This window comes from Salvelinus namaycush, chromosome 11, assembly GCF_016432855.1.
Source record: "Salvelinus namaycush isolate Seneca chromosome 11, SaNama_1.0, whole genome shotgun sequence".
NCBI lineage: Eukaryota > Metazoa > Chordata > Actinopteri > Salmoniformes > Salmonidae > Salvelinus > Salvelinus namaycush.
This window is the reverse complement of record NC_052317.1, coordinates 28,063,614-28,207,792: the sequence shown is the minus strand read 5'-3', so window position 1 is coordinate 28,207,792 and position 144,179 is coordinate 28,063,614. Positions and strand designations below refer to the sequence as shown.

Sequence of the window (144,179 nt, the reverse complement as noted above, 5' to 3'; positions counted from 1 at the left end):
GTTCTAAAATGCAATCATATCACGCAATGTTACTGTTTGTAACCCACCATGTCCATGGCGCTTTCATTGCAACAGTCCTGATCTTCTCAAATATATGTTTGCTGGGTTGTGTCCAGTCCGGGCGATGCTTTCACATCTCTGGGAGGAAGGACGTCAACATTGCACAGCAGCTGAAATCTGGTTCCATCTGAGTGAAAGCTCCTTTGTCACAACAACACCAGTTTCCAGACAATTGAAGCTGTAAAGGAGGAAAGCAGACAAAAATAGACAAGACATTAAAACATTGCATACCAGAAATAACATTCATTGACCCCCAAGTTCAAGTAATAAGCTCAAAGTACAAAGACAAAATACCTAAAGTGTTGCTTGTTCACCCTCGATCATCTCCTTGTATTGGTGACGGAGAGCAGGTTTATACTGAAAGACAAATTCCAGAAAAATAGGTTAAAACATTAATGAATTAATCTCCTATAGCTTGTTATTGCCTGTTGACTGCTACAGCTGTACTAAAATGCCCACTACACGCTCAACCTGCTTCCAGCCAAACAATGACAATGCAGACACTACAAGATAACTAGCTAGATTTAGCAAACATTTGTAAATATAAAATGTTCATCTATTTTTTTTTTTAATGCAGACTAGCTATACAATTTGTAAATCTTAACAAATGATCTAAAGGATTCTGATTATTTGCTGGTTAAAAAAAAGGGGAGCTGCAAGAACAGTAGTTTGCACCCTCTATTTTAATGGAAAGGTGGCCGTGTGTAGGGTCGTCACTAGTTAACACAGACACAAAGTCACAAACCCCATCTATTTCTACTTTTTCTCTTAAAATTGCATTTGAATTCTCTCACATTTACCCTAACTTTAACCACACTGCTAACCTTAGCCTAACATTAAATTAAGAACTAAAAGCTCATTTTAGTTTTCATAAATTTGTACGATATAGCCAATTTTGACTTTGACTGTTTTGTCTAATGGAAACCCAAGTATAGGCTACAGAGAAAAGCTATTTGGCTCTCAGACGACTCATAATTAGGAAGAACTTTGCAGCAGGTGTTTCTGATTTAATTAACATTGCCATGCTGGTGGTTGGTAACATTTTAAATAAATCCAGCACTGAAATTAAACATAGGCTGAAAAGAAAGTGCACATCTCATAGGAAAATACACGTAACATGCTGACAACACCGCTCGCGCATGTTGATTTGTCAACCCACACCAGATGCGATCAGGACATGCAGGTTTCTAGTAATCTCTCCTCCTTCAGGCCTCTTCTTCTTTGGACTTTATATGGCGGTTTGCAACCAACTTTTTAAGGTGCTTTACCACCACCAACTGGACTGGAGTGTAGACCTCAGTTCATCTTTCAATCACCCACGTGGGTATATGCTCCTAAAAACCAATGAGGAGATGGGAGAGGCGGGACTTGCAGCACGTCAAGCGTCAAAAATAAACTCAGCAAAAAAAGTTACGTCCTCTCACTGTCAACTGCGTTTCTTTTCAGCAAACTTAACATGTAAATATTTGTATGAACATAACAAGATTCAACAAGTGAGACATACACTTTACAAGTTCCACAGACATGTGACTAACAGAAATTGAATAATGTGTCCCTGAACAAGGGGGGGGGGGGTCAAAATCCAAAGTAACAGTTGGTATCTGGCCACCAGATGCATTAAGTACTGCAGTGCATCTCCTCCTCATGGACTGCACCAGATTTGCCCGTTCTTGCTGTGAGATGTTACACCGCTCTTCCACCAAGGTGCCTGCAAGTTCCCGGACATTTCTGTGAGGAATGGTCCTAGCCCTCACCCTCTGATCCAACAGGTCCTAGATGTGCTCAATGGGATTGAGATCCGGGCTCTTGGCTGGCCATGGCAGAACACTGACATTCCTGTCTTGCAGGAAATCACGCACAGAACGAGCAGTATGGCTGGTGGCATTGTCATGCTGGAGGGTCATGACAGGATGAGCCTGCAGGAAGGGTACCACTTGAGGGAGGAGGATGTCTTCCCTGTCACACACAACGTTGAGATTGCCTGCAATGACAACAAGCTCAGTCCAATGATGCTGTGACACACCGCCCCAGACCATGACGGACCCTCCACCTCCAAATCGATCCCGCTCCAGATTACAGGCCTCGGTGTAACTCTCATTCCTTCGACGAGAAACGTGAATCCGACCATCACCCCTGGTGAGACAAAACCGCGACTTGTCAGTGAGGAGCACTTTTTGCCAGTCCTGTCTGGTCCAGCGACGGGGGGTTTGTGCCCATAAGCGATGTTGTTGCCGGTGATGTCTGGTGAGGATCTGCCTTACAACAGGCCTACAAGCCCTCAGTCCAGCCTCTCTCAGCCTATTGCGGACAGTCTGAGCACTGATGGAGGGATTGTGCATTCCTGGTGTAACTCGGGCAGTTGTTGCTGCCATCCTGTACCTGTCCCGCAGGTGTGATGTTCGGATGTACCAATCCTGTGCAGGTGTTGTTACACGTGCTCTGCCACTGCGAGGACGATCAGCTGTCCGTCCTGTCTCCCTGTAGCGCTGTCCTCATGCCTCCTTGCAGCATGCCTAAGGCACGTTCACGCAGATGAGCAGGGACCCTGGGCATCTTTCTTTTGGTGTTTTTCAGAGTCAGTAGAAAGGCCTCTTTAGTGTCCTAAGTTTTCATAACTGTGACCTTAATTTCCTACCGTCTGTAAGCTGTTAGTGTCATAACGTCCGTTCCACAGGTGCATGTTCATTAATTGTTTATGGGTTCATTGAACAAGCATGGGAAACAGTGTTTAAACCCTTTGCATTGACAATCTGTGAAGTTATTTGGACTTTTACGAATAATCTTTGAAAGACAGGGTCCTGAAAAAGGAACGTTTCTTTTTTTGCTGAGTTTAGAACCAAGTTCTATTTTATTGCCTAGCTACGCAGACGTGTGGGTGCAATGATTGAATAACATGTATGTGTACATTTATTCTGCAAAGCTTGCGCGGGCGTTGTGGTCAGCATGTAAGAGTCACGAAAACATTCAAAGTCACACATTCGAATTTGGCACTTCAAGCCCAAATACAGTGAGCTCCACAAGTATTGGGACAGTGACACATTTTTTGCTGTTTTGGCTCCAGCACTTTGGATATCAAATGGTACTATGGGTAAGCTCTGGCCATTGTCTTTCAGCTCAAAAAAGTGCATTTCTATTCGTGTGGGCGTTTTTAAATTAAAAACTTTTGGAGAAATTTAACAATACTGAGCAGCAGCTTCAAAATTTGAGTAGGGTGTCCAAAACACTTCCAAATGTTATGTTTGGAGCAACTTTGAAATTTGATGTTTGGAGAAACGTGGATGAACATCTAATTCTGCCGTGAGACTGTGAGAGCTTGTTGGCTTAGGTTATGTGACTGAGCCATGGTTGCTGTGTGAAATTGTATCCCGATACTGGCACTGCGTCCTTGTGAGGGAGTCTTGTAAAATGGGTTTACTTAGCGCCTTTGCTGGCATTTTCCGAAGATAGCAAATGCACAAACACTGCCCCCTGATCGTATTAACTGTAAAACAAAGTGATGTAACTCTTTGTCTTGCTTGTGTGGCATAGGTTTCCTCTGTATGAGTTTAGTGGTCAGCTCAAAATGTATGTTGCCAGGGATGTTACAGAACCAACATGCAGTTCAGCCATAAGACAAGTATCACTATATAATATATATGACTGATTGTCTCTTCTGTGGTTTATCATTGGACATGAATTGATTGTAAACGTCTGTCTCCAATGCACCATGTTAAACTAGAGACCTGCTGAGTGAGATACCCTTGCCCTTGGGCAACCATCCATGGAAGCAATCTCCTATAGTAACACATACAGTACTTTACATTAAAGGAACTAGTATGAGACAAGTTATTAATACTGTTGCCCTCTTTTGCAAGCACATGTCTTGCTAATATGGTGTTCTCCTTTAGCCCTTCCTATGGACACATTGTATTTTTTAATCATGCATAAAAATAATAAACTGTATACTGTACAATGCATACAGTACATGGCCCACATGTGTACTGTACACCTAGTATTTTACAGAGACTAGAATACCAAGGTGTGTCGAGACCTTTCTTTAATCACTCAATTTACAGTACAAATCAGTTGAAATATCTCCACGCATCCCACTTATTTACATTTTAATTACTACTATTACTTATTTTTGGGATGTGACTATAGCAAGGCCTTGCACTAGAACGAAGCAAAAATACTTTTTCACTGGTTTAGGTGCTTGTTTCTTTTAAATACCATCATCTTTGCTGAAATCCCCTCTCAAAAGAACCTTTCACTTGCTGGAATAAATTAAAATTAAAATTTAAATCCCTCTTTGCATTTCTTCAGCCTCTTTTAAAATAGCTGCCTCCTCTTAGAAAGCTGTTTATGTAGTGATCTGTTCATAATCCAGTTTGTTTCTCAACAGCGAAAAACACAGAAATCGTATTATCACTATCTTGGAGAGATGATGCGAGAAATCAGGAACTATAAATGTCTGGATCTGTAGAAGTTTTCTAAGTGCAAAAGACCATTGATGTAGAACAGTAACATGTGACTTGCAAATATCGATAGTACATTGTATTGAGAGATCTCAGAATGTATCAAATACCTTTTGTGATGTTATTCAGAAAACTAGACAATGGCTGTACAGAAGTCTCAAATATCTGCTAGGTAGATAACTTATCAAAAATGTTCTACCATGTGATATACAGCTTTTGTACTGAGCATATGAAGATTTAACTATTGGCACATTGGGTGAACCTTACATGTCATTGACAATCTTCCAGACTTCTACACACAAAAACCCTTCCCAATCTTACAAGGCCTTCTAATATTTTGTAGAAAACAAGATTTAAACAAGAATGAAATTAATAAAAACATAAAACAGCAACACATTTATATGGAAGTACCTTGTGATATCTATCCAGTTGAAAATATGTCAAATAACTGGGAAGAGCCTGTTGGGAGATTTAATTTGCTCCAGCTAGATTGGGTTCATTGTTTGGAAACAAATTATAATTCTGTCTCCAGAAAGTTAACAAATATCTAAACAAAAGGAAATCAATGGCCAAGTCCATTAATCACTCAAACCAAGCTACTTGTGCTGAAGAAACTTACTTCATAATCAATTTCTTTGTTTTGCTCAAAAGGGCATTTGCATTCTGATTCATGTCAGCAAGCTTATTGTATTGGGCGCAATCAAAATATTGTGAACCACATTAATGAAAGTATTTTTGTATTTTCAAGTGTCTCTGAATAGTCATCATGAAAAACTGTGGTTGTCTTACAAACTGCTGTAAAAAGCTGTTTTTAACATAGACCACTGCGCTACTGATAAGGGTCATGTGTTGATTTGTCAACAACAAAAGGTATGGAGGTGGAACATTGTGCCAGACTCTTGTGTCTAGTGATTTAAGACTTATGAGTCTGGCATTGATAATACTGACCTTTAAGCACAAGTACAAGCAATCCAACTCTGCAGAGTTTCTGCTAAAGATCGTTTGTTATATAACCGAGACAAATCTGTGAGCTACAGAATGTGTTGCTGAATGCTACTTATTATTCATTATTATTATTATCAAGACAATCTACTGCTCATCAGCATGATCATTACAGAAGCCACAGACTCACCTGTTGCCATTGTTTGTGGTCATTATTTTGCCTGGCCATCCCAGGGGAGCCACTTTGTGGATGGGTCGGGGGTTATGTCGGTCTGTTGCCTCGAGTCAATATCTGAGACTGCTAGAGTAGACCCAGTTGAAAACCAGTCCCCAAGACCCAATACTTAGACCCAGAACTAGACCTAGTGTTTCAAAACTGTGACAAGATCAAGACCAGTTTAAATGTTGAAAACGAGATCCAGGCCAAGACAATTGTAAGAAGTCAGGCATCTTATTCCTAAACATAAGCCATTGCATTGCCTAACAGCTCACACATAAGGGAAGCAAGGCACCCTGGCACTTGTGCGTTAAATCATTCCTTCTTGGCCACATAACTCTGGCAAGAGGAGGTATTGAGCGATATGTCTTGACCACAAGTTGAGTGACTACGAAGACCATGTTGTCCAAACATTAGCCCAGACCCAGACCAGAAGTATTGGATCCAAAGACACCGATCCATACACCTTTGGCACTGAAACCCTGGTCCATGCGGTCTTAAGTGGTGTTGACCTAGACCATGAGATCAAGTCTCCATCTTTGCTACATTTCACTAAAAGATGAACAACTAGTCCATTTTAATCACCTAGCATACTACGATATTCAGAACTGTTGAGCATACAACTTTTCCCAGAGATTGTGTTTGCCATGGTAAAGCACGAAAGAACAGTCAAACTTTTGTCTGCAATCTGACTTCTTCACTACTACAGCAGCAGATCACCCAACGGTGTTATGTAGCTTTTGAATCACTGCAGTACCTCAAGTCCTCGAGTCGCGAAGTTGTCATTAAGCATTGGGGGTGTGTCTTTAAAGGTCACCCACCGTTATACCCTAGTTATCCCCAAGGGGACTGTTGGGTAGTACTAATTGTTTCTTTAACTGTGATTTAGTTATATGCGGTGAAGATAATGATCCCCATGGAAAATGTGCTATCTTTTCAAAGAAACTTTCCCAGCCTGTTGACATCAACATAAGGATAGTTACATATCCTGGAGCTATATCATCAACATAAGGATAGTTACATATCCTGGAGCTATATCATCAACATAAGGATAGTTACATATCCTGGAGCTATATCATCAACATAAGGATAGTTACATATCCTGGAGCTATATCATCAACATAAGGATAGTTACATATCCTGGAGCTATATCATCAACATAAGGATAGTTACATATCCTGGAGCTATATCATCAACATAAGGATAGTTACATATCCTGGAGCTATATCATCAACATAAGGATAGTTACATATCCTGGAGCTATATCATCAACATGCACTTACAGTGCCTTCAGAAGTATTCATACCCCTTGATTTATTCCACGTTTTGTGTGGAAGCCTGAATTCAAAATTGATTAAATTGATTTCCTTTCTCCCCCATCGACACACAATAACCCATAATGACAAAGTGAAAACATGTTTTAGAAAATGTAGCAAATTTATTGAAAATGAAATGCAGAAATATATAATTTACATAAGTATTCACACCTTTGAGCCGATACATGTTAGCATCACCTTTGGCAGCGATTACTGCTGTGAGTCTTTCTGGGTAAGTCTTCTAGGAGCTTTGCACACCTGGATTGTACAACATGTGCACATTATTCTTTAAGCTCTGTCAAGTTGGTTGTTGATCATTGCTAGATAGCCATTTTCAAGTCTTGCCATAGATTTTCAAGACGATTTAAGTCCAAATTGTAACTAAGCCATCTATGAAAGCGGACAGAACCAAGTTTTCCTCTAGGATTTTGCCTGTGCTTAGCTCTATTACGTTTCTTTTTAGCCTAAAAAACTCCCTGGTCTTTGCCGATGACAAACATTTCCATAACATGATGCAGCCACCACCATGCTTGAAATATGAAGAGTGGTACTCAGTGATGTGTTGTTGGATTTGCCACAAACATAATGCTTTGTGTTCAGGACATAAACTTCCTTTCTTTGCCACATTTTTTTGGCAGTTTTACTTTAGTGCCTTATTGTAAACAGGATGTATGTTTTGGAATATGTTTTATTCTGTACAGGCTTCCTTCTTTTAACTCTGTCATTTAGGTTAGTATAGTGGAATAACTGCAATGTTGTTGATCCATTCTCAGTTGTCTCCTATCACAGCAATTACACTCTGTAACTGTTTTAAAGTCACCATTGGCCCCATGGTGAAATCCCTGAGGGGTTTCCTTTTTCTCTGGCAACTGATTTAGGAAGGACGCCTGTATCTTTGTAGTGACTGGGTGTATTGATACACCATCCAAAGTGTAATTAATAACTTCACCATGCTCAAAAGAATATTCAATGTCTGCTTTATTTTTTAAATGTTTTCATCTACCAATAGGTGCCTTTGTGAGGCTTTGGAAAACCTCCCTGGTCTTTGTGGTTGAATCTGTGTTTTTTTAATATATATTTTTTATTGAACCTTTATTTAACTAGGCAAGTTTGAAATTCACTGCTTAACTGAGATGAGGTAGTCATTCATTAGTCCATGCAACTTATTATATGACTTGTTCAGATTATTTTCACTCCTGAACTTGTTTAGGCTTGCCATAACAAAGTGGTTGAATACTTATTGGCTGAATACATTTCAGCTTTCATTTTTATTAAGTTGTACAAATTTCAAAAAATACAATTCCACTTTGACATTATGGGGTATTGTATGTAGGCCAGTGACACAAAATCTAAATTGAACCCATTTTAAATTCAGGCTGTAACACAAAATATGGAAAAAGTCAAGGGGTGTAAATATTTTCTGTATGCTTTGTTGCTCTTTATTTGCATATGCAAATTGCTAAAACATTTTTTAATTCCAATAATTTTATGTGACTATTTCTGTGATGAACAAGGCATCAAGTGGTTGCACAATGGCAGACAGATGAGTAAATGGGGTTTCGCACTATAAACCAGGAGGTGGTGATTGGCTATTCGTATTATTTGAGCACAATTCTGAAGCATTTTATCTTAAATTAACCTCACTTTATTTTAGTACATAATGATTTCAACATTTTAGATTAATGACTGAATGAATATTCATACCTACTCTGTTGTATTGCATGGAAACCTAGAACTAGAACCAGCTTTGGGTTGCCGGTTGCCTAGATTTGAATTTAGATTTTTTTAAAGCATCGTTGGTTGACTTCATAAAGATAATTTATTGTTCTTACAGTACATTAGAAGAATTCCGGAAAACATTATATTTGTGTAGGCTTTACACACAGCCCGTATTGTGCTCAAAAACAATGGGGTGCTTTGACATTTCACTCCTTTGCTTACATAATTTGCAGCAGAATGCAAAAAGCTTTTAGACACAGATGTGACCCGTTGTAATACTTTTCTAAATGCAATCAAACACTTTCTACAAACATGAGCAGGACTTTTTAAATGTGAACCCTTGTCTGACATGTAATTTCATCCAACCCACTCCTCTTTTCATTCCTCCACTATCTCCCCCCAGTTTTCCTGTTGATGAAATAGTTTTGAAAAACACTATATGCTGGTTCATGGGTCATGTTGTAGGCTTTGGAATAAACCTTTTTGTAGATTAATCAGGGACAACGAATATTTTTTTGCGATTTAATTTCACTGAATTTGTGAATAACTGAGCTGCTGGGCTTACTACACTGTCCTCTAATGTTTTTCATTTAGGATTGCTGTCTTACAATAGTTCAGGACATGACGTAATCAGTACTTTCTTGGACAAGCGCTTAAGATGTTCTTTCACTATGATTGTCTGCATCAGATAAGAAAGAAAACATGATTTTATTATTATATGATGTTGAAAGTGATGGCTCTATGCTTTCATATTTTCTAAACCACCAACACGCACGAATGGTGCATAAGAAAGACCAAACGGAACAAGAATGTACTCTTGACGACCCTCTTTTCAGTATGTACCATGAAATGGCTCTTGAAAGACAGTTACAAAATTAGACGTTAAATTGGGCATTAAACAAGGTGATGATCAACTGCCAAACCTTAAGTAATGATATGCCCTAGCCATCCTCAAGTCCCCAGCCTTGCTTAACCAAATTGCGCAGATAACAAAAAGCACAGAAAATACATTATTATTATTATTACACACTGTGTTCACACGTCTCTCCCCGGAGACTGGGATGACACAACCGTGTTGATAAGCGTGTTTTGGGTGGCCTCTGTCATCAGCTGGGGAAGGAGATGCTTGCATCTCTAAGAGGCCCCCTTATGGGTATCACTTATTTTAAATGCTAAACCGCGGCACCCTACCCCCATACACCCCCTCTCCACTCCCCCGCCCCTCACCTCTCCTCCCGCCCCAGGCTCCACCCATAAGTGTGGCTTGCCTTTGTCATTGTAATCTGGCCCTGTTTGCTAAACGCTTCCAATGTTTACTCTCTGCTACGGGGGCTTGTATTAACAGGAGTCAGCAGGATGCGCATGACATCACTAGCACTGGGGCTGGGGGGATTTTGTAGGAGCTGCGTTTGTGATGTCTCTAGGCCCCTGTCTTCTCTCTCTTTATTCCCCCTTCTCTCTATCCAGGCTTGTCTAATGCATGAGCTAACTCAGGAGGCTAACATGGCCTACAGGGAGGAATTACACCTAATTACTCAAATAACTGTTGTGCAGCAGCTAGCCTTCCTTCCTTAGTCACCAAAAATAATTTCCAGGTCCCTGGCTTTTAATGATAGCTTGTCCTCTCTGGTAACAGAAAAGATCTAGGACAAAATGGGTTTTCATTCATTCAAATAGGAGAGAGGGAAATAAAATAAGACAGACAGGTACTAAGATACAGAAGGGGGAAAAAATTCCAATTAACCGACAAGGCTTTCATGACATATACTTTGGTTGTTGTTGCCGTAGCGATAAAGTCGCAGACATTGAAACTCGTCTGTTGAGCCATTGTTATCATCCCTGGCCATCTGCTGCCGAGGACTGACATTCCCGCTCATTTGCATGATGAGTGATATGGGAAGCTTGGGAGGGCGTATGCCCCAGTCAGTCCTATGACAAAGCAAGTGAAAGTTTTTGAAGCAGAATGTAAGGGGTAAGAAAAACGAGATATATATATTTATATCAAGCATGTGTGTGTGTAGAGGGCTAACGCATGCATCTGCCTCCTGTTTGTGTGTTTTGCGGATGTGGGAGTAGAATGAGGAGGGGGTTGTCTGCTGTTGATGTGCAAATGTGCATCATATTGAAGGACTGTGAATGGGGAGGTGTGACGTAAAAAGGGACCCGAACGCAGGTGCTTATCTCCAGGCTGTCAAAGGCATAGTATGTCATATTCCTGGGGACTACCTTTCAAAGACACTGCACCAGCTCGGCCATCAAGCGACTGGGGGGAAATCAAACTTTCTGGATCATAGAAGTAGGTTTGTGTCAAAAGTAATTTTATAATAATAATAATAATGTATAGTGGTTATGGTGGTTCGTTTTTTTTGTCATTGACATCAAGCGCTGAGTGTGAGTGCATGTGAAAGACAAGCATTTTATCCTCTTGATGTTTGATGCTGTCATATGACTTCATAAAAAGGTGATTATATATGTTTAAAAGTTAATGCACATGTTTATTGCTATAGGACAGTAACTACTAATGTGTTAATAAGTTTGGTATAATTTTACAATATGAATACAGAAATAATATAAATTGTTATATTTATAAATGTCATGTCTGCACTTCAAGAAAGTATCTGTCTGCTAAATACAGGATTGTTGCCATGATGTGGATCAGTGCTCTTAGTAAAAGTGCAGCTTCTACAAGGGTCTCAGACAGCTAGAGAGGACATTATATTGCTCAAATGGGGTTTTAAGAAGCACAACCTATATTTGGATCATCCAGATCGCATTAAACGCTGTCGACACAAATGCTGTATGTTTAATTCAGGTAGAGTATAAGCTAAGGTCTTAGAAGAACACGTTAGTATTGTGTCTGAAGACGACAATGCTTTGTCAGGTTGTGCTGGGCAAAAGTTGCATTAATGCTTGTTGAAATCCTGTTGTATTCTAAATGTTGTATTATGGTCGATAATAAGTGATCATTGAGACTTCTGTGGCAGACATGGTCCAGACCTTACACTTGAACAAACTCTGAAGAGACACAGTACAAGGTCTCCAGGGAAACTGTTGATTTAGTGGGAAGGATGGATGTTTCAAAGGTTTATCATCAGGACCGTCAATAGACTTAGGCCTATGCCTCGGAAGGGCAAGGATAGAAGAATATGTTAAGGGCTAATTTGGAAGAAAATTAATAAATTTTTTCATAACATACTGCAGCTAGGGATTTTGTCAAGACAACTGGTGGGTTGATAAGTGAGTTGTGTATTGAGAAAAACAACTTGTTTTTTGAGGCCTTTGCATAGGCCACATGATTAAATGAATATATTTTCAGGCGTAACATGTTGTGTGGGTAAGAATACTTTAACTCTAGTCAGTCCCCCCTAGCGGAAACTTATTTTCAAGATGTAATTTAAAAAAATATTTGTTTGTGTAGTTCTCTTTTTGCAACCTACTATGTTATTTTAAGCTTGAGTAAGTGTGCAGAGCAAAATGAACATCCCAACTTGTAATTTAAATAGTCTGTTCCTGTTGGAACTGTTTAGAACATACATTTGAATAGATTTTAGAGATTTTCAGAAATTTCTCAAATATTACATTTTGTGTCATGTTTTTGAAAAACCATACTGAAACAAACAAAAAAATTACTTGTTAATCAACTCCCAAATCGCTGACTCCCATTTTAGCTGTGATATTTCAAAAAGGCAATGTGATATACAGACCAATATGCCATGTGTAATATATAATATGCCAAATATAATATATTTAATTTTCCATGTATAATAATTATTGCTGCAAGGTGAAATCTTTTCAAAGTTAGGTATGCACAATACAAAGAGTTGGAGATGTGATAATACTGGGACAAACCACTGAAATCATGAGCATATGGTCAATCTTTGGAGGGTATTTTAATACCACAGTTACAACAACACAAAGATGACAAATTATATGGTATTGAAGTGAAGTCATCTACTCTCTTGCTGTACTGTATGTAGCCCCCTTCCTGCTCCAAGCAGGATACTAATACAGTTGCTACACAACAGGGTAATGTTAGCTCTCTTTGCCTGCACTCCAGTACGACAACAGGAGCTGTCCATGGTACCTAGAGAATAAAGACTGTCGACCAGAGGGGGAGGTCAAATTACAAACTCTAGTTTATTTATTTGTGTAAAACTTGATTATTTAGTTCTATGATGATAAAATGATTGTTCTATAGGATATCAAGTGCCCTGCTGTGACTTGTTAACTTTGTCACTTTTCACTTGACAAATCTTTCCATAACTCAACAAATAGATTCAAACAGAGTTATTCAAGAAAAGAGCACTCTTTACTTTTCAATTTCCAGATTGAAGAGCAAGTCAAATATAGACAAAGTAGCTGTCATGCATTGTGAAACACTGCAAGCAGGAAAGAGTTACAGTAGCAAACATGGTGGTAAATATCCATCCAACATGTACTGTGTTACCTGTTTTTCCCCACTCAAACTTCACTTAGTTCATCTAGGGAAATGAATTATGTGGATTTAATTCAGCAAGGTTTCAGAAATGTTCCATCTGCTCTTGAGCAGCTGGGGAAAGGATAAATGTAATTAATTACTTAACTTTTGAACAGTATTCCAGAGAAACTTTTGTATGATTGGGAATACATTTACAATCCTAAATGTACAACATAAATATGTATTTGTTATGACAATGCTGAATGATCCTTTTTGCTGCAAGGGATTTGTTTGGGCCAAATTAATATCACTTGAATTGACAGAACAAGTATTTTTAATGCCTAAAACATAGGCCTTCTAATAGATCTATATGTAGAGGATTTCAGAAAGGAGGCACTAAAATACTGTCTGTTTAGTAACCCATGTTTGTCCTTTGGCTATATCAACTTAATTTGAAGCCCACATAAATATATGCAATGGATTTTATATAATGATAAAGCAGTACTCCTCTGAAGATCAGTTTACTTAAGGTTATATCTGTTTTAAAATGAGTCTGACTGGGATAGACTATACATTCCTGGTTGCCATGTTGCAGTTAGAGGTTTCCTGATGCACAGACTATGAAGTATTTAGTGATAAATAGGAAATATTGAAATATTATATAAAACATGTATAGTAACCTAACCAAGATCATCTGAATATAATTGATCTATAAATAAATTACAGGTAGTATTCTTTTTAAAGAGAATACATGTAAAATGTTAGGTTTTTTAGTGAGTGGTTTTATATGCTTGACATGGTGGCGCTATAAGCGATGTCCCTAATTAAAATTACATGGGATTTTTTTTCGCTCTTTTTTTATTCAAAATATATTTTTGAATTTACCTTGATTGTAATGTTACCTCATTGGCTGTGGTTTTGTTTGTTGGCCTAACTATAAAGGATCTGCTTGTACCCTTGTGGGTTGAGAAGAATTAGGATTTATGAATTTATTTCCTCTGTTGTATTGTTTAAACAGCTTTGGTTTAGTTTTGATCCCTTCCTCTTGCCTTTGAGGCTGTTCCACGGTGTCAGCTGTTGACTGATAGTAAGAGAACTGCCTCACAGTGTGAATGAAAGAAAACTAGCGGTTGGTAAACACTGATAAGGGATAAATAGAAAGCGGTCAGGCAGAGATAGTTCTGTGGGAGCCCAGATTGTGTGCGGTCTGTTAAAATGAGATTCTGAGCCTGTCCTTTTTATTCCCCCCCCCCCCACCCCCCCCCCCCCCCCCCCTACCCTCTGCTGCGTTTGTCTGGAAAATCTCCAGTGACCCCGCACAACAGTCCCAGGCTGCACTATTCTCTTTTTGTGTTTTGTTTTCTAACAAGGGTCAAGTTGGCCGATAGACATGTCCCTGATGCTTATAGACAGCTGTCATGACTGCAAGTACTTACAATAATTAATGTTACATGGAATTATAGTTCTGCTGCACCAGAAACACAGCATCAGGGAAATAGTGAAAAGATAAGTATAATGTCTAGAACATTCTCTGAAAATGTCCAGCCTTTGTCTGTTTGACATTTTATTGTCGAATGGTTTCACTTCATGTTTCTTCACAATTCCTTTCAATGTTTTTTTTTAATCTACTTGTGTATGAAAGTTTTGGACTGAATTTAAATTAAATGTTGTAAGAGTTAATACTTTAATGATAAAAAGTGCAACGTTTGAACAATTTTGAACAAACTAATGCACAAGCTTACTTACAGTACCAGTCAAAAGTTTGGACACACCTACTCATTCCAGGGTTTTTCTTTATTTTTATTATTTTCTACATTATCGAATAATAGTGAAGACATCAAAACTATTAAATAAGACATATGGAATCATATAGTAACCAAAAAAGGGTTAAACAAATCCAAATATATTTTTTATTTGAGATTATTCAAAGTAGCCACACTTTGGCTTTTGGTATTCTCTCGACAAGCTTCATGAGGTAGTCACCTGGAATGCATTTCAATTAACAGCTGGGCCTTGTTAAAAGTTAGTTTTTGGAATGTGTTTGAGCCAATCAGTTGTGTTGTGACAAGGCAGGGGTGGTATACAGAAGATAAGCTTGGTAAAAGACCAAGTCCATATTATGGCAAGAACAGCTCAAATTAGCAAAGAGAAACGACAGTCCATCATTACTTTAAGACATGAAGATCAGTCAATCCAGAATATTTCAAGAACTTTGAAAGTTTTTCATTAACAGTCGCAAAACCATCAAGCGCTATGATGAAGCGGTCTCATGTGGACTGCCACGGGAAAGGAAGATCCAGAATTACCTCTGCTGCAGAGGATAAATTAGAGTTACCAGCCTCAGATTGCAGCCCAAATAAATGATCCACAGAGTTCAAGTAACAGACACATTTCAACATCAACTGTTCAGAGGAGACTGCGTGAGTCAGGCCTTCATGGTCGAATTTCTGCAAAGACACCAATAATAAGAAGAGACTTGCTTGGGCCAAGAAACACAAGCAATGGACATTAGACCGGTGGAAATCTGTCCTTTGGTCTGATGAGTCCAAATTTGACTCATCAGTGTCTTTGTGAGACGCAGAGTAGGTGTACGGATGATCTCTGCATGTGTGGTTCAAATGTTTGGACACCTACACATTCAAGTGTTTTTCTATGTTATCACTATTTTGTACATTGTATAATAATAGTGAATACATCCAAACTATGAAATAACACAATCATGTCGTAACCAAAAAAGTGTTGAATAAATCAAAATAAATGTTCTTTTAAATTCTTGAAAGTAGCCACCCTTTGCCTTTATGACAGCTTTGCACACTCTTGGCATTCTCTCAAACAGCTTCATCTGGAATGGTTTTCCAACAGTCTTGAAGGAGTTCCCACATATGCTGAGCAGTTGTTGGATGCTTTTCCTTCACTCTGCAGTTCAACTCATCCCAAACCATCTCAATTGGTTTGAGGTCGGGTGATTGTGGAGGCCAGGTCATCTGATGTAGCACTCCATCACTCTCCTTCTTGGTCAAATAGCCCTTACACAGCCTGGAGGTCTGTTGTGTCATTGTTCTATTGAAAAACAAATGATAGTCCCACTAAGTGCAAACCAGATGGGATGGCGTATCACTGCAGAATGCTGTGGTAGCCATGCTGGTTAAGTGTGCCTTGACTTCTAAATAAATCACAGACAGTGTCACCAGCAAAGCACCCCCACACCATCACACCACCTTCTCCATGCTTCACGGTGGGAACCACACGTACGGAGATTATCCATTCGTCTTCTCTACGTCTCACAAAGACACTGCGGTTGTAACCAAAAATTTCAAATTTGGACTCATCAGTCCAAAGGATAGATTTCCACCGGTCTAATGTCCATTGCTCGTGTTTCTTGGCCCAAGCAAGTCTCTTCTTATTATTGGTGTCCTTTAGTATTGGTTTCTTTGCAGCAATTCGACCATAAAGGCCTGACTCACACAGTCTCCTCTGAACAGTTGATGTTGAGATGTGTCTGTTACTTGAACTCTGTGAAGCATTTATTTGGGCTGCAATCTGAGGCGCAGTTAACTCTAATGAACTTATCCTCTGCAGCAGAGCTAACTGTGGGTCTTCTTTTCCTGTGGCGGTCCTCATGAGAGCCAGTTTCATCATAGCGCTTCATGGTTTTAGCGACATCACTTTGGATATTGACATTTTTGGGTATTGACTGACCTTCATGTCTTAAAGTAATGATGGACTGTCGTTTCTCTTTGCTTATTTGAGCTGTTCTTGCCATAATATGGACTTGGTATTTTACCAAATAGGGCTATCTTCTGTATACCACCCCTACCTTGTCACAACACAACTGATTGGCTCAAATGCTTTAAGAAGGAAAGAAATTCCACAAACTAACTTTTAACAAGGCACACCTGTTAATTGAAATGCATTCCAGTTGAATACCTCATGAATCTGGTTGAGAGAATGCCAAGAGTGTGCAAAGCTGTCATCAAGACAAAGGTGGCTACTTTGAAGAATCTCAAATCTATTTTGATTTAACACTTTTGATTCCACATGTGTGGCATTTGACTGGTACCTGAGATACATACATAGATACTGTATGTACATACATACATGCATACATACATATACACTGTACATACATACATACTGTAAATACATAGCTACATATGTGGCAGGTAGCCTAGCGGTTTGAGCGTTGGGCCAGTACCAAAAGGTCTCTAGTCCGAATCCCAGAGCTGACGGGGGAAAAATAAGCCGATGTGCCCTTGAGCAAGGCACTTAACCGTATTTGCTCCAGGGTCGGTATTGTTAATGGCTGACCCTGGCCATGACCCCAATCTCCGAGGGTGCCTCAGAGGGAGTTGCAAAAAATGAATTTAAATTTCACACGTGTATAATGCGCACTTGTAATATAAGCATCCCCCAAATTATTATTACGTAGATACATACACAGATCTATAGTTACATACATACGTACATGCATACACTAACTTATAAATGTATAAATATAATCACGTGTTCTAAATACATAAAGCCATGAACTGTCAACATCAAACCTCACACTGAATATCTACCATTTTTCAAGCCTATTTTAGGGGCAATCTATTCATTCTTTTGGTATAGATTTTTAAGGGGGATTCCATCTTTTATGTGATTTAAAATGACCTTCAGAGTTCTTACCTTGAGGGTCACCATGTGGTATATTTACACAGAAAATAATTCAGCCCATTGTAGCCCGCTAGCTAATGAGATTGGTCGTTTAGTGAATGACACAAAGGCTACAAAAAAAGCTTAGTGGCTCCGTTGAATATTACAGTGTCCTCGCACACACACACACACACACACGCACACACACACACACACACACACACACACACACACACAAACCTCGCGGCAGTGACACACTGGACTAGCCTGGCTACCCACCCACCCCACCTCGATTTCCTTCTACACCATCACCTCCTTGATGTTACTATGAAAGGCAAAACAAAGGCTAACAGGGGCATGGTAAGTCAGGCTAACAATTCTGCCCTGTCGGAAATGTTAATGTCTCTGTGTCTACGTATGAGAGTGCGAGTGAGTGAGTGAGTGAGTGAGTGTATCTGTGCCTGTTTAGTGAATGCAGAGCTTTCAGTCTCAGAGTAAATAGTGCTCTCGACAGATAAATAGATTCATGAAAGGTTAGCGCAGTGCCTAAGGAGACTGTCACTTCCAGACATGTTGGCTAATGTGACAGAGGACAAGACCCAGCTGTTTCCTCTTGCTTGATTCCTAACTGTAACTTTACTTGCTAGCAACCCTCTCTTTTCTTTTCCCCCTGAACTTACGTTTGATGTCTTCTTTATGGAAGTACTGTAGTTTTGTCTTTTACCAGCTCTACTTACAGCTCTACTCAGAAAATATTATCAATGTATGTTTTTTAAGTTACTTGTGCGTTAGCTTCTATTTTCCATTACAGGACGGTAGTTTCATATTGACATATCTGGTTCGTGCATTCAATTCGTGTCCATAATAGTTTTTTTTTCTGACTTAAATTAATTTCTGGCTTAGACATTTTGTTATTGCGCGTGAGAATTCAATATGTAGATTTTTTTTTGTATGTATAACCATACTCCTGAATTTGACATTTAGACCTGTCACTGCCTTGTACTTGTCCTATGCTTGCAGGTACTCTCAACAGGTTTAAGCTGGTTGTTTTACATATAAGTATATTATGTATCCTATATCATTTATATTGTATCAAAATAACATGCACGACCGGCAGACTGCATAGTGGGTTAAAGTCCATATTTTTTTATTAAACCCTAGAGTTAAGTCAAATTTACATTTTATTGATGCGTATAATCATAATCACAGACCATCTGCTGATCTGGCAAGCTCGGTTCAAACTCACAAAACAGTCCTGCTAACCTTTAAGTACAAAATACTATAGTCAGGGTTTAACTCGGCTATCCCGGAAGAATGTGTGTGTTAGAGGAGATTGTATAGATTTTGCATAATGCTTCATTCAGATCCTCTAGGGCTGCTCCTGCCATGCGTGTTATATATATCACGATCACTTCGATAACCACCATGATATTAAGCATGATCAATGTTAGCAACAGCCTGGCTAAGAGTACACATTACTAGCTTTTTGACACATGTAGGACTACAACCTGCATTGCCATGGTTTCAGGCATTTAACTGCACAGAGGTTTTGTATTATTTCACTCTTTTTCCTGGTTTGGAATAATGTTGATAAAATGGTCAATGAAAACTTATTTTCTTTTCACATTTAGAATAAGTAAATTACAACACTTTTATAACAATTTTCTTGCCTGATGGTGAATTTCTTATTTAAAAAAAAAAAGGCATCTCTATAAGGCATAAAATACTTATGTACAACTCATTCCAAACAAAGCTTACGCAGACTGAGAATTCATATGCCAGAGGTAAATCCCAGTTAACACGGATTTATACTGGCATGAGTTAAAGCACTAGAGTTTGTAATCCAGGTGGCCAGGGGATTTTGCCACACAGTGAAATCACTTAAAACTCCCCCAACGTCCTGAGCCATGGAGCTCAGAGAGCTGGGAGATTTTTCTGAATTTATGACAGCACAGCTGAACTCTTTCTGTGTGCGTGTGCATGCTCGTGTGCAAGCGCCTGTCCACCTGTGTGTGTGTGTGTGTGTGTGTGTGTGTGTTTATTTGGATAATTTACTTCCTTTTATATACTCAATTAGTAAGATTGGGAGCCAGTTAACAACATGAGACCTTGACAGATTGGTATTATCCCCCTTTGACAGGGCGAGTGGATAGTATTGGGAATTCAGCGTCCCATCTGCATAAACAGAAATAAATGTTTGTAGCTGAAAGTAAAGGATAATGGCCTCTATTTTAACAGCCGTTGACTCCACCTCTTCATTAGTAAAGTGACCAAGTGGTTATTGGAATAATTTCCCTTTTTCCAAGTTTGCTCTCTATGAGCTCCATGTACTGTGAATGTTTGGATGTGTGTGGCTGTGGAGGATGAGAAGACGGGAATAGTTTGTGTGTTTGTATGTGCGTGCGCATGTTTGCGTGCATTTGCATGTACGTGCACACTTAACGTGTGTGTGTTTGGAGGACAGGACAGAGGAGCAGAGATGGAGTGGAGTTGTTTAATGACAGGAACAGCTGACTTGTTTAGAGAGCAGTGAAAGGTAATTAACCCTGGGAAAACTACAGCTGCCATGCGAGCTGTTCACTTCAGTGCAATCTGATTAGGAATCAATGCTTCAGCGCTGCCTGGCTCCTTTCAGACACACTGTGTGTGTCTGTGTGTGTTTTTTCTAGGTAAACTTTTCCCACCCGGAGGCCTCTGGGCACGGGAGACCTGCCTTTTGTGGCACAGGATTAGCTCGAACGGTTACTACGTTTCTCCAAATTACCGACCACCTGGTAGCATTCAGGCAACCCTCCTCCTGCATGAAAAGGGTCTCCTTGGAAAAAAACAATGGCCAGGATTACTCTGTAGTGATGACAAGACACCCGGGCTGGAACTTCTTTTCCCCCAAACACCTGTCAATGAATTAGTCCTTGTTAGTGTTTTGAAAAACTTATGTTCAATAATGATTTGAAAGGTGCAAACTAATGTAGCATACAGTATTCACACCCTTTGACTTTCCCCCCATAATTTCAAAGTGGAACTCTGTTTTTGGACATTTTTACAAATGAATAAAAAATTAAAGCTGAAATGTCTTGAGTCAATAAGTATTCAACCACTTTGTTATGGCTAGCCTAAATAAGTTTAGGAGTAAACATGTGCTTAACAAGTCACATAAGTTATAATGACTAGCTCATCTCTGTACCCCACACATACAATTATCTGTAAGGTCCCTCAGTTGAGCAGTCAATTTCAAACACAGATTCATCCACAAAGACCAGGGAGGTTTTCCAAAGCCTCGCGAAGAAGGGCACCGATTGGTAGATGGGTACAAATAAAAAAGCAGACATTTAATATCCCTTTGAGCATGGCGAGGTTATTAATTACACTTTGGATGGTGTATCCACCCAGTTATTACAAAGCTACAGGCGTCCTTCCTACCTCAGTTGCTGGAGAGGAAGGAAACCTCTCAGGGATTTCACCATGAGGCCAATGGTGACTTTAAAACAGTTACAGAGTTTAATGGCTGTGATAGGACAAAACTGAGGATGGATCAACATTGTAGTTACTCCACAATACTAACCTAAATTACAGAGTGAAAAGAAGGAAGCCTGTTCAGAATAAAAAATATTCTGGGACGGCAGGTAGCCGAGTGGTTAGAGCATTGGGCCAGTAACCGAAAGGTTGCTGGATTGTATCCCCGAGCTGACAAGGTAAAAATCTGTCGTTCTGCCCCTGGACAAGGCAGTTAACCCATTGTTCCCCGGTAGGCCGTCATTGTAAATAATAATTTGTTCTTAACTGACTTGCCTAGTTAAATAAAGGTTCAATTTAAAAAATATATTTTTTAAATTCGAAAACATGCATCCTGTTTGCAGTAAGGCACTAAAGTAAAACTGCAAAAAATGTGGCAAATAAATTAACTTTATGTCCTGAAAACAAAGCGTTATGTTTGGGGCAACACATTTTCAAGCATTGTGGTGGCTGCATCATGTTATGGGTATGCCTGCCATCGGCAAGGACTAGAGTTTTTTATTTTATTTAAAAAAAAAAAACGGAATAGAGCTAAGCACAGGCAAAATCTTAGAGGAAAACCTGGTTCAGTCTTGGGAGACAAATTTAGCTTTCAGCAAAACAATAACCTGAAACATAAGGCCAAATTTCTTACCAAGACAACATTGAATGCTCATGAGTTGCCTAGTTAAGGTTTTGACTTAAATCAGCTTGAAAATCTATGACAGAGCTTGAAGAATTTAAAAAATAATAATTTGCAAATATTGTACAATCCAGGTGTGCAAAGGGCTTACTGACTTACCCAGAAAGACTCATATCTGTAATCACGGTCAAAGGTGATTCTAACATGTTTTGACTCAGGGGTGTGAATACTTATGTAAATGCTATATTTCTGTGTTTCATTTTCAATAAATTAGCTAACATTTCAATTAACATGTTTTCACTTTTTCATTATGGGGTATTGTTTGAATCTGGATGAGAGAAACAAATGTAATCAATTTTGAATTCAGGCTGTAACACAACAAAATGTGTAATAAGTTAAGGGGTATGAATACTTTCTGAAGGCACTGTATGTGTTAATTGATTGTGTAGAAGCTGCAATCCTGTGATATAGGTTTAATTTCCTTTGGGTTATTATTAGTCTTGGTAGTTTGCATGGTAGCAAACCATTCCATAAAACAAAGCAATATGCTGTTTTTGAATATTCAACATTTCTGTTCTGATTGAGATTGATATTTGATAATTAATTGCAATTAATCTAAAAATCCATCTTTCATAGAATAATAGAACTATAAAAGTGCCCCAAATTTAGTGAAAAAAATGTCTCTCTGATGGAGGAACAAGAAGAAGAACCAATCTGGACTTTGTGCCACTGTGACTGTGGACCTGGTCCAGATTAACTCAATTTAGAAGGGAAGGCTTTGGGATGACTTTGGAAAGCGATTACAAGATTTTTAAATCACCTCAGCGCAGGTGTCACCGTCTGACTCTTTTATGGGGTGCTTTGCTAACTGGCTCCAATAACAAGTTTCCCCTGTAGTTATGCCATCATAACAAATCATTGAAGCGATAGTGGCTGGCCAGCCAGGCTCCTAATTGTCTGTTAAGAATTCTGTGGAGCCTCGTTCTCTTTATTGAAGCTTCTCAGTCTTGGGGAAGTGATAAGACAGAAGCCAGTTTGTAGAGCCCCGTATAAAAGTACTCATTTGGCATGAGACAAACACTTTGCTTGGCGGCCAGGATGGCTGCATTGGAGACGGTTATGTCTGAAATCACAGTTGTTTCTGGAAGTCCGGAAGCGCCCCTCTATGAGGATTTTGGTGTATAAAAAGTGCCCACTGATCAGATGATATTCTGTTTCCCTTTTACTGTATTTATGTGAATGGATTGGTGTTCTACACTTTGGCGATTGTTCATACGTTTTCTCTCCTTTCTTTGAACTTATATTATCAGTATAGAAATAGCGTGGAATTGGGCAAGTCTGGTATGGTTACCTCCATACCTTACCTGGCTTAGCTTGTGTTAGTCTCTTGAGCCTATTTGCTGTCACTGTCCACAGTTGGTTCCACTGTATTTAGCACCATTCTATCATCTTCTCATGGTACTGAATATACAATCTTTCATTGGAAGAGGTATACTGTGAGATTTTTGATGTGATGAGTTTGGAGCGTTACAAAGAGAAAAGTACATTGTATGATACTTTAAACTTGTATAGCCCTTAAGACTATTTTCAGTACAATTGGAGCTCACAGAGGTGTTGCTTGAGAGGTCAAACTATTAGTTCAATAATATCTTTATTAATTCTGCATCATAAGAAAGTCAACAATAACTGAAAATCTTGGGACCCATTTGTTTATATTTAAGGAATATTAAATATATTACTTTTATAGGAACATTACCCTATTATTATTTTCAAGAGTTTATAAAATGCATTTGTATAAAAAAAAGAATCACCATCATTTTAAGCGCCGGCTTTGATATGAATAGGAAAATCAGAGCCCCCCCCCTTTCTCGCTTTCACCCTCCCCCTCCTAAAACGTTTCTTAGCTATTATTCTAATGTCCAGCTGCTAGCTTTTTAAACAGAGGGCATCTGATGGCTGCTTGGTCGCAGCACCGCAAATGAAAATAATTTTTTCAAAAACTTGTTTATCAAAATCGTCTCTTACGCTATGAATGAATTAGCATTTCAATGAAAGGTGGTGAAATCAGTTGTGTTCCTTATCATCATATACCATTTCAGTTTGGCTCTCCACTGACAAGGAATCACTGTCTGCACACAAGCAACCAGCGTTATTGTAAAGCGCACCTTTTTGTTTAAAAACACTATGTATTGCTGATTCTAAGCATGGTGGAGGATAACAAAAACCCAACCGGTCCTATTTTACATGTACAAATATGATCAGTTTACCGTATACACTTAGACATTTATTACAAGGAAATATGAAAGTAAATTGTACTATCTATCGTTTGCTGTTTGCACTTTATTATGCAGAAACAGAAAACACTTAGCATGTCAAATTAATCTGGAAATTATTCCCGGGGTAAACTATAAACACAGAAGTTACCCCGCACATTTACCCTCCTTTTTTCTCCTTCCTCTAGATCAGAGTGTAATTGCCAGTAATCAGGTCTGTTTGCTGCTGATAAAACCTCTCTGAATGCGAGGAACCCTCTTTGTGTGATGACTCAATTATGCCAGAAGTGGCTCATCAAACCTGGCCCATCAGCTGCTTTAATAAATAAGGAGGAAAACTTGCTGCGGGCGCATTATAATTCCATTCATTCCATAATTAAATTCATTCCAGTTTTAACCCTTCATTCGTATAGTCTGCCTCTGGAAGAGGAAACAAAAACAAGGGAGGAGGGGAGGGAGCGGGTACTGAACAGACAGTGACCTTGCATAGAGCATCTACCCATCCCCATAATTCAAAATGATACTGCTGAAGAAAGGTTAAGAGAAAAGGCTCAGTGAGAAGAGAATGGATGGTATCAGTTCAGATAGAGCCCTTCTGTCTGCATGCATTGTTTCCACACAGCTTTAGACAGTAATTATGTTAAAAGTGTAATCTAATCATAGCAGTTGGTTGGGGGAGTATGCGGGAGCTGACATTTTAAAACCTTATTTGGTGTTATTCTCATTTGCCTAGCTATCATCTTGCATCTGCCCCAATCTAAAGGAAATGTAAGCAAAGTAATTCATGTTTATGGTCTTCGCACTTTTACTTACCCAACTGTAAGGTTTTATTGTTTTCTAAATTAAGTACCACTAGTACCATTGACTCAGTTTTACTTTATCACTATAGTGTCTGTTAATTACATGAGGGTGTCCCAAGTGCAGGGATAAGCTGGGAACAAGGGGACATTTGAATGACTCAAGGTTAATGATGATTATTATTATACTAATGAATATCACTATTAGTTGGAGCAGTAGCTTTACAGTAGTTGTTGGGATGGGTAAAAATTGTAACAGCACCACTTGTATTGATGGTGACATACAAGTACCGTTTGGCTTAGGAATCAGCCACAGTATTAGTTGTCATAGTTGCACAGATGTAGGATCTTCATTTGACCAGTTTCTCACAGCAGGAAAATAATCCTGCAGCAACAGGAAATGTGAATTATTGTGTGGATTATAATTAATGGAAATTTCTGTAGGGGTTGGTCCATTTTTTTGTGAGGGCAAATCAAGTCTTTAGAAGCCTTTTTAAACTGTGAATACACTACACGTTTGCATTTCCTGCTGTGCAGGGTGATCAAAAAAGGGGCTCCCGAGTGGTGCAGCGGTCTAAGGCACTGCATCTCAGTGCTTGAGGCACTACACTACTGGTTTGATTCCAGGCTGTATCACAACCTGATGTGATTGGGAGTCCCATAGGGCGCCGCACAATTGGCCCAGCGTCGTTCGGGTTAGAGTTTGGCCGGGGTAGGCTGTCATTGTAAATAAGAATTTGTTCTTAATTGATTTGCCTAGTTAAATAAAGGTTAAATAGAAACTTAAAAAAGAAAGCTCCTACACCTGTAGTAGTAGTTGTTTTAAACAGTAGCAGATAGCTTCAGTTTCAGCAATATACAAAACTGCATGACCTTGTCAATAGTTGATTTCCAACAACACAAATAACCTCATACTTGTATATTTAACCACTTGTAGTTTTTATGGCTATGATGAACAATAATTATGAACAATAATATGCTTGATTGCATTTATATTTTGAATTAGAGCAGGGAAAACCACAGTTGGATCCAAAGTAACAGATCCAACGTATAAGCAGTCCCCATTCAACCCCTCTCCAAACGGTGTGTGAGGCCATGGTTATTCATGACTGTTGGACTGGGAAGCCTTCTCCTCTCCCAGTCTCAGTCAGTCACAGCCCATTCTCTCCTATCCTCTGTGGTGGGAAAGGTAGCAGATGGAATAGGGTGGGGAATGGGCTGGTCCCAAGGACAGCATGCAAAGCAGCCAGATTAGCACATAGAGAATCACATAGAAACCCTGCGCATCAGGCATTAGGCAACTCTGCTCAGTATCCCCAGAGAAATCTGTTCTATACATGGGCAAATAGTCCTCAGAGAGCAAGACGTTATTTGTCTATTTGTGTTGGGGGGCAGGAAAATGATTCAGCAGATGACAAACCCACCAGCCTTCCTTAAATAGTAGTGAGTCTCTTTTTTCTTTTTCTTATGCTAATGATTCTGAGTCCCCCCCTTTTGGTTTGCAGAGGGGAAATGCTCTGAGTGCTGTAATTAAGATGTTTTTTCTTTTTCTTTTTTCCCCCCAAAGCTAACAGAAATAAATAATTCCTGTAATAAGATCTGTGAAGTGAAGAGGCTTAATGTACTCATTGTGTTTGTCCTTGTTTTCCCTCTTGGATGTTTTGTGTTAATTAGACTGTGAGCAATTTGATCTCTGTCAAGCAATCAATTTGCATCTTGGTCCTTATTCAACCATGTGAGGTATTATCTTGTTTCCTGCCCGTCAATATCTCTGACTGACTGCACGTTCACCAACAATGTCTGTCACCACCAGCACCTTTAGCATTGAGGACAATATTATCAATATGATTAATTAGTTAACCAACCTACAGTATACTACAATTTAGATGGAAAACTTGGAAATTGAGAATTAGTAAAAAGTTAGTTTCTTTCCACTCCACATTTGATTTGTAGGCCTATATCTATTTTTATTAAAGGTATATTTTTATTTTTTTGTTACAGAGAATGAATTTCATGCTCACATCCTGAAAAAAGTCAAGAATTGTGCACAAATCGACCAAGGTGGACTGCGTGGACCTTGCAGCACGTCGTATATATTTCCAAGAAAACTGCAAGTAAAGGTAGGCTTAATATAATTTGATGATATATTTTCCAGTGATGGGTTTGGGTACTATACATTTGGATGAAAGAGCATGGAGCTAGTTGATGCCCTCTACAATAAGGTTGAAATAAAGCCAAGTTCATTGTCCTGAAAAAAAAAGAGTATATTTTACCAATTCACTTTATCTGTGAACGGATATAGTCATGTATTTGTATGGCTAATGGAAGTGGTAGCCATGATGTTCTGGATAAGCAGCATGTTTAGCAGTGTCGTGTCAATGCTCTTTTGAGCCCCGCAAAATATGAGACACAGATATTGTTTTACATATGCAGGGATGTGGGTGTTTGCAGATTTTGTATATTCGATATGTAGCTAACTTTGTTGAGTCTGCGGCTTTATTTTTATACCACAGCACTTGTATTGTAGCCTACTGTACGTTGAATGTGACCATGCCTCCCAGGCTGCATTTAGACAAGCAGCCCAATTCTGATCTTTTTTTCACTAATTGGTCTTTTGACCAATCAGATCAGCTATGAAAAAGATCTGATGTGATTGGTCAAATGACCAATTAGTGGAAAAAATATCAGAATTGGGCTGCCTGTGTAATCGTAGCCCCAGTGTTCTACTTTTGAAAGCCGTTCCTAAGTCCAAAATGGCTGGCTGAAACCATGACAATGTCCAGACAGCCTTGGATAAAAATAGTATGACCATAATGTCCACCGTAAAGAAATGGGAAAACATTTTGTACTGACCAATGACCACCAAAGATCTATCATGTGTATGTGTTATAGTTTTGTGCAGTGTCAGGAATATATAACACAAACAAATCCCCGCCTGAGAGTGTAGTAAATATTTAATACAAACAAAGCCTTATTTGAATAGCATGTACTGTATCTACAGTATTTGTTCTGCCTGTGTAAATATATTCATTGAACGTCATGTGTTCTCTGCATGTCTACTTCTCTTACTCGTAAACGTCTATAGGAGATTTCCACGTTGCTCCATTACTTCTGATTCATCCTCTGCAGAATTAGATACAGCTTTGAGTTTGTGAAGGACCAACAATAGCTTTTGTCGAATGGGTGTCAAAAGCACATGCTCTATACCCTCTCAGAACCTCTGTGCTGCTCACAAAGCAGAACATATCATACTTGAACACAAAAAGTTTGAGCTGTTTCTCCATCTCCCCTCAGATGACAATCAATCACATTTATTTACATCAGCTGATGTCACAAAGGGCTGTACAGAAACTCAGCCTAAAACCCCAAACAGCAAGCAATGCAGGTGTAAAAGCACGGTGGCCAGGAAAAACTCCCTAGAAAGACTAGAAGGAATACAGTATGTAATTGAACGTTCTAACAAACATATTGAGCGCAATTGAAAAAGCAGGAACTGACAAAATATCAGTCAAATGTATACTCCTCAGGGTCAAAACCAAGTTCATCAGGTATCTTACGAAGATAGAAGCATTATTATATTCAATATAGTATTTTCAATATATTCAAATAAGTATTTTCAAAATACATGATATTCTGGCTTTACTTGTAAGATAGAGGAATTTAAATGGTTCATGTCCAGAGCATTAATAAGGCATTAAATCAGAGGTTATGTTATGAAATATTTAAAAAGTGTTTAAAACAAGTAGATTTGCATAATGTGAGTGTTGCCTCTCAATAACACAGAAGTGCCTAATGTGAAAATATTAGTAAATCTGTGAAATTACACTATCTGAATTTGAATTTGAAATTAATTTGTATTATTGTAGACATTGTAACACATACACTATCTATACAAATCTTGTTTAATAAAATCAAGTTACTCACTCATTTTGTATGAATTTATATATCTCTTGTCTGTTTGTTTGTCTGTTCATACGATGATGGAAAAATCGTAATGAACTAATGAGGTAAATGAGTTTTTACAGAATGTAATCTATAGTGTTTGGGTAGTTGTTTGTCTCAATAGGGCCCCTAGTAATCAAAAGTAATGAACCTATTATGAGCAGGTCCTCCGAGGGCCCGGCGTGGCATTGAAGAGTGTGGCACATAAAAGGTTTATTAAAGTAAATTAAGGTCCATCACTGCCACACCTGCTCCCCTATTATAAATGTATGACAGGTCAGTGCCTTCAATCACAACAGCAAACCAGAGAGAGGAGTCATGTTTCCCATTACCAGGAAAAGTAACAGCGTATCTATCCTGTGACTCACAAATTTCACTGGCCTGTGACCACTATACACTGCCATCAGCCCAGAATAATTACCTTTAATAGGTTTTATTTGGGATCCACATGAGAAATGGTGGCGAGGGAGAGTGGATGGATTTGAACAACTATTTTGGTCTAAACACACTGCTGTCTGTCTGTGTACCACCACCTGCACTTTAATGTCATTATTTTGCATTATGATGTTTTTTCCACCTCCAAAGTTTATTTTGTTTTATTAACTTCACCTTCGGTTGGTGTTTTGCTTTTACATGCGTTTTCATGACTACACCCATTAAATGCTGCAGATAATCAACACGTAAATACATAAATGTTCTGAGAAATATAGGATAATGTTGATAGGAAGGTTCAAAGTTACTTCAAATAAACTTCAACCACTAATGTCAAGAACCCTCAAATTGGATGGATACAGCATCTGCTGAGCAAATGTTAACATCATTATTCCAGTCCCAGTTGTCAATATTAACAGAATCTGTATTTTGTTAGAAATGAGTGTTACATGCTAAAGAATACATTGTGTGTTCTTTATCAACAGATGGATTCAGAAGGAGAGGAAAACACACTCCAAACATGCAACGGTGGTAAAGGTGAGCAGCGTTGACAACTCTTACCATGTTCAAGCAAGCCCATCAATAGCAGTAACTGAGCACTTCAGCAATTCACGCACATTCCACTTATACATCTATGGGGTCTAGGGAGGAATCAGTTCAACAATCCAACTTTACAACTGTCAGTTTTACAAATTATCTTACCAATTTGAAGAGCACTGCATTGCCATTATTTTATTCAGATGTGGAATTACTTCATCAAATTGGAACTGTGGCTCAAATTCGTTAAGGAGTGAATATATATAGTGTGATTGAAAACCCCTAGACAGGGGGATGCCATTATGCTAGTGTTCCAAGCCTCTAAGGTCTGGCTGGTGGCACCAGAGCCATTACTATGTCTGGGAAATTCATGGAAGCTTTATTATGGGGTTGTGCTTCATGGGAATACGGTGGACTTGAATGAGAATGAGATTTGCATCTGTGGTGCATGGCCCTCAGGGAAAATCGATTTGCCTTTTCAGATCATGTTGTCAAAGCTGTCAGGAGGATGAGCTACAGCAGATCTCAGAAAGAGGAGAGCAGATTGGGGTTGTGGATATTAAAAAAAAAAAAATCTATATAAAGGGTATCTTGACGATGATTTTAATCATATCAGAAGGCTTTTGTTGAAGTAAAATAGTTCATTATAAAAGGTTGCAAAAAATCTATTTTGATAAATAGCTGTAAAAGTAATCTTTTCATAGAACATTTGATAGAGTACAATCCAAAATCATACTAGGGGAACACCCCACTACCATGAGTGTAGTCGGCCCACAGTGTATTCATTCACAACTGCTTATCAAAAACATGGAGCTAGTACAGTAGATCGGTAGCTTTGATCGGGATTGTGTTTCCCCAGTAGCCAGATGCGTAGTCACTCCACAGTGGAAATGTAAACATTACTATTTACCTGACGTACTTCTGTTTCTGTTTACAGTTCCAGCTGACTGCATCACCCAGGCTCCAAGGTAAGAGTTCACGACCTCTTTGTGAAAATAAACACTTACAGGTATCCTCTAATACACCCCAGGTTTCTATGCCCTTGCATACAGAATGAAATAGGCATCCTTTGTTCGTAGATGTGGTATGCTGGCCATTCTCTTATCTTGATAATACCGGTTATAATTGAATTTGGCCCTGTAGCTCTTCACTGCGCTTCTAGGTACTTCATTTGTATTAATCATCTCAACCATATACAGTTTCTTCAACCTTATGTTGACCTTTTTTCACTCTAGTTACAAAAAAACACTTGTTTTTACTTTCTGAATCCTGAAATACAGTTGGGGAATAAACTGACAATGTTACATTTTACGTTCACTTTCAGTTCAAAGTTTTCAGATGAACCCCAGTAACGGCTATGGCCTTTTGTTGACCCTGTTGCTCTTTTTATTCATTCATCTCCCCACAACAGCACATATGGGTCTATGGCTGCTAGGAAGAGGCTCGCCCAGGAAGGGGTGCAGGGCGCCCCCGTCAACAAGAGAAAGTCTCTCCTGATGAGGCCCCGCCACTACAGCCCCAGTGAGGCGTGCTGTGAGGAGGAGAACGAGGACCTGGCACCGCCACAGGACAAAGAAGAGCTGAGGAACATTGACACTCCAGCAGGTAGACAGATGTCCTGTTGTTTGTCTGTTTTGATGAACAATTGACGCTGAATTTTAAAATCCCATCTGTTGCATTCATATTTCCCTCCTTCTCTATTGCCTGTCTGCTCGCCATCAGCCAGACCCCATAGTCATTGTGTATTGGAAGTGAAAGACGAGACTGCTTGGTTCACATTAGTTGTGTCTGTCTCACGTCCTCAGTCCTACTTTTGACAGCTTATCTGCCATGATATTTTTGGCATGGCTTTTCCCCCTATTTTTGATGAGGCCAGATTTCAGACTCATCCTTTTCTTTTTGTCTGTGTTTGGTTTTTCTGAAAAGCCATTCAAAAATGGGTTGAAAACACAGAGAATTGAATAATGATCATGTCTGCTTTAGGCCATTCTAATTAGAATGTCATCTGTTGATGTTTGTTTAGTAAAGTGAGTTGAGTTTAGAATATACACACGATTTATTGATTATTAACACAAGCTAATGTTGCATCTTAAACAGAACCAGGTTCCCTTCTGAAGTATGCTATTGCTTAACCATCTTCTTATAAAGCCAATGTACTCAACAATGACATAAGGAAATGTTTGTTTATTTCATTGAACCCCCCCCCCCAAGCAAAATATTTCTATTTCCAAATGAATTGAATTTTGAGCATTTTGGCAACAATACCCATGCTTTACATGTGCATTCTCACCCACTATAATCTGCACTTATTTGGTATAGTTTTAACGATGTAACTAAGCAACAAACGTAATTGTCCCCTTCGAAAGCTTTTGTTAGGCCCTCTAACACAGTCCAAATATACATAATTAGGCATAATGTCTACAGCTCATTATAGTACACATGTGGGTAGTTAAATGGACCAAGAGAGTAGCTCAATGAATTGTGCGGATTAATTGGAAATGGAATGTATTTGTTTCTGGGGTTCATATAACATTACAATTATCATAACCCTTTCTGCACTAGCTTCGCTATCTGTTTTTTCCCTTTGATATCTTTCTTTGTTCATATACCTCCCTCTCATGGTCTGTTTGTGTTTCAAGCAGAGCTTTTATGTGTCTGTATTCAGTCACCACTACCTACTTGTACTGTATTATAACCTTTTAATCAAGAAAAGTTGATATTTTTTATCAAAAGAAGGCACCTGCAAACAGCAAGCCCTATACAATACAGTGAACATGTATCAAAAGGCAGGCAACACAAAGCAATGACTGAACATTGTGTGATTAACATAAGCCTACATACATTTGTAAATATATTTTTGTCACAATCAGTTCTGGGGATATTTTATGTGAAATGTCGATGACAGTTAAAGTGGATAGAAAAAGCAATAAGAATGTAACAGCGGGATACTGTTCATATCTGCATTTTAAAACAAGAGGGAAAAATAAGCCGCTAATTTGGTCGAGCCGCACTGCGTTCAACTCCAGCCAAGCTCCAACCACACTGCAGAGCGCCTGTAATGGCTATTCTGGAGTACAAACTGTTCACCTGTTCCAATACACAAACCACAGGAGGGATCCATGTTTTTCTCTCCCATGCGGTCTCTTTTCCACTGCACTTCTCACTGTGTGTGTACAGTTGAAGTCGGAAGTTTACATACACTTAGGTTGGAGTCATTAAAACTCGTTTTTCAACCACTCCCCAAATGTATTTTTAACAAACTATAGTTTTGGCAGGTCGGTTAGGACATCTACTTTGTGCATGACACAAGTAATTTTTCCAACAATTGTTTACATACAGATTATTTCACTTATAACTCACTGTATCACAATTCCAGTGGGTCAGACGTTTACATATACACTAAGTTGACTGTGCCTTTAAACAGTTTGGAAAATTCCAGAAAAGGATATCATGGCTTTAGAAGCTTCTGATAGGCTAATTGACATAATTTGAGTCAATTGGAGGTGTACCTGTGGATGTATTTCAAGGCTACCTTCAAACTCAGTGCCTCTTTACTTGACATCATGGGAAAATCAAAAGAAATCAGCCAATACCTCAGAAAAAAAATTGTAGACCTCCATAAGTCTGGTTCATCCTTGGGAGCAATTTCCAAACGCCTGAAGGTACCACGTTCATCTGTACAAACAATAGTACGCAAGTATAAACACCATGGGACCACGCAGCCGTCATACCGCTCAGGAAAGAGATGCGTTCTGTCTCCTAGAGATGAACGTACTTTGGTGCAAAAGGTGCAAATCAATCCCAGAACAACAACAAAGTACAAAAGTATCTAAATCCACAGTAAAACTAGTCCTATATTGACATAACCTGAAAGGCCGCTCAGCAAGGAAGAAGCCACTGCTCCAAAACCGCCATAAAAAAGCCAGACTACGGTTTGCAACTGCACATGGAGACAAAGATTGTACTTTCTGGAGAAATGTCCTCTGGTCTGATGAAACAAAAATAGAACTGTTTGGCCATAATGACCATCGTTATGTTTGGAGGAAAAAGGAGGAGGCTTGCAAGCCGAAGAACACCATCCCAACCGTGAAGCATGGGGGTGGCAGCATCATGTTGTGGGGGTGCTTTTCTGCAGGAGGGACTGGTGCACTTCACAAAATAGATGGCATCCTGAGGGAGGAAAATTATGTGGATATATTGAAGCAACATCTCAAGACATCAGTCAGGAAGTTAAAGCTTGGAAGCAAATGGGTCTTCCAAATGGGCAATGACCCCAAGCATACTTCCAAAGTTGTGGCAAAATGGCTTAAGGAAAACAAAGTCAAGGTATTGGAGTGGCCATCACAAAGCCCTGACCTCAATCCTATAGAACATTTGTGGGCAGAACTGAAAAAGCGTGTGCGAGCAAGGAGGCCTACAAACCGGACTCAGTTACACCAGCTCTGTCAGTAGGAATGGGCCAAAATTCACCCAACTTATGGAGGGAAACTTGTGGAAGGCTACCCGAAACGTTTGACCCAAGTTAAACAATTTAAAGGCAATGCTACTAAATACTAATTGAGTGTATGTAAACTTCTGACCCACTTGGAATATGATAAAATAAATAAAAGCTGAAATAGAAAGATTTATCTACTATTATTCTGACATTTCACATTCTTAAAATTAAGTGGTGATCCTAACTGACCTAAGACAGGGAATCTTTACTAGGATTAAATGTCAAGAATTATGAAATTGTGTTTAAATGTATTTGGCTAAGGTGTATGTAAACTTCTGACTTCAACTGTATGTGTGTGTCATCCATCTGTACAAAAATAAGTTATTTTCTGTCTGCTCTGTTAATTGTAACTAAACATAACTGACTTTTAATCTTTGTTGAACAGGCTGATATTCGTATGCCTTTGTTTAGAATTAAATGTCTCTAGCAACAAAAAGATTATCAGCCACGTCATTGCATGTCTCAAAAAATCCAGCTTCATATTTTGCATCAAAAAAGGAGTTTAACCATGTCTTTCATTCACCTACTTCCTCTGTTGCTGGTCTGTCTTCACCTGCCTTGTATTGTGGTAGTGAATATACATCACATCCCTACATTTACACAATCCAAAATCATATGCTTCAAAACAAAAGTCGTTTTTTTTTGGCAGAGGTTCGCCAGTCAGAGCGCTACACTTCCTGCATTTAGCAGCTTTTATTTTGAGGGATTAAGTTGTATACTATGACCTGATAATGACTAGTAGTATCGGTTTGATAATGCCTTTATCATCCTCAGTGGAATCCACTTACTAGATTATATAGCCTACAGAATTGCATCCTAAATTATCTCCAGATCTATCAACCTATTGGATCCCCCCCTCTTACATTTAATTTGCTCTGTGACGTCTTAAGAGGATAGATCTACTCCGTACTGTACAGCCTACTTATGATTTATAGAGTAAACACTCTTATGGCCTCAATAAAGAGCTTTAGCACTGAAAATAAGTTTCAGTGATTTGGGGGATCAAAAGATATTTTAGTGAATCAATCCAGATGATAGCATTCCATTGTTAATCATCGACCATGACTTAATATTAATATAATCAGGGGTGTCACTATATTAAGTGTCATTTAACATACATTTTGGGGAACTAAGAGCCTAGCTTTTCTGTTTGTTTCACTTAAACTGAACAATGCTTGAAACCAGAAATTCAAATGTCATGTCAAATATATTTGACCATTACACTCAGTCCTGGGATATAATAAACATTTTGATATGTCCATAAAAATGTCCACTGATAAAAAGAGGAAAAGCTTTATTTTAAAAGCTTTTAGTAAAGAATCAATGTAAAAATCAATTCTCAGGTGCATTCAGCATAATGACCTATTGAAAAAAGAGTAATAAAAAGAAAGAAAGAATAAAGGGAAATCAGGATTTTTGTAAAAAATGTAATACTGAAATGTTTTCCTCTTTCTTGGTTCTTGTGCTTACATATGAATATGGGTTCTTAAATGAGTTGTGTGTGATTGACAAGTTAATATCTTTAAAATCATAAAGCCCTGCTTGGCGTACACCTCAACTACTTAAAACTGATGTTCAGTGCCACAAGCCATGTAAATCTCTGTCATTATCTGGTCCGTCTAAATCCACATCAAGTTGTTGTATTCTGATTAGAGATTTCTAAGAAGAGGAAGACAATCTTGTTCTTCATCTTTAGGTTTCATGTTCAACTAGCCAAAACAAGTGTCTTGTGTATTATCTCTGATGTACTTGAGGAATTGCCAGGAAATCTTGCAGTTGCTGTCCTGTCCATACTATTACTATTTTCATTACATATTGTATTTGCCAATCCTCTTAACAGTAATTTCAAACGACAAGACATGCGTTTTCTAGATAAGAAAAAGTGTCACAAAATTCGCGTTGAATGTCTCTACAAAACATTATGACTAAGCTGAAGTGGGGACATACAGTGGGGCAAAAAAGTATTTAGTCAGCCACCAATTGTGCAAGTTCTCCCACTTAAAAAGATGAGAGAGGCCTGTAATTTTCATCATAGGTACACTTCAACTATGACAGACAAAATGAGAAAAAAAATCCAGAAAATCACATTGTAGGATTTTTAATGAATTTATTTGCAAATTATGGTGGAAAATAAGTATTTGGTCACCTACAAACAAGCAAGATTTCTGGCTCTCACAGACCTGTAACTTCTTCTTTAAGAGGCTCCTCTGTCCTCCACTTGTTACCTGTATTAATGGCACCTGTTTGAACTTGTTATCAGTATAAAAGACACCTGTCCACAACCTCAAACAGTCACACTCCAAACTCCACTATGGCCAAGACCAAAGAGCTGTCAAAGGACACCAGAAACAAAATTGTAGACCTGCACCAGGCTGGGAAGACTGAATCTGCAATAGGTAAGCAGCTTGGTTTGACGAAATCAACTGTGGGAGCAATTATTAGGAAATGGAAGACATACAAGACCACTGATAATCTCCCTCGATCTGGGGCTCCACGCAAGATCTCACCCCGTGGGGTCAAAGTGATCACAAGAACGGTGAGCAAAAATCCCAGAACCACATGGGGGGACCTAGTGAATGACCTGCAGAGAGCTGGGACCAAAGTAACAAAGCCTACCATCAGTAACACACTACGCCGCCAGGGACTCAAATCCTGCAGTGCCAGACGTGTCCCCCTGCTTAAGCCAGTACATGTCCAGGCCCGTCTGAAGTTTGCTAGAGAGCATTTGGATGATCCAGAAGAAGATTGGGAGAATGTCATATGGTCAGATGAAACCAAAATAGAACTTTTTGGTAAAAACTCAACTCGTCGTGTTTGGAGGACAAAGAATGCTGAGTTGCATCCAAAGAACACCATACCTACTGTGAAGCATGGGGGTGGAAACATCATGCTTTGGGGCTGTTTTTCTGCAAAGGGACCAGGACGACTGATCCGTGTAAAGGACAGAATGAATGGGGCCATGTATCGTGAGATTTTGAGTGAAAACCTCCTTCCATCAGCAAGGGCATTGAAGATGAAACGTGGCTGGGTCTTTCGGCATGACAATGATCCCAAACACACCGCCCGGGCAACGAAGGAGTGGCTTCGTAAGAAGCATTTCAAGGTCCTGGAGTGGCCTAGCCAGTCTCCAGATCTCAACCCCATAGAAAATCTTTGGAGGGAGTTGAAAGTCCGTGTTGCCCAGCAACAGCCCCAAAACATCACTGCTCTAGAGGAGATCTGCATGGAGAAATGGGCCAAAATACCAGCAACAGTGTGTGAAAACCTTGTGAAGACTTACAGAAAACGTTTGACCTCTGTCATTGCCAACAAAGGGTATATAACAAAGTATTGAGAAACTTTTGTTATTGACCAAATACTTATTTTCCACCATAATTTGCAAATAAATTCATTACAAATCCTACAATGTGATTCTCTGGATTTTTTTTTTCTCATTTTGTCTGTCATAGCTGAAGTGTACCTATGATGAAAATTACAGGCCTCTCTCATCTTTTTAAGTGGGAGAACTTGCACAATTGGTGGCTGACTAAATACTTTTTTGCCCCACTATACAAGATTGTTACTCTCTCTGCCTAACCAAATGTTCTCTGAAAAGCATGGCCTTAATATGAACAATTGTTTCAAGCTTGAAAAAAAACATCACAACATAGTTTTTGTTCTCTTTTGCTTTTACTTTGTTTCTAAGATGGATACTCAGAAACACTTAACGAGCCCAAGAGAAATGGCTGCCAGGACGCAATAACAAAACCCAATGATTCCTTTGGATGGTCTGAAGTGGTGACTGACTCTCCCCATCAGGAGGCTGCAGCCTCAGAAACTCTGGAGGACGAAGAGGTGGCGGAACAAATCCAAGAAGAAGAGGAAGAAGACCAAAGTCAGGACAGAATGAGTATGACTTGCAGTTCGTCGCCACGTAAAAGCCCATACGGAGACAGCTGGGAAGCCGAGTGGGAGCCTCTGTCCCTGTCTCATTCTGCAAGGGTGAATGGCTCCAATGGCTCTATCAGCAGCCCCTCCAAAGCCACCACCAGAGAAAGATACCTATTGGGAAGAAACGACTACCTACACATGAGAGACCATGATCCTGACTCGGTCCTTAGTGGGTACAACATGGGCAGAGCAGGTCCCTTCCAGACAGGGCCTCTGCGGCTCTACCGATCAACCCCCAGTGAGGAGGACAGTGAGGGGGAGCCAGAGGTGGAGAGGCCTCCTCGGCTGGAGGCCTGGGCCCTGGGCCTGCAGGAGATGGAGAGACCCCTGAGCCTGGAGATGGACAGAGGAGACAGAGGAGAACGGGACAGAGACAGAGGAGACAGAGACTGGGAGAGAGGGAGGGTGAACCTGAGCCTCCTGGAGCAGGCCATGGCATTGCAGTCAGAGCAGAGGCAGGTCCTCCACAATGCCTACAGGGAGATGGATAGGTTCCTACTGGAGCAGATGACCAATGAGAGGAGGCACCAACGGCTACTGGATGTGGACACCAGGGTGAGCTATCATGGATGCAAAGGTACAAATACTTCATTTGAAAATATCTTATTTCTTTGTCAATTCAAGATTCTAGATGTTTTATTTTAAAACAGGTTTTTATCAACGTAATGACAGTGAGGACCCTTTTAAGTCCATCCTTTGTTTTTGTATGTGTACTATTAAGGCCACTTGAGAACAATAGAACTACATACAGTGGATATTGCACTTATTCCAATGAAGAGTAGTGGGCATAAAATAAGTATGCAGCAGACATGATTATGCATGTTTATCTAGTATGAATTAGACCACTTGTGATTTCAATGATGAGGCGCTTCGAAACGTCAAAATAATAAAGAATCATATTCAGAGGGGCAAATCCTCTTAAGTACTAAACACATTTTGGCAACAATTGAAGTAATAAATAACCAGACTAAAATAAAAAAAAATAAAAAAATCTTCTGATGGAATTGCTACTACCCAGAATATTGGATTTTGATAGGAATCAACTGGATACTTAACCATGACCATAAGTCTTAAATCCGCCCAAAGTACCCCTCATGTTTTCCACTGATTCTTCAAATGACTGCAGCCTAATGTGTAATCCCAAATGTAATCTTTCGATGGATGGGCATTAAGAAGTCAATGCCCCGTGTTGAACTGGAAGCCTTAACTAAAAGGACAGATTAATATAGAAGCATTTTGCGAAAAGTGTCTGGCTCTTTGCATGATACTGTACTTTAATCTGTTTGTTTCTATGTACATACAGATTCATTTGAGCATTTCTCAGAATCTCACTTAAAATAGTTTCGAGGAACATTCATGCAAGCAACATTTACAAGTTTAATGAAATATCAAATTGAAGTTCATTAGAATTTTGCCAAAAGCTATTACCTTTGTTGCACTCTTTGCTTGTGTGGGTAATGAAGGTTACAAAGCATGCTAAGAATGATACTGCAACATTCTTGAAGGTGTCATAAGATTGTTATGAATGGATGTGTGAATGTCTATGTATTAATCTAAGCGCCCCTGTTATTTGCCTCCTCCCAGACTCTCCACGACCAGATAAGAAGGATATAAGATGTCCTACCCCTGGTTGTGACGGCACTGGCCATGTCACTGGTCTGTACCCCCACCACAGGAGTCTGTCTGGCTGTCCCCACAAAGTCAGAGTCCCCCCAGAGAGTAAGTCACTCAGACATACATCAGGTATTCTTGAAAGTCAGGACAAAACCAATGTATCTTCACTTAAATCTACATGTACATACAGGTGTAGGATCTTAATTTGATCACTATTTTGTTGCTGAGAACTTTCCTGCACAGCTGTAAATGGAGATGAGCTTCGTGATGTACATAAATTCACTGAAAACCCACACGGTTATATTAACAGAATTGTACTTTCCCTGTAGCCTACTTTAGGCCAGCTAATGGCCTAACCACCGATTATGGACTAAATGTTCACATCATGTTGCTGCAGGATTATTTTTCTCTGACAATATAGGTGAAATTAAGATCCTACATATGTATAGAATAGAAAGTGATGCTTTTTTACTGAAAATAAGTACTGATGTTTAAATAAAACCTTCAAAGTTATCAAGTGGTTCCAGAAACTGATTGAGGGGCATTCATTCTACATTTATAGAATCATGAAGTGAGACTTGTTGTCACCTACAGTTTTCTTGTAATTTCTGAATATTGTAAATGTTTTTTATTGGCTGTGGTTTAGTCATTTCAATGTAACATAACAAGCATCCAACATTAAACAGTAATGTTACAAAAGGAACAGAAAAAGTAATTAACTTTTTTCAATATGCAAGCATGTGCTCTTAGACCAGAAGCAATGTTTGCAAATCAAAGGGGTTGCTAATGCTGTATTCAAAAATAAATAGACAACTCCTGCAAACTAATTGGAAAATATGTACAGAAGAGAAAAGTTCCCAAGGACACAGAGTAGAACTCCAACTCTAGCTAGGTTTCCGTCCAATTGGCCACAGATTTTCATGTGAATATTTAAACATCTGCATGAAATCATATGAGCTTTTCCCCACCAGAGATGTTTCCATCAAATTGTGGATAAAAGGCTGTGCGTGATGATGTGGTGCTTTTTGTTCTATTTTTATTGCCACTAAGGTATTTATATTATGCGACCAACACACAGTGCACTGATAATGGGAACAGTGTTAGTTAGATATGCTTGTGTCCATAATTGTATGACTTTTCTAAGGATCTGTGCTCTTGGTTTTTCTCTGATGTCAGTACAAAGAACGTGTGAATTGAATTGATGTATCTATAAATGAACAAGCAGACTGTATGCCTTTAGTTTACCTTGATCACTCTGGATACATTATTATTTTCCAGTATTATAATTTTGTTCTCTGTTATTGTGTTAACTCTTGATCCCCCCCATGAACTCGGTCACCGCTGACGCAGTACATTCGTCACCGCTGACGCAGTACATTCGTCACCGCTGACGCAGTACATTCGTCACCGCTGACGCAGTACATTCGTCACCGCTGATGCAGAATATTCGGCACCACTGATTGTATAGTAAATCTCTCCTTCTACTGAGCCTACTGTTTCACCTACTGTCCCTCTCCTATCTGTCTCCAGTCCTGGCCATGCATGAAAACATCCTCAAGTGTCCTACTCCCGGGTGCACAGGAAGGGGCCATGTAAACAGCAACCGTAGCACCCACCGGAGGTACATCCTGCAGGACTAACCCATTAAACATGACATACTGTACATAGACAGGTTCAATGGGTTTGATCTCCTCCTCCTCCCCCAGTCTCTCAGGCTGCCCCATTGCTGCTGCAGTGAAAGTCTCCAAACCTCAAGAGGAGAGCCCCAAATGCAGACAAGCACCTGAACGATTGTCCAGGTAAAATCACGAGGGGAGAATGTATGTTATAATATGTGTTATAGCTGTAATTTTGCAATATTGCCATTTTGACATTACATTATGATGACAGTAAACCATTGAGACATTGAAAACTATACTATGAAACTAATTGATTGAAGTTCGGAGAGAGCATAGTCCCTTTGATACAAAACAAAGTGTGTCAATTGCAATATCATATAAAATCAGGAGGTATGTTGGTTAACATTTACAGTATCGTAACCAGTTTATTTATTCAGTGTATTGTAAAAGGAATTACAATATATAGCCTATCAAAACTTCACAGACATGGTTTCTCACTATCACTTGTTCTTAAGCAATGGTTTAAGGTCCCATGAGATTCTCCCTATTAGGGACACAGAGCATCACAACTCTTTGTTCCCTGTAGAAAAATCACAGGCAGACTGCCAATCCATACAAAATTAATTAGTTGGGTAACATGTCTGTGTGTGCGTCTACAATACAGATCAGATCCCACATCCAGGAGGAGGACATTGATATTATTCAAACAACACTGTGTCCATTACTTCACAGCCACCTCATATGGATATTATTCACACTATAATGTTGATTACGTCCAAAATCATCACCACCTCTTCCACAGCCCATGCCTAATGTGCATCCATGTGTCTATCATATCCTATGCATTTTATTTGACACTGTAGCCACTTTCCTGCCCACTTGTGTGCATGTGTCAATTTCCTGGATCCTTACATGCGTTTCATTTGACACATACAGTAGCCACTTTCCTCATCAAATCCAACAACACCTCGTCTTCTTGGATTCTTCTCCAACCAGGCCTCTCGGCCCCCTCATGAAGAAGTTGGAGTTGAATCAGTATAACTACAGGTTCGCCCATCACCATCCTGTCACCACCGCCTTGCAAGCCAACCTCACCAAGGACATGGACAAGTACAGCAAGATCCGCTTTGATTACGCCAGCTTTGATGCACAGGTCTTCGGCAAACAACCTCTGATGGCACCCAACCAGGACCAAGAAATCTCTTCTTCACACTTCCCTGACTGTGAGTTTCGCACATTTGATTTGATTCAAAGGGGGGCGGAGGGAGATTGGCTGTACCATAACAGCGTGTCAAGCCACATTAAAGGGATTTAATGTGCAAGTGTTGCTCATCCTCTGCCACAAATGTGCAGCTCAGTAGGACACTATGCAAATACATGATCAGACAACAACCAAACTAAGAGTATGCAACACACTTACAAGGTTCCTGTAAACAAGACATTCATGCTTGTTTAATATATATATATTTTTTATCAACACAGACCTTTTCTATTCAAGCACAGACTGATCCCACTGCAACCACAGTGTAAAAATTAACGTGCTGATGACATGTACCATACTGTATGTTATAATGTAGGGGGTATAATCATGTGTTCCCAGATCTCTGTGAAAGTTTCTGTATCTGAGTTCTGTTATCCAACAGCTCTACAGTACACTGGCTTTCTGGGCTCCCCTGGCAATCGCCTGCCCACGCCAGGCCCTGGACGCCACAGCCCACCCAGCCATTACAAACTTGGAGGTGAGGGGCTCCAAGCCACCTCTGCCACCACTGCCATCCTCAACCTCTCCACCCGCTACCGAAGCAACATGGAGTCCATCTCGGGTCGGCCCTTGGCGTCCTCCACAAAGGTAGTCAAATTAGACCAATTATTTAATGTGGTCATTTTAAAGCAACTCTGATTTGTTTATAAAAAGGGTGAAACATCAAAAGGACAGTTTTTGGCAAAGGAAACGTTGTCTCTGGTGGCGGTGAAACAAGAGGTCCCCCTCCGTAAAGCATTAATGTACACAAAATAACATTTGTGTAATCACATCATAAGAAGAAAATACAACAAACATTTCTCAATTACAGTAAGATTCTGTAGTTCCTGTAAAACATGTGGTCATGCATTTAATTTCTACTTTCATGGTAATAGACAAAGAGAGAAAAAAAAAAAAATAACTGTATGAAAGTGTCTCTTGCATGCTGCAGATGGCGTAAGATATTTAGCTTAGTAATATATTATCCAGGATAAGCTCTGCCTCTATCAGATGGCCTATACAACTAGTTCAGTGGCTTAAACCAATCAGCTGAAGAACTCATTAGCTGAAATATTTTATTCTCTCAAAATCCCCCCGATTTTATTAAATGTGCACCAGTTTAGTTTACAATTTGACACCTTTGTGCACATCCTATATAATCTCTAGTGGGAAAACCCCCAACTGCCCTGTCCACTACGCAGAAAACTGTGATCCTCTCAACTGAACTGAAACATGGCCTTCCTATGCATTAACTTTAACTGCATGACAATGAATGTCTCAAAACCCAAACAAGGTCTTTCTACAGTATGTAATTAATGTCAGAATATTGATAGATAGATGATTCAAGGTTTCCAACACCTACACAGTACAGGACCCAGCTTGGTGAGCTGATAATGTGGCCTTGTACCAGGTACCAACCCACTGAATGAATAAAACAGTGTTAACAAGTTAATCATCTGTCCTCTTCTGCAGAGGATTTATGTAGCATACTCCGTATGGGGCCATGCTACTCCTATGTGTCTGTAGCTCTGTAGGCTACCAGTAACGCAAAGGCAAGAAAAGCATCACAACTCAATGTGGAATGCTCATCTATCTCTCCTGCGATTGAGATGTTACCACACATGTCTACCACATGTCACCATCACACACATCATTAAAATGGATAGCCACACATGCAATGCCCATGAAAATTATACCCATTCATTAATTTGAAAGGCTGTCTTTTGTTAAAAAAAAGAAAGAAAAAAAAAAAAGTTTTTTTTGAATATAGGTATAATGGGACATATGCCAGATGTAGGCCACATTTCAGCATTTAATGAGGTAAAACTTCTAATACTATAAAACCTAATAAGCCACAAGTGCACATAGCATTTGACATAGCACAGAATGAGTAACACATCTGTCAATGAGAGAACTTATGCTACATTAAGCTTTTAATTTTTGTTTTAATGGTGATGACCTAAAACCAGCACCCACAGCTGCCATCTTGGTTTTGTGTCCTAGAAAACAGACCGATGACACAGCTGTCACTGACAAACTATACACCAAGGAGCGATTATTATTTTGTTCAACAGAATTAATGCTGGCTTAACACCATACTTTACCCTGGTGTTAGATAATCACGACATGTCTTATTTTCATGTAAATGTATATTTGAGGGGCAATTGAAGTTATTTCTCACAGGAATTATACACGTTGTTATTTTTAGAAAGGTATACCGTTAAAGTATTGCATTAGGTAAAAAGGGTATATCATAGTGGTGTATTAATTTCAGTCTTCACTACTTCATACAGTAACTCTCATTTCTCATTCCAATACAGACTGACATCACAGTCTCTCCTTTTTTGTGAACTGTTGACTATTTAATAAAAGTGACTCCATTGTAACCTTATGACTATAACTGAGTCTACCTTGTGAATTTATTCTCCTTTAGGACATGCCCATAGAAGTGGATGAGAACGGCACTCTGGACCTGAGTATGAAGAAGGGTCGGGAGGTGAAAGCCCCACCCCAGGTGCCTTTGGGAGACGCTACCCAGTCCCCTCCTGAGTCCACTCTGTCCAAGCAGGCCGGAAGTGTGCACATCAGCCCTGCCTTCTACCAGGCTCTGTGCGAGAGAGACACCTGGGACACCCCTCTCAACTTCAGCAAAGCACAGCAACAAATAATGCACAACAGAGAGGTAAAAATAACAACTTTGCTGTTCCTCCTTTTAAATACTCAAGAAATACTGTACAAGATACCTATGAAACAGAAGAATAAAGCTTGTTTTGTTAACTTTGTTGATAAACAGATGAACATTAACATACCAACAGGCCCCTGGTCTATAAGGGTGATATGGGCATACAATATATAATGATAGATAACTGTGAACACAGTGTATGTTCCTAATAAATCTCTTGTTAAAGAGCATGAACTTCATAGCTGGTATTCCTGGTTGTTGTTGACATTTGTCCTGTAAATAATTCACTGACGACAACATCTTGTGCTGAACACAGAATCTTTGAGAAACTAAATCCAAATGTTTTACATTACATATCCATATAAATACCGTCCGTGTGGATTATCTGACTTTAAATGGATGTATGGTTTACTGTAAGTATTCTTAAGCGTAATCACTGACTTACCCCCCCACTCCTAGGCTTGTGTTTTAAGACTTTTTTTAAGTGGGGTGTTTTCATTGATAATTCACTTTTAGATCATGTTCAAGACTTAAGACTGACACAAGAAGTCAGGTGGTTAAGGAGATTTTTAAGGACACTATTATTAAGACTGCATCAGAAATGGCACCCTATTCCCTATGTAATGCACTACTTTTAACCAGGGCCCATAGGGCTCTGTTAAAAAGTAGCTCACTATATAGTGAGAAGGGTCAATTTCGAATGTACCTATGTCTCTCAGCAGGAAGATTTTGATGACGCTTCTCTGGAGGACCAGAGCTACTCTGGAGACGCAAGCATGTTCAGCCCCAAGACCGATATGCTCTTAAGAGACTCTAAGAAAGAGCTGATGAGGTATATCATGTTTAACGTTGGGTCTGCTCGTTCTGGAGGTCCAGTGAAGGGAGAAGTTGACATCTTGCTGCTTCTTTGCTCAGTCATCTGTGTATCATGTGCATTTCCCTCTAAAAATGTCAGCTGACAGATGGTCAGTATTAATAACAAAAGTGTAATTCCCAACCAGACCTGTTTAAATAGGGCATTATAATTGGGGTGAATGAATACACGCTCAGTGAAATGCGCTGGACACAATCTTTCCTGTTATTAGCTCTTATATTGTTACCTATTATATATTACATGTTGTTGTGACTGGTATGTCTGCAGGTTCATGTGAAGAATGTATCTTGTTAAAAGTGAGTTTTTACATGTCTGTATGTCCTCAAAATGAGCTTACCACTCTTGGCTTTGTAGTTAGACTGCATGTTCTATGGAATTAGTATCCACTCTATGGTAAGGTATGATTGAGTAGTTTACAGAAAACAATTAGATCTGCCAAGGGATTTACGAACAACTTCTGCCACACCAAATAAACATTGAAAATAAACATCGAAATTACTAAATTTCCTGCTGTACTAACTTCCGCTTCCACTAATGCAATTCAACGTCATGTTAAAAAGGTTAATACACTATCAGAAGTCCATGTATTGTAGAGTATGGTCTAACTAAGTGTTGTGTTCTCTGCAGCTGTCCTACCCCTGGCTGTGACGGTAGTGGCCATGTTACAGGAAATTATGCATCACATCGAAGGTAATTAGACACTGTTAACACCAGCTAGTAAATACTGTACGGCCTGGTTCAGAGGAACTATGTTGACTGTTTCATATTGATCAGTATTATATGCTGCTGAAAATGAAAGGGAAAAGTTTTTTTATTTTTTATTTTTTACATTCAAATAGCATTGTAATAACTCTGGTGTGGATCCTCTGTCTGTAGTGTATCTGGGTGTCCCCTGGCTGACAAGACTCTCAAATCACTGATGGCAGCCAACTCTCAGGAACTAAAGTACGTGTTGTCCTGTCAGTCATCATCTTACCACTATTTATAGACATATCATTCACCTGTTTGGGTTCACTGATTCAACTTTGTGCTGTTTTATTGGTTTACATTATACATTCCACCTGGTCTCATGCCGCTTTAGTCATACATTGACTATATTGAATATGGACTTTTCTCCAATTCATGTGATCAGGCTGCATACATTTACATTATGCAATGTACTGGGTATCTACTGACCTCATACGTTTATTTTTTTAAATTCATGCATTTAAATATGATATCATTGTCCCAGACAACGTGGCACTGAGTTTCGCCTGTTCTGTCGGTCTCTCCGCCTGCAGGTGCCCAACACCTAGTTGTGATGGATCTGGACATGTGACAGGGAATTATTCTTCACACAGAAGGTAGTCTAGACTGGATCGCACAAATTACTGAGTAGATGAATAGGGATGTGTTTGATTCTCATTGTCTAGGTATTTATTTTTTATTAGTTTATACATTTTAGACAATTAATAAACTGCGATTTAACTGATTGATTCTTGTTGTTGCTTAATGTAGTTTCCAATGACAGGCTATGTGAGAACATCATCTTATCACTGATGAAAGAGTTAGCTTTATTTTAGCCCTAAAGTAGTGTTCATTATTGTTAAACCGTATCGTCTCTAAACATTTGTAGTTTGTCAGGATGTCCACGTGCCAGAAAGGGAGGCTTGAAGCTTACACCAAACAGAGATGAAAAAGACGACCAAGAAATAAAGTAAGATATTTTTCTTCTCATTATGATTTCTGTTTCATATTTGTTGTTTTAGTTTTGTACTTTTCTTGTTAACTATTCTAGTGCTGGCATGCATGCCTACGTGAATGAAAGTACTTGTATCATGTTGTAAAGAGGTCATTATACCAGAAAGACAAAAAGGAAATGGTTTTCCTGTCCATAATTTACTAAAGCTATCTTTCAAGGATTAACAACGTATTAAATACATGTTTCAAACGTTGTAGTATTTTTCGTTGTCTTAATAGAACATCTGGCTTATCATGCTCTTGTGTGCATTGTGTTCTTGTATTGTTTATTTAAGGTCCCCCATACTACGGGATGTGATCAAAGCTTAATTGTTCTAGATGCAGTTGTCTCTGTAAAAAGCAGTGTGTAAAGTACTTAAGTAAAAATACTTAAAGTACTACCTAAGTAGTTTTTTGGGGTATCTGTACTTTACTATTTATATTTTTGACTACTTTAACTTTTACCTGACTAAAGAAAATAATGTACTTTTTACTCCATACATTTTCTCCGACAACCAAAAGTACCCGTTACATTTTGAATGTTTAGCAAGACAGGAAAATTGTCAAATTCAAGCACTTGTCAAGAGAACACGTGGTTATCCCTACTGCCTCTGGACTGGCGGACTCAATAAACACATGCATATTTTGTAAATAATGTTGAAGTGTGCCCCTGGCTGTCCATACATCTTAAAAACAAGAAAATGGTTCCGTCTGCTTTGCTTAATATAAGGAATTTAAAATTATTTATACTTTTACTTTTGATACTTTAGTATATTTAAAACCAAATACTTTTAGACTTTTACTCAAGTAGTATTTTACTGTCTGACTTTCACTTTTACTTGAGTAACTTTCTATTAAGGTATCTATACTTTTACTCAAGAATGACATTTGGGTACTTTTTCCACCACTGGTAAAAAGTATTATTGTGGGAAAGGTATGTACTTGATTACTGCTTAAATCCAAGCTCAGATGTATGAGACCTTGTTTACTTCTACATCTGGACAGATTTACCCTTCTTTTGAGATACTAATGCAGGGCCAAAACGTTAGGAGTTAGACTGGAATATATCTCATGCACAAGAGGGTGGGTGAGAGAACCTACATGTAGTGCATCTGTAAGGTTATTTGATTATTGTAAATTGTAGGCCATATGGCATGATTCCATTGTCCCGATGCCTTACACTCTTAGAAAAAAGGGTTCCAAAAGGGTTCTTCGGCTGTCCCCAAAGGATAAACCTTTGTGGTTCCAGGTGTAATTTTGGGTTCCATCTGTGGAATGGGTTCTACATGGAACTCAAAAGGGTTCTTCTTGGAACCAAAGGGGTTCTTCCTGGAACCAAAAAGGGTTCTTCAAAGGGTTCTCCTATGGGGACAGCCAAAGAACCCTTTTAGGTTCTAGATAGCATTTTCCCCCTAGGAGTCTACATATACCTGTAGTGTATGGATGAATGTAATGTGGTTGGGGTTGTTCTGTCCTCTAAGTGCTCCTGGTACTCTACTGAACAACAGAGTGCAACAATCTTTGTTACAGTAGCACTCTGTTCTGTTTGTACACTAGTTCTATGTACCATCTCAGCATGCCTTTCACCTTTACCAATAAGGGAAGGGGTCGGAAACCCTCGGGATACATGACAATTATGTGTAATTCATGTCACTCCATTACTGACTTGGAGAAAACAGAGCTGGGAAATGTAATTACCCTTATAACTCTTAATAATATTCAACAAGACTTGTGCTTATGTTTTGTTTATGTAGGTTATATCAATCTGAATGTGTTAATTATTCCAAAGTTTTTGTGGATTAACAACTTGGTTGCTACGATTATTTGAGCCTGTTGTCAGTTTTGTTGACTACATTTTTAATCAGCATTTTACTGGATTAATCAACATAATGGTTTGACAAATCTTCCGGTCTAGTTATTGAGGGATGTTTATGAACTGTGAAAATGATTTGTTTCAGTATATATGCATTTATTATGTGTGGTTTAAGAGGTTAAGTAAAGTCGTCTCAACTCAGTTCGACAGCATTTTGATCTACTTACATTTCCATTGTACCGAAACTGTGAACAGCGATATATTGACATATCTCAGATCATACGGTATTTACTACCTCTGTCATATCAAATGGTTTGAACTGCAAAACTATTCTGAGGAAAAAACAGCTTACTGGTGACAATCTTTCTCCTCTGCCTCATCTGAATGAGAATAGGCATCTGACTCCTGGGGTGTATTCAGTAATGTTAAACGTTCTGAATGTTGCTGAAATAGAATGAATAGACCTGACATAAGCATATCTGTTCTATACGATACATTATAAAATGTTCAGATAGAAATGTATCACCCTCCTTAACGAACCCCTTGTTTGTCCCCTGCTAGGTGTCCAGTGATGGGTTGTGATGGCCAGGGCCACACATCAGGGAAGTACACATCTCACCGCAGTGCAGGGAGCTGCCCCCTTGCTGCCAAGAGGCATAAAGAGTCATCCATCAATGGCCTCCCCTTCCCCTGGAATAAGGCCTGCAAACAGGAACTGCCCCACTGTCCCCTGCCCGGTTGCAATGGCCTTGGACACGCCAATAACGTGTTTGTCACCCATAGAAGGTTAGCCTGCATTCACTCCATTCATTGTGTCCCATACAATACTAATGAAACAAGTTTATTTTTAAGTTTGTAAGTGAAGTTTCTCATTATTTTTCATTTTCTTTGTAAATAGTTTGTCTGGATGCCCTCTTAATGCTCAGAGTATTAAGAAGAAGTTGACAGGAGAGGAGATGATGACTATTAAACTTCAAGCCAGCAGTGGTAAGCCATTATAATATGATTGACAAACATGTTGTTTGTGCTGGTGGACTGTACATGTATGCTTTGGCAGGATAATGTATGTTATGGAAATGTTCATCTCAGTACCATCAGAGAATGTTTAGTCCCCCTGCTAGTTGAATCACTGAAGCAGCAGGTTTAGCTTGATTTTCATGCGAGTATTTCCTATTTTCAAACAGGAGTCGACAACAACGATGACGTGCAACACTTGGATCATGAAATCAAAGAACTGAACGAATCCAACCTGAAAATAGAAGCTGACATGATGCAACTGCAGACACAAGTAAATATCCACAACTGTGATGATATGTTTTTTAAAGGATTCATGCCCGGTTCAGGTTGACAAGTTTCCCTCTCCCCTGAAAGCAGATTTCATCGATGGAATGTAACCTGAAGACAATTGAGGAGGAGAACAAGATGATTGAACAGCACAACGACAGCCTTCTGAAGGAGTTAGCTCACCTCAGCCAGGCTCTTATCAACAGTCTCACAGACATCCAACTGCCTCAAATGGTAAAGTGGGCCTCATACGAACCTCCTCACTTGCACATGTAGCTTTTATCAAATAAATACAAATACTGAGCTATATTGTATGCTAATACAATTATTTTGTTTAACAAGTAATCATTTATTTTCTCAGAAAGATAGGGGTCAAAATTATTGGCACTCCTGTTTTCAGTACCTTTTAATGCCTCACCGTGCGAGGATAATGGCACTGAGCTTTTTTCTAAAATGTTTTATGAGATTGGAGAACACATGGGGAGAGAGCTTAGACCATTCCTTCACATCTTTCCAGATCCTTGATATCATTCGTCTGCTCTTATGGACTGCCCTCAAATTCAAACCACAGGTTTTTAATGGGGTTCAAGTCCGGACACTGAGGTGGCCATTTTAAAATGTTTATTTTGTGGTCAAGTAACAATTTCTTTGTGGATTTTGATGTGTGCTTGTAGTTATTGTCTTGCTGGAAGATCCACTTGCAGCCAAGATTCAGCCTCCTGGCAGAGGCAACCTGGTTTTTGGCTAAAATTTCCTGGGCTGTGTCTGAAATCTGGCTTGCCTACTAGTTACATAAACGACATACTGTGTACTAATCGTACTACATACTATTTAGAACGTACTCCCTAGTAAAAAGGTATACTGTAAGCAACAAATTTCAACATAATACTCATTCATATTGATAAGACGTCATCTAATGCCCATTCTCCCTTGTTCCCTACCATTCCTTCATTTTTGTAAAGTGTGTCCCCTATTCTGATTATCAGCTGTTATCAGCTGTGAAAAGACGATTCTCTTCCTCAATAGTGTGCAGTGAATTCTAGATGAAAAGCCCAAATGAGTATGACAACCTGGCATTTAAAGCATACAACATCAAAATGTCACATACTATAAAACTGCCTATTTTCGCATACCCAAAATGCCTACTATTTAGGACGTAAGTATAGGTATTCGGACACAGCCCTGGAACTGGGTAAAGTTGATTATGCCGTTGACCTTAACAAGGGCCCCAGGACCAGTGGAAAGCCCCATAACATCAAAGATTCACCACCATATTTTACAATATGTTTGGGGGTATTTTCTGCTTATGTATATCTATTTCGACGCCAAACCCACCACTGGTGTGCTGGGCCAAAGAGCTCTATTTTCATGTCATCCTACAATTTAAATGCCTTGAGTTTGCTAAACGGCATTGGCACTTGGATTGGAACCAGTGCTATGGTCAGATGGCTTGAAAATAGAGCTCTTTGGCCACGCATCTCACTATCTCAGTCTCCGGACTTGAAACCCATTGAAAACCTGTGGTTTGAATTGAAGAGGGCAGTCCATAAACGCAGACAAATGATATCAAGGATCTGGAAAGATTCTGTATGGAGGAATGGTCTAAGATCCTTCCAAATGTGTCCTTCAATTTCTTAAAACATTTTAGGAAAAGGCTCAGTGCCATTCTACCCGCAAGGTGAGGTATTGATAACAGGGGTGCCAGTAATGTTGACACCTATCTTTTTGAGAAAAACAAATGACAGTTTTAACAACATCTCTTTATCTGAGCAATTATGTAAGTCTAAAATAATATCGTTTTTGAATGTTTTTGAGCATAGAATATGGCTCAGTACTGTATTATTTTATACAGTATTTTTTGCTCATCTTTATCAAGGGTGCCAATAATTCTAGATCTGGTTGTGTATCTATAGTGACATAAAATTATTATTGTCACTATAAGCTTCAGTTTGTGAACTAATATTTGAAAATGTTTGTGTTTCAGGGGCCCATCAGCGAGCATAATTTCGAAGCCTATGTGAACACATTAACAGATATGTACAACAGCTCTGAGCATGACTACTCTCCCGAGTGTAAGGCTCTCTTGGATAATATCAAACAGGCTATGAAGGGAATCCACGTTTAAGCTGTCGAGCCATCAAGAGGAGGTATCTTTGAGTTGGGATAATGGCACTGGATGGCTGTGTGCAGTGATGGCTTAGTTGCATGTATAAGACAAGGCTTTGGGAAATGTGTCGACATTTCACCGTTGAATACATTGCACTGAGACAATTACCAGCCAAAAATAATTTGTAATTTTTTTAACGCTTCTGTATTCACTTGACATGTTTCTTCTGGTGAGATTTCTACCCCCCTTGCACTTAATTATTTTGAATGGTTTGCTTGATTTAAATCTGTATTTATTTGTTGTCTTTTTTATATTATTATTATTTATAATCCTTATTCATCAATGTATTTATTTCCACACATTTGTATTTATTTCTATCATTGTAAAATGCTAAATATTTGAAATCTTTTGACTAATTCTGCACATTGTAAATGACATTGAAGCACGTTCCAGTTTCAACCATAGCTCTCTTTCGTCATCTAGTGGTGGTTTATTTATATATCAGATCATGTCATAATAAAATAATTTGTATCTCCCATGAAGGTGGAGAACTCCACCAGAATAATCCAGAATCAACATGTTTTTTAATTGTTGCTTTTGCTTTCTATTTAATATTCAACACTGAATGTATGGTAAGATCTAAAATGCAATGTTAGTGTACATCTCTTAATTCAACAATATGTTAAGTTGACTGCAATTAGGGGAATTGCTTTCAGCTGTTCGCAAAATGCAACATTATTTTATTTCATTCAATGAACTGAATGTCAGATTCAACTTGAGTGTGTCGCTCGAATAGAGCAACTGACAGCACTAAGAAAATTGAAAAATCCACTTTGACTTTTTTCTTAAATGATATAGATATTAAACTGCCTTCTGTGCACATGCTGTGTGTGCATATATGTGCCTACATGTAAATGAATACATAAAATATACAGTACTCTGTTTTGTGGTAGGACAGTTATGTGGCTGGTGTCTAATTTATTGTACAGTACACTTTTCAAAGGAGAAAATGTTCTTAATGTTTATATGCCATTTCAAATCTTTAAGCATCGTCTCGGTACTGTAGCTGTAATCTCAAAGTCAGGTCTTGAAGTTTCACAGGTTAGGAAGTGTTAGTGCTTTTCTACTTTTTACTTCTCTTCGGCGTGGGAAAGCAGAAGTTGCTCGAAGAAATGTAACACCACCATACAAACATTTACTCTGGTTTAAGCTATTCTGACATAAAATTTTAGCTAATATATACTTAATGGTGGTCAGTGTCATTTCAGTTTCTGTATGTCACATCAATTTCAAAATATCCCCCAAAAGCACTTGGTGGCGTAAATATTACTGCAGGTTCTTCAGGGCCAGATTCAATAAGCGTTTGCACCTTGGTAAATCAAGACCATATTGTCAATAATGGACAACTGTCAATAGAAATGTTCAGTTCATCACTATTATGAAGCAAAAAGAGACAAACAATGATATTGTTAGTTCTTAACTGTTTATTTTCAATTGTTTATTATTTCTTTTTAAATTGAGTTGTGAATCAGTTGCACTTTTTTCTTTTGTATTTCAGATTAGTTCTATTGCCCTGGGGTTCCAGAAAAAGATTAAGCTTTCTTTGTTTGTAAGCATTGCTCTTGATGTCACAGGAAAATGTTATTATTTTGACGTTTGCATGGGTTGATAGTCTTATCAAGTTACAATAAATTGAGTTTGACTTGGCCTGCTACACATGTCCTGAGGAGGAATTGGAAGTGCATATCTGCAAAACAAAGCCAAATTTAGGACACTTGTTGAGGAAAATACTTTATTTTATCCAAATACTCAACTCATTCTAAAGAATTGTAATCTTTAAAAATGTAATCATTGACAGTTTGTTTAACTTAATAATTGTGTTAATTGATCATTCGTAATATTTAATTCACATACCACACATTATTTGCTCAGGAAGTTTCGTGAAGAATATTTATTTTTCTCTGTTTAGTATTTGATGTTTTGTAATGTGAACTGGATTTTTGTGGAATGATATTAGTATGATGAAACTGTATTGGACATTTTCATTAAAATGTTGTTTTTTCAGTTCAAGTAGTTTGTAAATCGAAAGTTCCTATTACTTTTACTATTTCATAAGCAGATATGCGCTGTGCTGTACAGTTTGTGTATGGTAGAAATAAAACTTTTTAAATGGTTGTGTGATTCTCAGATGTAAAGTAGTATGTTGGCAATGCCTTGCAGCACAAATAATCTTCTTTTGATTGAAGTCTACTTAACACTGTATTATATAATCTCTCAAAATACATTTGAATGAGATTTAACAACTGCTCCTCGGGCAGTAATTATCTACTAGAAATGGAGAAGAAAATATTGGATGGCTCAATATTGGTTAACCCAGAATTTCCATATTGGTGCCTCCTTTTCATCTCCATACTCTCATTGTAGCTTCATGAGATTGATACCAGAGTATGACAAGTCTGCCACCTGGTGGCGGGTATCAATAAGACAAGACATCTCAGACGAGAAAGTAGGCCATCTGTGTAATAGAGTTAAATAGGCCTATTCTTTGCGCATTGTTGACCATTTTGTTGCGGACAACGGAGTATATTCATTGAAATTCAATCAATTGACAAGCCTCATAGAATAGTTTGTTTATAATACAGTGTGTTATGTTTATTCACAATGAAGTTAAGACTAGAGTGAGCAGCAGGCCTTGCCAAGCAGCAAGACTACAACAGTGATAGTTCTCAAAGAGAGTACAAAAGCAGAGAGCAGTAAGAATCAACCCATTTGAACTTGTCACCTTATGTTGAGGTTTCTTGCTAGCTAAGCTTACATGACATTCAGATACAGTTAGCAACTTAGCGGTTTACATTTCAGCACACCTCATAACCAAGTATAGGCCAGCTATAGGTTACTGCCAAAATAATGGAAACACAAGTAAATGAGGGATACAAAGTATATTGAAGGCAGGTGCTTTCACACAGGTGTGGTTCCTGGGTTAATTAAGCAATTAACATCCCATCATGCTTAGGGTCATGTATGAAAATGCTGGGCAGGCCATTATTTTGGCTACCATGACTATGCCCCCATTGGACGATAATGCATTCATGCAAAGTGCACGACTGGTCACTGAATGGTTTGATGAGCACGAAAATTAATTGCCAAGACCATTTCTGTCACCAGATCTCAACCCATTGAACACTTATGGGAGATTCTGGAGCGGCACCTGAGACAGCGTTTTTCGCCACAAATGTTTCTGTGGAAGAACGCTGTTGTATCCCTCCAATAGAGTTCCAGACACTTGTAGAATCTATGCCAAGGTACATTGAAGCTGTGGTGTCCCAACGCCCTGTTAAGACATTTTATGTTGTTTCCTTTATTTTGGTAGTTACCTCTACATTATGGTCCCATGTACCTCAGTTGGTAGAACATGGTGCTTGTAATGCCGGTGTTGTGGGTTCCATTCCCACGGGGGACCAGTATTAAAAAAGTATTTAGATCAATCCACTCACTACTGTATGTCACTCTGGATAAGAGCATCTGTTAAATGACTAAAATGTAAATGTAATTATTATACCTTTGATGAATAAGGAGAATGGACAAAAAATGCATAAATGAAGAGAACAAGTCAAACCATGCAAAACCGTTTATTTTGTTAAAGAAAATGTATCAGTTCTGAATACTTTGGCAGCAAAACAAATACTCCATGTTGATCTATACAAATAGCCTTCGAGTGACACGCCTCCATCCCTGCACCAGCCGTTTGGTGGTGGAAGCAGTGTGGATTCCTGAGACGGTGTCGGTCAAGGAGACCAGAGGCTGGCTGTGAGGGTAAGCCGAGGGGGCCGAAGAGGTGGTCGCTCCCTGGAGGGCCCCTGGAAGGTCCATATGTGTCGCCTCAGGGTCCATATATGACACATATCCTTCCACCGCCGACATATCCCTCCACCTCAGTGGAAGGGGGTGTTTAAGAGGGGAGGGGGCTGCCTCCTGGATGGGCTTCGAGGTTGGCTGGCTGGTTGCTGAGGCGAGGGCGGCGTGGTATGATTGGACCTCCAGAAACGTCCTCCTTACATGCATCTCCTGCTGGTGTCTCTTCCAGGTCGGGGTCACCGGGGTCAGGGGCATGTGGAGGGGGGACTGGTCCAGAGAGGAGCTGGTCTGGGTGGGTTTGGTACCGTGGGACTCGGCTGGCTGGGGAATAGTGCTAGTGTTGCTGGTGGTGATGGGAGTCTTCTCCACAGGCCTATTGTCAGGGGAGCTGTCCTTGGGTTTGGCTGGGTCTGTGTCTGCAGGGCTCATGGCCTGAGTCTCCTCGCTCTCCTCCCCTGGTCTTGTCTTGTCACTCAGCCTGAAACACAACTCTGTGTTTTGCTGCCCTCGTCCAACATAGTGGTTCTTGCCTATGATTTTTCCCCATCTTGCCGGAGGCGGGGGTGTCTCTGCCCTTCAGTCTCGATGGCAGCAGCATCTTGATGATGGAGATCATCAACACGGCAATCCTCCAGCGTTTAAGGAGGGCCTTAGATTAGAATACATTACTTTACATTAGATTACCACCAAACCCCACAAATCATGACATGGTGTACGTCCAAAATGGCACACTAACTCCCTATATAGTGCACTACTTTTGACCAGAGTCCTCCTTTATGGGCCTGGTAATTTGTACAGACCTTCTGTTGCACATTGCCCTCCAGGTGTCGTTGCTGCCAGCGGTGCAGGACGAGAGGCTCACCTTTCCCCGGCACCACCTCAAACAGCTCTCTCACCATAGTAATCTTTCTCACTGTCATCAGTGTTGGAATGGTCTACGCGGTCTGAAGTTGGAGTCTTGGAGTGGACAGTGGAGTTGGAGCCGTTGATGCCGTGTTTGCAGTCAGGTAAAGATGTGACAGTAGAAGCAGCCACGGAAACAGCCACAGAGTCCACTTTGTCCTCCATCTTGCCTGTTTTGTAATGACCAATAGCAAGCAGACGAGGGCAGTACTGGTATTCCAGAGGCAGCGGAGAAGCAGAATGAGTCTTCTACCTCAAGGAGATGGGGGAGGCGTTTCGGGAGTAGCAGGAGGAAGTGCAGGAGATGTGCGTGGAGCTATGGTGTCTGCCGTCACCCTTATCACCTCCTGGTAGCTGGAGACATGGCCTTGGCTTCAGTGTGGCTGGTGGGCTAGGACTAGCTGGTTGCCTGGAGCTACCAGGTGGACTATCCAATGGTGTAGGGACTATCCAGACTACCGCACAGGATCTTCAACCTGTCAGGCTGCAGCGGTCATTTCTGTCGTTTGTTACAGTGTCTGTCACTAGATCTGGAGGACCTAGAAGATATATAATGGCTAGAAGTTCTAGAATGTGTCCTAGAAAGTGTTTTAGTTCTAGAAGATGTTCCGGGGGAAGTCAGAGATGTAGCTACAGGAGGACCTCTCAGAGCAGGAGTCTGAGTCAGAACCAGAGCTGCAGGAGAGGTCAAAGTTCCCCTCAGTAGTCAGGATGTCTATCTGTAGCTTCTTCATGCCCAACCGCCTCTACAGCGCTGGAGGTATTTGTAGTTGAGGCTGACGCCCTCTGTGAACTTGTTTACCAGGTCTCTGCAAGATAAAATGTATGTTATAGCACATTTCTTACAACAAATGCTGTTCAACGTGCTTAACAAATAAAACAAATTACAATTGAGTAACCTAAGAAGGTAAGACTGGTGCTCTGTCCCAAATGGCACCCTCATCAAAATTGGTGCACTGTGGGTGGAATAGGGTGCTATTTGGGTTTAAATTCTGAATTATTCAATGGTTATCAATGTTGTTTTTTATTCACATGAAACATCACTTTGAATTCACAATGAATTATGACAAAGGAAACTTACAAGCCAATATCGTTGTAGACCTTATCCTGTAGGAAAAAATGCAAAATTGGCTGTAAGGATGTTGAAATACACACTTAAGGACCAAATTCTGCCTGTCTGGCTGGTCGTCGCACTGTAGGCTACTTACATCGTCTTTCTACAGATGGATGGCCCAGAAGAGGAGGATGGAGAGAAGAAGCACCAATAGCTTGAAGGACCCGGTGGTCCCGTCTGAGACCAACTCATCTGACGCTGGGAGGAGCTGGGACACTCGCTTACAGAGGTCCAGGTACTCGAATGAATTGGCGAACATGATTACTTTTCCAGTCACACATCACCACGACCATGCACTGTATGATTAAAGGATCGGCAAAAATGCGCACGGAGATTTAGCTTCGATCCAGTGGTGTTCTGGTGGTTGCGCGTTCTTTACCAAGAGGGACTTGGGGTTGAAGTGATAAGCAAAGTTACTGTTACGGCGCTGTCCGATGGATGTAGTGAATCTGGACCATGGTGGGGTGTAGTTGAACACATGAATGGCGGGTGCGAGCCAAGCTATTACGGCGCAATAATGGGTGTTGTGCGTTAATATGCAATGAAAGGAAACAGTTCTGGTACCCCAAAAACTACGTTTAGACCCACCTGTGGTTTCGACCTAGCCCCCAAAAATCTCTAATCTAGTCTATGGCCCAAATATTCCTCAAATACATTGAGCCAATGCTAGTCATAGACTAAGGCATATTCTACTGCAATTCACAATGTTCTACTCTAATTAATCGTGTATTATACCCGAAGAGTAAAAACCATAGGTATTTTGTTTATTTATTTTTTAACTACACCAGACAAGAAGTTCCCTCACGGAAAATAAAGTTAACTGAATTATTTTATCGTTTGGGGTGAGGATTCCACAAAGCAGATACAACATCACCAAGCACCTTACTGGTCGTATGCCAACAGTGTTAGGTTATTCTGACAAACTGATGTGACTAAATAAAATGGAGAAAAAAACTGTTTATTGCAGGAGCAGTACAGGGTTGAAGAAATAATTATACCAAATAGTTAATCATGTAGGCTAAGTTATATCTAAGTTTATCTAAGTTATAATTGAACAAACACAATACACAGATCAAAACCAACTGTTCCATCAACATTTTAAACTAAGATCACTGGCACTTGAAGTTGATTTACAGCATTCCACAGCATGTGCTGTTAAAATTCAACAATAGCTGGAAGCAAAGCCGCATGGCAGCATGTTATAAGCTTGAGAGCCATACTGTATTCAGCGGAGCCTGCAGGCTAGAACCAGAGCTATAGTGGTCACCATGAGGATGAGAAATATAGCCTTCAACAGTAGGTACCACACCATCACAACATCTAGAACACCTGAGAGAGAGATAAAGGGAGAGCAAGAGCGAAAGAGAGAGAGAGAAAGAGATAATGTAGAAAAGAGAAAGAAAGAAAATAAAGAAATGTCGACAAGAGATACAGACAGGAAAGAGAGAGAGAAATAGAGACATTAAAATCATTGAAAAGACGAGGACATTTTTCTCATTAATATCATTGATGCTGGGTGGTGAACTATAGATGCTGGGTGGTGAACTTATAGGGCTGCTAAACCATGTGGATGGGAAATAACATCTCACCTTGTCTGGAAACCCCAACCCTATCCACCTCGCAGGGTATGTGCTTTGGCTCTACTGTGGGCTCAAGGGTATTGACAGAGGGCCCAGAGGTAGGGAGGTCTAGGGGGAAAGAAACTGATCAAAACATTTTAAACTCAGCAACAAAAGAAACGTCCTCTCACTGTCAACTGCGTTTCTTTTCAGCAAACTTAACATGTAAATATTTGTATGAACATAACAAGATTCAACAAGTGAGACATAAACTGAACAAGTTCCACAGACATGTGACTAACATAAATTGAATAATGTGGCCCTGAACAAAGAGGGGTCAAAATCAAAAGTAAGTGTGGCTTACTCGTGGTGTGGCCACGAGCTGCATTAAGTACTGCAGTGCATCTCCTCATGGACTGCACCAGATTTGCCAGTTCTGTGAGATGTTACCCCACTCTTCCACCAAGGCACCTGCAAGTTCCTGGACATTTCTGGCCCTAGCCCTCACTCTCCGATCCAACAGGTCCCAGACGTGCTCAATGGGATTGAGATCCGGGCTCTTCACTGGCCATGGCAGAACACTGACATTCCTGTCTTGCAGGAAATCACGCACAGAACAAGCAGTACGGCTGGTGGCATTGTCATGCTGGAGGGTCATTTCAGGATGAGCCTGCAGGAAGGCTACCACATGAGAGAGGATGTCTTCCCTGTAACGCACAGCGTTGAGATTGCCTGCAATGACAACAAGCTCAGTCCGATGATGCTGTGACACACCGCCCCAGACAATGACGGACCCTCCACCTCCAAATCGATCCCACTCCAGAGTACAGGCCTCGGTGTAACGCTCATTCCTTCGACTATAAACGCGAATCCGACCATCACCCCTGGTGAGACAAAACCGTGACTCGTCAGTGAAGAGCACTTTTTGCCAGTCCTGTCTGGTCCAGCGACGGTGGTTTGTGCCCATAAGTGATGTTGTTGCCGGTGATGTCTGGTGAGGACCTGCCTTACAACAGGCCTACAAGCCCTCAGTCCAGCCTCTCTCAGCCTATTGAGGACAGTCTGAGCACTGATGGAGGGATTGTGCGTTCCTGGTGTAACTCAGGCAAGTGTTGATGCCATCCTGTACCTGTCCCTCAGGTGTGATGTTCGGATGTACCGATCCTGTGCAGGTGTTGTTACATGTGGTCTGCCACTGTGAGGACGATCAGCTGTCCGTCCTGTCTCCCTGTAGCGCTGTCTTAGGCGTCTCACAGTACAGACATTGCAATTTATTGCCCTGGCCACATCTGCAGTCCTCATGCCTCCTTGCAGCATGCCTAAGGCACGTTCACGCAGATGAGCAGGGACCCTGGGTATCTTTCTTTTGGTGTTTTTCAGAGTCAGTAGAAAGGCCTCTTTAGTGTCCTAAGCTTTCATAACTGTGACCTTAATTGCCTACCGTCTGTAAGCTGTTAGTGTCTTAACGACCGTTCCACAGGTGCATGTTCATTAATTGTTTATGCTTTATTGAACAAGCATGGGAAACAGTGTTTAAACCCTTTACAATGAAGATCTGTGAAGTTATTTGGATTTGTATGAATTATCTTTCTTTTTTTGCTGAGTTTATAAAGATACATACAGATGTGTAACCGTCTGGGTAATCTGCGTGCTACAAGGCTGCATTAACACACTGAGCTGAAGCCTAGGTATTAGCTCAGGGTGATACATAAATATTCAGGTCTATGACAATTGTACACATCACACATGCCTAAATGTGGTATGTTTTTATTTGACTCTTATTATTGATATTGATTATTGTACTGTAATGTTGAGGGAGATAGCACACAAGCATTTCACTGCCCCTTTTACACCTGCTGTAAACTGTGTATGTGACAAATAAAATTGGATTGGATTTTGATTTGATCTTACCTCCCACTGTAATAACAGCTGTGGTGCCCAGGGCATCAGGTGGTTCTGTCCTGCAGCTATAGTTCCCACTGTCCTTCTCTCCAGCTCCACTCACATGCATAGACAGAGTAATGTTGGGCAGGATGGAGCTAGCGTTAAGTAGCACCTGGCCATCCTTCCACCACTGCATCGCATGGCTGGGCTGCAGGCAGACAAACTCACAGGCCAGGCTGAAGCTGTGGCCCGGCCGGATTGTTTGGTCCACATGGGCTGAGTTGATGGAGGTGTAACAGTGACCTATAAATCCCAAAACATCCACTTGTTATAAGATAACACTTGTGTTAAGCTTGTTATAACCACTTATAAGCTTGTTATAACTACTTGTTAGGCTATAAGCAAAGATTGTCCAAGCTCTATTTCCTATTTATCCATCCTATTCATCCATTTGAAATATGACAAACAGAGAGAATTGACCTTAGAAAGACAACATACTCCTTTCCACTAAAAGCCTATGACTGGCTGTGCCTAGACTTACCTCTTACTTGGACCAAGAGAAAAGCTATCCTTAAGATCAAGCACATAATGTCAATCAGTCCCGTTTGTGATATATGTCAGTCTGTCCTTTTCACAGCTTGATGTGTGGAGAGTCCCTTCAGACACAGAAAGGCAGTGTGGAAACTACCTATAGGGTGACCTAACAGTTACTCAGGAAACGCAGGTCTGAGTAGCTCTCATGATAAACCAGCAGATGGTTTGATAACACTGACCAACAGATCACATCCTCTTGCAATTCATTCTATTGCAAACTTGCAAAGTTTAAAGTGGAAGTTTAAAGGAGTATATTTTCCTATACAGTAGGGTATATGACAGTAGAGAGAGAGAGGCAGACAGAGAGAGAGAGAGAGCTTCACATTCATTTGTTCTCTTTGATGTTTTCACCTTTGAGTCCCCAGGTAAACATTTCCCCTGAATCCATCTTTACCAGGCTATTTCTACTTGTTCATTTTCCAGAGAACGCATAGAGCCCCGTGTTGATTATCCCTTTTATCCCATGGCTTTAATTTAACACATATGCCACTAGAAATGTGTTCAACATCAAATAAGTAGCTAGCAAGTTAGTTTACTAGATAGCTACAGTAGTTACCTTGGTCACCAAACAGATTTGCTAATTTAGCTAAACAACCATGAGTCCTAGCTTGCTATTATGAAAATCGAATTCCCAATGACAACAATGCTTTAAATTAGAGCAGATCAAACATAGAACATGTAAGAATGAACTATAGCCATTGAATTCTACCATGCTGATATACCGTGCATATGTAAGGGATAATCAACCAGGGACTATGCGTAGCCAACCAAACCATCAGTCCTAGCTTGACATTATGAACATTTAATTCAATGCCAATAACATTAATGTTTTCAATTCGACTTTTGCTTTCAAAAGCTGCTCAAAACAAAGAACATGCAAGAATGAACTAGCCATTGAATTCTACCATGCTGATATACACTATATATATAAAAGTATGTGGCCACCCCTTCAAATTAATGGATTCGGCTATTTCAGCCACACCCGTTGCTGACAGGAGTTACTCTTAAGGATCGGACCATTTTTTTGAAATTTTCGCCAAAAATGACATGCCCAAATCTAACTGCCTGTAGCTCAGACCTGAAGCAAGGATATGCATATTCTTGATACCATTTGAAAGGAAACACTTTGACGTTTGTGGAAATGTGAAATTAATGTAGGAGAATATAACACATTAGATCTGGTAAAAGATAATACAAATAAAAAAAACATGCGTTTTTCTTTGTTCCATCATCTTTGAAATGCAAGAGAAAAGCCATAATGTACTGTTCCACTAGATGGCAGCAGATTATGTGCAAAGTTTTAGACTGATTCAAGGAACCATTGCATTTCGGTTCAAAATGTTGTATCAAGACTGCCCAAATGTGCCTAATTGGTTTATTAATACATTTTCAAGTTCATAACTGTGCACGCTCCTCAAACAATAGCATGGTATTATTGCACTGTAATAGCTACTGTAAATTGGACAGTGCAGTTAAATTAACAAAAATTAAAGTTTTCTGCCCATATCAGATATGTCTATGTCCTGGGAAATGTTCTTGATACTTACAACCTCATGCTAATCACGTTAGCCTATGTTAGCTCAACCGTCCCGCGGGCGGGGGGACCGATCCCGTAGAGGTTACAATCAAGCACACAGATATGCAATCTACATAGAAAAACATTGGCAGTAGAATGGCCTTAAGAGCTCACTGCTTCAGTCTGCGTTCCAATTCATCCCAAAGGTGTTCGATGGGGTTGAGGCCAGGGCTCTGTGCAGGCCAGTGAAGTTCTTTCACACCGATTTCGATTGTATGGACCTCACTTTGTGCATGGGGGCATTGTCATGCTGAAACAGGAAAGGGCCTTCCCCAAACTGTTGCCACAAAGTTGGACGCACAGAATCGTCTAGAATGTCATTGTATGCTGTAGTGTCCCTTCACTGGATCTAAGGGGCCTAGCCCAAACCATGAAAAACAGCCCCAGACCATTATTCCTCCTCCACCAAATTTTACAGTTGGCACTGTAGCGTTCTCCTGGCATCCGCCAACCCATATTTGTCCGTCGGACTGCCAGATGGTGAAGCGTAATTCATCACTCCAGAGAACACTTTCCACTGCTCCAGAGTCCAATGGCAGCAAGCCTTACACCACTCCAGCCAACGCTTAGTATTGCGCATGGTGATCTTAGGCTTGTGTGCGGCTGCTCGGCCACGGAAACCCATTTCATGATGCTCCCGACAACAGTTCTGGTACTGACGTTGCTTCCAGATATAGTTTGGAACTTGGTAGTGAGTGTTGCAAACAAGGACAGACGATTTTTACCCGCTTTGCACTTCAGCACTCTGTGGTCCCTTAAGAAATTGTGTGGCCTACCTACCACTTCACAGCTGAGCTGTTGTTGTTCCTAGACGTTTCCACTTCACAATAACAGCACTGGCGGTTGATCGAGGAAGCTCCAGCAATGCAGAAATTTGACGAACTGACTTGTTGGAAAGGTGGCATCCTATGACGGTGCCATGTTGAAAGTCATTGAGCTCTTCAGTAAGGCCATTCTACTACCTATGTTTGTCTATGGAGATGGAATGGTTGTGTGCTCGATTTTATACACCTGTCAGCAGCAGGTGTGGCTAAAATAGCCGAATCCACTAATTTGAAGGGGTGCCCACATACTTTTGAATATATACTGTACGTCAATCTGTCTTTTTCACAGCTTGATGTGTGCACTGAGTACCTTCAGACACAGAAAGGAAGTGTGGAAACTACATAGAGTTTATGACCTCACACTTACTCAGGAAACACAGGTCTGAGTAGCTCTCATGATAAACAAGCAGATGGTATGATAACACTGACCAACAGATCACATCCTCTTGGAATTGATACTATTGCAAACTTTAAAGTTGAAGTTTAAAGGAGTATAATATGGCCCGAATTCACTCGATTTTATTTAAATAGATGAAATTGACTTTGTGTGGCTTTCATCCCTCAACAGGCACTATTTATGTACAGTAGCATGGATGTATCCAAATAAATGTCACTAGAAAACAGCTTAAACAAATGCAAATGCAGCTACTTTGATGTTATTCTATCTGCAGAGTTGACACGACTGTGTTAGCCATAGTTGGCTGCCTAGCAAGCAAGGGATGAGAACATCGCAAGCCTACAGAGCAATCAAACAAATAGAATGAACAACAAGTCCTCTTCTCTAGCAACTTAACCGATAGAACTAACAACCTGGTTTAGTGGAAGGCTGAAATAGTATGAATTTACTTATCAAAATTAAAATCTCAATGAAAACATGTCATTTTTACCAGTAAATGTGTGCTTGTTTTCTATGGCAACAGTGGTTTAAGTGGGATAAACTCCTCCGCTCTGTACATTATCTGGAATTAATCAACTCGGTCATTATCAGGTCGTCCATTATTTCCAGATAATGTACAAAGTGTCAGTGTTTATCCCTTACATGTATGTATGTATGTGTGTATGTATGTATGTATGTATGTATGTATGTATGTATGTATGTATGTATGTATGTATGTAAGTATGTATGTATGTATGTATGTATGTATGTATGTAAACTCAGCAATAAAATAAACTTTTTCAGGACCCTGTCTTTCAAAGATAATTCGTACAAATCCAAATAACTCCACAGATCTTCATTGTAAAGGGTTTAAACACCGTTTCCCAAGCTTGTTCAATGAACCATAAACAATTAATGAACATGCACCTGTGGAACGGTCATTAAGACACTAACAGCTTACAGACGGTAGGCAATTAAGGTCACAGTTATGAAAGCTTAGGACACTAAAAAGAGGCCTTTCTACTGACTCTGAAAAACACCAAAAGAAAGATGCCCAGGGTCCCTGCTCATCTGAGTGAGCGTGCCTTAGGCATGCTGCAAGGAGGCATGAGGACTGCAGATGTGGCCAGGGCAATAAATTGCAATGTTCGTACTGTGAGATGCCTAAGACAGCGCTACAGGGAGACAGGACGGACAGCTGATTGTCCTCGCAGTGGCAGCGTACGTGTAACAACACCTGCACAGGATCGGTACATCCGAACATTACACCTGCGGGACAGGTACAGGATGGCAGCAACAACTGCCCGAGTTACACCAGGAACGCACAATCCCTTCATCAGTGCACAGACTGTCCGCAATAGGCTGAGAGAGGCTGGACTGAGGGCTTGTAGGCCTGTTGTAAGGCAGGTCCTCACCAGACATCACCGGCAACAACGTCACCTATGGGCACAAACCCACTGTCGCTGGACCAGACAGAACTGGCAAAAAGTGTTCTTCACTCACGAGTCGCGGTTGTCTCAGCAGGGGTGATGGTCGGATTTGCGTTTCTCGTCGAAGGAATGAGCGTTACACCAAGGCCTGTACTCTGGAGTGGGATCGATTTGGAGGTGGAGGGTCCGTCATGGTCTGGGGCGGTGTGTCACAGCATCATCGGACTGAGCTTGTTGTCATTGCAGGCAATCTCAACGCTGTGCGTTACAGGGAAGACATCCTCCTCCTTCATGTGGTACCCTTCCTGCAGGCTCATCCTGTCATGACCCTCCAGCATGACAATGCCACCAGTCATACTGCTCGTTCTGTGTGTAATTTCCTGGCCAGCGAAGAGCCCAGATCTCAATCCAATTGAGCACGTCTGGGACCTGTTGGATCAGAGTGAGGGCTAGGGCCATTCCCGCCAGAAATTTCCAGGAATTTGCAGGTGCCTTGGTGGAAGAGTGGGGTAACATCTCACAGCAAGAACTGGCAAATCTGGTGCAGTCCATGAGGAGGAGATGCACTGCAGTACTTAATGCAGCTGGTGGCCACACCAGATACCGACTGTTACTTTTGATTTTGACCCCACTTTGTTCAGTGACACATTATTCCACTTCTGTTAGTCACATGTCTGTGGAACTTGTTCAGTTTGTCTCACTTGTTGAATCTTATGTTCATACAAATATTACCACATGTTAAGTTGGCTGAAAATAAACGCAGTTGACAGTGAGAGGACGTTCATTATTTTGCTGAGTTTATGTGTGTATGTAAATGTTTGTCTCTCTGGTTCTATCTGCCCTTTACTTGCTGTGTTCTGTCCTCTCCTTTCTGCCTCTGTCTCTGTCTGGTGCAAGCTGCAGCCACTTTATGACAAACTTCTGTCTCTCAATCTGTAGCCTTGGATGTAAAAGTGTTTCTCCTTTTGAATAAAACAAAAAAAGTTCAAAATAAGTAGTCACTGAAATCCTAGGAATCACAATCCAGACCTCAGGTTTCCAATTTCAACACTGAGTCAAACAGATCAAGAGATATGTGCCTGTTGTAGCGCTCCCTTGTGGTCAATCTGAACATGCTTGCATATGTTGAGTCTTGACAGGGTTTGTAACATGTGTACTGGTGTATATACATTTATGTGCCAGCCCACGCCCACATTAAGGTTTATTGGTCAGTTGTTTGACATACTAGTCTGGAAAATATTGCGTTGAAAGACGTTGGTCCATAGATGCCATACAGTACATTCGGATAGTATTCAGACCCCTTGACTTTTTCCACATTTTGTTACGTTACAGCCTTATTATAAAATGTATTAAATAAATAAAAATCCTCATCAATTTACAGATAATGACAAAGTGAAAACAGGTTTTTAGACATTTTTGCAAATTGATTAAACAAACAGAAATACCTTATTTACATAAGTATTCAGACCCTTTGCTATGAGACTCGAAATTGAGCTCAGGTGCATCCTGTTTCCATTGATCATCCTTGAAATGTTTCTACAACTTCATTGGAGTCAACCTGTGGTAAATTAAATTGATTGGACATGATTTGGAAAGGCACACACACCTGTCAATATAAGGTCCCACAGTTAACAATGCACGTCAGAGCAAAAACCAAGCCATGAGATCGAAGGAATTGTCGGTAGAGCTGTGTCGAGGATTGTGTCGAGGCACAGATCTGGGGAAGGGTACCAAAACATTTCCGCAGCATTGAAGGTCCACAAGAACACAGTGGCCTTCATCATTCTTAAATGGAAGAAGTTTGGAACCACTAAGACTCTTCCTAGAGCTGGCCGCCCGGCCAAACTAGGCAATCGGGGGAGAAGGGCCTTGGTCAAGGAGGCGGCCAAGAAACCGATGGTCACTCTGACAGAGCTCCAGAGTTCCTCTGTGGAGAATGGAGAACCTTCCAGAAGGACAACCATCTCTGCAGCACTCCACCAATCAGGCCTTTATAGTAGAGTGGCAAGACGGAAGCCTAAAGGACTCTCAGACCATGAAAAACAAGATTCTCTGGTCTGATGAAACCAAGATTGAACTCTTTGGCCTGAATGCCAAGCATCACGTCTGGAGGAAACCTGGCACCATCCCTACCGTGAAGCATGGTGGTGGCAGAATCCTTCTGTGGGGAGGTTTTTCAGCGACAGAAACTTGGAGACTAGTCAGGACCAAGGGAAAGGTGAACAGAGCAAAGTACAGAGAGATCCTTGATGAAAACCTGCTCCAGAGCACTCAGGACCTCAGACAGGGTGAAGGTTCACTTCCCAACAGGACAATGACCCTAAGCACACAGCGAAGACAACGCAGAAGTGGCTTCAGCCAGAGCCCGGACTTGAACGATAGAACATCTTTGGAGAGACCTGAAAATAGCTGTGCAGAGATGCTCCCCATCCAACCTGACAGAGCTTGAGAGGATCTGCAGAGAAGAATGCGAGAAACTCCCCAAATACAGGTGCCAAGCTTGTAGCGTCAAACCCAAGACTCGAGGCTGTAGTCGCTGCCAAAAGGTGCTTCACCCACGCTGATGGTTTTGTTACTTTGCTGACCACACCCCTCTGCTCTTGATTGACCAATGTCTCTTTCAGCTGGTCAAGCACATCATATGGGATTTTCCTACATCCATGAACAACAGGAGGGACTTTTGGATCAATGTAGATGTGGTGCAGGCCTGGAAACTCAGAGTCCTTTAAAACTTCTTGTCAATAGAGGGAGCTGTTTTTTCTTGATGTTCCCAAATTAAACTGCCTCGTACTCAATTCTTGCTCGTACAATATGCATATTATTATTACTATTGGATAGAAAACACTCTCTAGTTTCTAAAACCGTTTGAATTATGTCTGTGCGTGAAACAGAACTGGACTTAGAGCAATTTCCCTATGTGGAGTTGAGAATGCAGATTTTTCCAACCTGTTCTCAGACCTGTGTATAACTCTGCCTGTCTTCTATTGGTTGAGATGCACTGCATACGCCTTCCCCTGGGTGTCAGCGAATAGAGGGCCTTGAAATGGAGTCTCTAGGCAGATCCGAAAGTCTATAAATTGATTGGAACCGATGTGTACCCCCTTTTGATTCTTCGCGCTGACGCAGTGAGGACCTTGGCATGTCGTTTTAGAAGCTCCCGTTTTAGCTCCTAGATATATCCGGCTCTGTTTTTATTCGATATAGGCTTTAAAGACATCATAATCTTGTTATTTTAAACCGATTTATATCAGTTTATGTCAGTATATTGCGATTTTCGGGTATTTCATTTTCTGGCGCTGTAGGAAGTTGGGTATCTCTCTCTCGCATGCCATTGTTTACTGCTAATTGCAACGTGGAAGATGACTTTCTCCAACCCAGCAACGATTCTTTTGGACAAATGACACCTATCCCAAGATTCTGATGGGAGGTCATCAAAAAGTAAGAACTATTTATGCTGATAATTCATTGTTCTGTTGAAAAAAGTCAAATGCATAAGACGCCATTACTTGCAGTGTAGCCTTGCTTTATCGCACCCTGTATTGCGCAGTAACGTTAATTTTAAAAATGTAATTCAGCGATTGCATTAAGAACTAATTTGTCTTTCAATTGCTGTCCAACCTGTATTTTTTTAGTCAAGTTTATGAATAGTTTTCGATAAGAATAGGTGCCTTTCCAAGATGGCGCCGGACAGATTGCTTGAGTATTTGGACACTATTCTCAATGTATAAGCACGATTTGTGCCGCTAAATATGCACATTTTCGAACAAACTCTATATGCATTGTGTAATATGATGTTACAGGACTGTCATCTTTAGAATTCTGAGAAGGTTAGTGAAATAATTAATATATTTTGGTGGTTTATACGTTATCGCTCTTTTTGCCTTGAATCAATGCTGGGGTGATGTTTGCACATGTGGTAAGCTAATATAACGCTATATTGTGTTTTCGCTGTAAAACACTTAGAAAATCTGAAATATTGGCTGGATTCACACGATCTGTGTCTTTTAGCTGCTGTACGCTGTGTATTTTTAAGAAATGTTTTATGATGAGTAATTAGCTAATACACGATGGTCTCTGTAGTTATTCTAGTCGCTTTGGTGAGAGTTGTGATGGTGGCTGCAATGGTAAACTCTGATTTATACCTGAAATATGCACATTTTTCTAACAAAACATATGCTATACAATAAATATGTTATCAGACTGTCATCTGATGAGGTTGTTTCTTGGTTAGTGGCTATTTATATCTTTATTTGGTCGAATTTGTGATAGCTACTGATGGAGTAAAAAAAATGGTGGAGTATAGAAGTGGTGTCTTTTGCTAACGTGGTTAGCTAATAGATTTACATATTGTGTCTTCCCTGTAAAACATTTTAAAAATCAGAAATGATGGCTGGATTCACAAGATGTGTATCTTTCATCTGGTGTCTTGGACTTGTGATTTAATGATATTTAGATGCTACTATTTACTTGTGACGCTATGCTAGCCTATGCTAGTCAGCTTTTTTACTGGTGGGGGTGCTCCCGGACCCGGGTTTCTGAGGAAGTAGAGGTTAATAAATCTTCTTTGGGATTGGTGTCCCATCCACGGGACAGTTGAGCTAACGTAGGCTAATGCGATTAGCATGAGGTTGTAAGTAACAAGAACATTTCCCAGGACATAGACATATCTGATATTGGCAGAAAGCTTAAATTCTTGTTAATCTAACTGCACTGTCCAATTTACAGTAATTATTACAGTGAAAGAATAGCATGTTATTGTTTGAGAGTGCACAATTTTGAACATGAAAAGTTATTCATAAACGCAAGTTTGTGTGCCAGCCAGCATCTTTTTTGAGCGCTTGTGTCACTGCACCTATGAACAACATGTCCACTTCCTTGACCTCTGTTTCAAAAGGAGCAACATCTGTTCCTGACCTCCACACAGCTGCAAAGTGATTTATCTTGCCACATTTTTTACATTCAACATTGAATGCAGGACACCTCTTTGGTTTGTGTGTTTTTCCACAAGTCTTTGTCTGCTGCTCGCTGGTTGAGCATGGGGGCGGCCTTTATTCTGACTGTGCTCATGATTGTATAATGGCGGCCCTTTTGTTCCATAGCATGCACAAACTGTTCTGTGCTATTGCTAGCCAACATACAGTATCAGTCAAAACTTGACACACCTACTCATTCAAGGGTTTTTCTTTATTTTCACTATTTTCTACATTGTAGAATAATAGTGAAGACGTCAAAACTATGAAATAACACATGGAATCATGTAGTAACCCAAAAAACTGTTAAACAAATATAAATATATTTCAAAATATATTTTAGATTATTCAAAGTAGCCACCCTTTGCCTTGACAGCTTTGCAAACTCTTGCCATTCTCTTAACCAGCTTCACCTGGAATGATTTTCCAACAGTCTTGAAGGAGTTCCCACATATGCTGAGTACTTGTTGGCTGCTATTCTACAATGTAGAAAATTGTAAAAATAAAGAAAACCCTGGAATGAGTAGATGTCAACTTTTGACTGGTACTGTAGCCCAAGTTGATGTAATTTATTTTGTACAGCAAACATGTATTGCCTTAGCTAGGGTTAAATCTGAAATGGAGAGGAGTTTCTCTTATTCCACTATCAGTGGCGATAAACACATGCCCGTTAGCATTAGATCCTCGGTGTCGTTGAACTCACAACCGCGTGTTCTCAGTCTCAGTTAGGTTGTACACTTGTCAATACCTGCCTGTTCATTGAAGTTGTGTGCCCAAAATTGATGTCTCTCGAACACAGTATTCCTGCGTGGTGCACAGTAGTTGTCCAATGCCTTCATCACCTCGGCCAGTTTCTTGTTTTCTGGGTCGGCATATGTGTTCTCCATCGTGTTGTATATCTCCAGCTCGTCTAAAAACTGCTATTTTCCTAGCCGTGGGCTTGTCATTTATCCCTCTGGCTAAGTAGTAGAAGTTCAGTCTTTGTTTACATTTCTTGCAAGGATTCCAGTCAATAACAACGGAGAAGGTGGTGTAAACGACTGCATTGCTGCTCATCCCAAACTACATAGTTATTGGGACTGCGTTGAACCATTTGACTCTGCGCTGTGAGTATTTTCCAATCTGTAAGTGCAATGTCGACATTTTGTCTGTTATAAAGTGGCTACTCGCTAACTACCATGGCTTTGTCTGAATTGGTGACGCACACTGTTTGGGCCTGCATGTGTTCAAAACTTCTAGAGACGATTAACATCTTTTTACACTAATGTCCATCTGTCAACTCCACTTCCTTTCACCACGAATCGCTATGTATTTTTGCCAATTCTTTCGTTAATACTTAACTAGTTTAGCCTACGTTAGTTGATCATGGCCATCATCGACTGCTAAATGGAGCCTGGAGTTAGCTGGCAACGTTCAATATGTATTATGCTATTTGGTCCACATTAACTATTGAACCTGCTGCAATGCTGATGGATAGCTATGGCGCAAACATTGTGAAATTTGTTTTGTCACGCCTTGCTTGCATAACAACACTACAGTTTTTAGCTACTAACCTGACATTCGTTGTGGCTAAAAGCCTAGCTAGTTACGTTAGCTAGGTAACGTTAAATTGTCTGCAATGTCGTGTTGTTTGTTTCATGCGTTGTATGATTAAAATAACGCAACACAACACCGTTTCAGCCAATGTATGTCATTTAGCTAGCTGATGTTTCTTAGCTAGCCAACGAGCTACATCATGAAGCTCAATTCTATGCAATATTTAAAAAAAAAACTGTTATTGTTATCAATTTGAAAGGTAATTAACCAGAAAAGAGGCTAGCCCATTTCCTGTTTTTGTTTTGTTTTCCACAATACGCAGTGCTGAGATATCAGGGCAAGATGGTTGGTTAGAAAACGTCCAATCTGTGTGGTAACTGTTTTAGAAAGCAGTTGATTGGCTTCAAATAATTCTGCCAATCCTGGATGAGAACTAGTCAATGAGCGGGTTTCGATTAATGTCATCCGTGTATGCGTGTTTTGCACCGGCTGAAAGTTGATTGCATTCGATTTGGAACCGGGCTGCCTCGCTCTAACCAGGAGTGATATAGCCTAAACTAGATTGAGCACGTGGAGTAATCAGTAGGATTCTGTGTTTTCACATGCAAAAGTGATTGCTTAAAAAAAAAAAAAACGCCTTATCTGCCTTCCCAATGAAAATTCGAACATCTATTTTATGGAAAAGAGATGCTGCCTTGTGTACAACCACCGAGCAGCGCAGATTACTGTAGATTTGAGAAGGGCGCTCCTCCTTCACCACATTTGCCCAGCACGTCACGGGCCATAGCCTGACTCAAACTCCGTCACTGTATCATCAGACTACACTAGCTGCCTACAGAGGCAACATTGTAATGTATCTGAGAACAAATGAGTTTATCCTGCAGATGTAACTAGGCCTATTTGTTTTTCGCTTAATATATAGTTTAGAGAGCTTACTGAACACACTAAACATTATGCTACTGGCAGCCTGTCTACTGTTCTTTGACAATTCTTTATGTAAATAGTGCAGGGGAATTAAAAGTCGATTTTTTTCTTTCTACTGACCCAAAATAGGCAGGTAGCCTAGTGGTTGGAGCATTGGTTTCAGTTACTGGATCGAATCCCCGAGCTGACAAGGTAAACATCTGTCGTTCTGCCCCTGGACAAGGCTGTTTTTATTTATTTATTTATTTATTTATTTATTTATTTTTATTTCACCTTTATTTAACCAGGTAGGCTAGTTGAGAACAAGTTCTCATTTACAACTGCGACCTGGCCAAGATAAAGCAAAGCAGTGTGACACAGACAACAACACATAGTTACACATGGAATAAACAATAAACAAGCTAATAACACAATAACCAAGTCAATGACACAGTAGAAAAAATAAAGTCTATATACAGTGTGTGCAAAAGGCATGAGGAGGTAAGCAATAAATAGGCCATAGTAGCAAAGAATTACAATTTAGCAGATTAACACTGGAGTGATAAATGAGCAGATGATGATGTGCAAGTAGAGATACTGGTGTGCAAAAGAGCAGAAAAGTAAATAAAAACAGTATGGGGATGAGGTAGGTAGATTGGGTGGGCTATTTACAGATGGACTATGTACAGCTGCAGCGATCGGTTAGCTGCTCAGATGGCTGTGTTTAAAGTTGGTGAGGGAAATGAAAGTTTCCAGCTTCAGCGATTTTTGCAATTCGTTCCAGTCACTGGCAGCAGAGAACTGGAAGGAAAGGCGGCCAAATGAGGTGTTGGCTTTGGGGATGATCAATGAGATATACCTGCTGGAACGTGTGCTACGGGTGGGTGTTGTTATCGTGACCAGTGAACTGAGATAAGGCGGAGCTTTCCCTAGCATAGACTTATAGATGACCAGTGGGTCTGGCGACGAATATGTAGCGAGGGCCAGCCGACTAGAGTATACAGGTCGCAGTGGTGGGTGGTATAAGGTGATTTGGTAACAAAACGGATGGCACTGTGATAGACTGCATCCAGTTTGCTGAGTAGAGTATTGGAAGCTATTTGTAAATGACATCTCCGAAGTTGAGGATCGGTAGGATAGTCAGTTTAACTAGGGTAAGTTTGGCGGCGTGAGTGAAAGAGGCTTTGTTGCAAAATAGAAAGCCGATTCTAGATTTGATTTTGGATTGGAGATGTTTAATATGAGTCTGGAAGGAGAGTTTACAGTCTAGCCAGACACCTAGGTATTTATAGTTGTCCACATATTCTAGGTCAGAACCGTCCAGGGTGGTGATGCTAGTCGGGTGGGCGGGTGTGGGTAGCGAACGGTTGAAAAGCATGCATTTGGTTTTACTAGTTACTTCTTAACCCACTGTTCCTCGGTAGGCCGTCATTGTAAATAAGAATTTGTTCTTAACTGACTTGCCTGGTTAAATTTAAAAAATGAACTGTGAATCATCATTTGTTTACCCTGTACGCACATTGAGTAACACAGTATAATGTAGCCTACATCTTGGCCCCTGTCCAGATCGATAGCGCATGGTCTTGTGTATAGATAGGATTTCACTGAGCATGTTATTGGGTTGTTGTCCCAGGATCGGTTACATGTTTCGTCACCCGGCCCAGCAGGTTGGCTGTCCCTGTCACTGAGTCGGATACCAGCCAGTCTCCCTCGTTCTTAGAAAGCCATGACATGTCACGGCATGTTCTCCTTTGGCCTAAGCCCAGTGGGTCAACTCAGGCCTCACATCCTGGTTAACCATGTGAAATAATCATGATTTGTCATTTAATCCGGGTCACGCTCAGTAGGCAAATGTTATAGAGCGTTGCAGATTAAAAGGTCTTGAATAGAGCTGACATGATTCTTTATTCAAATCAAATTTTATTAGTCACATGCGCCGAATACAACAGGTGTAGACCTTACAGTGAAATGCTTACTTATGATCCCCTAACCAACAATGCAGTTTAAAAAAAATACAGATAAGAATAAGAGATAAAAATAACAAGTAATTAAAGAGCAGCAGTAAAATAACCATAGCGAGACTATATACAGGGGGGTACCGATACAGAGTCAATGAGCGGGGCCACCAGTTATTTGAGGTAGTATGTACATGTAGGTAGAGTTATTAAAGGGACTATGCAAAGATTACAACAGAGAGTAGCAGTGGTGTAAAGAGGGTTGGGGGCACTGCATGTAGTCTGGGTAGCCATTTGACTAGATGTTCAGGAGTCTTATGGCTTGGGGGTAGAAGCTGTTTAGAAGCCTCTTGGACCTAGACTTGGCGATCCGGTACTGCTTGCCATGCGGTAGCAGAGAGAACAGTCTATGACTAGGGTGGCTGGAGTCTTTGACAATTTTTAGGGCCTTCCTCTGACGCCGCCTGGTATAGAGGTCCTGGATGGAAGGAAGCTTGGCCTCAGTGATGTAATGGGCCGTTCACACTACCCTCTTTAGTGCCTTGTGGTCGGTGGCCGAGCAGTTGCCATACCAGGCAGTGATGCAACCAGTCAGGATGCTCTCGATGGTGCAGCTGTAGAACCTTTTGAGAATCTGAGGACCCATGACAAATCTTTTCAGTCTCCTGAGGGGGAATAGGCTTTGTTGTGCCCGCTTCACAACTGTCATGGTATGCTTGGACCATGTTAGTTTGTTGGTGATGTGGACACCAAGGAACTTGAAGCTCTCAACCTGCTCCACTGCAGCCCTGTCGATGAGAATGGGGGCATGCTCGGTCCTCCTTTTCCTGTAGTCCACAATCATCTGCTTTGTCTTGATCACGTTGAGGGAGAGGTTGTTGTCCTGGCACCACACGGCCAGGTCTCTGATCTCCTCCGTATAGGCTGTCTCGTTGTTGTCGGTGATCAGGCCTACCACTGTTGTGTCATCGGCAAATTTAATGATGGTGTTGGAGTCGTGCCTGGCAGTGCAGTCATGAGTGAACAGGGAGTACAGGAGGGGGTTGAGCACGCACCCCTGAGGGGCCCATGTGTTGACGATCAGCGTGGCAGATGTGTTGTTACCTACCCTTACCACCAGAGGGTGGCCCGTCAGGAAGTCCAGAATCTAGTTTCAGAGGGAGGTGTTTAGTCCCATGGTCCTTAGCTTATTGATGAGCTTTGAGGGCACTATGGTGTTGAATGCTGAGCTGTAGTCAATGAATAGCATTCTCACATAGGTGTTCCTTTTGTCCAGGTGGGAAAGGGCAGTGTGGAGTGCAATAGAGACTGCATCATCTGTGGATCTGTTGGGGTGGTATGCAAATTGGAGTGGGTCTAGGGTTTCTGGGATGATGGTGTTGATGTGAGCCATGACCAGCCTTTCAAAGCACTTAATGGCTACAGACGTGAATGCTACAGGTTGGTAGTTATTTAGGCAGGTTTGGTAAACATGGACTTAAGTTTCCCTATGTTAAAGTCCCCGGCTACTAGGAGCGCCGCCTCTGGGTGAGCATTTTCCTGTTTCCTTATGGTGGAACACAGCTCATTCAATGCTGTCTTAGTGCCAGCCTCTGACTGTGGTGGTATGTAAACAGCTACAAAGAATACAGATGAAAACTCTCTCAGTAGATAGTATGGTCTACAGCTTGTCATGAGATACTCTACCTCAGGCGAGCAATAGCTCAAGTCTTCCTTAGATATTGTGCACCAGCTGTTGTTTACAAAAATACATAGACTGCCGCCCCTTGTCTTACCAGACGCTGCTGTTCTATCCTGCCGGTACATCGTATAACCAGCCAGCTGTATGTTGATGTTGTCGTCGGTCAGCCACGACTCCGTGAAGCATAAGATGTTACAGTTTTTAATGTCCCGTTGGTAGTTCCATCTTCCGCGTAACTCGTCGATTTTATTGCCCAAAGATTGCACGTTTGCTAGCAGAATGGAGGGAAGTGGGGGTTTATTCGATCGCCTATGAATTCTCAGAAGGCAGCTCGACATTCGGCCCCTCTTTCTCCGCCTCCTCTTCACGCAGATCACGGGGATCGGGGCCTGTTCCCGAGGAAGCAGTGTATCCTTCGCGTCGGGCTCGTCAGAGTCGTGAAAGGAAAAAGAGGATTCTACTAGTCCGTGGTGAGTAATCGCAGTCCTGGTGTCTAGAAGTTATTTTCGGTCATAAGAGACGGTAGCGGCAACATTATGTACAAAATAAGTAAAAAAATAAGTTACAAACAACACAAAAAAACACAATCGACTGGGGGTAAAACGTCTGCCATCTTCTTCGGCGCCATCTTCTACTTGTTAGAGGTGTGTTTGTTCTACATGGGATATTTCTAGCTTATTTGAACGGTCCACAACTTTGTGCCCAACTGAATGCAGCCCTGAACATAGGTGTTTAATGCATAGGCGAATATAATTTCTCGCTGTGTGTATATTTAGCTAACTAGGTTATCTGAATCTATTGCAGGATTTCCGGTCAAGTTCAAACCGAATGTACCTATTTTAGGTAACTAAATTAGCTCCCACCCTTCTCTGTCTGTATGTTTAAGACAAGTCATAGGCTTGTCAGCAGCAGCATGCATGGCTGCAGTGCAGTGCAGTACTCTACTCAGTCCTTTACTGCTGGTGGAATACCTTTACTGTTTGACCCATTTTGACAGCCCTTTTTTTGGTTGCAGAAAACTCAAAGGACTATGCATTTCAGGGATGGATGAATAAAACCAGAACAAACATCTGCTCCTGTAACACAGTACTATCATACAAGGGTGAGAATGAATCAATTATTTATTTTGCCAGTGTGTGAAAGAAGAGCCAATGGAAAATTACCTCTCCACAAGCCCTACTAGCTACTGTACTACAATGTCACCTCTGAATGTAATCTTTATTAGCTGACTCAGATGTGTTAGGTGGAGATGCTGAGAAGGCTGATAGAGAATTCAAAACGTGTCTTCCTCTGCTGTGTCTTTCATACACTGTAGATGGGCTTTATGATCTCCTCACAGACCATACTCATTCGAGTCATGCTAGGTTTTTCACTTATGTTTTCTAGTAACTGAAATGATAAGTAGCTACCCGTCCTGCAGTGTTTTTCACGCTTCATAAAAACAGGATACTATACTTAGTATTCTATAGTTTTACAGAATTATTAATGAAAATCTCATTGTAGTTAACATCAATAAAATCATAACAATTTTGGTTACCACTAGCTTCATGTGCTTACACAGTAATTCACAACATATATTTTTCTCCATAGTTGCTTGCTTTGCACTATCTGTAGCTAGATGGGTAATGCTTGCTTTGCACTATCTGTAGCTACATGGGTAATGCTTGCTTTGCACTGTCTGTAGCTACATGGGTAATGCTTGCTTTGCACTGTCTGTAGCTACATGGGTAATGCTTGCTTTGCACTATCTGTAGCTACATGGGTAATGCTTGCTTTGCACTATCTGTAGCTACATGGGTAATGCTTGCTTTGCACTATCTGTAGCTACATGGGTAATGCTTGCTTTGCACTATCTGTAGCTACATGGGTAATGCTTGCCTTGCACTATCTGTAGCTACATGGGTAATGCTTGCTTTGCACTGTCTGTAGCTACATGGGTAATGCTTGCTTTGCACTGTCTGTAGCTACATGGGTATTGACCTCTAGGCTGCGTAGTTCTGGTTTCTCCATAGACTGACACCCCCTGCTATACTTATCATCTTATCTCTCTTTTATCATTGTCTCCCTCTCTCTCAATTCCCTGGAGTTCGCCTATCTTGATATGACAATGGTGTGAAGTGGCCCTCAGGGAAGAAGAACACAAGTCCCTCAGGTGTCCCACTGTCCTCTTCATCGCTCCATGCCCCGCTAAGAAGACAACACAGTGTTCCACTTGTGGAAAGAAGAGTTTTGCACCCTCTTTTTGCTCTACCGTTTCTTTCTCGCCATGGGGGGTGCAGTGAGCGCCGGGGAGGACAACGATGATCTGATTGACAACCTGAAGGAGGCGCAGTACATCCGTACAGGTCGCGTGGAGCAGGCCTTCAGGGCCATAGACCGCGGGGACTACTACCTGGATGGCTACAGGTACTACACTACCCTTAATGCTCTATACAACCTATCCAGTTTTATCAACATCAGGTTTGGGGTCCATTTCAATTCAGGAAGTAAACAGAAATTCCAATTCCATATTTTTCTCATAAGCAAAAAATACAATGTGAATTTCAGTTTATTTCCTGAATCAACTGAATTGAAAAGGTATTTCCCCAACCTTGGTAGCTATAATGCTCTGTACAAAATTGTTTTATCTTAGTAAACATTTTCCTGGAGCTAACATAAGGGTGTCCCATCTCCTTACCTACACTACAGGGACAATGCCTATAAGGACCTGGCGTGGAAGCATGGCAACATCCACCTTTCTGCCCCCTGTATCTACTCTGAGGTGATGGAGGCTCTGAAGCTCCAGCAGGGACTGTCCTTCCTCAATCTGGGCAGTGGGACTGGATACCTCAGCACCATGGTGGGACTCATAATAGGTAACGATGCCTCTGTTTGTTTAATTAAATACTTTTCCATTCTACGATGTGTTGAGATATTCATTTAAATCTTGATTAACGATTATATGGTGATGGTATACATCAATGCTCTAGCCCTAATGAGTTAACCTATGCTTAAATAACACAAGGCAACACACATGGATAGCATACAAAGTCAAACGCAGACCCACCTAACCGGTCGTAACTGATGTGTAATCACTGCAAATTAACTTTTAATTGTTTTTTTGCAGGTCCATTTGGTGTGAACCATGGAGTGGAGCTCCATACGGATGTGGTGGAATACGCCAAGGAGAAACTAGATGACTTCATCAAGAATAGTGACAGCTTTGATAAGTGAGTTGGAAGCTTAATCAAAACGTTACACATGTTATATAGGGTGTAATGGTGCATGCAGTGAAACTCTGGTTAAATAACTAGATGCAGTTCAGTTAGTATTTATCTGCCTGCCAATTTTCAGACATGGAAATTGCCTTACAGTGATGCTCCAGAGCTTTTGTATAATTTCAGCCTTTTATTTAATTTTTTTGTTGTTGACTTTCCCCCTCTGTTTCCGCTACTGAATTTATCACCCAGGGAGGACTTGGCCTACAGGCCATGATTAATTATTGTGAAGATCTAGATTATAGACTGCATTTCTTGTAGATACCGTCTTTCTTTTTTTGTACATAGTATAGAGCACATAAATGCTTAATACAAATACTTTTTTCCTTTATTTTTCTTCATTCCTCACCCTAACTCAACAAGTCTGCAAACTTTACTTTAAAGGTCTGAAAGGTTAAATGGTTACTTATTTTATGTTTGACTTTTTTTTCTCAATAACCCCAAAAATATGCTGCTTTAGAGATTTCATATGTAAAGCCACTCACCGTTATGCTGCAACCCTGTAATGATAGTGCAGGTAGGGGAGAACCGACGCGGGAGGGCTGGGGGGCTAGGGGGAGTGGTTCATGGGAGGAGGGGGGGGGGTTCTGGGTGGGGAACGACCAATGGGTTGGTTCCCCAGTGGGTCTTGATTTTTGTTTCACATCCATAGGCTTATTAACACTAAAGATAAAGATTAATCATGAATAATTAATTGTTTTTTGAAAAACAATGGCAACGCTAGCTATTCTCTCTTGGAATTTGAAAGACCTTAATAGTCCTATCAAATGTTCCAGCTGTCTTGATGTCCTAGCAAGACACCATATTGATATGGCAATGCTCCAAGAAACACACCTACTCTAAAAGGATGCACATAGAATAGAGAACCATTTGTACAGACTGGCTGCTTTTTCATCAGGCCCAAACCGAACTAAAGGTGTAATCATAATGATACATAAGAGACTCAAAATCACCATCTTGGGTAAAGGCGAAGGCCAAGAAGGCGGAATCACTTTCCTTAAATGTATACATAATGGAAAGAAAATTGCCTTTTATTAATGTGTACACTCCAAACTCATGATCCTACATTTTTTGATTCTCTGAACAACATATTGTCAAAATTAACTGAATTCCATCTGGTTATCGGGACAGACATGAATGCCATTTTGAACATGCGGGACAAATCTGATAAGACCAACTACAGTCTACAACTACTAACCACCATGCTTACTACTGCCAACTTAAAATGTCAGAATCTCCTACGCAACAAGATGGCGTTTCAATGTTTCATAACTACAAACTCCTACATTCTGTGATCAATTTGAAATTGAACTAAATTAATTCATAATGATCAATAAAAATTCATCGATGAACCCCAGATGCTATGGGATGCCATCATAGATTTTATAAAAAATAATGGAACTGCGTTTGCATCTGTGTTGAATAAATCACAATTAAAAAAGATAGCAGAATTGGAACTGTTGTTATTTGCGTTAGTGTTCTCAACAAACACTTACTCTTTTCTAAGTCAAGACCAAGCTTAATTTATTAATAATACAGAGAGCAGAATTTGCCATCCATCAAGTTAGACTCAACCATTAATTCCATGGTAATCGTCCCAGTCGTTTACTGGCCAAAAAGCTTTGCAATAATGATCAATTAGCTGATATAGCACCTATTGAATCTGAAATAGGGGAATTACTATCAGAACCCAAATTAATCAAAGATTCTCCCGCTTCTATAAAGAATTGTACACCTCTGATTTTAAATCCACACCAAGCCAGACTATCCTTTCTAAAATAATTAAGAACTCCTCTTCTCTCAACAGAGGAAGCCACCTCGCTGGGAGCCCAAATCTCTCTCAATGAACTCAAAAGGGCATTGGATAGCACGAATAAAGGCAAATGACCTGGATGTGATGGTATTTCTTCTGAGCTCTATTTCAAATTTTGTAATCAATTAGGGTGGGTTTGTTAAACACTTTTTCCTTGGATAACCTCCATCGATTATTACAGATCTTAAATACATACAGCTCCTTGGGCTGCTTAATCGCTCGATGCAGAAAAAGCTTTTAATAGACTAGAATGGTCATCTCTGGTCTGTCTTAGAACCTATGGGAATTGTCTCCAATTTCATTAATATGATTAAAATGCTATATGCCAATTCCTCAGCCATAGTTATAACAGGCAATATCTGCTCCTCTCCTTTCAGAATCAATAGAAGCAGCAGACAAGGCGATCCAATTTCTACTTTGCTATTTTTATTATCCATGGAACCCCTGCCCAAGGCAATTCATCAATCAAAGGAAAGAACACACATTTCTTTCAAATCTACTGATCACTCATCTCATTATACACAGATTATATTTTTCTACAATGAACAAATATATAAAAGCAACATGTAAAGTGTTGGTCCCACGTTTCATGAATTTATTTCAACTGACTTATTTCCTTAAATGAACTGTAACTCAAAACAAAATGTTGCATGTTGCGTTTATATTTTGGTTAAGTATATATTTACAATTTAGGTCAGCTATGCTAGCCAGTGGAGGCCCTTGGGAAACCCAACTATTGAACCATCCAATTATGGTCCCAAAAGGACTGATCTTTATAATATATAAACAACTTTTGGGAAGCTCATATTCTGAGTTAGCCATTAAGAAAGTATGGGCCCCAGATCTAATTGAATTTGAACAACCCTTTTAACTGGAACAGAATATGTAAATATATGACCATGGCATCCTTTAATCTAAACCATAAACGTAAACATTTTACGTTTGTTCACAGACTGTATTTAAGACAGGAAACATTTTACGATGACATTCGTCCCAACTGTTCACTGTGTCTCCTAAATCAAGTAGGCACATTCCTTCATATCATGTGGGAGTGCCCTGCAGTTAAATGCTTTTAATCTATTATGTTACTTAATCATGATAGCTCCTTGAATCTCTCAATCAATCAAAGACAATTACTGATGTAGGCTCTTCGATGGCAGTAACCTCACTCTCTCCCAATTTGCCAGTGGATACAGTTACTATTAGATGTTAAAACATTAGAATTATCGACAGCAATAACTAATGGTGCTAGTCAAAGAACAATTGAGGCCTGGACAAATATACTGTGGTTGGATGGAGACATGTTGGTTCGGTGAATAGGAGGGGAGATTGGGGGTAGAGGCCCACTTGTATATATATTTTTTTGGGGGGGTTAATACTGAATTTATTGTTACTTAAACTCTATGTATTTCTTACTTTTGTTTTTAATTTGAGTGGCATCCCACGGGTACATTTTATATAAAACAAAAATATTAATTGAAATTGATATTGTACCTCTAAATTGTGCATGACACAAGTCATTTTTCCAACAATTGTTGACAGACAGATTATTTCACTTATAATTCACTGTATCACAATTCTAGTGGGGCAGAAGTTTACATACACTAAGTTGACTGTGCCTTTTAAACAGCTTGGAAAATTCCAGAAAATGATGTCATGGCTTTAGGAGCTTCTGATAGGCTAATTGACATCATTTGAGTCAATTGGAGGTGAACCTGTAGATGTATTTCAAGGCCTACCTTCAAACTTCAGCCAAGACCTCAGAAAAAAATTGTAGACCTCCACAAGTCTGGTTCATCCTTGGGACTAATTTCCAAACACCTGAAGGTACCACATTCATCTGTACAAACAATAGTACAAGTATAAACACCATGGTACCACACAGCCGTCATACCGCTCAATAAGGAGACGCGTTCTGGTTTAAGGACAACAAAGGCAAGGTATTGGAGTGGCCATCACAAAGCCCTGCCCTCAATCCTATAGAACATTTGTGGGCAGAACTGAAAAAGCATGTGCGAGCAAGGAGGCTTCTGAAACGTTTGACCCAAGTTCAACAATTTAAAGGCAATGCTAACAAATACTAATTGAGTGTATTTAAACTTCTAAACCACTGGGAATGTGATGAAAGAAATAAAAGCTGAAATAAATCATTCTCTCTACTATTATTCTGAAATTTCACATTCTTAAAATTAAGTGGTGATCCTAACTGACCTAAAACGGGGAATTTTTACTTGGATTAAATATCATACATTGTGAAAAACTGAGTTGAAATGTATTTGGCTAAGGTGTATGTAAATTTCCGACTTCAACAAATATATATATAACTCTTCAAAAAAAAGAAACGTCCATTTTTCAGGACCCTGTCTGTCAAATATAATTCATAAAAATCCAAATAACTTCACAGATCTTCATTGTAAAGGGTTTAAACACTGTTTCACATGCTTGTTCAATGAACCCATAAACAATTAATGAACATGCACCTGTGGAACGGTCGTTAAGACACACTGCTTACAGACGGTAGGCAATTAAGGTCACAGTTATGAAAACTTCGAACACTAAAGAGGCCTTTCTACTGACTGAAAAACGCCAAAAGAAAGATGCCCAGGGTCCCTGCTCACCTGCGTGAACATGCCCGAGGCATGCTGCAAGGAGGCATGAAGACTGCAGATGTGGCCAGGGCAATAAATTGCAATGTCCGTACTGTGAGACGCCTAAGACATTACTACAGGGAGACAGGGCGGACAGCTGATCATCCTCACAGTGGCAGACCACGTGTAACAACACCTGCACAGGATCGGTACATCCGAACATCACGCCTGTGGGACAGGTACAGGATGGCAACAACTGCCCGAGTTACACCAGGAACGCACGATCCCTCCATCAGTGCTCAGACTGTCCGCAATAGGCTGAGAGAGGCTGGACTGAGGGCTTGTAGGCCTGTTGTAAGGCAGGTCCTCACCAGACATCACCGGCAACAACGTCGCCTATGGGCACAAACCCACCGGCGCTGGGCCAGACAGGACTGGCAAAAAGTGCTCTTCTCTGACGAGTCGCGGTTTTGTCTCACCAGGGGTGATGGTCGGATTCCCGTTTCTTGTCGAAGGAATGAGCGTTGACACCGAAGCCTGTATTCTGGAGCGGAATCGATTCGGAGGTGGAGGGTCCGTCATGGTCTGGGGCGGTGTGTCACAGCATCTTCGGACTGAGCTTGTTGTCATTGCAGGCAATCTCAACGCTGTGCGTTACAGGGAAGACATCCTCCTCCCTCATGTGGTACCCTTCCTGCAGGCTCATCCTGACATGACCCTCCAGCATGACAATGCCACCAGCCATACTGCTCGTTCTGTGCGTGATTTCCTGCAAGACAGAAATGTCAGTGTTCTGCCATGGCCAGCGAAGAGCCCGGATCTCAATCCCATTGAGCATGTCTGGGACCTGTTGGATCGGCGAGTGAGGGCTAGGGCCATTCCCCCCAGAAATGTCCGGGAACTTGCAGGTGCCTTGGTGAAAGAGTGGGGTTACATCTCACAGCAAGAACTGGCAAATCTGGTGCAGTTCATGATGAGGAGATGTACGGCAATACTTAATGCAGCTGGTGGCCACACCAGATACTGACTGTTACTTTTGATTTTGACCCCCCCTTTTTTCAGGGACACATTATTCCATTTCTGTTCGTCACATGTCTGTGGAACTTGTTTATGTCTCAGTTGTTGAATCTTGTTATGTTCATACAAATATTTGCGCAAAATAAACGCAGTTGACAGTGAGAGGACTTTTCTTTTTTTGCTGAGTTTAGTACCAGTCAAAAGTTTGGACACACCTACTCATTCCAGCGTTTTTCTTTCTTTTTTACTATTTTCTACATTGTAAAATAATAGTGAAGACATAAAAACGAGGAAATAACACATATGGAATCATGTAGTAACCAAAAAAGTGTATATTTTTGAGATTCTTCAAAGTAGCCACCCTTTGCCTTGATGACAGCTTTGCACACTCTTGGCATTCTGTCAACCAGCTTCATGAGGAATGCATTCCAACAGTCTTGAAGGAGTTCCCACATATGCTGAGCACTTGTTGGCTGCTTTTCCTTCACTCTGCGGTCCAACTCATCCCAAACCATCTCATTTGGGTTGAGGTCGGGTGATTGTTGAGGTCAGGTCATCTGATGCAGCACTCCATCACTCTCCTTCTTGGTCAAGTAGCCCTTACACAGCCTGGAGGTGTGTTGGGTCATTGTCCTGTTGAAAAACAAATGATAGTCCCACTAAGTGCAAACCAGATGGGATGGCATATTGCTGCAGAATGCTGTGGTAGCCATTTTGGTTAAGTGTACCTTGAATTCTAAATAAATCGGTGGCGGTCCTCATGAGAGCCAGTCATCATAGCGCCTGATGGTTTTTACGACTGTGCTTGAAGAAACTTCAGAATTTCTTAAAATGTTCAGGATTTACTGACTTTCATGTCATAAAGTAATGATGGTCTGTCGTTTCTCTTTGCTTATTTGAGCTGTTCTTGCCATAATATGGACTTGGTCTTTTACCAAATAGTCTTCTGTATACCACCCCTATTGTCACAACACAACTGATTGGCGCAAACGCATTAAGAAGAAAAGTAATTCCACAAATTAACTTTTTTAACAAGGCACACCTGTCCATTGAAATGCAATCCAGGTGACTACCTCGAAGCTGGTTGAGGGAATGCCAAGAGTGCGACGCTGTCATCAAGGCAAAGGGTGGCTACTTTGAAGAATATAAAATATATTTTGATTTGTTTAACACTTTTTTATTTACTTGATTCCATTTGTGTTATTTCATAGTTATTATTCTACAATGTAAAACATAGTAAAAATTAAGAAAAACCCTTGAATGAGTCGGTGTGTCCAAACGTTTTACTTGTACATATATAATTTATTTTTAATTCCTAATGTATGTTACAAATACTAATTCATACAATATGTTACGAATTCGTAACTGCTAAAGATCCTGGACAGCATCTTTTAAGACGTGTCTTGCCATTTGAATACATTTTACGGCGTTGAAATATTTTTTACATTATTTCTGACTGATTGAAACATTTTTTTTCATGGATGCCTTTTGGCTTGCTTTTATTACCTTTTTACTTTATTTTGTTTTTGTCAGGTTTGAGTTCTGTGAACCCATCTTTGTGGTGGGCAACTGTCTGGAGATCTCGTCAGACAGCCACCAATACGATCGTATCTACTGTGGTGCGGGGGTGCAGAAGGATCATGAAAATTACATGAAAATCCTGCTCAAAGTTGGGGGTATTCTAGTGATGCCTATAGAGGATCAGGTAAGCGGTAGAATGTCTCTGAATAATGCAGATATTATAAACATCATTATTCATGATAGTGCCGTCTGCGAGGCTGCGTCTGAAGTGGCAACTTATTCACTATGTAGTGCAATACTTTTGACCAGAGCACTATGGGCCCTGATCTAAAGAAGTGCACTATATACGTAATAGGTTGCCATTTGGGATGCTGTTAGTGATACAGCCCTGGCCTGCATGACCAATGATGTTACGATATCCAGCCATTGTTATTGTTCCTCAGAAGCCCTTGAACTGGTACTTACGCCATCAGTCTGGTCTATTTTGTCCTCTAACAAATTGGAAAATAGAAAAAACACTTTAGAAAAAGGATGACGTTGTGTGGCACTCAAGCAGAGAAATAACATTTTTGAAGGGCTTGCACAAGCCCACACAGTCTGTCGTCTTGTGAAATGGAAAGTCTAGCTGTTTTTCAGAAAACAGTTGGAACTCCTGCATTGCCAGGTTTGTGTGGTGGTGCAATAAAGAGGGGGAAGGTTTTGATGTGGGGAATTGAGGCCAAGGGCTGAGGCAGCTTAGAAGCTCAGGTCCACCACAGTTCCTCTGGATCAACACCTCCATGTGATGGCCAAAACCAGCTTTTTGTCAAGTATATATTTGAAGGCACCCATGTCTCTTTCTGGTGTGGAACTGAAGATGCATATAATACATGTGATTTTGTCCCTCTTGTCTTGGTGTATTGGTGGTGGTGTTATTATGGTTGGTATAACTTTTCCATTGTCTAGTGCTGGGTACTCCAAATTCGACCTGATTTTTATTTGCCCCCCCAAGCTTTCTAATAAAATAAAATAAACAACATCCTAAATTGTTGTTGAAGATTAAGACTGTCAAATCACCAAGAAATCAGCTCAGTGATTTTAAGTATTCCCACGCATAAATAGAGAGGCATACGTGATCGTATCCCAATGTAATCAAGGTTTTGAATGATTCTGTTTTTGTCAAATACTATATCTGTTTGGGCTTATTGCATTCATTTTGCAATGTACAAATGATTTATAATTGTGTACTGGCCCCCTGACCATCCGCTCAAGAAAGAAATCGGTCTGCGGCTGAATGTAATTGGGGACCCCTGAGGGATATCCGACACTGCAAGCTAGATCTACTCTGGGTTTTCTAAAGCTAACCAGCTTCAAGTTAGATTCACATTCCAGCTCAGGCTTTATCCGTATTACGACGGTGGATATTGATTGTCCACCTGCCGCTACCTCTGGCAGGCTTGTGACTGCGCGTGCATGTCACACATGGCTAGTCATTCAGACAATGCTGAAACATAAATCCATGGGCGAGTGAGTGACAAATTTTCATTTGTGCCGAAATCAAAATGAAAGGAAATGTATCTTGCAAATTCAGCAGGCTATGGCGTGAAATGGGCTTTCAGAAGCGCCGTCTTTATTTTATGACTTACTGGTAATGCCGTCTTTGGTGTGCACAAACACCTTTTTTTCCCACACATATCAATATATTTTTTAAATTATTAAGTCATGCAAAGGTGTTACATTGCGTGAAGTTTTAAATGCATTCTGTCTTTACTAAATGTGTAATGTGATATATTCCAACACTACAAATTTTTTTACACCAAAAACCCATTGGATTAATATAATATTTAATCAGTCTTCCTCAAATGAAGGTGATGATGACGCAAATTCTTTGCAAGAGGGAGGGAATTTGATTTCATTCGTCATCAACTCGCAGCTCAATCATTTCATTCAGGGTAAGCAGAGTCAGCCGTGAGTTAGCCAGGTTATTATTGAAGGATTCATTGCCATAAAAATTTACCTGGCTGAAAGGTCAGCCACTTTTGTATTGGAGTCCGCAGTTGAACTCAGAGTTGACCAAAGTTACCTCGCTATCTCCTCAAACCTGATTCGTAGGATACCCCTCTGGTCTAGTGGAATGGTGGTGTTAACATGATTGGTATGCGTCTAGTAGATTGGTGTTTAAAACTCTACAGGATCGGTCATTGAGTGTGCCAGCCAGAGCCCGGACTTAAACCCGATCGAACTTCTCTGGAGAGACCTGAAAATAGCTGTGCAGCAACGCTCCCCATCCAACCTGACAGATCTTGAGAGGATCTGCAGAGAAGAATGGGAGAAACCCTCCAAATAAGCTTGTAGCTTCATACCCAAGAAGACTCAAGGCTGTAATCGCTGCCAAACGTCCTTCAACAAAGTACTGTGTAAAGGCTCTGAATACTTATGTAAATGTCATATTTCATTAAAAAAATTTTTTTTTATACATTTGCAAACATTTCTAAAAACCTGTTTTTGCTTTGTCATTATGAGATATTGTGTGTAGATTTAGTGGGGAAAACAATTTAATCCATTTTAGAATGAGGCTGTAAAGTAACAAAATGTGGAAAAAGTCAAGGGGTCTGAATACGTTCCAAATTCACTGTATTGCCCTATCCCACCTGGACAAGAGGAATACCTATATAAGAATGCTGTTCACCAACTATAGCTGAGCCTTCAACGCCTTAGTGGCCTCTAAGCTCATCACTAAGCTTCATCACTAAGCTCAGTGCCCTGGGTCTGAACCCCTCCCTGTGCAACTGGGTTCTGGACTTCCTGACGGGCCGATCCCAGGTGGTGAAGGAAGGCCACAAAACCTCCGCCACGCTGATCCTCAACACGGGCCCCACACGGGTGTGTGGTCAGCCCCCTCCTGTACTCCGTGCTCACCCATGACTGCGTGGCCACGCACGTCTCCAACTTAATCATCAAGTTTGCTGACAACACAACAGTAGTAGGCCTGATTACCAACAATGACGAGACAGCCTACAGGGTGGAGTGGTGCAAGAAAAATAACTTCCCCATCAATGTCAACAAAACGAAGGAGCTGAAATGGTCCCTTCACACCGACAGTGTGGTGAAGAAGGCGCAACAGTGCCTCCTCAAACTCACAAGACTGAAGAAATTTGGCTTGGCCCCTAAGTCCGTCACAAACTTCTACAGATGCACAATTGAGAGCATCCTATCAACTGTATCACCACCTGCTACAGCAATTGCACCATCCGCAACCTCAGGGCTCTCCAGAGGGTGGTACGGTCAGCCCAACTCCCCATCGGGGGAACACTGCCTGCCCTCCAGGAGCTCTATAGCACCCAGTGTCACAGCAAGGCCAAGAAGATCAAGGACCTTAGCCACCCAAGCCACAGCCTGTTCACCCCACTACCATCTACAAGACGTAGACAGTACAGGTGCATCAAAGCTGGGACCCGAGAGACGGATAGATGCTGTTTATCTCCAGGCCATCAGACTGTTAAACAGCCACCACTATACGACCTCCACCCAGTACCCTGCCCTCTGCCCAGTACCCTGCCCTCCGCCCAGTACCCTGCCCTCCGCCCAGTACCCTGCCCTCCGCCCAGTACCCTGCCCTCCGCCCAGTACCCTGCCCTCTGCCCAGTACCCTGCCCTCTGCCCAGTACCCTGCCCTCTGCCCAGTACCCTGCCCTCTGCCCAGTACCCTGCCCTCTGCCCAGTACCCTGCCCTCTCTGCCCAGTACCCTACTCTGACCTTCAGTCACTGTCACCTGCCGGCTACTCTACCCTGCACCTTGGGGACTGCTGTCCTATGTACATAGTCATGGAACACTGGTCACTTAAATAATGCTTACATACTATTTATATACCCTGAGTATACAAAACATTAACACCTGCTCTTTTCATAACATAGACTGACCAGGTGAATCCAGGTGAAAGCTATGATCCCTTATTGATTTCACTTGTTAAATCCACTTCAATCAGTGTAGATGAAGGGAAGGAAACAGGTTAAAGAATCATTTTTAAGCCTTGCGACAATTGAGACATGGATTGTGTATGTGTGTCATTCATAGGGTGAATGGGCAAGAGAAAATATTTAAGTGCCTTTTAAACAGGGTAGTAGGTGCCTTTTTAACAGGGTAGTAGGTGCCTTTTTAACAGGGTAGTAGGTGCCTTTTAAACAGGGTAGTAGGTGCCGTTTAAACAGGGTAGTAGGTGCCTTTTAAACAGGGTAGTAGGTGCCTTTTAAACAGGGTAGTAGGTGCCTTTTAAACAGGGTAGTAGGTGCCTTTTTAACAGGGTAGTAGGTGCCTTTTTAACAGGGTAGTAGGTGCCTTTTAAACAGGGTAGTAGGTGCCGTTTAAACAGGGTAGTAGGTGCCTTTTAAACAGGGTAGTAGGTGCCTTTTAAACAGGGTAGTAGGTGCCTTTTAAACAGGGTAGTAGGTGCCTTTTTAAACAGGGTAGTAGGTGCCATGTGCACCGTTTTTTGTCAAACTCAGCACTGTTGCAGTTCTTTTCACGCTCAAGAGTTTCCTGTGTATATCAAGAATGGTCCACCACCCAGAGGACATCCAGACAACTTGACACAACTGTGGGAAGCATTGGACTCAACGTGGGCCAGGATCAGTGGGAGGCTTTTGACACTTTGTAGAGTCCATGCCCCAATGAATTGAGGCTGTTCTGAGGGCAAAAGTGTGTGTGGGGGGTACATCTTAATATTAGGAAGGTGTTCCTAATGTTTGGTATACTCTGTGTCTACTGATGAACCAAATGTGGGATTCTTTTTTTTAATGTTGGATTATTGTGTGCTTGTTGCTTTTACTGCATTGATTGATTACAACTAGAAACAAAAGCATTTGCTGCACCCGACACAAAACCTGCTAAACTGGGTACGCGACCAATATAATGTTATTTTATTTGTCTAGTGGATTGGTGTTAACATGGTTGGTATGTTCTCCGTTGTCTCAATGGACTGATGTTATCGTGGTCGCTATACAGTAACTGTCACTCTTTATTTTCTGGTTGCAGCTGATACAGATCACCAGGACTGGTCAGTGTTCCTGGGAGAGTAAGAATATCCTGGCCGTGTCATTCGCTCCTCTGGTCCAGCAGAACAGAGCTGAGGGAAGCAAGCCTGATGCTGTAGAGCTCCGTGAGTTCACTACTCTAACCCCTGTTCTACTTTAAACCTTGGGTCTTATTCACTAGGCAACAAACTAGAAAAATATAAGAGTTTTGCTACGGTGTGCACTAATGATTATATAACCCTGTTCTGTACGCAAACCATTTTTTCTGTTCTCTGTAAATAGACACATCAGAACAATTACCCCTTTGTTTTGTTTTCTATCTCTCTTTTCAAGTTTAAAGTAAGCCACACTTTTTAAGTCGAAGGATTTATTTAAAGTTAAGACGAACCAATTTCTAATAAAAACTTTGCTTTGACTCTAGAGGCTTAGTTACCCTGTGGGTTGGTGCATCATTCAAAGTATTTCATTAACCGTAATGACATTTTTCCATTACTTATTTTTCTATAAATGTATTTGAATTATTTTCTCCAAATGACCAACCTATAATCGAGCTCTTGCGTACTGAAATGTTATTGGGCTAATGGGATTTGACCTGCCATCCATGTCCCTGTCCTCTCCTCCTCCTCAGCCCCAGTGACAGTCAGGAGCCTTCAGGACCTGTCTCGCGTCTACATCCGCCGCACCCTCCGAGATCTGACCAATGAAGAATGTCCTGACAAAGGTCTGGTGCAGAGGGCGCCCCAGAAACGCAGGCGCAGGCGTTGCCGGCTGCGACGCATTAACACGTACGTCTTTGTGGGTAACCAGCTGATCCCCCAAGCCATGGAGAGCGAGGAGGATGAACGGATTGACCAGGAGCAGCACAATGAGGACCAGGAGCAGCAAGAGGCGCAGGAGAAGGAGCAGCAGGAGAAGGAGCAGGAGGAAGAGGAGGAGGAGAGAGACATTGGCAGCGTTGAGATACTAAAGGCAGTGAATGTGCTGAGAGACAAAATCATGACTTTACCTCTGCCTGAATCGCTGAAGACCTATTTGTTATACTACAGAGAAAAATGACTGACTGCTCAACCTGCTGGCATCCGTTCTCATGGATACCATGCCTGCTGAGATGCTTTTCTTCATTCTCCTGTTTTCTCTTTTTTCAGTACTGAATGATGTAGTATTCTTTTTTTCTTCAATATGAACATGGAATGGACACTGAGACTTCCTGGGTCGTCTTGGATCATTTTCTATAGTTACTATGATATGGTTATGTTAGTTTTTATGTTATCGATTGTTTTTTGAATTTGTATATCAAAGATTTATTTAAAAGCCTACTGAATGGAAAATCCTTTTCAAATATGGTATTTTGAGGATGTAGATTGTATCACATGTTAATATTCCAGCAAATTGTCACAAAATGAAATTGTATAAAGTAAAATGCTACCTATATTTGATAACAATATGATAATATAAAAATCCAGATTTTTACTGCACCTTTTTCTAGAAGCATTATGCACTTGATATTACTGAATTAAGATTTACAATTGCTGAATAGAAGAACCAGAGACCAAAAAAAATGCATGTACACCTCCTATTTGAATCGACGACTATTATGGAACATTTTATGAAACATTTCCTCATGAATCATTGAAGGGGCAATTCTTTCATTGTTCTTTCCTCACACTGTTATGTTTGAGTAGAGGGATTGTAATGCTGTGTGAAGATGAGAGATCAATGGGAGATTGGTTTGTCATTTATTTTTTACCGCGTTTTTAAATCTCTGAAGTATTTCTTTAGAATGGTTTTATCCTCTTGCTTTCTCTCACTTTGCTATTAAGTAATAGGCATTTTAACTTGGTGATACATTTTTATTGCCTTGAATGTTTCGTCCGCCAGACTTATTTTAACCTCTTTTTTTTGTTGACGTGCAAAGGGTTTGCAGTTATCATACCAGCAGTTAGGCTAACGGGGAATCTGATGAATTAAGATCTTTCTAATGGTGAATGAAAACGGCCTTGTCTCATATTGATTCTGGGTTCAAAATGTTTTTCCCCCACACATCATCTCCAGCTCTTTATCTAGACCTTGAAGCACTTACAGTACGGCAACACTCAAGACCCATAAAGTCACGGGTATAGGATTCATATAATAATAATAATACTCCTGTACTGCAGTGGTGGCTGATGTCACTTCAAACAGGAGGGCAGGCTCATAGTAATGTTTGGAATGAAACAGTATCTAACAGGAGGACAGGCTCATAGTAATGTTTGGAATGGAACAGTATCTAACACATTGAATTTAATTTATTTTGGGTAACAGACATATACAACAAAATGCACAATGTGGACCCAGAGGATATCACTTGAAAGTATTAATTAAAAGGCTTGTTTCCAAAGTGGTCCTCGATGGTAAGAACAATACATGTATTACATGGTCTCCATGTATTTGATATCATTTCGTTCCAGTCATCACTATGAACTGTTCTCCCCTCACTGGCCTCCACTGCTGTGCAGTGATTAGTAAGTGTTATGGCTTCTCTTAAAGATAATGTTTGTCAGCTTTGGTAAACTCAACATACTGTCCCACATGATCATAAATGTACTATTACTTTCTGGTATGAAAATTTGTACTGTGTTTTAAACCACAACAAATGGCCCGAGGCGGGTCATGACACAAAAACTCACAATACATTGCATAGTACCGCATTTTCTTTTTGCAGTAGCAAAATCACTTTAATGGGAGATTTTGGGATCCTTCTATTTCTGGACTGTGGCAGTATCCACAATAACAAGCACCTCATTCTGTTAAGTCCTAAATCATGAAAATAGACCTGCCATCCTGGGTGTGATGTACAGTACCAGTTAAAGTTTGGACACACCTACTCAATCCAGGGTTTTTATTTGTACTATCTTCTACATTGTAGAATAATAGTGAAGACATCAAAACTATGAAATAACACATATGGAATCATGTAGTAACCAAGGAAGTGTTAAACAAATCCAAATATATTTTAGATTCTTCAAAGTAGCCACCCTTTGCCTTGATGACAGCTTTGCACACGCTTGGCATTTTCTCAACCAGCTTCATGAGGTAGTCACCTGGAATGCATTTCATTTAACAGGTGTTCCTTGTTAAAAGTTAATTTTGTTCCTTCTTAATGTGTTTGAGCCAATCAGTTGTATTGTGACAAGGTAGGGATAGTATACAGAAGATAGCTCTATTTGGTAAAATACCAAGTCCATATTATGGCAAGAACAGCTTAAATAAGCAAAGAGAAATGACAGTCCATCATTACTTTGACTGACCTTCATGTCTTAATCTGGAACATTTCAAGGACTCTGAAAGTCTCTTCAAGTGCAGTCGCAAAATCTATCAAGCGGTATGATAGAACTGGCTCTCATGAGGACCGCCACAGGAAAGGAAAACCCAGAGTTACCTCTAGCTGCAGAGGATAAGTTCATTAGAGTTACCAGCCTCAGAAATTGCAGCCCAAATAAATGCTTCTCAGAGTTCAAGTAACAGACGCATCTCAACATCAACTGTTCAGAGGAGACTGTGAATCAGGCCTTCATGGTCAAATTGCTGCAAAGAAACCACTACTAAAGGACATCAATTCTAAGAAGAGACTTGCTTGGACCAAGAAACATGAGCAATGTACATTAAACCGGTGGAAATCTGTCCTTTGGTCTGATGAGTCCAAATTTGAGATTTTTGGTTCCAACCGCTGTGTCTTTGTGAAACGCAGAGTAGGTGAACGGATGATCTCCGCTTGTGTGGTTTCCACCGTGAAGCATGGAGGAGGAGGTGGGATGGTTTTGGGGTTGCTTTGCTGGTGACACTGATTTATTTAGAATTTAAGGCACACTTAACCAGCATGGCTACCACAGCATTCTGCAGCGATATACCATCCCATCTGGTTTGTGCTTAGTGGGACTATCATTTGTTTTTCAACAGGACAATGACCTAAAACACACCTCCAGGCTGTGTAAAGGCTATTTGACCAAGAAGGAGAGTGCTGAATCAGATGACCTGGCCTCCACAATCACCCGACCTCAACCCAATTGAGATGGTTTGGGATGAGTTGGACCGCAGAGTGAAGGAAAAGCAGCCAACAAGTGCTCAGCATATGTGGGAACTCCTTCAAGACTGTTGGAAAAGCATTCCTCGTGAAGCTGGTTAAGAGAATGCTAAAAGTGTGCAAAGCTGTCATCAAGGCAAAGGGTGGCTACTTTGAAGAATCTCATATCTTTTGATTTGTTTAACACTTTTTTAGTTACTACATGATTCCATATGTGTTAGTTTGATGTATTCACTATTATTCTACAATGTAGAAAAATGTAGAAAAACCCTTGAATGAGTAGGTGTGTCCAAACTTTAGACTTTTTCTGTATGTATTTTTTTTATTTTGGACTAGAGCAATGTACGAGACACATTATATACGAGTCATGTAGCTAGCTGTACATGTATCAGTTAGAATTTTCTTGTGAAACTCCCTTTTTAAGTGATAGCTTTTAAAGTGCCAATTCACCCCATCACATTATCCGCTCCCTGTCAAGTGACTCTGGTTTTATGGCAAAGTAAAGGGGGACATTCTGACCTCTTGCCTTTTGGGGGCCCTAAGCGAGATTTGGTTGGAGGGCCCCCCACCTCGTGGCAAACCATTTTAGTGACCCCCTCTTGATGGTGGAGAGAAAATGTGTAGTTTTAAAGTTAATTTCTTGCAATTCTACAAATTCTTCCATGGGGTATAGAGGAAATGTTTCAGTTTTAAAGCAAGTTTTTGGCAATTCTACACATTTTGCCATGGGGGGGAGAGAAAACAATTATTTGGCCATGATTACTACAAGTTTAGATTGCTGGCTAGACTAATTACCAATCAAAAAATTGTTAGCTGACATGGCTAATTGAGTGACTGACATAACAAGAGAAACTGCTGATGCATATTTCAAAATGCAAATTTTCACATTTCTAAAATGCACCTGGTGTATTCTACTGTTCTTATTCTCAATAGTAAGTTGAGACCCCTAGCTTCCGGGGGCTCTAACCAGCCCTGATTCTGACCATAGTGACTTCTAAGAATGATGCAGTGCTTTTACAGTACATTCCATTAATGCTTGAAAAAGAATAGCATGCCCATGTTCATTGGTAGATGTTACATTTGTGTTGATATTTTTCAGTTTTATCACATACTTGGAAACTGATGATTGATCTTGCTTTCAAAGCATTGAAATTATAGTTGTTGATATATTATTGAGGTTCTATTTTGTATTAACATGACAACAGTAAAGTAGATGGTTATGTTGATACTGTATGTTTGGTTATAAAATCATTTGGATTGGGTTTGATTTGTTTGTTGTTGCAGCGCCCTCTTGCTGTCACAAGGCACTGCGGAATGTGCTTGTATGTAGGCTAGGTCCAAACTCCACTGGTGTTAGTTCTATGGCTCAACATGCCTTCCATCTCATTCTGGTGTAGTGTATAATATTTGGGTTTGAAATGGAGTTGGTTGATTTCTATATTGGTTATTGTATTTTTGTGAAGAGGTGATACTGTGTACCTTTTTGAATTGTAAGCATTAACACAGAATTGACTAACTAGCACATGCTGTATAAGTAGCAGTAGTCATCTTATCTCTGAAAAAATGCAAATGCTCAGTTATGTACACACATGAAACTGTGTTAAAATCACATTTACTATGGGTAAAACTGCAAAGTTAATGTGTTGAACATCATTTATGAGACCTAGGCCTTGAGATTTTGGGTCACCCCATGCACCAGATGTGATGTATTATCATATGTTATATTATCTCAAATCGGCCCCATGTTATAAAACATTTTATTTATTAAGTAGTACACTATATATTTGTTAATAAAACAGCTATCATTTGCCAAAAAATAAAAGCCACCCCATCAATCTCTTGCTTTGAAGTGTTCCAAGCCAAGAGTATGTGAAAGAGATCTAGGCTATATGTAAAGCACAACACAGTGCCACTTCAACTTTCTTTGCATAGAATCTACAGCACCACTTTCCCTTTCTACACTTATGTCAGATAACCAACTTGTTATGCTCTTCCTCACCCCATTTCATTTTGTCCTCTGAAGCCTTATACTTAAGTGAAACTGAAGGGAATGGTGGTCAAGCACATTACTTCATATAGCACTCTGAGTCGAAGCCTTTCAAAATATGTTTTTGGATTAGTTGTCAGACTACAATATTTTAAAATCAATTTTGACTTTAGAGCGGATGGACGCAGTTCAAAGAGGCTTTTCTAAGCGCTTTGGGACATGATGCTACAGTACATATTAGAATCTGCTTGCAATGTGGTTCTTATTGTCATAATTTTTACACTGACATAACAGAGACAGCATCTTTTTAATCATGGGTCATATTGTTCATCGTCATTGAACTTGGTAAAGAGAGCATGAGGTTATCAACTATGTATTCTCTGTGGAACGCATCAAATTAATGAATGTCCTAATTCTTTTAAGTAATCCCTCAAGTAAACGCCCATATTCATTATTCCCCTTTTGTTAATTTGGATGTCAATCTTTATTTACATCATCAAGATTAGCAGAAAAAATAAAAATTACAGAAAGGGTTTAATTCATTTCAGTGAATTGTATTTCGAGCAATATCTTCCAGTGAGTGCAGGACCAGGTATAGACATTTTCACACAACCACATGTTCTGAATCTGACTGACTGTGTTGGCTGAAGCACTTCGTCAAAATAATTCTCAATGATTCACTTTGTGAAATCCGTTCTTAATAATCCGGGTCCAGTCCAGGTTGGGTGTGTGAAGGATTACTGTTTGCTGAATGCCTTTATTAAAAACACCTCTCGATTGCCTCTCTGACAGACTCATAATAGCAGCACTCATCCCTGTCCTCTCCTCAACATCAATAAAAAAAAGCTATGCTTACGTACATCTATAACCTGAGTCATTCCCTCTCTATATGACCCTGTTGTGTTGAATGAAAATCGTATACAATTTGACATGATGTGATTTATATTTATAGTTGGACTATAACCACGTCATGGGCAACAACAACAAAAATTAAAAGGTGCCATGGGGTTGATTAATTTCATATTTGTGTATAATCCATAATGCACACATATTTCAGTGTTTCTTCATTGAATTAAAATATGTTTTCAGATAAATCAAAACACATAGGTTAGAGAATATGAAGTGCTTTCAACTTCATTATACAACCACACAAGAGTGAAAACTACTTAACTATGTAACATTGCAGTTTACACTGCCATGATGCCATCTAATCCATATTTATTAATCTAATCATTACTCATGGTCATTAAGAAATCAATGACCATGAAAAGAGAGAAGGGGACATATTTTTTGTGTGGCTAATTTACATTTCCAATGATAAATTATGGCAATACTAACTGACCATCCTTACAATTGCTATAATCATCAGAAATTGAATTAAGTCTTCTTTAAATCTTCTTTGGTCGAAAAGAAGAAAACAATTTGTTTATAGTCACCATCCTTATACTGTATGTCTACCTGTTCAAAAAAAATCTACTTCAAGAAGCGATTGAATACTGTAGAAAACAGTTTGTCCGCTTTGACGCCTTGGCAACACGATCATGTTATGTTTAACAACAGTGTCAACAACACGTGTGAATCATTTTGAAAGGTGCCTGGGGATCTGACCAAAGACAAATAACTGAATTCAGAATGTTTATAATCATCCATCCATCCATTCTATGTCCATTGGTTCTGCACTCACTCCTTCGTCTTACAATGTTCTTCGAAGTACAGCGCAATGTACTGGTCAAAAAGTTCACACAGCTAGCTTCCTTTTCTCTGATGAAATATCAAATGTGCCTTTCGGAAGGAAAAAAAAGAGTTCTGTCAATAATACTTCAAATGTTGGATTCACATGTCCTTGTTCATTAGACGGCTTTGGATACAGTATAACACACTCGTTTGTGGTCTCTCCTCTGCCTCTCAAGGCCATGATGTAGTAAAAGTGCAGTGTCTTAGGGGAGAGGGGGGACTCGGGAGAGAGGGATAAGGAGAGGGGCTGAGCAGGCTCTGTCAGATGGAGTATTTGATTCTGGATGTCTGTGTATTACAGGAGACACTGGTGAGCGTGGAAACCCCCCCAGCGGTAGTCGCAGCACCTTGACTCTCCAAAAACATCGGATCCAGGCAAGCAACTTTGGCAGCAAAGAATGCATGGATACAGTGCAGCACGGCAAAGAGGTTAGAAAATTCCAGCTCCTGTGAAACAAAAGATAGACACTAACTTATTCATGTTTTGGGATAATTAATTAATTAATTAAACATTTCTTAAGCATGATTTATCGGTTCAATTGGTATCGGCTGATAATGGCCAAAGAAAGCATGATAAAATATATAACTATTGGCTAATTTCATTTATATCAGAGATACAGCATAGGTTTGTTACCTTGGCTTCAATTGCTTTATTGTCCTGATTTTGGAACAGAAATTTGATCTTGCTCTTCCCATCATCAGACGATCCTTTCAGTTGGGAGAATTTGTATCTCCACAGCACCCCCTGTATAGAGGAAGTAAACACAGTTGAAGGTGGTTTATAAAGAACATTACCTTCTTTTTCTCGTTGTTATCTTATCTTTCATTCTAATTATTATTATCTGTGGTCTAATCTCATTCTGATTTTCCACAACAAAATTAATCCCATCATGTTTTTGTTCATAATTATTTGCAAATGTACCAGACGGTGCAAGTTCCTAACCTTGGATGATGAGCGTCAATGTCCTGTTGTTAATGATGATTTGAATCTATGAGTAATGATACACTTCCTCCTAATTGTCAACAATTTTGTTGGGCCTGTCTAGACAACGCACATCACCTTGTTCTAAATCAGATGTCTGCATTTTCCACATGGGATAGGTAGGTTTTAATCTGTATCAATAGACAATGAGCTCTGCCTCTGTGTCACAGTCTGTCTGACTTGGTCATGAATAGAATGGAACTTTATTTGCCCTTGAATTTGCACATGTAAAAGCTTTGGCAATATAAAACTAATGTACATAGTACACATTCCATACAAAACAAGACATCCATGTACACAACCTACAATCGTAAGCAACACTTTTCCCCCTAGGGGCTTCACACAGATCTGAACACTGAGTGCATAAGACAAGGCCGGTTTTCTATCTGATTGAATTATTAAACATTCCCCACCATGTGTATTGTTTTACAATTGCAGTTTAAATATGAATTGTACTTTCATGCTTGTTTTGGTAAACAATACCCTGCCTGTCAGCAGTTGGCTAGGCTGCTGTGAGACTTTCTGGGGAGAATAGTTATTGTGGCACTCAGACTTGGCAAAAGGCCTAAGTCAACTGCAGGCAGAATGTAAGGGATTTGGGCTGGAGGGGACCAGCCATCAAAGCAAATGTGCTCAGTCTATCAAAATGCACACGGTGCAGAATAAGTTAGGAACACCACGGAGTAGATTTGAATGGTAAAACATTTCTACATCTGCACACACTGTACATAGATTTTTTTCTATTGTGTCATTGACTGTACGTTTGTTTATGTGTAACTCTGTGTTGTTGTTTTTGTCGCACTGCTTTGCTTTATCTTGGCCAGGTCGCAGTTGTAAATGAGAACTTGTTCTCAACTGGCCTACCTGGTTAAATAAAGGTGAAATAATTGTTTATATGTTTTTTTATTTTACTTTATTTTACTAGGCAAGTGAGTTAAGAACAAATTCTTATTTACAATGACGGCCTACCCCGGCCAAACCCCCTCCTAACCCGGACGATGCTGGGCCAATTGTGCACCGCCCTATGGGACTCCCGATCACAGCCGGTTGTGATACAGCCCGGGATCGAACCAGGGTCTGTAGTGACGCCTCTGGCACTGAGATGCAGTGCCTTAGACCGCTGTGCCACTCGGGAGGTAATGGCGTCATGGTTACTTCTACTTTTAAAGTAACGCTAGAGAAACTCAGTGTTCATGTCTATGTATCCTTCATCTACATGTATGACTTCTGGACAAATGAACGTTGATGTACCGGTAATGTAACTTACTTTTGAAGCAGCATCGAAGCAGACAAAGCCCATGCTGAAGTCTATGGTCAGCCCCATCAGGTGGCTCTCCATGATGCAAGCATATGTTTTACACTGCGGAGAGGCAACAGTGCATGATGTTAGTTACAAGATGCATATTTAATACACAGCATAACCTTCCACAGGTTAAACATGTCAACTGAACATAAATCCGTTGGGAGAGGCTTGGCCTGTATGTCACGGCTTCTCTTAACCACTTTTCAGTGTTTCGCCTACCATTTTATAGGCAGGATGTGCCCTCCCGCCTGGCTCTGCCCCACTCCCAACCCACCTAAAATAGTTTGATTTGTTTCAAGTGACAATTTTGATGACAGAGAGCCTGGATGTTGGACTGAGGCCATTGTACCCCGCCACGAAATTGGTTTAGGAAAAAGTGCTGCCTCTTATATATTGTGTACCTGTATTCTCTCCACCTCCAGGAAAGTAGCCATCTGAAAGGCTTTTTCCCAGATGAGCAGCTCACACTCCAGCTCTACGCTGTAGAACATGTCCTCCCCACACTCCGTCTGGATGCTGAAGCAGTGCTTCCGCTTGTCCAAGAGGTCACTGTCCTGAGAGAACCACGTTAGTCATACCTGCCATCGCACCTGGATTCAAATTGTATTTGTTTTCTTTCAAATGCTTTGAATGGATTTATTGAACCTGCCTGGTATGCCAGATGGGCAGGGTTTGTATTTTTGTACTATTCAAATTGGTTTCATTGGCCCTGGCAAGCACAGTTTACGTTTTTGAAATGTCTCACATATTATTTGAACCCAGGTCTTGCTGTCATGCTGATAATGCGCACAAGGGACAATGAGAGACTCATACTGTACTGTAAACAGATAAGAAACTTGGATATACACAGAGGGGATGTGACAGACATTGGCTGGAATTTTATCAACATGCATTGTGCTTTTTCAGAAAAGCTGTTTCACATGTTCAGAAATGCTGTTTTGGATGTGTGTTATGGTAGGAAGGGAATAGTTGACACTTACTATAGGAATCACCAGTTCTGTGCATGATGTAGGTCGATTGACCAGATCAGTCAGTATGTGACAATGAACCTGGCTGAGTGAGAAATTAAGAGGTGGAGCTGCAGTCGCTGCTGTGAGGATTTCTAAATCAAATGTCAACTCCTTCCACCCACCTGAGACACACTGCTGTGCATAGCAAACACACTTGTGAAAGTGTATTGCAGAAAAGTTCAATGAGCTTTGTTTGATTAAATACCAGCCAGAGTTTCAGAAAGTATAACCGCTTCCAATAGTAGTATTGTGAGTTTTGCAAGAAAATAGCTCAACTCCAGCCTTGCAAAGATGCAATGTGCACTGCGTAGAAACCGTAGAATATCTTCTATGTCACAACTCTTTCTATGCATGTGACGAAGGACACATAGCACAGATCTATTCTCTTTTTAATGTGTCGTCTTTCAAACACAGACCCGGAGATTTGTTACTCAGCACTTCCTAAACATTTTACTCATATCTCCGTCGTAAAAGTTGTTGCCTTACCTTCAAAACTTTACACATGATCTCGTACACGGTGTAGCTCTTCTCTGCCCTGGTCCAGTCCCATGTAGTCACCTGCAAAATTACACATGAAATACTCTTTATAAATACACCTTGCACATGATATTTTATTAACCCTGCTTCCACTCTAGAACACAAAGAAACGGAACATTCTCCACTATGCATCATGAGTTCCCAACATAACCAAAGTCTCCAACATAACCATTTAATTAGGATTTTAGCCACAGACACATGCAGTTGAGGAAGTCATTCAAACTAAAAATAGTCCCTTGTTCTATAGTTCAGTTTAATACCAGCAACACAATTGTCCTAATAACTCCTATTCTGAGTTGTGCCTATATCCACAATTACTGATATGGTTGGCATAACATAATTATATTAATAATAATAAATCAAATGGCAAGCAATGGGACACAGACGGACATCAATCAGGTGTGGAATTATAATCGTTGTCCATTTATAGTTTAATAGACCATAAAAAATGTGGCGAACCTGTGTTGGACTCCATTATAGCCTGGAAACATTGACCATTTTTGGACACATATTTTCAGAAACTAGTTGTATCAGTTGATATGGTAACTGTTTATTTTACAGCCTGGTATTTAGCAGGTAGTTACCAGGTAAGTGGCAGAATGTATCCATTGTTGCCACGTAGTTTCTTAGTTAAATGCCAGGTAAATACCAGCTTAAACCAGGCTATAAAATAGTGTTACCATTGCTACATAAGGAAAGAGGGTGTATAAAGCGTACAGGAGGTGCTGAGAACTTGAAGAGTGAGGAACCCTTTAAGGCGAGGAACTTTGGTGAATACATTCGGTCCTGACCGGAGTCCTGCTCCTTCTCATCTACCCAGCCCATGTAGATAATCTGTCAGGGAGAGAGAGAGGGGGGATAAAGAGGAGAGAGAAAAAGGAAAGGGAAGAGAGGTAGAGAAAGAGAGAAAAAAAGAGAGAAAGAGAGAGAAGAAGGAGTGGATAAAATGGAAAGGGAGAGAGGCAGAAAGGGGAATGCAGCAGGCATCAAGTCTTTCTGCACTTTTCTTAGTCTGGAGGATTGCAGCGAGACACAGTGAAAATGTTTGGCAAGAGATGGATTCATTATGAAAACAGCTAACTAACTATCCATGTCTAGGCTGAAGGAGGGATTGGTGGTGAAGTGGGGAGCAAGAAAACTTGTGTTGCCTTTTCTCCCTGATGATTTCATTCTGGTTTGACTTTATTGTGTAAAAATTCTGCCTCCCCCTGCAATAGTTGCCACTGGCACTGTCAGTCAACCATGGCCTTTCTGTGGACTATTCAACCTGGTTGGATTGACATTCAGAGAGCATATTCTAGTACAGTAAGCCGTGTCGAGTGGAGTAGAGACGGAAGGATGAAGCATCTTTTGGGCAAAGTCTGTTTTGTAACCGTAAACTGTGCTACAGAAGAATGCAACATAATATTGTGAGAATTTTCTATTGAACAAAATACTATGTCATAAATATTTATTAACAATGTTAATAATTAACTTGTATGGTATAAATAGTAGTACTAGAAGTAGTAGTAATAGTAGCAGTAGAAAAGTAGCACTAGTAGTAGCAGAAGTAGTGTAGTGTAGTAAAATAGTAATAGTAGTAGCAGAAGTAACAGCAGCAGTTGTAGTAGAAGTAGTAGTAGTAGTAGTATTAGTAGTGGTAGTAGTGATAGTAGTAGTACCGGTAGTAGTAGGTGGTGTTATGGTAATAGCAGTAGTAGTAGTCATTGCAGTAGCAGTAGAAGTAGTTGCAGTAGAAGCAGTAGTAGTAGCAGCAGAAGTAGTAGTAGCAGTAGTAGTAGTAGTAGTAGTAGTAGTAGTAGTAGTAATAGTAGTAGTAGTAGTGGTAGCGGTAGTAGAAGTCAGTGAATACCATTCAATTGATACCATTCCATTCACTCCATTCCGGCCATTATTATGAGCCATCCTCCCCTCAGCAGCCTCCTCTGGTAGCAGTAGTAGCGGTAGTAGTAATAATAGTAGTAGTAGTAGTAGTAGTATTAAATTAGTACTACTAGTAGTAGTATTAGTGGTAGTAAAGTAGTGGTATAAAAGTAGTAGCAGTAGTAGTAGTAGGAGTAGTAGTAGTAAAGTAGTAGTAGTAGTAGTAATAATAGTACTAGTAGTAGTAGTAGTAGTATTAAATTAGTACTACTACTAGTAGTTTTAGTGGTATTAAAGTAGTGGTATAAAAGTAGTAGTAGCAGTAGTAGTAGTAGTAGGAGTAGTAGTAGTAAAGTAGTAGTAAAGTAGTAGTAGCAGTAGTAGTAGTAGTAACAGTAGTAGTAGTAGTGGTATTAAAGTAGTAGTAGTAGTAGTAGTAGTAGTAGTAGTAGTAGTAGTAGTAGTAAAGTAGTAGTAGCAGCAGCAGCAGTAGTAGTAGTAGTAGTAGTAGTAGTGGTAGTAGTAGAAGTCAAAGTAGTAGGAGTAGTAGTAGTAAATGAGTAGTAGTAGTTGCAGTATTAGTAGTAGTAGTAGTAGTAGCAGTAGAAGTTGTAGCGGTAGTAGAAGTCAGTGAATACCATTCAATTGATACCATTCCATTCACTCCATTCTGGCCATTATTATGAGCTGTCCTCCCCTCAGCAGCCTCCCCTGGTAGCAGTAGTAGCAGTATTAGCGGTAGTAGTAATAATAGTAGTAGTAGTAGTAAAGTAGTAGTGGTATTAAAGTAGTAGTAGTATTAGTATTATTATTATTATTAGTAGTAGTAGTAGTAGTGGTAGTAGTAGTATTACATGAGTCGTAGTAGTAGTATTAGTGGTAGTAGTAGTACCAGTATTAGTAGTAGTAAAGTAGTAGTAGTAGTATTAAAGTAGTAGTAGTAGTAGTATTAAATTAGTAGTAGTAGTAGTAGTAGTATTAAATGATTATTAGTAGTAGTAGTAGTGGTAGTAGTAGTAGTAGTAATAGTAGTAGTAGTAGCAGTAGTAGTAGTATTACGGCTACTGTATTATGAACCGTCCTCCCCTCAGCAGCCTCCACTGGTAGCAGTAGTTGCCGTAGTAGCGGTAGTAATAGTAGTAGTAAAGTAGTTGTAGTATTAGTAGTAGTATTAAAGTAGTAGTAGTTGTATTAAAGTAGTAATATTAAAGTAGTAGTATTAAAGTAGCAGTAGTAGTAGTAGTAGTAATAGTAGCTTACCTGTTGATTAACTGGGAAGTTTCTGTTAATCTTCTTCACCTGTAAAATCAAACATAAAACTCACTGCAATATAATACACAAATAGTACATTTTGCGATTTTATAGTCCAGAGACTACTTGTTCTCTTGCATATTAATTACTACACTATAATAAACTAATAATCACTGGTTTGTTTCACTGAAACACCATTTGTTGAATGTATAAAAATAATATTTCATTAAGTATCATCATACCAGTATTATATGCTCCTTTTTGTGAAACACACTCAGGCTGGCATACTCATACCAATAAAAACCAACAGCTAACTGTTATCCCCAAAGAAATAAAAGAACCCTGTTGAAGTAAAATGACTTCATTTATTCAACATATGCAAATTGCGAAATGGATAGATAGTCATTTCCACAAAGACTTGAGGCTGTTCCCCAAAAAAGCAATTGTCCTCTCTTTCTCTCTCTCTCTCCCTCTCTCTCTCTCTCTCTCTCTCTCTCTCTCTGTGTGTCCGTGAGTAATAAAAGCTGTGCCGCCACTGAGAGAGAGAGAGAGAGAGAGAGAGAGAGAGAGAGAGAGAGAGAGAGAGAGAGAGAGAGAGAGAGAGAGAGAGAGAGCATGCTCAACATGCTCAACTCACACCTACTGTGATGGTCCTAAATCACACAAAACAACACTAGACACATTGGAACACAAAGCTTTTACTTTCTCATCCTGGAATATACAAGGTCTGAGGTCATCTGCCTTTGGCCTAAAGAGCATGAACCCAGACTTAATCAAATAAATTGGAAATACAGCCATTGTCATCCTACAAGAAACATGGTATAAAGGAGACGGACCCACTGGTTGCCCTCTAGGTTACATAGAGCAGGTAGTTCCATCCACCAAACTGACAGGTGTGAAACAGGGAAGAGACTCAGGGTGTATGCTCATTTGGTATAGAGCAGACCTAACCTACTCTATTAAATTAGTCAAAACAGGAACATTTTACATCTGGCTAGAAATTACTAATGAAATTATCTCAACAGAGAAAAATGTCCTCATTGTGCTACCTATATCCCCCCAATAGAATCCCCATACTTTAACGATGACAGCTTCTCCATCGTAGAGGGGGAGATCAACAATTTCCAGGCTCAGGGACATGTACTAGTCTGTGGTGACCTAAATGCCAGAACTGGACAAGAACCCGACATCCTCAGCACACAGGTGGACAAACACCTACCTGGAGGTGACAGCATTCCCTCCCCATATGCCCCTCTAGACACAACTACGACAACATAACCAACAAAAACAGGTCACAACTCCTGCAGCTCTGTCGGACGCTGGGTATGTACATAGTCAATGGTAAGCTTTGAGGGGACTCCTATGGTAGGTACACCTATAGCTCATCTCTTGGCAGTAGTACTGTAGACTACTTTATCACTGACCTAAACCCAGAGTCTATTAGAGCGTTCAGTCAGTCCACTGACACCCCTATCAGATCACATAAAAATCACACTCTACTTGAACAGAGCTATGCTCAATCATGAGGCATCAAAGCCAAAGGAAATTAATAATGTTAAGAAATGCTATAGATGTGTCACGACTTCCGCCGAAGTCGGCTACTCTCCTTGTTCGGGCGACGTTCGGCGGTCGACGTCTTTCTAGCCATTGCCGCTCCATTTTTCATGTATCCATTTGTTTTGTCTTGTTCCCTGCACACCTGGTTTTCATTCCCCAATCACACTACATGTATTTATTCCTCTGTTCCCCCTCATGTCTTTGTGTGAGATTGTTTGTGTGTTACGTGTTTTTGTACGCACTAGTCTTGCGTGCGTTTTTCCCGTGTTATTTCACAAAGTCTGTTTGTATACATTTGATGTGTTGTGACTGTTTTGCGCGCTTTACACTTTCCCTTGTTGGCTGGAGGTTTTTGACGCAGCGTCCGTCTGTATCTCTCTCCTGCCAAAATAAAGTGTGCACCTGTTCACAATTCTCTGCTCTCCTGCACCTGACTTCAGCACAAGTACGCACACGCCTGACAAGATGGAAGGAAAATAGTATGGAAATCTACCAAAAAAACATTAGGCAACAACAAATTCAAACCCTTCTAGACAATTTCCTGGACAAAAGGTTGCACTGTAATAGTGAAGGTGTAAACCTGGCAGTAGAAAACCTAAACAGGATATTTGACATCTCAACTTCCCTATCAAATGTAAAATTTTCAAGCAGACAACCTAAGAAAATTAACAACAATGACAAATGGTTTGATGAAGATTGCAAAAACCTAAGAAAGAAATTGAGAAATCTATCCAACCAAAAACATAGAGACCCAGAAAACCTGAGCCTACGCCTTCACTATGGTGAATCCCTAAAACAATACAGAAATACACAATGGAAAAAGAAGGAACAGCACGTCAGAAATCAACTCAAAGTAATTGAAAAATCCATAGAATCTAACCACTTCTGGGAAAATTGGAAAACTCTAAACAAACAACAACACAAAGAGTTATCTATCCAAAAAGAAGATGTGTGGATAAACCACTTCTCCAATTTGGTTGGCTCTATAACAAAGAACATACAGCAAAAACATATACAGTTGAAGTTGGAAGTTTATATACACCTTAGCCAAATACATTTCAACTCAGTTTTTCTCCGTTCCTGACATTTAATCCTAGTAAAAATCCCTGTCTTAGGTCAGTTAGGATCACCACTTTATTTTAAGAATGTAAAATGTCAGAATAATAGTAGAGAGAATGATTTATTTCAGATTTGATTTCTTTCATCACATTCCCAGTGGGTCAGAAGTTTACATACACTCAATTAGTATTTGGTAGCATTGCCTTTAAATTGTTTAACTTGGTTCAAACGTTTCGGGTAGCCTCCCGCAAGTTTCCCTCCATAAGTTGGGGGAATTTTGGCCCATTCCTGCTGATAGATCTGGAGTAACTGAGTCAGGTTTGTAGGACTCCTTGCTCGCACACGCTTTTTCAGTTCTGCCCACAAATTCTCTCTAGGATTGAGGTCAGGGCTTTGTGATGGCCACTCCAATACCTTGACTTTGTTGTCCTTAAGCCATTTTGCCACAACTTTGGAAGTATGCTTGGGGTCATTGTCCATTTGGAAGACCCATTTGCGACCAAGCTTTGACTTCCTGACTGATGTCTTGAGATGTTGCTTCAATATATCCACATAATTTTCCTACCTCATGATGCCATCTATTTTGTGAAGTGCACCAGTCCCACCTGCAGCAAAGCACCCCCACAACATGATGCTGCCACCCCTGTGCTTCACGGTTGGGATGGTGTTCTTCGGCTTGCAAGCCTCCCCCTTTTTCCTCCAAACATAACGATGGTCATTATGGCCTAACAGTTCTATTTTTGTTTCATCAGACCAGAGGACATTTCTCCAAAAAGTACAATCTTTGTCCCCATGTGCAGTTGCAAACCATAGTCTGTCTTATCAGTAGTATCAGGAAATCAGTATTTTTGGACACCGATTTGGCCGATTTAAAAAAAATATATAATAATATATTTTTTTTTTTACACCTTTATTTAACTAGGCAAGTCAGTTAAGAACACATTCTTATTTTCAATGACGGCCTAGGAACGGTGGGTTAACTGCCTAGTTCAGGGGGAGAACGACAGATTTTTACCATGTCAGCTCGGGGATTCAATCTTGCAACCTTACGGTTAACTAGTCCAACGCTCTAACCACCTGCCTCTCATTGCACTCCACGAGGAGCCTGCCTGTTATGGGAATGCAGTAAGAAGCCAAGGTAAGTTGCTAGCTAGCATTAAACTTGATGATGATATTACTAGTTTATCTAGCGTGTCCTGCGTTGCATATAATCGATGTGGTGCACATTCGCGAAAAAGGTACCTAACCATAAACATCAATGCCTTTCTTAAAATCAATACACAAGTATATATTTTTAAACCTGCATATTTAGTTAATATTGCCTGCTAACATGAATTTCTTTGTGTCACTTCTCTTGCAACAGAGTCAGGGTATATGCAGCAGTTTGGGCTGCCTGGCTCGTTGCGAACTGTGTGAAGACTATTTCTTCCTAACAAAGACAGCCAACTTCGCCAAACGGGGGATGATTTAACAAAAGCGCATTTGCGAAAAAAGCACAATCGTTGCACGACTGTCCCTAACCATAAACATCAATGCCTTTCTTAAAATCAATACACAGAAGTATATATTTTTAAACCTGCATATTTAGCTAAAAGAAATCCAGGTTAGCAGGCAATATTAACCAGGTGAAATTTTGTCACTTCTTTTGCGTTCACTGCACGCAGAGTGAGGGTATATGCAACAGTTTGGGCCGCCTGGCTCGTTGCGAACTAATTTGCCAGAATTTTACGTAATAATGACATAACATTGAAGGTTGTGCAATGTAACAGGAATATTTAGGCTTATGGATGCCACCCGTTAGATAAAATACGGAACGGTTCCGTATTTCACTGAAATAATAAATGTTTTGTTTTCGAGATGATAGTTTCCGGATTCGACCATATTAATGAGCTAAGGCTCGTATTTCTGTGTGTTATTATGTTATAATTAAGTCTATGATTTGATAGAGCAGTCTGACTGAGCGATGATAGGCACCAGCAGGCTCGTAAGCATTCATTCAAACAGCACTTCCGTGTGTTTTGCCAGCAGCTCTGCTGGCAAATCAACTCATATCAACTCATGAGATTAGGCTGGTGTAACCGATGTGAAATGGCTAGCTAGTTAGGTGAACCTTCCCCTCAGTCTGAGGTTTATAAAAAATGTGGCAAATTTGTTGAAAAAAAAAAACAATACCTTATTTACATAATCATTCAGACCCTTTGTTATGAGCCTCAAAATTGAGCTCAGGTGCATCCTTTTTCCATTGATCATCATTGAGATGTTTCTACAACTTGATGTGAGTCCACCTGTGGTAAATTCAATTGATTAGACATGATTTGGAAAGGCACACACCTGTCTATATAAGTTCCCAGAGTTGGCAGTGCATGTCAGAGCAGAAACCAAGCCATGAGGTGGAAGGAATTGTCCGTAGAGCTCCGAGACAGGATTATGTTGAGGCACAGATCTGGGGAAGGGAACCAAAACATTTCTGCAACATTGAAGGTCCCCAAGAACACAGTGGCCTCCATCATTCTTAAATGGAAGAAGTTTGGAACCACTAAGACTCTTCCTAGAGCTGGCCGCCTGGCCAAACTGAGCAATCGGGGGAGAATGGTCTTGGTCAGGGATGTGACCAAGAACCTGATGGTCACTCTGACAGAGCACCAGAGTTCCTCTGTGGAGATGGGCGAACCTTCCAGAAGGACAACCATCTCTGCAGCACCCCACCAATCAGGCCTTTATGGTAGAATGGTCAGACGGAAACCACTCTTCAGTAAAAGGCACATGACAGCCTGCTTGGTGTTTCCCAAAAGGCACCTAAAAAAGTCTCAGAACATTCAAAATAAGATTCTCTGGTCTGATAAAACCAAGATTGAACTCTTTGGCCTGAATGCCAAGCGTCACATCTGGAGGAAACATGGCACCATCCCTACGGTGAAGCATGGTGTGGGGATGTTTTTCATCTGCAGGGACCGGGAGATTAGTCAGGATCAATGGAAAGATGAACGGATCAAAGTACAGAGAGATCCTTGATGAAAACCTGCTCTAGAGCACGCGGGACCTCAGACCGGGCCGAAGGTTCACCTTCAAATAGGACAACGACCCCAAGCACACAGCCAAGAAAATGCAGAGCCAAGAAAATGCAGGAGTGGCTTCGGGACAAGTCTCTAAATAGCTTTGAGCGGCCCAGCCAGAGCCCGGACTTGAACACGATTCAACATTTCTGGTGAGACCTGGAAATAGCTGTGCAGTGACGCTGCCCATCCAACCTGACATAGCTTGAGCGGATATGCACAGAAGAATGGGAGAAACTCCCCAAATACAGGTGTGCCAAGCTTATAGCGTCCTACCCAAGAAGACTCAAGGCTGTAATCGCTGCCAAAGGTGCATCAACAAAGTACTGAGTAAAGGGTCTGATTACTTATGTAAATGTGATATTTCATTCTTTATTTTTTTAAATTGTTGATAAAATTTCTTAAACCCCATTTTGGCTTTGGCATTATGGGGTATTGTGTGTAGATTGATGAACATTTTTTAAATAAATTAATAATTTTTAGAATAAGGCTGTAACAGTAACAAAATGTGGAAAAAGTCAAGGGGCCTGAAAACTTTCTGAATGCACCGTAATCATATCTGGGTAACAACCTCTTTCATGCATCTTGGTACAGTAAGAGATGAGCGAGGTGGCGGCAGCCAGAAAACACTCTCTTCCACACAGTACAGTATTGACAGTGACTCATCATTATTATGCTCAATGTGACCCCTCACTTATTCCACTCCACATTCGCCCCCTAGAGACGCTGGTCTCTCTCACACTGCCCTCAGGCTGCATTATATTTACATTTCTCAGAGGTTGCTAATACTATGCTAGGTGTTGAGATGCTCTTTACTAGCTACATTCCTAACCCCTCTCTCAGCAGTGCTCCAACCACCCACCTAGTCCAGAATGAAGATTTATCTGAGTGGGACTTAGCGTTAGCGAGCGACAGCCAGGCTAGCTTTTAGCTCTACTTCCTGACCTGGTCTTTGCCAGGTCCACTTAATCATTAAACACTAATGGCCAACATGTTATGCATTTGGAAAAATCAACTGTGCTGCTAAGAGATAGCAACACTAAAAAACAAAACGTATATTTGCTTTCTGTCTGGAGGATACAAATTGAGGATGGTCCATGCAGTAAGATACAGAACTGCCTTCCCCTGTTTGTTGAACACTATCCATCTGGAAGTAACACAAAGCACTAACTTGTTTAACACATCCAGCCAGAGAAAGCTTTTTCAAAGACATTCAAAGAGAGAAATGGAGCATAGTATACAGTCGCTATCTCCTGAGTTACTTTTAATTTGCTTACCACCTCTCGGGATGATTATTATTACATAATGCATTATTATGAATTATAGCTAATACAAGTATATTGGTTAGCATGGGGGATGTAAGTGTGTGTAGTAACTGCCTCCAAGCACCAACACTGATATTGTGACTTACGTCTCTAAGAATGTGGATGTTTCATGCCCCATAGCATGAAAAGACATTCATAAGTATATGACTTATATGATACATCTGACACATTTAATGATAGTTAGCTGTGTGAAACCTTAATGAAAATTGACAAGATCATAAACTGTTATAGGTTAACTACTGTGTGTAGATACTCAATCACCTTAACAGCCATGCTTAATTCATATGAGTGTAGTAATACAGTGTTCTATTACATTTTTCATCAAAACCGAACCCGTGGCTGTTTAAGACTATGGAATATCGACCTAAAATCTAATCTATCTTACTCATGTTTTTGCCTAAGAAGCACATCAATTTAGTTTGATTGTACTCACATTGTGCTTGGTGAGAGCTGATATATTGGCTGCTATTGCTTGGAGCCAATCTAGGCAGTCTTCAGCAGTGGGGCACGTGATAACCCCACTGCAAACCCCATCCACAGCTATGACTTGAAATGCATGTTTCCTTTAGAAATCAGAATCAGACAAATATACTTTTTAGTAGTGGTTGGCACCAATTCAGTATGGTATTAACATCGATATCAATATGAACAAGGCATATCTCAAAATTGTTTCATCCTTAGTCAGGCAAACAGCTTGTCTGTCCATATATTAATCATAACCCATGCCCTCTCAATTTCTATTCAAGAGAAATAAGTAACAGCCAAGCAAGCTTTGCAGCAAATGGAGGAATCACTGTCTTATAGTGCCTTTGGAAAGTATTCAGACCCCTTGACTTTTTCCACATTTTGTTACGCTACAGCCTTATTCTAAAATGGATTAAATAAAACAATTTTATCAGCAACCTACACACTATACCCCATTATGACAAAGCGAAAACAAGTTTTTAGACATTTGTGCACATTTATTAAAAACAAAAAACAGAAATAGCTTATTTACATAAGTATTCAGACCCTTTGCTATGAGACTCGAAATTGAGCTCAGGTGCATCCTGTTTCCATTGATCATCCTTGAGATGTTTCTACAACTTGATTTGAGTCCACCTGTGGTAAATTCAATTAATTGTACATGATTTGGAAAGGCACACGCCTGTCTATATAAGGTCTCACAGTTGACAGTACATGTCAGAGCAGAAACCAAGCCATGAGGTCAAAGGAATTGTCCGTAGAGCTCCAAGACTGGATTGTGTCGAGGCACACATCTGGGGAAGGGTACCAAAACACTTCTGCAGCATTGAAGGTACTCCACCATTCCATCATTCTTAAATGGAAGAAGTTTGGATCCACCAAGACTGTTCCTAGAGCTGGCTGCCCGGCCAAACTGAGCAATCAGAGGAGAACAGCCTTGGTCAAGTAGGTGACCCAGAACCCGATGGTCACTCTGACAGAGCTCCAGAGTTCCTCTGTGGAGATGGGAGAACCTTCCAGAAGGACAACCATCTCTTCAGCACTCCACCAATCAGGCCTTTATGGTAGAGTGGCCAGACGGAAGCCCTATGGTGAAGCATGGTGTGGGGATGTTTTTCAGTGGCAGGGACTGGGAGACTAGTCAGGATTGAGGCAAAGATTAACGGAGCAAAGTACAGAGAGATCCTTGATGAAAACCTGCTCTGGAGCGCTCAGGACCTCAGGCTGGGGCGAAGGTTCACCTTCCAACAGGAAAACGACCCTAAGCACACAGCCACGACAACACAGAAGTGGCTTCGGGACAAGTCTCTGAATGTCCTTGAGTGGCCCAGCCAGAGCCCGGACTTGAACCAGATCGAACAACTCTGGAGAGACCTGAAAATAGCTGTGCAGGAAACCAAGTTTTGCATTGTTATTATGTGGTATTGTGTGTAGATTTATGAGCGGGAAAAAAAAGATTGATTCAATTTTAGAATAAAATGTGTAAAAAGTCAAGGGGTCTGAATACTTTCCGAAGGCACTGTACCTGCCAGTGGCTGACCTCTCCATCTGAATAGTCTCAAGGTATTTACAGGAGACAAGTCATCCTAACACCTAGCCCCCAAAGTCCCTCGCCAGCAGACCCCTCTCAAATAGACGAGGCACAGGGGCCACTGAACCTTCAGCAGTAGTGACAGAGAATGGCCCCTGGCTGTGTTTTGACAACAAACATTCCCCGGTCCCCCGGCCGCAGCCCAGCGCTGAGCTTACCTGCAGACGTCAGAGCCCGGGATGTGCTGTGACAGACGGGAGTGGAGGAGAGGAATAAGGCGCAGGTCCACCCATCTCTTCTCCCAGCGGAGCCCAGGGGACGTGGGCCAAGATGAGCAGGACAGTGAGTCCTAGAGGGGTTTATACACACAGAAAGAAGAGAACACCTCTTAGTTTAATTCTTCATATAGTATCTCCCATGGTTTTTCTAATACGTCAATAGCCCAGGCCTGTTCATGATTCATACAGGTAGATGTAGATGCAGCAGAAGCTGTATATGTGCAAGCCATAGTTCAACTACTGAATAAGTCGTTTTTTCCTCTGGCCCAGAGAAAGAGTGAGAAAGAGTTAGAGCACCCTGACTGTCACCATCTGCCTGTGAATGCCACTGCGGAATAACAACAGCCTACTGGCATTGTTACAAGAGTTGCAGAGAGACAGATATGGCTGAGAGTTGTACAGAAAGGAGATCAGTCTCAAAGTGGGGTGGGTTAAGAATGCTAAACTGTACTGTATTGTTAGGATGGTAGTTCAGGTGTAAGCCACTGTCGCACAGAGGGGAGGACGTTCCACTGCTCTGGTCACTTGGAACACCTGGGAGGAGAATGACATTCAGAAGTTATTTATTCAGTCATTTGGAAGTCATATCATATCTTCTTTAGCCTTGGTACAATATCCAGAACTTTTATGTCTAGCTCTATTTCAGGTAAAACTATATTCAAATCAACTTTTCTTTCCAGCTCTTTTTCAGAGATAATTATACTAGAGACAAATAATAGTCAACGCACGAATCATCATATAATCCATGTGTAGATGGAGTTTTTTTCTCCAATCTTGTTTTATTTTCTCTCATCATATCCTTACTGAAAATAACATACAATTTCAGCTCTTATATTTCTTTGGAGGTTTCTAAGATGCACGTACATGTGCAGTCTTCACAGAGGGGCAGTTTCAGAAAAGCAGGTGTCTTCTTCAAGAAAGACACAGTCAGAGTGACTTCCTCTCCTGCATTTCGCAAAACCTGTACCTGTAAAGAAACATTTGGTGAATTTACAATACTGCCATAGGACTTCTAAGTCTGTTACTCATTTCAACCACGTATTTGGATGATGGATGTAGTACAAATTCCCTTCTTAGAACAAGTAGATTAGATATTGGCTAAAAACCTGGGAGATTTATGCAGCTTCACACATTTGGGAGGTTGATACACACAAATTGGAAAAGGCCTAAAACTCATCTTACATGTCCCAAAGATAAGGTCCAAAAAGTTAAACAAGATAATGTGGTGTTGCAAGTGTTTGCAGCTTCAGGGAAATATAAAATATTAAGTTGGCAGCTGCTTACCGCTTCCTCGTGGCGATAGCTTCGAACATTTATTCCATTTATCTAAAAACAAACAGTCTTATTGTTAGTAACAATAATATCCAATCCATTAAATTGATGATATGCATGATATGAGGTGGCTCAGTGAACTAATATTTCATATTGTGATCCATCCGCAAAGTGTAAAGGAGTTGGAATTTGATCAGACATACCTGTAGTACAAATACTGAATAACCCAAGACAGAAGAAACTGTCAAAATACTCATCACCATCCCTTACCTGGAGGATCCCATCTCCAATAAACAGCAGCCCAGACAGTTCAGCTGCAGACAATATATTATATATTATTACGTTTGGGTAAATAAACCACGATTCATAACTCATAGTGAAATGGAAACAAAAAAAGAAAGCTTACCTTTTTGCTCTTTTGATATTTTTGATATCACAACAGGGATTTTGTGTTCTGCGCCTCCCTAGGGGGTGAATTATATAGTTATGTAGTTTGTTGCACAAACATTTGAAGGAAAGAAACAGAGAAAAAAAGAGAAAAACTCTTCCCCAATACGATACTCCATTAGTCTACTGTTGATATATCAATTGTGGTTTTAAAAGATCAATGGCATTAGGTAACAGTAAATTCAATGATAGAATGGCAGAAACGGACTAATCAATGGAGATCTAAATGACCTTAATGCTCAAGCCAAAACCTCCAATCGTCTGTCTTCTGATCGTTACAGTTCTCTCCTACAAGGAATCAGATGGAATAAAGAGGTGTTTATTGTGGACATACTTACGAGTATAAAAGTTTACTGTAGATAATACAAGTATAACAAAGCTGACAAAGGAAAGGCCCATTTTAAAAGGTATTTTCTCTCCAGTCATGCTCACACTTCACTCTCATGGTTCCAAATGTATCGTCTGCCCGACCTTATATTTTTTTCTCGTAATTGAAACATCCTTTCCCAAGGTATTTAATTTGACAGGCAGGGCAGGTTACTTACACTGGAATAAAATGGTTCTCCTGACACGCAGATGACATCTTGCTCTTGAATGGTCAGAATGTCTTTAGCCAAGTGCAGTCGAATATTGAAAGGCTCCTCGTTACCATCTTGCAGCAGATAAACCCCAGTCTTTGTCTGCAAAGTAAATCAAAGTGGGAAAATCATGTATCGTTCTTCTTTGTCCAAATTAACTGGCCATGAAATTAAATAAAATGAAAATGTCATCAAATTGTAAAGACATTGGAGAGACTTTTGACAGAGTGACATGTATGATAATGATAATTCTTCTTAGCCTGTTAATTTCAAAATGGTGACATGTAAAACAATGCCCCATACATTATGTGAATTCCACTCTCAGAAAGCTAGTAACCAAGAAACCATTTCAATTACATTGTATCTAATAGGTTTCGAAAAGAGTTATCATTATTCATGATCACTTCAGGGAAATCTTTTTTCCACTAGTGTTTATATTGCATACATCTTCAATATTATGTTGCAATTATGTTTGATAATAGGAGACAGTAGAAATATAGTTAAGCTAATTAGGTTAGTTCTCAGTAAATAATTTTCACTAATTAGTTTGAATTACATGTGTTTTCTATGCACTGTGCTATAACATTAATCAGAATAAAATATATTGTTGTCTTGGCCCTGAAAATAAAAATCCTTATTTGACAATTTTCCAAAACCAGATAACTGCAACGATACGCCTATTAATCACAGGCAACAGAAAAAAATGATTTACAATCATCTAATTCAATAAATCTCCAATTAAATAATCAATCTTCATTTTGTCTATCCATCTAAGGTCTTGTGGAATTAAAAGGTTTGAATAAATTATGCTCAGTCACCAGATATGCATTTCTCAGAAAGGAATGAGAGAAATCATCATCGTATCCCGTGATCCATTTAAAACAAGCTGATCTGCATACATTTGCATTCTGTATAGCCAATTCCCCACCAACTAATTGGAATGCCTGTCCTGTCCTTGAAACTACGGTTAAGTCTAAATAATAAAAACACCTTCACCTGACATGATTCCATGATTTAGGTGCTCCCGAGTGGCGTAGTGGTCTAAGGCACTGCATCTCAGTGCAAAAGGCGTCACTACAGACACCCTGGTTTGATTCCAGGCTGTATCACAACCACCCGTGATTGGGAGTCCCATAGGGCGGTTCACAATTGGCCCAGCGTCATCTGTGTTTGGCCAGTGTAGGCCGTCATTGTGTAGGTGTAGGCCGTCATTGTAAATAAGAATTTGTTCTTAACTGACTTGCCTAGTTAAATAAAGGTTAATCATTTTTATTTTAATTATTCATGTAAAGCCAAGCACACCAATGTCACTAAGCATCCTTGATGACAAACGCAGTAGTGTCACTAAAGGATACCTGGTAGGTGACATGGTAGGTATGGCAACTCAAAGAATTACATTTACTTGTACTGTATCCTTCTCTGTGTAAAGAAACCATAAAAAAATCAGCCGGGTGTGTATTAATATCAACAGCAACATCTCAATGTGAAAGTGTTTTTACAGTGAGTTGCCTTGCACACTATATCCATGGCTAGTTCAATATCACCATTATGGTGTGTGTATGTCTCACACGTGTGAGTTTGTGTGTGCGCGTGCGTGTGTCTCATGAGAGAGAGAGCGAGAGAGAGAGAGAGAGAGAGAGAGAGAGAGAGAGAGAGAGAGAGAGAGAGAGAGAGAGAGAGAGATGGAGGGAGGGAGCCGTTGGAGGCAGAGTCATTCTCGTTAGCCGAGCTGAATCCGTGCTACGATGCTGATATATCTATCACTGGGTAGATCAGAAGCAGCCTCTACTCTTGTCTCTCTCTCTCTGCTTGGCTGAGCATTGTTTGACCTGCTGTAGAGCATGTATGTAATTACCCTTATCTCTGATCCCATCTTGTGTTTCATCATTACCTTCTCATCCTAATCCTCTCCATCTTTATCTAGCTTTATCTAGTTTCATCTACCTAAGCCAATCATGCAGTGTAGAGATATGATAATTCAATGACACTTGTTGTGGTGCAAAGGTTAACATGTGTGAGCAGTTGAGTATGCTGTCAAGTAAAAAGACAAAATGCTATTTGCCGTAGCAGACCAATTTGCTCCAATTATCTTTGCAAAATGCTGAGGGGTTGAAATCTATTCAACTGAAATTGTACCTACCTCTTCATTTGAAGTCCTGAAATCCATGTGCTATGGTACAGTGAGGGAATCTGCCCTGGAAAAAGACAGAAGAGGAAATTAAATTGAATTAGCTTCCTGAACAGATTACCTAGGAGTTAGTCAGTGACATGGTTCTTCTCACTTGTAGTAATAACACAGATTACCTAGGAGTTAGTCAGTGACATGGTTCTTCTCACTTGTAGTAATAACACAGAATACCTAGCAGTTAGTCAGTGACATGGTTCTTCTCACTTGTAGTAATAACACAGAATACCTAGCAGTTAGTCAGTGACATGGTTCTTCTCACTTGTAGTAATAACACAAAATACCTAGCAGTTAGTCAGTGACATGGTTCTTCTCACTTGTAGTAATAACACAGAATACCTAGCAGTTAGTCAGTGACATGGTTCTTCTCACTTGTAGTAATAACACAGAATACCTAGCAGTTAGTCAGTGACATGGTTCTGCTCACTTGTAGTAATAACACAGAATACCTAGCAGTTAGTCAGTGACATGGTTCTTCTCACTTGTAGTAATAACACAAAATACCTAGCAGTTAGTCAGTGACATGGTTCTTCTCACTTGTAGTAATAACACAGAATACCTAGCAGTTAGTCAGTGACATGGTTCTTCTCACTTGTAGTAATAACACAGAATACCTAGCAGTTAGTCAGTGACATGGTTCTTCTCACTTGTAGTAATAACACAAAATACCTAGCAGTTAGTCAGTGACATGGTTCTTCTCACTTGTAGTAATAACACAGAATACCTAGCAGTTAGTCAGTGACATGGTTCTTCTCACTTGTAGTAATAACACAGAATACCTAGCAGTTAGTCAGTGACATGGTTCTTCTCACTTGTAGTAATAACACAAAATACCTAGCAGTTAGTCAGTGACATGGTTCTTCTCACTTGTAGTAATAACACAGAATACCTAGCAGTTAGTCAGTGACATGGTTCTTCTCACTTGTAGTAATAACACAGAATACCTAGCAGTTAGTCAGTGACATGGTTCTTCTTTAGTTAAATAAAGGTTAAAAAATAAATAAATACAAATTCTCACTTGTAGTAATAACAGAGATTACTCAAGTACTGTGATTGTGCACCACTTAATATAAACACAAAACCCACTAGCATGGTCTGCCTATTTTCTGTCATGTCATCCTTGTGGGACCAGCAATATCAATCCAGAGTAATAGATTTTCATTGCAATTTCACTTCTTTCAAGCAGAATCCTGTTCAGAACTAATCAGGGGGGAAACCAGAGACCATTAAATGTCTATGAATAATTCATAAACTGAAGGTGGGAACCTAAGTATTTATCCTGATAAATGTTTCAATATGGAATCTATTGCTCCCGTCACCTGACTGACTGTGTTACCCTATCTGTTATGGAGTTACAGCAGGGCAAATCATTGAAGCTTTTGAAAACAAGTATCAGATGAAGGAGTAGTACAGTTCTGTTCTGTAGTAGTAATATAGGTTGTTTGGAACAGAGCAATAAATAAATGGCTCTGGTTCGGGATGAGGATAGATATAGAACATATGCTTCCCTTGACCTCAACTTTGTAGTGACAAAAACTGCTGTCCTTGAGAAGGAAATAGTTACACTATAACAACATTGTGCTTGAGGGGTATATGTTGCAGTATATATTCAAGGCTGACCTCAGTAGAAAGGCCCCGGCTCTTCGTCTGTAGAGGTCTAGCCATGAAGCAGGCAGGTGAGGACTGATCCTACCCGTGGCAGATGAGCTTCCCTGGGCATGGCTGTGGGGGGACGCATGCCCTCCCCTGGAGCTGGTGGCAAAGCCTTGCCTGCGGTGAGCTTGGTGTTGGCTCTGGGCAGTGGCTGACCTGGTGTATGTGCTGCCACAGTTCCAGGTTGTTGTGGCCAAGGTGCTGTCCCAACAGTGGTTACGGAGGGTTTCCGATGGTGGACTCAGGAGCAGTTCCACTCAGGTCCAGAATGAGCTGAGTTGAGATCAAAACATAACATTAGTTTGTTTGTGAGGTAGTGGGAACTAGACCATGAGGCTATAAAGGGCTAATGCCAACAAATTATGGCACAACAGTAACAGCCCATACCACTTTAACCGGATGCAATGATGTTTCATATTTACAGAGCTCCCAATCATCGCACAGAAATATTTCCCAGTGCAAAAAGACTGATGACTTGACAGAATAACTCTGGGTGTGATGGTTTTCAAACCAGTTTATGGGAAGGTACAGAGGCAATTTGTTTGACAAGTGCAGAGGGTGAATTTCAGAGAGCAGTTTGTTACAAAACGGTGAAAAGTCTCAACTCCTGCAGGTTGAAGGCACCTGTGGGTCCAAAAATATAAATACCTAACGGCAATTAACCCGTATTCTTCAGTGTCCTTGTTGTTTGTATGCCAAGCACAAACGTTTCTGCCAAGGTGTTTTGTTGTGTTGCAATTGAAACCTCAGGAGAATTTATTCTCGTTAGTGCGCATTTGTTGACACGATATCACATATCTGTGAAGCTGTACTGGCAAGCTGCCTCTGTGATCATTGTTTTAAGACACCTTTTCAACTCACTTTTCATTCACATTTGAAACTATACATCATCATGTTAAGGAAATCTTTTCTCTCTGCATCCAAGAGCATGCTAAAATACATTTTTAAAAACCTTTATTTAAAACACTCGTGGCATTCCATCTGGAGCCTGCCAACTCATTGAGTGATGTATTCTGACACCATTTTAGACCTTCTTTAAAAATGAATGTCTACATCTGTCCTAAAATGTGCATCTAAAAAAGGAAATGTTTCATATACTGTATGCAGCCTGGCTGTTTGAAGACGAATGCAGGCATGCTTCCAGCAGGGGCCCTCGAGAACATACTGACAAATGCAAGCAGTTCACTTCACTGCCAGAATCCCAGTCAGATAGACTGAGCTGAACCTTTTGTACAATTTAAGTTGAGTCAGCGCAACTCACAGGCACGTCATCAGATATTTTCCCCAAATCACTGCACAGTGTTTCTCAAATAGCACTCCTGGCTCTGACACAATAGCAGTAGAAAGTTAGCGTTGAGTAGAGAGGAGTAGTTTTGCTTAATTTGCTTGGAAGATGTTGGCTGATAGAGACATTGCCTTGCCTAGGACCTGAAGACAGCAGGTGTCGGCCCTCGAGGAAGAGACCAGCCATTTATTCTACCTGTTACATTGGTACCGTGACCTGAATCTTAGGGAGGTGACTATAGTAGCTAGAGGCTTAAGCTTTAGGGCTCGATTCAATACGTATCGCAGAAGATCTGTGGTATAGCGTGACAGAAATGTAAAGGCAATGTTACCCATGCTCGCGGAGACTGCATTCACCATAAATGCTGCATATGTCGGCTCAATCGAAAATTACCTTGAAATGACAATCTCACCATACCACAGATCTGACGTGATACGGATACGGACTGAGCCCTTAGTAGTCTTATGTAACCAGACGAGTGTGCCTCTGGATATGGAGTATACCCCAACATACTGTGCATTTACACCTATCTGTAAAGTCTGGTATGTGAGCTTAAAGCTTTTAGCAAAGACAGCTTTGCCTTAGATTCAATGCACTAATGACCCAGGCGAAATTCCCATTATTGTTGATTAGTTGAAATGAACACATAGGTTCAGGAGGAAAAATTCAATCAATCAGATGACCGGATCAATTTACAACTCTGCCTACCCTTCTGCCTACACAGTATATAAACAGTGACATACATCACAATGGTGTGCTGGCTGATTTCTGCATCCCACCTCCAGCAACGCCCATCTCCCTTCCTTCTTCTCTCTTGGCGGATTCTTCCATAGAGATAATATGAGATGAAAACTACTAGATATTCTCTATGAGTTCTTCTCTACCTCGGTCCTTGATCTGGAGCCAAACCGACCAGAGGCTGTATCCAAACCAAAGTAACTACAGTATTTTCAATGTCTCAACCATATGGCCATACCTGCAGTCATCAGAAAAATGGGATAATAACCAAATGCACAAATTTGGTTCATGTGGAAAAATGAACTTAAATGAATTGGTGACAAAACAACCATGAGTAGTCCTATGAAACAGTGAGCTGACTCTCCAATTAAATAGTTGAAGTCTATCTCATTGCATTCCATAGCCCTTACCATGAGGTTTCATTATAATAAATAGTGTTTATGTTCTTATCCTGTCTGTGCTCGATTTCTCCTGATAGTTTTTGCATGACAGAAAGAATAAGAAAAACAAGTCAACAGTGCTTGATCGTCGCTCTCCAAAGGCTAACCTCAGAAAGCAACCAATTATTTTCTCAGTATTTACAGAGGAGCTGTCAGATTCAAGAGCACCCTAATTAGTGTACTGTTTTCAAATGCTCCTTACAGTAGGCCTATGCATGGTTGTGATTGTGTGTGTGTCTGTGTGTGTGTGTGGCTTTTGTATATTCAGCTAGGTCCTGAGTCCTTGTCTACTATTTTGCATCATTTGAAAAAGGGACTGTCAAACTGCTCCCCCCATTACCCCCGTAACTTTCTTCATTCTGTCAAGTATATAGGGAGAGGAAGAGATTGCTATTACTTCTTGCGATTTTCAAGTAAACTAATACCTGAGCCACAACAGTATGTGTGCTCAATCTCTCTATACCAGTATGGTCAGTGCTATTACGCTAGCTCTATACCAGATCCATTCAGCAGTGAGAGTGAGGGAGCAGAGGTAAATTAGTGACAGACACATTTATGGACCCGCTTCCTGACCTTCCTGATTGTGATGAATGGTTCTTGGCATGGCATAGCCTACAACTATCAAGTGGGTGCCAACTTAAATCCAACCGGAGCATTTCACAAACTGGTGCTGGCCCATTATAGCACTGAATATCCAGGAATGGTTCATTATGACCAAATGGTGTTGTGTGAATATACGGTTAATTTATAGCTTCAATATGTGTTTAAAACTATAATGTTGAACTCATGGATTGTCGGTGCTTGTGTCCATGGCTCTGTTTATGAATTTGAGAGTGTTGGTTACGTTTCCCCAGCCCCATCTCTCAGATTTATACCAAACCAAGTGGTGGGGCTAAAACACAAACTCCAGATTGTGGCTTTAAAGAGGGGTACATTTTATTTAGAGTTCAAGTGTTTACCATCTGGTGGGTTTCATATACTTTTCTCCAGTGAGTTTCTTAATTAAAATGAATAAATTGTCCCATTAACAACACAGGATAATATGCTAACATATAAGCCAATGGCTTGAGTGAAGTGAAGCAAATAATCGGACATTGTTGTCTCAATTAACATTAACGCATTAATTTAACTCATAGGTATTCATGCACATTACAGTGCCTCTTATAATAGATAGTTCATTCCCCCTAATTCATTTTTAAAAATGAGAATAACATGAAGTACAACATGAAATTCAAGTAGCAGCCATTAGCAGTGTAACAAGTCAGTCCTACATGAGAGGGGGGGTATCATGCTGTGAGGATACACAAATATGAAAGATGAATAACCTAAGTGCATTGCAGTGAGCATCGGCCTGATAGAAACAGCTTTGCACTGTCAGATGACGTAGCCTATTATTTTCTGAAATAAAGGACTGTATCTATGGGGGGAAATTAAATCAGCAAAAAACTTGAAATGCTAAGGGACATGGTTGTGCACGAAAAGCAATTTGTTTGACAAGTGACAAATTTGTCAAATGGGGGTATACTGTCTGAAGGATGTATAGCACATTACCAGAAATAATGGTCTTATAATAGCCTACATTTAATGTACGTCATAGGGGAAAATAAGAAACTTCTCATTTTAGTTTGAGCTAAATCTGACAGAACTCTAATTCTGTACATTTATACCTCCCAGATGAATTGTGTAATTATGTGGAGTTGTTCCCAAATAGTACTCCCAGACATTTTGCAATTTCATGAATGATTTGAAAACATATATCACAAATGAAGCAATGAACAATCAACAAACAATGCATCAAGACTCTGTATGGCATTTACCTGGCGTCTAATATATAACTGACACACTTGCCCTTTAAGGAAAATTATGAAGTCACAACCTACTATCTGTAATAAGCAAATAACATCATAACTTGAGCCAATGTGCTGTACGTGCTCTAACTAAACAATGTGCATTTTAACTCATTCCCACATTGATATTACACAATTAATAACACCACTGGGCTAACATCAGCTGAAATCAATCTCTATTTTTGAGTTGCAATACAGCACAAAAGTAATTAAGAAACAAACATAGCACTATTAGTGTTGTGTGTTTTGAGCTATGAGAGTTCGTGAGGATTGACTAATTTAATCATCGCTCTGCGCTGCCTGGGCTAGAGGACTAACGATTTTATATTTATACAACAGCAACTCTGTAGCAAACAGAGAGAGATAAAACTCTGAGGTACACTGACTGACAGACTGACTGAAGCATCTACAGTAAAATCTGTTTGTGTTATTGTTTATTCATCACACAAACCATTATACAGTTGAAGTTGAACATTTACATACACTTAGGTTGGAGTCATTAAAACTCATTTTCCAACCACTCCACACATTTCTTGCTAATAAACTATAGTTTTGGGAAGTCGGTTAGGACATCTACTTTGTGCATGACACAAGTCATTTTTCCAACAATTGTTTACAGACAGATTATTTCACTTAAAATTCACTGTGCCACAATTCCAGTGGGTCAGAAGTTTACATACACTAAGTTGACTGTGCCTTTAAACAGCTTGGAAAATTCCAGAAAATTATGTCATGGCTTTAGAAGCTTCTGATAGGCTAATTGACATCATTTGAGTCAATTGGAGGTGTACCTGTGGATGTATTTCAAGGCCTACCTTCAAACTCAGTGCCTCTGTGCTTGACATCATGGGAAAATCAAAAGAAATCAGCCAAGACGTCAGAAAAAGAATTGTGGACCTCCACAAGTCTGGTTCATCCTTGGGAACAATTTCCAAACGCCTGAAGGTACCACGTTCATCTGTACAAACAATAGTAAGCAAGTATAAACACCATGGGACCACACATCCGTCATACCGCTCAGGAAGGAGATGAGTTCTGTCTCCTAGAGATGAACGTACTTTGATGCAAAAAGTGCAAATCAATCCCAGAACAACAGCAAAGGACCGTGTGAAGATGCTGGAAGAAACAGGTACAAAAGTATCTATATCCACAGTAAAACGAGTCCTATATCGACATAACCTGAAAGGCCGCTCAGCAAGGAAGAAGTCACTGCTCCAAAACCGCCATAAAAAAGCCAAACTACGGTTTGCAACTGCACATGGGGACAAAGATCGTACTTTTTTGAGAAATGTCCTCTTGTCTGATGAAACAAAAATAGAACTGTTAGGCCATAATGAACATTGTTATGTTTGGAGGAAAAAGGGGGAGGCTTGCAAGCCGAAGAACACCATCCCAACCGTGAAGCACGGGGGTGGCAGCATCCAGGAGCGGTTCTGGGGGGCAGGGGGGGCCAGTGCCCCTGTGACAACAATTTTGGACCCCCTTGTGGCCCCCCTAAATGTGGAGTATGAAATAATTTTTACATAACTAATTTTTGCTATCGTTCTTTTTTTACATCCGTTATTAGACAGTGGCAACGCGGAACACTAATGATTATAAACATGGTCTTTTGCCTGCTAATGCCTGCAATGCAGTGAAGAAAACGATGACAACAATAACGTCTAATGTAACTGGCCCCTCTAACAGTACAACTGGCCCCAGCTTGGCCCCCCCAGTTGAAATGGTCTAGAACCGCCACTGGCAGCATCATGTTGTCGGGGTGCTTTGCTGCAGGTGGGACTGGTGCACTTCACAAAATAGATGGCATCATGAGGTAGGAAAATTATTTGGATGTATTGAAGCAACATCTCAAGACATCAGTCAGGAAGTTAAAGCTTGGTCGCAAATGGGTCCTCCAAATGGACAATGACCCCAAGCATACTTCCAAAGTTGTAGCAAAATGGCTTAAGGACAACAAAGTCAAGGTATTGGAGTGGCCATCACAAAGCCCTGACCTCAATCCTAGAGAGAATTTGTGGGCAGAACTGAAAAAGCGTGTGTGAAGCAAGGAGACCTACAAACCTGACTCAGTTACACCAGCTCTGTCAGGGGGAATGTGCCAAAATTCACCCAACTTATTGTGGGAAGCTTGTGGAAGGCTACCTGAAACGTTTGACCAAAGTTCAACAATTTAAAGGCAATGCTACCAAATACTAATTGAGTGTATGTAAACTTCTGACCCACTGGGAATGTGATGAAAGAAATAAAAGCTGAAATAAATAATTCTCTCTACTATTATTCTGACATTTCACATTCTTAAAATAAATTGGTGATCCTAACTGACCTAAAACAGGGACTTTTTACTAGGATTAAATGTCAGGAATTGTGAAAAACTGAGTTGAAATGTATTTGGCTAAGGTGTATGTAAACTTCCGACTTCAACTGTAGCATACGTTCTCAGTAAAATCCAGTCAACATCTGGGACAATTCATACGGATGGATGGTCGACCGAATCGGCCCCCCAGAGAAATATGAGGTGTGATAGTCTTCCTCTTTCCCATGCTCAGCTCTGGAACTGCAGTAAATTGGGATGAAGATGACCAAGGCCACAACCTCACCTTACATTTTACATTTACATTTGAGTTATTTAGCAGACGCTCTCATCCAGAGAGACTTACAGCCTCTCCTTGACATATAGCCTCTCTTTAACCTCTACATTTGTCCTTCAGAGGCAGCAGCCATAGCTAAAGGGCAACATCAGGATCAGTGCTTCTAATTTGTCTTTTCACAGTGGAATTGGCTTTCATTCAGGGACCGACTACCGCATTTGGGAACCTGGGGCAACAATCTTTTTTTACATGTTTTTTTTTTCTTCAGATTTCCTTTTGTGAAAATAGCTAACTTTCTGCATTTCAACACATTTGTTAAACATTTAGCAGTTGTATAATGCTATTCTACACATTTTGTCATGACGCTAAGATAAAATATTGCAGTTTAAAAGCTAATTTCCTGCAATTCTACACTTTTTTACCATGGGTCAGAGAGAAAAATGTGCTGCTTTATTGCTCATCGCATGCTATTGTTCACATTTTGCCATGAGGCTGAGAGAACATTTAGCAGTTTTAACATTTTACTTATAACTTTCAAAGGTAACATTGATGCACCCAAAAGGCCAAGTTGATATCGTAAACCAACATTTGTGAATCAAATGTTAAAGAGATGATAATGGTGGTAATATTGCCAGTAGTAGGCTAATCAAATAATAGCTGTAGTAAGCCTAATAATGGTAATAGCACAGTTTCTAAACCCAGAGGCGCAACATCGCAAGACTTCCGTTAACACTTGTGAAGCAGACTCAACGTACCAGGCCAGGGTTTGAGGTTTGAGAAGTCAATGAGAGAAGTGAAAAATTCCTCCTTAGTTGTTAATTTTCTCGATTTCTAAAGGGACAACCTACGTAGATTCAAGCCAATGTCTTAAGTAACTGAACATGTTTTTACTCCAACCTCGAAAGTGACAAACTTACATTTCTGTCAAAAACTACTTTATATCAAAGGAGTGCTTTTGATTTGACGGCAGATGCGCAATTCTGCACGATTACATGTTTTTGCGCATTAGCTTAGCTAGCCAATGTCACCATGACATCGCCTACAATCATTTTCAAGGATTTCTACTGGAGAAGCAGCTTCTGCCTATCTTCAAACTGTACTGTCTTTGGTAATAGTGTCAGTATAGGTGTTTTGCAAAAATGGACATAAGAAACCATACCAAGATTGGATTGGGTGTGCTTAACAATGCTTTATGTCAGGGATCATCAACTATAGTAGATTCAGCTGATTTTTCTTGAAGGGATGGCCAGGGGGCCAGAACATAATTACAAATCAATTGTAGACTAGAACAGATATAATATTTGACAAAAACATATATACGATCACATACTGTATATCTCTCTATTAAACGTGGAAAAACTTTGGAACAGATTTCCAAAATTAAAATCACTTGGAGCTATATTTGCTGGTGTTTTACAGTCTTTTATGTCCAACAATGGGTGGCCAAATAAAATCACCTGCGTACCACCAGTTGGGGAACCCTGCTTTATGTTATGTGCATGTGTTAATCTATCATACTCCTTCCAACTTCATGGTATACAATGTGGCACTGTAGGTAGGAGAGAGCTAGTCATAGTGTAGGCTGTTTGACACCTTGTCACAGGACCTTATTGGCCAATTTCCCTCAAGCCTGATTTTCTTGACAAAGACATTCTTAACTTGACCTACAGATCTTTGATTTATGGTATTAGCTGTATGGGGTAGAGGGGGTATATTCGGAACATAAACATGTCAATGATATGTCACCACCTTTGCATTTAATAGAAACTGGGATCTGCCTCAATACATCAACTAGATTGCTACCTTTGACCATTGACCTGCACTGCTCAATACTCCTTTCACAAGAATTTGTAACAATTACAGAATATTGATGATAAAGCCTTGATACAGCCCTAATAGGTGTAGCTGTTAGGCTCATTGAGCTCAGCGGGCAGCATACCTTGAATACTACTTATGAGAGAGTGACGATCAAATCTAGGATCTTAACATCCACTTCAAAGCCAATGGATAGTAACAAGATACAGTGGGTATCATAAGTATTCATCCCCTTGGATTTCTTCACATTTAATTATGTTACAAAGTGGGATTAAATTTGATTAAATTGTCATTTTTTTGTCAATGATCTACACAATATACTCTAACATTTCCATTTTTTAAAAGATTAATGAAAGACAAAACACTAATATACCTTTATTAGACAAGTATTCACCCCTCCCCCCCCTGCTTTTCACACCTGGATTGTGCAATATTTGCCCATTATTCTTTTCAAAATTCTTCAAGCTCTGTCAAGGTGTTGGGAATCATGGCTAGACAGCAATTTTCAAGTCTTGCCATAGATTGTCAAGCAGATTTAAGTCAAAACTGTAACTTGGCCACTCAGGAACATTCATTGTCTTCTAGGTAAGCAACTTCAGTGTAGATTTGACTTGTGTTGTAGGTTATTGTCCTGCTGAAAGGTGAATTCCTCTCCCAGTGTCTGCTGTAAAGACTGAAACAGTTTTTCCTCTAGGATTTTGCCTGTGATTAGAGCCATTCCGTTTATTTTTATCTGGAAAAACTCCACCGTCTTTGCCGACGTCAAGCATACAAATACCATGATGCAGGCACCACTATTCTTGAAATTAAGGAGGTAGTTACTCAGAGATGTGTTCTGTTGGATTTGCCACAAACATAAGGTTTTGCATTTAGGCCAAAAATGTTATTCCTTTCCCGTGTTTTTTTGCAGTAGTACTTTAGTGCCTTGTTGCATACAGGATGCATGTTTTGGAATATTTGTATTCTGTATATTTGTTTTCTTCTTTTCACTCTGTCATTTAGGTCATTATTGTGGAGTCACTACAATGTTGATCCAACCTCAGTTTTCTCCCATCACAGTCAATGAACTCTGTAGCTGTTTTAAAATCAATGGTGACATCCCTGGGCAGTTTCCTTCCTGTCCTGCAGCTCAGTTCAGAAGGACAACTGTATATTTGATGTGTCTGGGTGGTTTAATACATAATCCACAGTATAATTATTAACTTGACCATGCTTAAAGAGATATTCAGTGTCTGATTTGTTATTATTACCTATCTACCAATCACTGCCCTTCTTTATAAGGCTTTTGAAAAGCTCCCAGGTCTTTGTAGTTGAATCTGTGCTTGAAATTTAACACTTGACTGAGGGACCTGACATATGTTGTATGTATGGGGGACAGAGGAAGGGGTAGTCATTTTAAAAAATTATGTCAATCCCTATTATTTCACACAGATTGAGTCCATGTAACTTATTATGTGATTTGTTAAGCCAAATTTGACTCCTGAACTAATTTAGGCTTGCAACAACTATATTATAGTTATTTAATTGTTATTCATTTGTAAATATTTGTAGAATGTTCTTTTCACTTTGACATTATGGAGTTTTTTTGTGTAGATAAATGACCAAAAAAATCACAATTAAATATATTTCAATCCCACTTTGAAACAACAAAATGTAAAAGCAATCTGAAGGGTGTGAATACTTCTGATTCCCACTGTATCTGACCCCTCAAGTTATTAAGTTGACTTGCCCTAGTTATTAAGTTGACTTGCCCTGTCTTTATCAAACGTTACTACTGTAAGAAGAGTGGAACTGGTATATATCTATTCTATAATAGATCAGATATATTCCAAAGGGCTATTCAGGTCAATCTAGATAACATCCTAAAAAGTATTACAACCAGAATGCAGACTATAGTTGGGTTGCCATGGGACTGGTCATATTATGCCCGGCTGGTTTGATTGCATGCATTCCACATTATTAGGTGCAGAAGACTAACAACCAGCAGGCTATAACCACGTAGAACATTGGAATGGTATTAATACCAACAATAAATTCACTGTAACAGCAGCATTCCTTCATCTACCAGTCTATTTAAAACTGACAATGTCGATATGGGCAGTGTATAGCCTCTATACTTCAACCTTGCTTTACATCATTGTGGACAGAAAGAGGACTGACACCGCACTTAGCTGGAGGAACTGCGGGTGCCTATACATTTGGACACGTCGGAGCCTCGGAGGCAATATGAAGGGCTACTTACTGCATGCTGAAACCTGAAGTAATTGCATATTTTACACTTAATAGGTCCTTTATCATAATCTGAATGAACTATTCCCCATTGTGCATTACGCAATGTGAGAGCCAATGATGATGTATTGTTAGTCTACTTATTAGATATTAGATGATGGATCATGAGAGTATTATACTGAAATGAACCTATATAGTAGCGATAGGCTACAAATGGCGTATGAATAAAAGTGAACGTTTTTCGAGGTATCATAGGCTACACGATAGCCCACTACTGTGAATAACCATCATTATCTTACATGTAAATTGCATTGTAGGCTATTATACAATATACAAATTAGTGGTTGACTAGAATGTCTAGCTTACCTGATTTTCTGGTAACAGGTGTGATGTAATATTGGATCCAGTCGGCTCCTCACATCAATCTGTCCTGAAATGTGTTCATTTATTCAGTGATGGCTACAGATTCAAAAGAATCTCTGCAAAATCTCAACGTATCCTGGCACCGTCGCCCACGATATCCAATACACTGAGGCAATGTGCAAAAACCGTTAAACATCCCACACTTACACGAAAAACGTGTCTTTTTCCATATTTCTCATGCAGAAACAAGACACGGCATCCTTTTCGTCGACAGTAATTTCCAGCATGGCATGGAATACTGTTTCACATGTTTCCTTACTGTGCGCTCTGGTGCCAAAATGACTGGCTGAAAATCACATGCGATTTGTTGCAACTCACGTCAATCGCCTCATTTATTCGTTTAGGATACTCGCGGAGCTCTCGCGGATACTCCCGATGTGAAATTACTTTCAGTGTTGAATAAGAGCATCTACTATGTACATAGCCTAAGATACATCCAACCTAAAGGTATCCGGTGCAAGGAGCGCTTTTAAAGGAAATTATCGGCGAGCACTGCGGTATGGTTTTGTTGAATGGGACCCGGGGCTGCTATCAGCCTGCAGTGAAGGCGAATGAATGCAAAAGCAGATTCAAATGAACCGGTTCCAACATCTTTTTCTTCAAAACTGTGATTTTTAAAGTAGTCTATTGTGCAATATATTAGCTTGGAATACATATCAATAACATGTATTCCTAACCCGTTATCAGGGCTAGATATGGTCTCCCTCTCAGTTATGTCTACCTTCTCTGAGTAGCAGAGAAGGTAGGCTATTCAGGATTCAGTGTGTATCTCACAGCAGATCAGGAAACTCACTTGGAGCTCCTCAATACATTGACAGCTGTTTTCAGTGCCTCGAGATCCTCTACCCTGCAGCCCTTATTGCGTAAGCAACTGTGCAGGTTTTCCAGTTGCAGGTGTCATGCAATCAGAGCTATCTAGGCTGTAGCCATATAGATTACAGCCCAATATGTAGGCCTAGATGATTGCAATAGTGTCTCTGTTTTGTTCTGCACAACACACTGCCCCAAAGTCTAACACTTTGCATGAAGTTGATATTATACCTGTGTAATAATGGTGTTATTACATTGTAATAAAATTGTGTTGTTACATAAATCTTGCACTCACCTTTGTAAGTGTATTGCGTTACCATGTAATTGCATTCAGCTTTGTAAGTGTATTGCATTGCCATTCTAATGATCAGTTTTATACACACTTGATATAAAGTGGAACCAATTTGAGGATCATAGACCTGAGAGTTAAAATGGCCCTTATAAAACAGTCATGTGAATGTGAACGCTATTATTTTATGCTCCACATAGCAAGCCATTCTAGTCATGATGTCATCTCACAGGTAAACACTTGATCCTCTTTTCACAAATGAGTTCTTGTCATTTCAGGTGATTTTCAAAATGATTGTTGATAATATTTATAGAAAATGTAATCAACTTATCACTTTTCTGCCCTGAACATGGCCTGATTAGATTGAAGAGGATGCACACCAATATGCTTTAGCATCACATCCCCCTACAGTACAACCTGTGTGTAATGTAACCAGTGTGAAATGGCTAGCTAGTTAGTGGGGTGCGTGCTAATAGTGTTTCAATTGGTGACATCACTCGCTCTGAGACCTTGCCCCGCAAGGGCCGCGGCTTTTGTGGAGTGATGGGTAACGATGCTTCGTGGGAGGTAATTGTTGATATGTGCAGAGGGTCCCTGGTTCGAGCCCAGGTAGGGGCGAGGAGAGGGACGGAAGCAATACTGTTACATTGGTGCCGTGACCCGGATCACTGGTTGCTGTGGAAAAGCAGGAGGTCAAAAGGGGGTTGAGTGTAACCGTTGTGAAATGGCTAGCTAGTTAGCGTGGTGCGCACTAATAGCGTTTCAGTCGGTGACGTCACTCGCTCTGAGACCTTGAAGTAGTTGTTCCCCTTGCTCTGCATGGGCTGCGGCTTTTGTGGAGCGATGGGTAACGGTGCTTCTTGGGAGGCAGTTGTCGATGTGTGCAGAGGGTCCCTGGTTCATGCCCAGGTAGGGGCGAGGAGAGGGACGGAAGCAATACTGTTACAGTAACACCTGTATATTGGGTATCCATGTTGATGTATATGTGGAAACCTGCAGTTTTGACTTGTGATTTCTCAATAAAGCTTTGTTTTAAGTGCAGAATAGTTCATCCAAAATCTCAGTTTACCTTTGTGAAACATTGTTGCTTTCTTACCTTGTAAAAAGTAAGCAAGTTTACTTTGTGTTTTAGTTGTTGTTGTCGTTTTTTATTTATAAAAAACTATATATCAGAAAGTACAACATAACACGCACCAACATTCAACATGCAAAAATACAAACATAAATACACATATGGAGCCGCACATCCATTTACAGTGTGTTGTCAGACAAATGTTGTTCAAGACAGCTTCATCCAACATGCTGGAACATTAGGTCGGTGACCACATCGATCAAATATTGAGCCATCCAACTAATTATGTACAGATAACCCCTCCTCCCCTCTATAATTTAGCCAGTAACAAAGGGAAATTATTTGTCTCCAATTAGGTTTTGAAGATAATATAACCAGTTCACAATTAACTTTAAGTTAGCACCACAATAAGATTTAAAAAATCGGATGAATTTGCCAATCTTAATTCCTATGCTAACTATTAATATTCCTCCCTTGTTTTATTATTTTTGCCAAATAAAGCCATTGCCAAGAGTTAACTGGACACAAGGGGGCGTAGGGTGATACGTTCCCTTCCCCTTCTCAGCCTCAGCTCAGCAGACTTGGAAGAGGTAAATGTGATTATGCTGTTGAGATTGACCTTGAAAACCAACTGTAGTTAGATTTACATTTTAAGGAAGAATACCTTATTGGATTATTGGAAAGGAAATGTATGACTTTCTGCCTGCATACACACCGACGTCAGAGGACGCCTCCCCGAGGACAATCACATTCAATGACAATGTGAACAGAGTTTGTTTCCACCTTTTACTGCATGTATTTAGCTACATGTCATTATTGTATTGGGGAAATGGGAAACATATATTTTATAGGCCTAAATAAATAGAAAATCAAACGTGTGTATGCTGTAGCACATAGGGATCAATATAATGTAATACCATGCAGATGTGTTTTTACAACTCTATCCCTTATTAAATTGAATGAGTCCTCCATGTCATTGCACCGTCTATTCATTTTCATGCCTTCTGAGCTATGCAACACACAACGCTCATTACCAACAATCTGCACATTCCGATGATTGCACTGGTATGCATCCTTAGATCAGAGCTGTGCTTAGCTACACACCCAAACACCACCACCACCACCACCACCACTAGTCCACAAACCTCCCCACTCCACACACAAAAACACCTGTTTAGTGTTTAGCAAGAGGGCGGGTCTTGACTCCACCCATTACAAATGTACGTGTAAAAAAAATGTTTTTAATTGGTTTGAAGACCCCTGCTATGTAAATTAATTTTGTGAGACTCCTCCCATGCACCTGATAGGGAGTATTTACAGCTCTTTACTGCTGCCTGCTGTACTGTTACAACAGCGCTCTCTGCACTACACGATGACACTTCACTGGACTATGCAATAAGGATTTCCGTCTCTGCAGTGATTTGTCGCGCCCTGAGGGGACCGTTATATTTACGAAAAAAGTTTATACCACATTTCCAGTCCCATTTATTTTTCCAAGATGCCACGCTCGTTTCTTGTCAAGAAACATTTCAACTCATCTAAGAAGCCAAATTATAGCGAGCTGGAAAGCCCTATAGGTAAGCAACAACCTTTTCTAAATGAATCGCTCAACAGATACATGGATTACACTGACATGCTACAAAGTTTACAAATTGACTGCGGTCAGGCTATTATGCTGATATGTCGTTTCATTGTATCTCTATGTCAAAGTTAGTGTTACTTTGTAACTTTCTAATCCGTGCAATTCAGTGAGGCGATGTTATTCAGCTCTTTTTGAAGGAAATTATAAATTGACATATATAGGCTTATTATTACTGTGAGATAAAATTACTTTTAATCACCTAAATGAATGTTGTCTTTATTTCCATTTTCAGTATTTATTTCACCGTATCTCTACAAGGGCCTTCCATTGCCTGTCATCCCTCAACCGGAGATCCTTAGCTCCGTGGTTTACAACCCTATCACGGTATGGACTACGAGCAGCTTGCCGTTATCTCCGCTTTCAAGTGACCTGTCTCCCATCTCTGGATACCCCTCATCGCTCTCTGACACCTCATCCAAAGACCACAGCGGCTCTGAGAGTCCCAGGAGCGATGAAGACGAGCGGATGCTTACCAAACTAACAGACCCTCATGGAGTGGAGGCAGAGAAATTCCAATGTAGTTTGTGTAAAAAGTCCTATTCTACTTATTCTGGACTGCTGAAGCATAAGCAACTGCACTGTGACGCTCAGACGAGGAAATCATTCAGTTGTAAATACTGCGAAAAGGAGTACGTCAGTCTTGGAGCGCTAAAAATGCACATCAGAACTCACACTTTGCCTTGTGTCTGTAAAATATGTGGCAAAGCTTTCTCAAGACCGTGGTTGCTTCAGGGACACATCAGAACGCACACTGGTGAGTGACTAAAGATTTGGAGTGCCATACTGTATTGTAGCCTATACTTGGAAATATTGAAGATAGCTGCTTGGTGGGCTATTCCAATTTAGGATAACTGTGCAATTTATGGGATATATTATTTATGATAATGGGTTTTAACAGACTGTAAATGTATTTATCATATACATATTGCAAAGTGCATTGCAATGCTGAAATTCCCTATATGCCTGTCAAAACAGTTATGTGATAAGTGGTAACTCATGTTAAAGAAGGGGTTTTCACACCACTTTACAAGACTTGGGACATGCTTGTGTTGTTCCATGTTCTGGTTCATACTCTTCACTAAGTAGCCTAAAAGATTCCTACTCCTATGTCAAGCCATATCTCATGCTTGACATAAAGTCAGGGAAGAAGGAATTTGGCTTTCCTCTAGTGATTCCTAACTTTTACAGTGCACTATAAGAGTAACTGTATAAGTCCATGCTCTAGTTAAATTATTACAGTTGATTATGGAGCAAATAGTTCATACAGTATTAGGCCCATGTCAGTTTAGTGGAGTGGATAGCTGTGTTTGTTTTGTATATCTTATCTGCCTGTGAATACTGACACATTTCTTCTCCTTTCCCCTCTGACAGGAGAGAAGCCCTTCTCCTGCCCCCATTGCAGTAGGGCTTTTGCGGACAGGTCCAACCTCAGGGCACACCTACAAACCCATTCGGATGTGAAAAAATACCAATGCAAGAACTGTTCCAAAACCTTCTCCAGAATGTCTCTTCTGCACAAGCATGAGGAATCTGGTTGTTGTGTAGTACATTGAGACTGCTGGGCTGGGAGACAGTGCCACCGCCAGAGACCTCTGGTACTTTTCAGTCCTCAATAACTGTTCAGGGGATATTACATACTGAGGCTTTGTTACCAAATATGCAAGACTTTCTTTGACTGACTGCCTGAATGACAATCCATTTAATATCAGTGTAAAAACAAATACTCTCTGTCATGTGCTTTTCATTTTAAGCAGGTTTTTTTTCTCCTATTGCAATCAGTGTTGAACTATACAGTATGTTAGTTATACCATGTGCCATTCTGTCTGTACATTTCATGTACTTTTGGGCAGGGGCGCAACTTTGGTTTTAGAAGTGGGGGGACATAATTATATATCTTTTTTTTATCCAGTCGGATAAACACTCCAAGCAGTCTACCCGACCGCTTGGAGGAGTCTGTATGGTCCATAAGCACACCGTTGCCTCGTTTGGTATCACATTCCAATGATAAAACTGGGGGGGGGGGGGGGGGGGGGGTCAAAAATGCATGTCCCCCGTCCCCAGGGAAGTTGCGCCCATGCATTTGGGAAGTGGAGAGATATGAAATAATGTGCCTTCTCAAAGATTTTGATGTTCTGACCAATCTCTCTTAGAGGATATGTTTCTGCTTATGTCATATTCTTTTTGTTTTCTTAAGAAACCACATAGTTATTCCAAGTGGACATGGTGTATGGAAACAAACGATAGAGACAGAGCAGTGCACAACCAATGAAATATTAGAAGCCATCATAACTTAGGGAACAAGTGCAAAGATGTATTTTTAGGGTGAAAGTATTACAATTCCTGCACAATCATGACACAGCAACTGTTTTGCTCAAGATAGCAATACTTTTATCAAGTGCCTCACTTCGCCTTGGCAATTATGTAGTTTTTCTAAAAAAATATGTTGCATTTATATTTTTATATATTTGAATGTAAGTGTGAATAAGATGATTGTATTTTTGACAGTGTGAATTGTGATACTGAATGAATGATTTGATTATTTTTAAGATGCTTTTTAAAATAAAGGTTCATGAAATGTTTGTAATGCTTGATTTTCTTTTTCTGTGCAAGGACTGTGAATAGTTTGTTATCAGGGATCCATCATGGCATGGTGCCATGCACTTGCTGGATATTCACTGGATATTCACTATATCCATGCACTTGCTGGATATAAAATGTCTTCTTAATTTAACTTTATGAGATTATTAATCAAAGAAATATACTAAATCACATGTATCACATCATGTACGATGTCTATACCTTAGCTTTTTATCAGTATACAAGTTAAAATATTTGTATTACTTTCTCTGAAACTACTAGCCTGGCATTACTATGGTAACAACCTTTTTGTGGAGTCATAGACAACTTTATATGGTAACTTTCCAACTGCTTCAAAGATAAACATACAACAGCAGAAGTCAGGCTCCTGCTCCAGTCTGCTTTCATGCTTTCATTCCATGGTGGAGGTGTAGAAAGAACGAAGGATGACTCAACCCAGACTCAAGGCTGGACCTGCTCCTTGTGAACCTGTCCAAACAAACTTGAAATTTAACACATGCTGGCTATATTGATCAGCACTCACTTGTTACACCCTTTGAGGGCCCACGGCCCTTCATTTTCCTGCCTGCAGCCAGTTTTCCTTTTTAAATGGAAGAGCTGATTTCTTGTGGACAGCTATCTATTGTAATTCTAATTGGCCAATCAACTGGATCCCTCAGGGTTCTGTCTGTCTCTCTGTCTGACCGTGTGGTGAATGCTCTCAGGCAGTGAGTTGATTGAATCTGTCTTCCTGCTAATGCATAAACTGAGGTCTAATACTGAATGCTTAATTCACAGCAATCACTGCAGAGACACTGGAATAGTTTAATTCCCAGATTTGCATTATTGCTTTGACAACCTCCAAGGATTCTGGGATGTGTGCCACCAACGAATTCCTCGGGTTACATCTTTACCAGTCAATCAATCTATGAAATGTATTTATAAAGCCCTTTTACATCAGCAGATGTCATAAAGTGCTATACAGGAACCCAGCCTAAAACCCCAAACAGCAAGCAATGCAGATGTAGAAGCATGGTGGCAAGGAAAAACTCCCTAGAAAGGCAGGAACCTAGGAAGAAACCTAGAGAGAAACCAGGCTAAGTAGTACAATACCTAAAAGGATACCATTTGCATTGAACTCTCTCTAACAAGCCAGACTTTTTCAGTGTTCTGTAATTCCCAAAAGCTGCTGACCCGAGTGATCTGACTTGACAAACAGACACTTGTGCTCCTTTCTGGGTAATTTTGAAGGGCTGATGAGCTAGTCTTTCCTGTAGGTAGGTTCTAAATCCATACATACACTATGAGTCATCATCAAACTATTCCAGGTGCTCTCCTGGGCTCCTCTGATTGGATCAGGTATGAACCAGGTGGCTCCAGGCTTTTATGTCAGACCTCTCTGTGAGAGAAGCAGGTGCAGGCACTGATATACACCACATAATATTATCTCATAGCTATGGGGAATAAGGCCCTGATTTCATATTGAAATATCAGTAACATAGTGTATATGAGAGAATACGAGGAACATGTCCCAAAGGAATACTAATTAATCAGCAGCTCTTGGGTATACTCGAAATGCCACCATAAGATAAAAGCATGGTTTCTTTCTACTTAATGCACACTGCATTGTACAATGTTGTATTTTCAATGTAATATTTCCATAACTTGCTATCTCCGTCTCTTGTGAAATAGGGCCTACCATTTATTTTTATTACAATGATTATTAATAGCCTGGCTGATTTATCATCTGTGAAAAGGACATGCAATGCTTTTCATCCTGGCATGAATATTTAATGTAGCAGCTGTGGTGGTGGTAGGAGGAGGAGAAGAAGAGGTTTGCAACATATGGCTATTATGGTAACGTGTGAAATCAAATATTTGTGGGGGGTGGAAACTGTTAATGTTGGTAGTTATCCTGTTGTGCAGGGGAGAGTGGGGTAAGCTGAGCCACCCTTGTTGCTAGGAAACCATACACAAAATTAATGATTTGACCAAAGATGTAGGTAGGGGTCATCATTTCATGGAGTCTGTGAAAAAAGAAACCACATGGAAAAAGTGGTAAGCAATTTAGGTCCAAAAAAATGATTTTCACCAAGTCTATGATTTTATTGTGTTACAGGTTTCATGAAGAATGTATCTAAACCAAAGTAGATAATTTTAAGATTGTTCGATACATCATTTGGGGTCTTCAATTTGAGGTCCTAAACCTAGCATGAAAGTGCGTCCTTTAATTTTTATGTATTTTTATTTAACCTTTATTTCACTAGGAAAGTCAGTTATTAAGAACAAATTCTTACTTACAATGACGGATTAAAAAAAGGCAAAAGACCTCCTGCGGGGACGGGGGCTGGGATTAAAAATAAATTAAATTAAAATATAGGACAAACCACACATCACGACAAGAGAGACAACACAACACTACATAAAAAGAGACCTTAGACGACAACATAGCATGGCAGCAACACATGCCAACACAGCATGGTAGCAACACAACATGACAACAACATGGTAGCAACACAACATGGCAGCAGCACAAAACATGGTACAAACATTATTGGGCACAGACAACAGCACAAAGAGCAAGAAGGTAGAGACAACAATACATCACGCAAAGCAGCCACAACTGTCAGTAAGAGTGTCCATGATTGAGTCTTTGAATGAAGAGATAAAACT

At 40.2% G+C, this 144,179-nt stretch overlaps 5 protein-coding genes across 10 annotated transcripts; 3 read left to right on the top strand and 2 right to left on the bottom strand.

The window, feature by feature from the left end:
• Positions 1-31,300: 31,300 nt before the first annotated feature.
• LOC120055325 (suppression of tumorigenicity 18 protein-like) lies at positions 31,301-53,706 on the top strand. The gene is made up of 19 exons (XM_039003199.1): positions 31,301-31,481; positions 38,057-38,632; positions 38,699-38,878; positions 39,886-40,020; positions 41,446-41,536; positions 41,622-41,708; positions 42,531-42,757; positions 43,178-43,383; positions 45,209-45,457; positions 46,177-46,289; positions 46,959-47,021; positions 47,208-47,276; positions 47,612-47,674; positions 47,947-48,027; positions 50,425-50,649; positions 50,762-50,850; positions 51,048-51,151; positions 51,238-51,381; positions 53,132-53,706. The coding sequence occupies exons 1-19, from the start codon at positions 31,301-31,303 to the stop codon at positions 53,270-53,272; spliced, it is 3,024 nt and encodes a 1,007-aa protein (XP_038859127.1). The 3' UTR covers positions 53,273-53,706.
• A 6,362-nt stretch (positions 53,707-60,068) lies between these two features.
• LOC120055322 lies at positions 60,069-73,226 on the bottom strand. Its single transcript, XM_039003198.1, has 4 exons — positions 73,088-73,226; positions 62,597-62,893; positions 60,716-60,814; positions 60,069-60,455 (listed from the first exon to the last, which is right to left on the bottom strand). Exons 1-4 carry the CDS (start codon positions 73,224-73,226, stop codon positions 60,352-60,354), a joined length of 639 nt encoding a protein of 212 aa, XP_038859126.1. The 3' UTR covers positions 60,069-60,351.
• On the top strand, positions 73,033-95,096 carry LOC120055968 (protein-L-isoaspartate O-methyltransferase domain-containing protein 1-like). 5 transcript variants are annotated; one of them, XM_039004059.1, is made up of 9 exons: positions 73,033-73,445; positions 79,219-79,257; positions 79,430-79,516; positions 80,501-80,820; positions 81,103-81,269; positions 81,521-81,623; positions 88,623-88,794; positions 93,623-93,746; positions 94,250-95,096. In XM_039004059.1, the coding sequence occupies exons 4-9, from the start codon at positions 80,681-80,683 to the stop codon at positions 94,675-94,677; spliced, it is 1,134 nt and encodes a 377-aa protein (XP_038859987.1). In that variant the 5' UTR covers positions 73,033-73,445; positions 79,219-79,257; positions 79,430-79,516; positions 80,501-80,680; the 3' UTR covers positions 94,678-95,096. The 5 variants fall into 5 exon arrangements, with proteins under 5 accessions (XP_038859987.1, XP_038859985.1, XP_038859986.1 ...); XM_039004057.1 differs by lacking the exon at positions 79,219-79,257; XM_039004058.1 differs by lacking the exon at positions 79,219-79,257 and having other exon boundaries at positions 73,033-73,463.
• A 6,488-nt stretch (positions 95,097-101,584) lies between these two features.
• Positions 101,585-122,080, bottom strand: LOC120055589 (gamma-1-syntrophin-like). 2 transcript variants are annotated; one of them, XM_039003469.1, is made up of 17 exons: positions 122,054-122,080; positions 119,881-120,015; positions 119,567-119,623; positions 119,295-119,352; positions 119,159-119,202; positions 118,901-118,942; positions 118,481-118,583; positions 118,068-118,150; positions 117,557-117,687; positions 115,776-115,905; positions 108,358-108,396; positions 105,952-106,068; positions 105,184-105,255; positions 104,089-104,241; positions 103,652-103,744; positions 102,037-102,147; positions 101,585-101,849 (listed from the first exon to the last, which is right to left on the bottom strand). In XM_039003469.1, the coding sequence occupies exons 1-17, from the start codon at positions 122,078-122,080 to the stop codon at positions 101,664-101,666; spliced, it is 1,581 nt and encodes a 526-aa protein (XP_038859397.1). In that variant the 3' UTR covers positions 101,585-101,663. The 2 variants fall into 2 exon arrangements, with proteins under 2 accessions (XP_038859397.1, XP_038859398.1); XM_039003470.1 differs by lacking the exon at positions 102,037-102,147.
• A 16,564-nt stretch (positions 122,081-138,644) lies between these two features.
• LOC120055588 (zinc finger protein SNAI2-like) lies at positions 138,645-140,944 on the top strand. The gene is made up of 3 exons (XM_039003467.1): positions 138,645-138,864; positions 139,162-139,683; positions 140,301-140,944. Exons 1-3 carry the CDS (start codon positions 138,786-138,788, stop codon positions 140,480-140,482), a joined length of 783 nt encoding a protein of 260 aa, XP_038859395.1. The 5' UTR covers positions 138,645-138,785; the 3' UTR covers positions 140,483-140,944.
• Positions 140,945-144,179: the final 3,235 nt, after the last annotated feature.

Coding starts and splice junctions, on each gene's coding strand:
- LOC120055325 (XM_039003199.1), top strand. CDS start 31,301: ATGGCTGCTAGGAAGAGGCTCGCCCAGGAAGGGGTGCAGGGCGCCCCC. Junction 41,709..42,530: donor AGACAAGCACCTGAACGATT/GTCCAGGTAAAA, acceptor TTCTCCAACCAG/GCCTCTCGGCCCCCTCATGA. Junction 47,022..47,207: donor AATTATGCATCACATCGAAG/GTAATTAGACAC, acceptor CTCTGTCTGTAG/TGTATCTGGGTGTCCCCTGG.
- LOC120055322 (XM_039003198.1), bottom strand. CDS start 73,226: ATGGAGAACACATATGCCGACCCAGAAAACAAGAAACTGGCCGAGGTG. Junction 62,894..73,087: donor CAACTTCAATGAACAGGCAG/GTATTGACAAGT, acceptor TCTTATAACAAG/TGGATGTTTTGGGATTTATA. Junction 60,815..62,596: donor AGCTGTTATTACAGTGGGAG/GTAAGATCAAAT, acceptor CTTTCCCCCTAG/ACCTCCCTACCTCTGGGCCC.
- LOC120055968 (XM_039004061.1), top strand. CDS start 80,681: ATGGGGGGTGCAGTGAGCGCCGGGGAGGACAACGATGATCTGATTGAC. Junction 80,821..81,102: donor TACTACCTGGATGGCTACAG/GTACTACACTAC, acceptor CCTACACTACAG/GGACAATGCCTATAAGGACC. Junction 93,747..94,249: donor GCCTGATGCTGTAGAGCTCC/GTGAGTTCACTA, acceptor CCTCCTCCTCAG/CCCCAGTGACAGTCAGGAGC.
- LOC120055589 (XM_039003469.1), bottom strand. CDS start 122,080: ATGGATTTCAGGACTTCAAATGAAGAG. Junction 108,397..115,775: donor CAGCTCTCACCAAGCACAAT/GTGAGTACAATC, acceptor TTGATTTTACAG/GTGAAGAAGATTAACAGAAA. Junction 102,148..103,651: donor GCTTCGATGCTGCTTCAAAA/GTAAGTTACATT, acceptor TCCTCTATACAG/GGGGTGCTGTGGAGATACAA.
- LOC120055588 (XM_039003467.1), top strand. CDS start 138,786: ATGCCACGCTCGTTTCTTGTCAAGAAACATTTCAACTCATCTAAGAAG. Junction 138,865..139,161: donor CGAGCTGGAAAGCCCTATAG/GTAAGCAACAAC, acceptor TTCCATTTTCAG/TATTTATTTCACCGTATCTC. Junction 139,684..140,300: donor ACACATCAGAACGCACACTG/GTGAGTGACTAA, acceptor CCCCTCTGACAG/GAGAGAAGCCCTTCTCCTGC.